We start from the raw sequence: 144,179 nt of genomic DNA on the forward strand, positions 1-144,179 counted from the left end.
TAAAAATTTAAATTTAGTAAAGAATAGTTAAATGAATAAATGGTTGAATATAGAGGAAAATATGCAGTATTCAATATTATATTAATAGAATTTAATTTGGTTATGTCTCTTACTTATCTAAACAAGAAAATTAATGCAGTAAATTTAGGATAAATAGAAAAACAGAATAAAAATGAATTAGAGAAGAAAGAAGACCAATCATAGGAGCTATTAAGAAGTTTGTATTGCACCTCATCAGTAGAATTGTCTTCAGTTTACTGGGTGCAATACCCTTGTATGGTGTCTTATAAAGATTATTAGCTGACTAATAATTCCCTTATTTATAACATAAAGACGGGATTTTTTTTTTTGGTATAATATAGGCCTAATTTTTATGTCTTCTAGTAGTGTAGCTTGCATGTAAAGGTGACTCTATTATGGACCTTATCAAAAAAGGCTCCGAATTTAGAGGTTGTTCTAGGTATCTATAAAAATATACTATATAAAAATATACTGTAGTATATTTTCTTTTAATATATCCTAATTTTAGATAATATTTTCTAAATTTACATCTGTTTTTGTGTGTGAACATGTTACATCTTCTGGTTAATTAAATATAAATTTGACCTAAGTTTTCATATTTCCGTGTATATAACATAAATTAAATTACCTTATATTTAGTAATTCGAAAGTATTTTACATCACTATAACACAGATTTTCTTCTAACTTGCTAAATACTTTTTTAAATCAAAAAATTAAATGTAACATAATCAACAGTAACGTTAAACGTTTAAGTATAATGATAGATATTTTTTGTTAATTAATTTAAAATTTAGCAATAAAAATATTTCATTTAAATTAATTTTAAAACTTTAATCTTAAAATTATATATATATAATAATCCTAATTACTTTTATAGATTACCTTCTAAACTTGATAAAAAATAAATTCTTTTAAAATATTATATATAAATGTTATATTTATTTTAATTTTTTAGCATAGAAAGTATAAGTATACTTTTATAATTTTCTGTAAAAAATGTCTTCTCTAGATTAAATGTGATTCAAGATTAAATTTGTTTTATGGTCTACAAACAGGACCAAAAAAAGGGGGTTAAAACAAAATTCTTATAAGACTCTTGCAGAAAATAAATAAGTACTTTAATCTACCAAGCAGTAAAGAAAATAAATCATTGACCAAACAAAGAAATGTTTGCTGATACATGCAACCTACTTAGCTTTTACATGGAACTAAGATCTATTCCAAAAATGGTAAGAAGACGAATTATCTAAAGAAATTAAATGTTTAAAAATTAAATTTTATTAATATTAAAATAATCTTTAATAAAAAAAAATTCAAATAATTATCAAATTATTTGTTAATTATTAATTTTCTCTTCTTACTTCCACTACAACATTCGCTATTACTTTTGTGTCTTAAGTTATTATCCTTCATCTCGCTTCATAAAAAATTAAAAATGAAAGAAAATAATAATAATTTATTAAATTTTTAATGTAGACTCAACTATAAATTTAAAAAATATATATATTTTTTAAATATATTATTACGAAGAGAAAATTTTAACGTTAAGATTGTTGTAAAAATTGATTTGACAGATAATTCCTTTCTCGAGAAAATTTCTTTAGTTTCATTAATAAAATATATTTATATAAATGTAATATATAAATGTATAAATTTTATTTTTAGAAATAAAAATTTTTATAGTTATAATTTATTTTTTTTTAAATAAATTATTAAAGATACTACTGATGCAAAAATTTATGCTAGTTTTATTAAATATCAGCGCTAGGAAAAAGTTAATATAATTTAAAAAAACCTGTTTAAAGCATTTACATTATTGTTTTAAACGTAAAAAATTTCCACTCTTTTACTTATTTTTAACGTTTATCTGAAAAAATACGACTGTTTTTACGTTTATAAAGAGAAACGAAACGGCATTAAACACTGTTAAAACCCTTAAAATAATTTTAATTTTCTTCTAAAAAATATCGAACTAATTTAATTAAAGTTTTATCTTAAAAAACTTGTTTATCTTTTTTAAAAGAGGAGAAAAGTATAATAGTTAAGTTAAAAATATAAATAAATCTGGAAAAATTACTTTGATTTATATATATATATATATATATATATATATATAAAAGTGCTTAAAATTTTATTAATTAATAAAAAAAATTTTAAAAATTAAAAGTAAAGAAAAAGAATAAAATAATTTATTCATTTAAAATTTAGAGCTGACTCGGATCTTTTACATTTAAAATTCATCACCATGAGTACATGTTATCTATTGTTTCTTTGCAAAGCACGAACTTGAACAGAGAAATGTATCAACAAAGGACGTTTACTAACCTGGAAGATACGCTATTACTGTTCAACAACACTAACTCCTCTGTAACAACTTTAAAGATTTCTATAAATACAATATAAATTCCAATTTTATTTTTGTAAAAAAATAAAATAATAATTTTCTTAACAAATGTAATTTTAAATTTTTGAATTATTATTATTATTTTTTTTTTTTTTTGTATTTTATATTTAAATTTTGGAAATTTTTCTTACTCTTAATTTTTACATCAACATTCTTTTTGTATATATATTGTATTTATTTACTTACTTTTTTTATTTGTATGTAATATCTTGTATCTTACTAATTTATTTTCGGCAAGTTATTTTGTTTTGTATACAAACATATGCATTTTTTTAATATTTTGATTAATATCTTATGTTTATTAAGGATTTTTTTTATTATTAGGAAACGTTGATTACCATCTACTGTATTAGTTTTCTTATAGAAATTGTTTGTATATTTTTTCCTATTTATTTATTTATTCTTATATAATTACTAATATTAATTGTGATTTCTTTATTCATCTAATTAGTATATTATTTTCTTCAAATTTTGTAATTTTTTTCACTTATTTAAAGGAGAAAATTATACAAAATTAGTAGGTGTGTGTATACAAATGAAGATGAAAAAACATTAAAAATTAATCAAAAATAAGTAAAATATTATAAGAAAATGAAATATTTGGTTGTACAGTACATAATATAATTATTTTTCTTTCCTAATTTAAGGGGAGAAAAATATACTTTTGTACTCTTCATGTTTTATGTACAACCGAATGTTTTATTTTCTTATAATATTTTAGTCAATTTTGCTGATATTTGATTAATTTTTTATCCTCTTTTTCATTTAATTTTTTTCTAACTTTGTAGATTTACTTCTTTGTTTATATACTTACATCGATATACTGTTTATGTTCTATTTCCAACCAAATACTTCACCCCCCTCAAACATTCTAGTAAATTTTGTTTATTTTAAGTTAATTTGTAATATTTTTATCTTACATACAATCCATTTTATCCTTTCAATTTAACAATATTTACTTAGATTATGTAAAAATTCACTTTTAAACGATCGATACAAATAGAAAAATTCTATAATTCTAAACAAATTAATATAACAATAATAAGCATTTTCTATAATGTATAAGTATATTTGGAGTACCTTTCGCTAACGATACACTTAAACTGTCTGAACGAAAATTGTATAAGTAGTTATTTGAAAATTTCCTTTCGAAATTCTTGCTTATTTTGAATCAAATTTTAAATATATTAATACACAGAAAATCTGCAACAGTTTTATATTCTGTATTTAGAAGAACATTAGTATAAGCTTATGTGGGTGGAAGAGGAACTATTTTTGTTACTTTCCCTTCATTCCGTCTATAAGCAAAGTTATTTTTACATTGTCATTTTTTTTCCTTATATAAAAATGTGAAAATAAAAGATAACATAAAGCTACGTATCAAGTTCTTTTATGATAATCTAATTTTTTTTATTAGCTAACAAAAGGCATTCAATTTAATTACAATGTATAAAATTATATTTAATGTATATGTGTAGCAATTAAACTGAATTTTTAAACTTTTTCCCTTTATTATTATATTATTTTATGGGAGAAAAAAATGTATATATAATTTGTGAATAAACTGGAAAAAAAATCTGAATTTTTATTTTAATTTGATATATTTGAGAAAATAATTGAAAAATAATTACTTTACACGTTAACAGATCGTTGTAATTTTAGACGTTGTAACGCTTCTTAAATCAAATACACAATTAAGTACACAAGTAACAGATTTGTGTATGCATATAATACCCTTTATTGTAAGAGATTTACATGTACAGCATTATTTATATCTATATTTAATATCTATAGTTTGAGAGGAATAGGGATTGCATTAGTAATAATTAATCTGTTATTTCTACTCCTATATGAATTGGTGATTTCTTCTCTTGACACTTTACAAACAAGGTAGTATGCAACGGGGAATACACTTTAATGAAGTAACGTACAATAGTACTGCTTAATCCACAGTCATCTAGTGTATCTCAATTCTCTAAAGTGTGCCGTTTCTGCTCTATTAATTACTTAGTATTCTAGTGAGATCATCGTATCTTAAACCTGTATTATGTAAAAGTAAAAAGCTTTCCAGCATTAATAAATGGTTAACTTAATATACATAAATTTAATCTTTAAGCCAAATATATATATATATATATATATTATTTATTTTCAAATCAAGATAAGATTTTGATTTATTTACTTTATATCTTTAAATATTTAGCAACTGTCATAAATTATATTTTTGTAATATTAGAGGGTGAGTAAAAGTAAATGCAGGCTCGAAAATAAAAATAGTATCAAGTCTTGTGTCTATCTTAAATGGTAAGCACTTGTCGTTGTTACTTTCAAAATTTCCATCTCATCGAAACTTTACTTTTTTCATGAATATCAGTTCAATCGATGAGAGTAATAATAAAGAAAAAATATTTCAACTCATCAAATGGTATATTTCCAATGCAAATATAAGACTTGAGGTTTTATTCTTTCTTATTTTCTTCTAAAGAAACCAATCATTGATGCCAAAGATATATTTATTTATAGTGAGAAAATATGTACTTATATATCTACATTAACTGTTTTTGTATATAAAAAACTTAAAAAATATATATATATATATATAAACATTTAATTTTATTTTTATAATATGTTACTTTCATGACTTGCCAGCGTAAAATGTCGATTGCTGTTGTACAATATACTTACAACAATGCTTTTATGAGTTACACAATACAGGCATGACTGGATGTGATAGTTGCTATTTTTTTGATGATGAGAAGGTCAAAACATCAAGTTATATCTAAGCTAAAGCAAGTGGACGTTCAATGAATTTTATACGAAACTTTCAAAGGAGACTTTTCACCGACAGAGATTATTTTAATAGATGAGGTAACTGCCAAACTATCCATACATCATTTAAAGTATTTTATACTTTTGAAAAACCTTATTTTCCCCCTAAGAATAACTTTTATATAAAGATAGAATTGTGAAGAGTCATAAAAATCGGCCGAAATTATAACGAGTAGTAAGCACTTTTCTTCTTTATCCGCCAGAAACCATTTTTTCCCCACCTCCTTATTCTTCTTTAGCAAAGAGGAAAATTCTTCTTTCTTTTAAATCTCCTTTTATTTAACGAGAAGAAGGGTTGGCCCTTTTTTAACATTCGGCATTAAAATTAATTCTAAAAATAAACACAGAATTAAAATTTCAAACGGGAAGGAAAAAAAAGGGTCTTTCGGGTGACACTACCGAGAAAACAACAAAGATAATTTATGAGATAATTAGAAAAAATATATTTTAAGTCTTATGTATACTATATATATATACATACATACATACATACATACATACAAACACACACACACACACACACACACACACATAAAAAACAAACTATTTAAATAGATGAATAATTTAACATTTCGATTAGATACAGTAAAGTGAATCAAGTTAACGAAACCCCCTTCTGATTTCCATTCAATCAATTCTAATTCTTGTAACTAGTTACTTTTAGGAAAGTTATTCAACTTGTATGGAAAAAATTAAACATAGAAACAAGTTTTCCCACTCCCCATGCAACTTAGTAATGTTTTGCACTTGAGTGATTCGAGACATGATGCAAACTTTCTGCTGTTTCTCTACGCTTCATTGGCCATTGTCACTCTTAATGAAGGCGCGGTTACAAAGCTAAGTTGACTCCTAATTAAATTTCTTGTACATTCGTTTCCCCCTTCTCTTAACATTGGTCTTCTCCCACTTCATTTCTAACAGCAGTAGACAATGGTACGACCCAGATGGTACCCGTCCTCTTTTTTTCCCCCTTAAATTTATATATAAATATATTGTTTTAAGTTGTTTATAAAGAAATTTTATCAAAGATTTTTATTAAATTAATTATATTTTATGTTAACTAATTATATATATATATATATAAGAAAGAAAACATCTCTTATCTCTCTTATGTTTCTTTAACTCGAACATTAATTTCACTTATAAAAAATATCTTAAACATAAAAGAATAAAAATCTTGTTAAATTTTATCCTTAAAAAATTAAAAAAAAGAAAGAATAGAAAAAAAATTATTCTGTAAATTTTCTTGAAGTTGTTTTATTTAAACTGCGACTTCATCCATCATTTTCGGTTTGATGCTTATTCAGATACAGCCTCTTTAACTTATAGAATCTTAAAATTGTTTTAATATTCTATTATTTATTAAAAATACGATTAATAAATATTGTCACTTATTTAAAAAAAATAAAAAATTATATTTAGAAAATTTAATTTTTTTAAATTTTATTCCGTGTAAACATTCGAATATACGAATGGCGAATTCGATAAATTTTAATTAATTAAATTAAAATTAATAGAAGGATTATCATTAATTTTATTAAAGATAATGTGATGAAAGTTTTGAGAATTTATAATACTTAATATTTTAATTTGTCTTTCTCTTTGAATATTTTGATTCCGAATATTTTATAAAAATTCCAATTGATTCTTTCGGATAAGTGTATCGATCACACTTTAGGACGAATGCATTATTATAAAGGATAAAAATTAATTTTTTAATCTTCCTTTAAACTTAATAATAATAATAATAATAATAATAATAGCATCATTTAAGCAAAAGAAATTGAAGAAAAAAAATATTAAAACAATTAAAATAAAGGGGAAGAAATCATAACTAACAAGGAAGAACAATAAAGAAGAAATAATATATATATATATATATATATATTTTTATAATAATTCATGCATAAATTATCAAAGAGTTAATCACGTTGTTTAACAATTAATTAACGTATTAAAAGAGGGGAGGGAAATAAAAATAATTTTAATTATATTTTTAAATTATTTTTATTTCATTTTCTACTCTGCAAAGCAGCGCTACCTTTCATATGCCCTAGTCACGTGGTGGCGGTCACGTGACAAGCGCTCCTTATCCAGCGCCACAGCTTCGACCTCACCGCATTTGTGCAGTCGGTATTCCTTCAGTCACTCGTGCTGCCACAAACGGCAACCGATCGAACTACTCGTCAACCTACAAAATATTTTGGTTACACGACAATAGTCCAAAAATCAAGTTCTGTCGATACCTCTAAGGATTTTTTAAATAGGAATTATCCTACCGTACGTGTGGTTGTGAGCGCTCGCCAGTCCTGCTGATAAGCGGACCAGGCGGCGCCGGGGCAATGGTTTTATACTTAAAGATGAGAGCATCATCTTCAATCATCATCTCTACAAATATAGTGGACAAGTGAAGAGAGAGAGAGAAATAGAGAGAGAAAGAGAGATCCATTTTGTTTATTTATTTATTTATATTTATATATATAAATATATATATATATATATTTTCCGAGTTTTTTCCATTAACTTGTGATTCAAGCCTTATATATCGAGGACCTATACCCCCGTCCAAGGTTTATATAAAAGTGTGGCATGAAGTGTTTTGGTCTAAAGTGGTCCCCGAAGACGGACCGTCCTACTACACTTGGCATTTGGATCATCTTAACTCTATTACTATATATCTGCACGTTAGGAGATGGAGATAGATTATACGGTAAGATATATATTTTCTTCTCCCACTTAAATTTCGTTAATTATTATTAATTTTTGCACGAAGTTTTAAAAGCTAAGCTCTTAAGAAGTCGTACAAAACACACGCGCGCTCACACACACACACACATTTCTTTACTTGCATGCTGATAAATATTGTAGAGCATTTCAATCTACAGAATAGATGGATAAGTCGTATAGATATCAAGAGTAGAAATTCGGTAAAGAAAATTTATAACAGTGAAGAAATTGTTTATCAGGCGCCTATGGGTCCGGTCCATACATATTGTGTGAGGCTACGTTATGACAATACAACGTCCAGCTTTCAAACAAATGAAAAATCAATGGAAATTTTTCTCCATCCTTGTTTTCCGTTTTCTTCAATAAACCATCTGTTTTCTTCTGTGTGTCCGGAAAGAGGTGTGTTTCTGCACATATTTCAGTGCTAAACATTTTCATATTGTTCTAAATCGCGTGTTTATACCCGCACGCTTTTCCGCGTATATTCTAGTCTACAGTATACTAGAATATATTGAATTACTATAAATCTAACTCGTTAAAACGAATAAAAAAATCACGTGTTTTAATCTAATTATCATTAAATTAATATATACATATATATTTAAGTCTATTAAACTTTTAATATTATCAAATCTTATTCTAGACCCCAAGAGATTAAAAGAAGTTTGAAAGTTTTTTTTTTTATAGATGAAACTCCCAGTTAGTAGTTTTGGGGTTTCACCCAACTAGTCTCTTGCAAGATCTGTCTTTCTTGATTGATAGACAGATTTGGGTCGAGCACACTTCGATCCATTAGAGTCCAGTCTTTCCTCTTCTCTCTTTCTCTCCCTCTCCCTCTTTCTCTCTCTGTCTTTCTCTGCTTCTGTATGTCTCTCTGCTATCCTTAATCCGATTTCGTGAGACGGAATCTTAATGTCCAACAACCAAACCCAGTCGACGACTTCATGGCAGTAAAATCTAATTTGCACTTAAATACTTTGCTAAATATAATAAATATTAAAAGAAAATTAATATATGCCGTTTAAATAATTCGTTGTAATAAGAATAAAATCCTATTTAAAACTTAATTTTAAATCGATAAGTTTATTTACTCGATTTAATACTTTTAAACTATCCTCTCTCATCTCTCTCTCTCTCTCTCTCATCTCTTTCCTTTCCATTCTCTCCATTCATGCTTGATATTACTCTTGATCTTTTGTTCCTTCCAGAGCATCGTTATTTAAATTCTATCAAAATATTTATTCTTTTCGAATTCGTAAAATTAAATGATTAATTTGGTAAAATTAAAAAATATTATTATTATTTTTTTCCCTTCTTCTTTTAACAGTTAAGTTATTTTTTATCTTAAGAATTAACGACTAAAACAAACAATTCTAGCATTTTTGCTGCAGGAGAAAAAATGATGATCAATACCAATATTACAGAGAACTGGCATAAAATAGATCTAAGAAGTTTTTCAGATAAGAAAACTTACCTATAATCTCTCAATTCTCTTCTTATTTACGATATCTTAGCAATCAGGAGCTCCTAAATCTCTCATTGTTTAATCTTAAGTCATATGTATATAACGTAAGATATGCAAAAATCATTATAAACCCTCCCTTTCGATTTTGTTTCTATCCAATGCTGTAAATTAATCTCACGATATAAAAAACAAAACTGCTATTATTATATCAAAAATTATTACTATTTCCGTCCAAAATAACGCTTTAATAATAAAATATCCTACAATAACTTCAATTCTAACCGTATTTAATAATGTATAACATCTAGAAGGCGCCATACAACAAAAGAAAATGAAGAAATATGATAAAAATTAAAGAGAATGTACGAAAAATTATGCCAAGAAAGGAGAATTCTTTATGTTTTTATCGATTTAATTTACTTTCATATAATTTTAACGCTTAAAAAAATATTTATATAATAAATTAACTGGAAGAAAATGAAGAAAATTTAAGAATTAATTGTTATAAAACTATAAAAATTTTCTAAAATTAAGCAATAAAAGTATTTAATAATGGAGTAATTTGTAAGAAGCCGAAAAAATATAAAAAAATAGACTAACCACCACCATCTTTGCTGACACTGCATCCTACTAGCTTCGTTTTATAATAAATTTTCTAAAAATTCAATGATCGAATTTTTTCCTCCATTTTTTATTTTTTTCTTCTTCTTTTTCTTTCCTTCGTTTCCCGAATCAAATAATTGAAGAGAATTTTATAAAATATAAATCGAAAAGAAAAATAATTTTGATTTTTTTTTGCCTCTAATAATAAATGAGTTTCATTATTTATTTAATTTTTAAAATCGAGTTTGATTAAATTTTAACTAACGAATAAATAATTTTAATAACAAATTATTTAATTGGCTAACAATAAAAATTGAATAAAGTTTTGAAAAAAATTTCTAAGAAAATGTATTCATTTTAATATTTTGTATATTTATTTATTATTATTATTATTTTAAAAAAATTAATTTTTTTGGATATTGGAAGTGACAAATTTCGAATATATTACATTTAATTTTGTATATTTATAATTAAATTAATCTTTTACGAATTTTTAATAAATCTTTTCTTTTTTTCCCGTGTATTTAATCAGTGAAATTTATTACAAAAATTTTTTTAAAAAATTATGTAAATTTTCATTCGCTTAAAATTAATCTGTTACAGTTTTTAAAAAAATCGATTTCAAATATAATAATACGAACAAATATTTTATAAGTAAAAATTTACCATTTAAATATATTTAAATTTTATACTTATGGTTAAACCTTTGATAACGGCCACCTCTGAACAGCGGCCATTTTTTCAAGGTCTTTTTGTTTATTTTTTAATGCATACAAAATAAACCATTAAACAACGACCATTTTCAAGAAGTTCTTTGTTTTTTTTAACAAAAATACGTACAAAATAACCTGCAAACAACAACCATTTTTCCAGGCTCATTATTGATAAAAATGCGTACAAAATAACCTGTAAACAACGACCATTTTTTTAATGTTCCGGTCGTTGGCCGTTGTATATAGGTTTCACCTGTAATTCGTTTCTTATAATTTTACCCTATATCTTTTACTAGAGAGCATGACCCTGTACAACAAGAACAACAATTAATGAATAAATAAATATTTGATTTTTAAAATATATTTTAAGTGTTTAAAAATGGGATTGTAATCGTATGCATTAAGTAACATTTAAATCAAACTATACTCAGTTCAATACACTTTAACGCATGAAATAAGTGGAATGTATATAAAAAAAAAATATTCAAAGTTAATTCAAAAAATTTTTTGGATTTAGAATTATCATATTTTTAAGTTAAAATTCTAAATTTAAGAATAGAATCTCCAACCTTAAACGTTTTGTATCCGAATACATTACACAGCTTATATTATTGATTTGAATTTAGTCAAAGCTTTGAGTAATAAATTCAGTTTCAGAATATCTATGCAATTTTAGATATTAGCTATAACTTCATAGATCCTCTTTATAGATATTACATACTTGATTCAGTAACTCATCAAAATTCTTAGTCTCTTACGAAAGGGGGGGAGAAGACTGTTGCAAAATTGAAATTTTACTTTAATATATTCAAACTTAAAATTACAATTAATTATTTTCGTATTAATGATGAATTTATTAAACGGTTTTAATGAAGATTATAAGTTTTAAATTATTAAAAAAATTAATAGAAATAATAAAAATAATAATAATAATTTTTCACCTCCCCTCTCTTCTTCTTCTTATCTAACAGTTTATTAAAATGGATTGCTTACAAATTTAGTTTTCTTAGAAGACAAATGAAGCCAATTACTTTTAGAATAATTGTGTCCTTCATAGAGTTAATATGGTTGAAGTGATTTCGAAATTTAATTATACTAAGTATTCAATTTTATTATTAAGATTTTGATAAATTTCACATTTGTCATTTTTCTAATAACTGTTCTACTCATAAAAGTTACGTAATGTTTTTAAAGTGTGATTTTTTATGACAGTTTTGTCCTTTTTAATACGATATTTAGAAAAAATAATGAAGAAGAAAAAAGATTTTCCTGTCAAAGTACGGTCTGATGATGAACTATGTCTCGAGAATTCAATTTAAAACTATTAATTATATATATAATATTAAAATATCGATTTATAATCATTTCTTTACTAATTATTTCAATTTATTCGATAAACTTTTACTTAAATTTGATAAGTAAAATTTGCAAAATACAATTTTACTCATTAAATTAAAGTAAAAATTTTTTCGAGTAAATTGAAAAAATATATATACAGTAAAAACCTGTCCAAAACGGAAGGCTAAGAGTCCAGTTTACACAGGTTTCATTGTAATATATTGATATATTATATAATATATATAATTATATAGAAAATCATTCAATATTCCAACTTTTAATTATAAAATTACAATTTTTATAAAAGAAAAAAACTCACCTACGTTTGTAATTTTATCATTTGTAAACATTTTTTTATTTCTTTTATTATATTATATTATATATATATATATAAGTGTGATACGTACGAAAAAAAAACGTTAACCATTAACCGAATTGAAAAAGAAACTAAATATAATAAATGTATAGAAAAGTGTTATTTAGTTTATTCTCCTTTATTTATTCTTTATACGTTTAAACTGATGGAATACCATCAGTTTTTCTTTTGTAACTTTTACTTACAAAATAGGGACATCCTTCCCTAGAGACTAGGACCTTTCAACGACGACAGAGTGTTAGGATGTGCACGGATATACACAAAGTATATGTGACCCAAGTTGCATGTCTAGGAGTCAGAGCACGAAGCAACTTTAGTCCATGCCATCAGCTAGAAGGAAGTAACGACAGTCTTCGCAGCAATTCAATGGATACAATCACCGATAGCTATTACATTGATGACTCTAGACGTAATACTGAGCATCCCGACCCTCGAGGGGTACAAAATGAATTGAGTTTTGCGGTAATAGTCTCAATAATTCTCAATGTGATCGCCTAAATAAATTTAACTCGTTAAACTATTCGCAAAAAATTTGATTATTTAAAAGGAAGAACTTATTGTTTTTTTATTTTATTTTACTTTCCTTGCTCTGTTATATGTTGAGAGGGAAAGCATGGCCATCGTTCAAAATTGATTCCTTCCCAGGGAATTTTACATTTTTGAATTCGGGGGACCTTAAAACGTCGAGAAATGTAAAAAAGTTTAGGGGTTTTTCTGTAAGTGTGTGTGGGGGTGCACGGTTTTGTTCAACCTCTTTGAAACTTAATAATTCCTGTGCTTTCTGTCTAAAATTTCTGAAATTTTGCAGGGAGGTTTGTTTGTTAAGGGATTGATGCTGTTAAATTTTGGTGGTTAAAGGTCCAGGGGTTGGGGAGATAAAGGGAGTTGTGTGTCATATCTGCAGTAGGGTGGGACTTAATGACGATTTTACTCGTTATTAGCATTTATAATTTTTTATAGAACCCATCTCTACCTTCAAAATGAAGCTTTTTGCCATTTTATAACAATTAAAGGTATAAAAAGTGTTTTATTTCAAGCCCAATTTCTCCTTTTATTTTTGTATCTAACGTAATTACAATTTAGATATCGAGTGTCGAACGGCAAACTTCGAACCATAAACTATAATATTGCAAACAACAATGACGTAAAGACAGAAAATTAATGGCATTTACTGTTTAATTAAATTCTCTAAACTTACTTCATGACAGCTCTTCATAGGATGCTTTATCCCGATAACATGTTTGGCATTTAGAATTATTGTTGTTCATTTTAGGATATTTAAAATGTTGAATTTGATATATATTCTGTAATAAATATCGGAATAAGTATCTAGTGATGAATATTTAATTACATTTCTTCTTTTTTTTTAATTCGAAAATTAACTTAATTACACAATTAACTATAACAAAACTATATAATTACATTGCTAAATCGAAATATTTAATGATTTATTTTTAATGTAAAATTGCTATCTAAGTAACCTTATAATCCTCTTATTAAATACGAATTTTACTTAGAATTAACGTTATATTATTTAAAGAATCGTTATTAGTTATTCGCTTGTTCATTAACAATTATTTATTCATGTTTTCGTTTATTTATTTATTAACTTCAGATTGATATATACGTGTGGGTATTGTATATCCATTAATTTTTTATATAAATGTACATTTTACACGCTGGTATGCATTAGAAATCTGGCATAAACAATGCCATAAAAAAACTCTACATAAATACATGTATAGTCCGTTCCACAGCAATTTTTGTGTATTATAATATAAAAAACGTGTTTAAAAATTTATACATCACTGCTGTAATTTGCTGTTATGCAGCAGCTATGATAAATTAACTCATTTTAAAAATCGTAAACGTCGTTTTATCATTGTATAAGACTTGTAGATGTAATATTTATAGACCTAATTACTGCATTTCTTTGTTTAATTAGCTATTTATAACCTTTTAATAATCTACAAAAATGAATAGATTAGTCGTTTCGTTGATTAAATTTTAATTTTATATATATTTTATTTTTCTATATATAATTTAAAATCTTTAAAACGTTTCTGATATCACATCTAGAGGAATAAACGAGTCATTTTATAACGTTTAAATTATGTATCAAGTAGAGAAATTTAAGCTTTAAAACATTAAGTATTCAGCTTTATATTTTAATTATCAAATAATATAATTATATAATAGAAACACAGTATAATAACTGTGTTTACATCTTACTAAGAAATTTATTATGTTTATGCTGTTCGGTATAATTACTATGGGTATATTTTACTATGTTTACTATCATCATGAGAATTACTTTACAATATACTCTAGCCCATAATTATTGTTATGGGATATATATATAGCTTTATATAACAGTAATCATGGGTTGTAAAATACCTTATCTACAATCCCATAATTAGTATTATCATCCTGTATACGTCAATATACTTAATAATTCCCTAAGTATTTACTAGTACACGTAATTTTCAGCTATGAAAATTAAGGTACAGTGTACACTAGCGTGATATATATATATAAATTAATTAAATTAAAAATATATTTAATTTTCGTACATGATTTAGAACAATAAATATAGTTTATTTTACTATTTTAATTAACTATTTATCATATTTAAGACGTAAAATATTATTTTAATTAATTAAAATATATAAATATAAAGATAAAGCGTGTGAATATTATTAAAAATTTAATTTTTATTATATTTAAGAGGGAGAAAAAAAACGTTATTGAATGAATACAAAAATATTGAAGATAAGTTTTATCTACAAGAGTGATTAGCATATTAACGATATTTGCATAATTATATTACAAAACTTCATTATCAAAACTCTTTTAAATAATATTTTTTTAATTTAACGAATTAAAAATTAAAATGATTAGAAAGAAATCTCTGAGGTGATTTAAAATGGAGTAATCTACTAAAAGAGAACAAATACTTTATACTTTTTTACTTTTTAATTGAAGTTGTATGTCGATTATAGTAACAAATTATAATGAACTTGTACTAAATGATATGAGAATTTTATATTTTATACATAAACTTTTTAATTTTACATATATAAAGCTTATTATATAGAATTTAAGAACCTTTTTAAACACGAAATGCTTCTTAAATTCGTATCCTTTGCAACTCTACAAGTCTATATGTGATATTAAGTGCTGTTGATTTTTATACTTTATCTTAATTATACTTTATTTTAAATAAATTTTAAGATGTTTTACACTTAAGTAAATTCCTTAATTACCTCTAATTATTAAAATAATGATCCTTGATACCATTTTTTTTTTCTTCATATTTCCGAACTTCAAGGGTGGGTGCATCGTATATATGAAGTGTTCTTAGCCTAACAAGTCCTACGTGATGAAAATTTTAAAGTATTTCTTGTTTATTTCAAATTTTACCTTAAATATAATTTACTTTAAAGTATTATTAAAGCTTTTATTCTTTAATAAAACTTTAAAACTATGAGAATATTGTTTTTCATTCTTCAAGACTCTTTATCTTATGAAATTGTTTCGCTGTTTTATTTTTATTTTATATTTCAAGCTAATTACACTATATATTTTGAATACATTATTAAAGTTTTTACTGTAATAAACTCTTTTAACTAAATTTACTTCTAAATTATCTTCTTATATGTTTTCACGAAAACCTGTTGTTAAGAGTAATCTTTCTTCTTAAATTCAACGAAATTTAATAGTAATTAAAATAATTTTTATTAATTTTAAAAAAGGAATGTAAAATGTGTTATCAAAGTTACAATTTATTAAAAATTATTTTCAATAAATTGCTCTTAGAAAAAGTAAATTTTTTATGGTTTCTTTTAACAGTATGGCTTCTATTAAAATTTCATAGACTATTTCACACCTATAATAAATTGATTCTGTACAAAGTTAACAAAAAAATATATATATATAAACTTTGAAATTCTTTCCTTTTCTTTTAATTTCTGGAGAAAACAATTTACTATCAAATAAATTTATTATTTATATATATTAATTTATATATTTATAGTGAGAATTTTCATTGATTACTTATACATTTTACTTTATAATTTGTAGAAAAATTAATATATATTTATATTTTTTACTTGAATATATAAGCAGATCATTTTCTCTTTAAATGAGATTATAATTTTGAAGTTAGTTTTTAAAAGATTTTTTATAGAAAAAAATTATTAAAAATTCAAAAATATAAATTGTACTTTGAAAGATTTTAATAATATTTCTTTAAATATGCAAATAAGAAATATATTATTTATAAAAATATTCTTTTATAAGCAACATTACAACGTTTTTTTTATGTAATAAAGGCTAAAAAAAATAAATAAATAAAATAAATTGAGTTATATTTATTTATTTCGCAAATAATATAAATATTTTTTTATGTTTAGATTTGTTAAAACAAATGCTTTCTAAGGAATGAAAAGTTTTATGTCTAAATATTTATTTGATTAAAATAAAGAAACTTTTTATTTATTTATTAAACTTAAAGGATAATATTTAACAAATATACCTTACAGTTAAAAAAAAAAAAAAAACATATGTAGATATTAAATTAAATTTTTACAGTTGCTATTTTTGATTATGATAAATGTCTAGTTATTAAATATAAAGATATCTGGAAAATTGCAATTTTTCTTTATATAAATAACACAATTATCTGTATTGCAAGTGAGAGAAACAAAACAAAACAATAATAATAATAATAATAATAATTCTAAACAACGAGTTGCCTAACTTTTCCGGCAACGCTTAAAAGTGCATTTGGCGCCATTTGTTACAATATTTTATTTTTTAAAAAAAAAACCTTTTATATTTTTGATTACTATAAAATGACAAAGCTTGATATTGAGGGTTTTACAAATATAATTGTAAATGTAATAACGAGTAAAATCGTCATTAAGTCCGACCTACTGGAGATACACACGACACCCTTTATCTCCCCATTCCGTCGACCTTTAACCACCAAAATTTAATAGCATCAATCCTCCTAATACACAAACCTCCTCGAAAAATTTCAGAAATTTTTGACAGAAAGTACAGGCGTTATTAAGCTTCAAAGAGAGTGAACAAAATCGTGCACTCCCCACACACACATATAGAAAAACCCGTAAATTACTTTGCATTTCTCAACGTTTCAAGGTCCCCTAAACCCAAAAATGTAAAAATTTCGGGGAAAGGTCATTTTTTGAACGATGGCCATACTTTTCCTCTGTTATATATAATACAGGCGGGAAAGTAAGAACCAAAAAAAAAAAAAAAAAAAAGAGATAATTATGTATATTCCAGATAATAGCATCTGAAGAGACGAACTATAAACAATATAACTTTGTTCTTTACAAAAAAATTATGACATTTAAAGTATAATATTAAATTCCCTTCATATATTATTATATAACTATATTTTAAATTAAATTAAATTAAATGTTATAACGTTTACTTAATTAAATATTATGTATTAAAACATTCATCTACAGAAAAATGTGACATTTTAATCAAAGAATACAAAAAATTTCGAAAAAATTAATAATTTTTACATAAAAATACATCATCAATTCCTCTTTTATACGATATTACACGGCCCATATTAAAAAAAATTAATCATTTTTAATAAATAAAAACGTTATAGATAAATGTAAAGAAAATTAATTTTAAAAATTCTGTATTAATATATTAATATCTCATTTATGTGAGCTTCCGAATTACGTTAATTTCTATCCATTAAGTGCTTGTTAAATAGAAAGTTATCATACAGTTAAATAGGAAACGATTAAAAATGAATGTTGAAGAGGGGGAATGGAAAAATGAATGAATGTTATTAAGCAAAATGTAGGATATTTAAATATGTTTTTATAAGAATTAAAAATTAAAAAGGAAAAAAAGAAAAAAACAGGAAAAGAAAAATTAACTCGTCCTTGACTTCAACACACTTAACCACATTAAAATTCAGTTGGTACATTGAAAACAATTCAAAAGCCATTTGCGAAATGTAAATCTCAAAACCAGAAGCATAAACCTTTGCGATCTCAGTAGAAAACTTAAACATCAATCTTATAGGATGTTTCTCTCGTTAGAAAGGAAGTTTTCTTTTATACGAAGATTCTTTGGCTGTTACCACGATAGGAATTTGCGTGCGTGTAATAGTGATATACATTCTATTCCGTGACCCGTTTCCTTCCTATCCAACCCCCCTTAAAACATTAATTAAGTACGTGAGGATCTTATGCTTTCACTTTCTATTTTAGTTTTAAGTATGGAAACAATGCAAACCTCTGTTTGCAATTGCCAAAAGTCATCTCCTTAGCAGACATTAACCTATATTTATTACTTAATGGAAATAAGCATATTTTGAAACAGCGTAACAGAATCTGTGTTGTAGAATATATCCTTAATAATTGATGTAATTTTTTTAATATATATATTTGTTAAAAAATCCAATTAATGATTTAATTACTTATTTAAATAATTGGTTTCGTTTAAATACGTTGAAAAAAAGAAAATAATAATAATTGGATCGTGACTTCATGATCTTTAAGTGATTAAATACACTTTTGTAGTGTCAAGCAATGATAAAGACTTTTGACGTTTTTAAGAGATTAAAGCTGGATCAAAGAGAATTAATTATATTTAATTATTAAGTCATAATTTAACTTACTTAATTATGTTTAAAATTTTGTGCCTTTTTATTCACGTTATTAATTAGGTTGAAGACTTTTTCGTGTGTGTGTGTCTGTGTGTATGTGTGTGTTAAATTATCGAGATGTGTTGGTTAAAGTTTCGGTAATGTTATCACGAATTGAATAAGAAATAACAATATCAGCATAATAATAATAATAATAATAATAATAAAGTTTTAGAGCTGTCATTAAATAAATAGACCCTAACCAAATTTGATATGAGGATAGTCTTTGATCATCTTAACTACTTCAGCAAACTTGGACCTATCTTTTATATTTTTTTTCCATTTTTTCTGGGCATTGTGATGACAGATGATGATTCCATTTTCATATTTATGGAGATCAATACTAGAGCGAATGTATTTTTGCATGGAAGGCTTCATTTCTCAATGGGGTTTATGATAACTATAAAAAAGAATTTTTTTTATAAGAGAAAAAATATCTAAAAAAAAATTAAATAAAGTGTATATATTGTAACTGATCTTAAATTTGTTATAAAAATAAGATTTAAGGAGTGAAATTGTAGAACTTAAGTTTATCAAAGAAAAAAAAAAGAAAGAAATCCGAGTTTTCAACGTTAACCGTTGTGACCCCCTAATAAATCTATTTCCCTTAGGTAAAGTGCCTTAAGCAGAGGTTTGAAATATTTTAAACTCGATTTAGTATTTCTCAAACATAGAAATAAAAGTTGACTTAAAAATATAAACTATACCTCAAAGTCTTTCTAATCCACTTTTCCATTTTATTTACTCTACCTTGTTCTTTTGAAAATCTTTAGATTTTCTGTAAGTTTCTATCCACACAAGAAAGAACAAAATCTAATGGAAGTTTCCTCTTCTTGTCACTCCACCTGTTTGCAACTGCTCTTTATGTGATGTCCATACGTCGGCTTTCCTATACTGACATGACAGTTAAAAAAATAAAATAAAATAAAATAAAATAAAGGAGAAAAAAAAAGAGAGGAAGAGAATGAAACAAAGTCAGTAAAGAACTATTGAAGAGATGCTTACTATCGTCAATTGTTTACTAAGACAATTTTTAAGAGTTTTGGTACATAGTAGACTTTGTTATTTAATCAATAACTAGGTATTGGATATTACAAAAATAAAATAAAATTGTTTTCTTCCCTCTCTCCTGAGAATTCTACTAATATATAATACGATACGTAGCTTATTTAATAAAATTTTATTTAAATTTTATTAAAAATAAAATGTACATAAAATCCGGATTTCGATGGATAAGGGAATGAGACCTGAGTGTTTCCATATAAATATATATATTAAAATTTTATTTTATAATTTTAAATAAATTAAAATTTAAATAGAAATTTAGAAAGTTAGGAACTTAATAAATTAGAAAAATAGAAAATATTTATCTTCTTAATTATTTGTTAAATTAATTTACAAGATTATTAATATTTTAATCTATTGTTAAATATTTTAATTTTATTTTTAAAAATAAAAGATTTTTTAGAATAGGTTTTATAATAGTTTAAAAAGTATATTAAATTATTACGCTTTAAATCAGTAAATCGAAGTAAAAATTTTCAATTTACACTTTAATATATATATATAAGATAGGAATTTATCATAAAATATTAGAAAATTTACAGGGGATTAACGCATTAAATTATCTTTTAGATAGTAACAGTATAGCTATTTTCTTGCGCATTATTGAAAGATATTATTTCATATGACCTTTCCCTTCCTGAAAGTTACAGGATTTATCTTTTGTGAATGTCATACTTTACTCTATAGCTACATCGCTCTTATACTCATTGTCACTTGCAGAAACTTCTCATCCACACAGCCTATTGTCACTAATATTGTTGGATATGGCTCCTTCATATTCCTCTTCTTTTTCCTCTCTTACTTTTGTATCATCTTCTACACGAACATTAGTAACAAATAGAAAAATACGTTACAAAATTAAAGTAGATGTAGTAAAGAATATATATATATATATTTCTTTACTTTTACTCTACGTTAATTAATTAAGCTCAGTAGACGTAAACATCTTGAACGTAAGTTGTTGTTATACTGATTTTATGTATTTTAAATTATATATATATATATTTAAAATCTCTATTAATAATAATCATAAAAAAGAAAATAATCGTAGTTTGTTAAAGGTTAATTTTCTAGCTAAATAATTATGAAAATTCGATTTAAATATCTTCGGTAGATATTCAATTAGTATGTATAGTTGCTCTTAAACATACTCAGTTTTAATATATTATTCTATCGATTTTGTTTACTTAATACGCTCCAAGCTATCTTTAAATTCTCATTTTCCTTTTTTATATGTTTTTTAAATCGTTTCCATTATAAAATTTAAATGGAAAACGATATTATAAAGATGCTATTTAGAGTAGAATTTTATATAATTCGAAAAATAAAATAAAAGAAGACAATTGTGCGTATTTTTGTGGCTATTTTATACCTTAAAATTATCAAAATTGCATCTAAACTTGACTTAGTAAATCCTATCATTCTACAAGCAAAATCTACTAATTTAATTATTATACAACGAAGAGTCGCATTTGCTTCAATAACAAACATTTCATTGATTGATGATAAACGTTTTGATATTATGCAATACAGTTTAATCATGAAGTTTTATTAAACATGCAGTTATTATAAAGTTCTGTATTGAATTTACATATTAACTAGTATAAAGCACATCGATAGTTTGGGAAGGATAATATTGAAACTTTAACTGCAAATTAACAATGATGCATCTCCTCATCTTCAACATCTTTGTGTTAACAATTGGAAAATGTTTGCTTAAGTTGAAATATTCATTATCCTTATAATTTTCTAATAATTTATGTAATATATTTAATATTTCAGAAGAATTATACGTAGTTAAGTTGGAAAAATAATAATTAATTTACTTATATAAAAATTAATTTTTTAAAGACACGTTCCTCATTACTTTTTAAAACGTTTTTAGTAAAGATTTATCACAATCATTGCTGATATTAATCTTAAAACATGTCTAATGATTTATTCAAATATCTACCTGTTAAAGGTTGTTAAAGAAGAAAGAATTCCTTTATGATCTTATAAAACTCCTGTTGAAAGTTTGCTATAACTTTTTTTAAGAAATTCATCAAAAATTGTTATCTAATCATGAAAATCTTTAATGAAAATCATTAAAATTATCATTTAAAGCCTTAGTATAACGACTAGAACTTAATATGTAATTAAAATTTTATATAAGTACATGTATACACGTGTATGTATGTCTGCTCTAACGTCAAAATTAGCTAAATAATTCCAATTAGTTAAACTTAGTATCGTCCTTAATTTTTTATTGGTAAAACTAATATTTAAAGTATCAACTTAACTGGAAGGGGGAGAATAGCTTAGATAAAAACGGCTTGTAATGAGAAAATAACTATTTGTATCAAGTTCTTAGGCTAGTCACGCAATATTGTGTAATTATATATATTATTATTATTATTATTAATCTTATACTGTTGTTTCGTTTATCTCCAAGATCTACATTAACAGATTAACTGTTTGATATATGAGGAAACCTTTCTACGATGCATAAACCACAGTAACCCTATGACTCAGAATTACTTTAATCAGTATCTAAATTTAATTTACTTTATTGAACGAAAGAGCGAAGTTAAACGAGAGGAAGGTAAAAGACAGAAGGGGAGAGACATTATTAATTTTTTTTAACTTTTATTATATAAAAATAATTACAATTAATTCTATAAACGTTTGACAATAGAAAATTCAATGAATAAATGGAGTGTTAAGTCATTTAAATGTTTAAATTAGATGACAAGTGTTGATATAATATGGATGACTAGCATCAAAGGCGTTTAAGTGAAGCATAATTTGTCAAAGTGAATCATCAAAAAATGTTAAATCATATATTTTTCTCCCTTCTTCTAAGCGTTATCCTTTTAACTAATTGTAGCTGATTAAGTTTATAAGTTAATTGGATAGTTTATACAATATATAATTACCTCTACATACTTCAGTTAAATTCTCTTTAATTCTCGCTTGTTTATATCGATTGCTAAACTATTTTTTTTACTTAATTTATTTTCTTTTTTTACGTTTAAAATTCTCTTATAAAATTAAAAAATTTTCTGTTTAAACTAACGTTTTTCCTTAAATTCAAGTAAGCTCGACATAAACAAGACAAGATAAAGAAAATTTTTAAAACTAGAATTAATTAATTATAAACATCAAAAAATGCAAATGATGGTGTTAAATATGGAGCAAGTTTTATTATTGAACGTTGTTAAATGAGAATTAAAGAGTATTACTAAATTTTTTTTTATCTGTGTTATCCGGGGTGTTTCTACGCTTATCGAGAAATTAAAAAAAGTTGAAAAGAGAGTTGCATGTTATCTTGTGAGCAGTGTAGCTGTGGTCAACTAGTTATATCTTCACCACAAACTATAGATAACAAGAGTCGAAGATGGGAAATGAGAGCCAGTAATTTGACTTTGCAACCCAGGAGACTCTACTTTTCCTTGTCATTATTAAAGCTGTGCTGTTAGAGAACCGAATAAAGAATTCGAGATAACGATTTAGACATTCTACTCTTGTAATAACATAAAATAACATATATATTTTCTTTAATTTATTGACAAAATTTTCTTCCTAAAAATATACGTGTTTTTTAATGACGTATAATTTTCGAAATTTGATAATTATATTATTTTTAATCATTGTTAAAATTTATTTTTTTTTAAAGAGGTTATAAAAATTATAAATTTTCAAATATAATTTAAATGCTTTAAATATCGGAATTTATCTTAAAATTATTACAGAATAACCTTCGAACAACGGCCATGATAATGGACGTTGTTCGGAGGTTATTCGTATGCATTTTTGTTTAAAAAAGTAAATCATTCCTGAGAAAATGTCCGCTGTTTAGAAGTGGACGTTGTTAAAAGTTCGACTGTATTTTTGTCAGTTTAAAAAATAATATATTCTTTATTTTAAATGCAAATAAAATAATGTTGTATAAAATTTATGAATAAAATAATTTACAAAGTTATTATTTTTGTTACTTTTTTAAATATTAAAAAAACGTATCCTTGTATTTTATTTATTAAAGTATTTACATATGACTTCATTCAGTAATTCATGAATTACCGAAATTTTTCATGAATTTTTATAAGATAAAAACGAAGAAAAGGAGAAGAAAGAAAAAGAAAAAAACAAATGAAAATATTTTTACTCGTACACAATTATATGATCGACTTTTACCCAAGGATTATCCATTACTTTCTTGAATATATGGATATATCTATACAATTTATCGGAAATTCTAGATCAATTTTAAATGTACTTTTCTCCTTAATATTATATTTCCCAAGGTCATGTCTACTATCGCTAGAAATCATCTATATTCTTGATAGTCTACATGTCCTTGGGAAATATAACATTAGGATGAAAAGTAGTTTCAAAACATTAGTAATTTATGATCAGATATTTTTAAATAATCGTAAAATGACTATAATACTAAAAGATAGATAAATGAATATAGTGAGATAAAATATACAATAAAACGATGTTTCAAAGTTAAAATCGATGTTTTTAACTTTTAATTCAAATGGTTAAATGTCAAAAGATCATCTTTCTGCTCAGATTCTCTAGAATCTTTTGTGAACTAGGATAATAACAACTGTTTAAAGGGTAATTATGTAATTAAAGTTGATTATTTCGAGAAAATTCTCATAAAATATCATTTCTAAATTTATTTCAAGGATTTTTCTCTTAATTAAAGCAGTTATTATTACTATCATTATTATTTAGGGTTTTTATAATATTTTCTTGTAGGATGTTTTTATTATACAGGATAATAGGAGATTTATTAATAATTCTTTAATATATAGTATTATATCCAAGAGAATCGATCTGTAAGAGTCAGAGAGGACATATCGTCGATATTCTTGTACTGGAAAATTGTCCCCCCTTCCTATACACGTATTTTTATTTTATACTATACTAAGTTACAAAAATTAGGAGTAGAAACAAGTAGCCTACACTGCACACAACAGATACACCTTATTTTTTTATATCCACTGAAAATCCAACAATAAAATATTCTTCTTACTAATTGTCATTGGACTGACCCCCTCCAATATATATAAATTTTATAAAAATATAATTTGTAAATTAATAAGAATAATAATAATAAAATTAGCAGTGAAATTTAGTCATTTTTGATAATTTTTTTTTTTTTTCTTACATTGCAAGATGAATCTCCGGAGAGATAATTACACCAATTATTCTCATCTAGATCTGTCAATGTCGTTAACTAGGATCCTTCCAAATAACTCTACTTTCAGGATTTTCCTAAGCTCTTCTACTAATCTCTAACTCTGTTTTTTTTTTAAATTAATGCTCATTTTGGGATTCTAATAATTAATGATATTTTTTTAAAAGGAATGTTTATGATAATGATTATTTATAAATTCCTTTTAAGATACTCAAGTAAGATTCTCGTAATTGAACTTAATTTTAATTTTTTCTTCTCTTTCAAATGAATAGTCGTTTTAAATTTCTCTAAACTAATAATCTTTTTGGAATTTTTTTTATTATTATCAATTAAGATTTTCATGATTTAATAGTTATTTTGAGTCTGTGCATGTTTAGTGATCCCAAATTAATGTTACTAATCAAAAATAAAAATCCCTTAAACCATTATACAGTTAAAGGTAATGATATGAACGAATTTTTTTTACCCATATTTAAATAAAAATTGCAGTTATTTTACATTTATAAAAATTGTAATGTTTAGTAATTATACGTGATCACATGATGATCCTCTCTACAAAGGAGATTTAATAATATTATTTTACTAAATCCCTTTAAATGGAATAAAAATAATAATAATAACCACATCAGGATGTTTTTATATTTATATAAAAATTGATTATTTTAAGATTCTAAATTCTTCTAACTAATGCAAGTAACAGTAAATGATTTGCAATTAATGTTACTAATAATAAGAGAAAATCCTTTAAACCATTATATAGCTAAAGGCGATCATTTTAACTATTTTTAAAACTAAATTTAAGTGAAAATAACGGTTATTCTGGATTTATAAAAATTGTAATGTTTAGCAATTATATGTAATCATATAATGATCCTTCTTTCTAAAAGATATTTCATGATTTTATTTTATTAAATCCCTCTAAAATGGGGTAAAAATAATAATAAAAAAAAGATAATGATGCTCGGATGTACTTATCCATAAAAAAATTCCTGAGCAATTTTTTAAAGATACATTTTTTAATATATTCTTTATATCAAAGGATCATACAAACTCATTAAAATATATATATATATAAATCAATATCCACTTACCAACAAAGAGAATAAGCATAACCATAGTAATATATATTTCCTAGTATAAAATTATTTTAATTTTATACATTCCAAAGAATGGAAAGAAGTTATATATTTATTTTTTCTTCATCTTTTTATTTTCTAATATTTTATATCGCATCAAAAAGAAAGAACAAATCATACAGAAAAATAGAGAAAGAAATTTATTTTTCTACAGCATACGTGTGCTTTCACATGAAAATATATTTTCAGTAAAATTATTACTTGGAAAGTACAGTACATAAAATTTATTATTTAGGTTAAACTGAAGAATATAAAATTTTCGTGATTTTTCATTTACTAATTTATTTATTAACTTTTTAAATTAGATATTTTAAAAGGTAAAAAACAATAATAAAATTTGACTTTTTTAAATAATAAACCTTATTTTTTTCCTATTTTTGCTGGTTTTTTTTTACTACATGAATACTAGTGTTGTGTATAGGATGCATGATACTTTCAAGTGTGATGTCACAGTATATATGTATATAAAATTATGTAATGTTCCTTTAATTTTCTATTTTAATAAGCTCTGAATTATGTTACAGTAGTAGCACTTATTGTAAATGTAGGAAAACTGACAATGATATAACAAAAGACAACTTGAACAACAGTAAATAACGGGGCATTGTTCGCTAAACATTAAGCACATTACCTGCAATAGCTTTAGAGTAAATGCTGCCAACAAACATTAATTAATTAACAAAATAGAAGTAATTAAAGTAATTTATTATAACAAACCGTCACTAGATTTACTTTGAAATAAGTGTGGTGTACTATGAATGATTTGTGAATCCCAACTAAGTAATGAAAGATGTTAACTAAATCAAAACATGCCAATTAATGGTAGTCGAAACTTAAAAAATTAATAAAGAAATAAGTAAAATAAATAAATATTTACACGAATAAAAACAATTTTTGAGGGTGGGTTCATTACTACTGCTCATAGTCACGTAATACTTTAAATACATTTCCAAAAGCTTTGTAATATTTTAATAATGCAAGCCATAAACTCAAACTATGTATTTTTGTCTCTAGAAAAATGATTCTCTTATAAATATTCATAAAATAAAACTTAAAAGAAGTAAAAATAAAACAAAACAAGGAAAATGTTAATTATTTATATATAATGTAACGATAACTAGAACAAAATTAGGTTATTATCATGCAGAATAAGCATAGTTATTATTAAATTTTAACGTTAGAAGTTGGTTATTAACATTTAAAATATCCTGCTGTATTAAAAAGGAAGGAAATTTATTTGATGATAACAAAGACATCCTGCACCTTTTGCTATGCATCATATACAGTTTCCTCTTTATAATTACTTTCTCCAATATTAAATTTAATTTTCTTAGTATATTTAACCGTCTGCAAACTCATATAAACATTGTCACTAATATTAGAAATTTATTAAATTTCTTAATAATTAGATAGAAGAAAATATTACAAAAATGATTCCATCTGTCACGTCTTCATCATTTTTTCCCTATTGAAATCTTTAGTTATTAATGGTTTGTACAGTTTTTCTTGACAACAATTTCTAGATTTATTTACATTTTAAAAGAAACATCTAGAGTTCTCAAGATTATTTAAAAAAACCATAAATTAAATAAGTGTACTGGTACCAATTAGTAAAACTATAATTAAAATTTAAATGCTGATACTTCATGTTTCTTTCTTTCTTCTCCCCCCTTTTTTAATAAAAAGGTAAACCGCCTTTCATTGAAAAAAATTAGATGATTATTTATATTTTGTACTGTACATTTGGTTAATTAATTTGTTTTATATAAGTATAAATGACATCAAAGTAAATACTTTTAAATTGATTACAATAAAAATGACAAATTAGAAAAGTAGATTTAATTAGAAACAATTAAAATTTAATTTAATTCTGTTATAGCGCTGACTTAAACTAATGTTAATATTAATATAACGGATTAACACTAATCGATTTTCATAAATCGATTAGTAAAAAATTCCAAACCGAAATACAGAATTTAAAAATTAATAATAGTAATCGATTTAAAATGAAATAGGGATTTTTTTAGGCGTAAATTTCATTAATCGATTAATCTGTTCTGTAATCGATTATATTTAAAATCGATTAACAAAATTTGTACAAAAATATTTCAGATTTCAACAGAAAGTCTGAAACAGGTGAATTTTGAATAGTAATTAAACATTTAATAAAACTGATTAATAAAAATTAATTTAAAAAATTACATTTAATATGAAATTGTCATTTTAGTAACCGTTTCGATTAATGAATCGATTACAAAAAAATTGATTATTTTGTAATCGATTAATGAAATTTATGCGTTAAGATCAATAGAAAAGAGTAAAATTCATAGGTAAATATTGAACTACATTAACATATCGATTATTAAAAATCGAAACGGTAAATTAACTTATAAATTTAAAACACTAGAATAGCACAGCTACTCTGAATCGTAGCAGATTTTATATACTTTTTTATAATCGATAAACGAAAGTTAAGAAATAAAAAATAAAAAATAATCGAAAATTTCATATTTAAAACAAAATTGAGTAAAATACAAGAATTTTAAATGTAGCAAGAAAATATCAGACTAAACGAAAGTTCAAAAATAAATGTATGTATCAAAGAGTGAAGGAAGCATTCCATCAAAGCAACAATTTCCTATTTAACAAGAGCAGACTGAAAGCCATTGAGACTAAGGCAGCCATCTTTTTTTGTCCCTAGGCAACTTCGGTAACTAACCATAGCCGTGACTGCACTTCTTTCTTCCACTTCTGTACGGTTTAGATGGAGGAAGGCACATGTCTCGTTGAGATTTTATGCCTCGTCAGCATCCCATCTCCACCTCTCTTACACCTGACGGAAAATTCTACTGTAATCTTTAGAGTTTCTAGTAGAAAAAAGCTTGTTACAAATGGAATTTCACTTTCTAATCGTATTTTACTTTCTTTTTATACACGAATATATATATAAATATTTACTTAAGAATTGATGAATTTAGTAGTAAATTATCAGTATTTTCTTTAAAATTCTCACGAATTTATATTTGTTTCTTTTTCTCTCTAACACTTAACAGTTTTACTAATTTGCTATTTAATTAATCAACATTGCTTAGAGAATTGGAAAATGTTTATTTAAGATTATGCAGAGATTATTTATTTCCAGGCAATTCTACGAATGTTAATTAATAAATGTTTATTTTAGGTTTATATCAAGAATTTGCTTATGTTAAATATTTTATATCTTCTAAAAATTTAATTATAATTTTGAGCAATTACTGAACAAAATTATAATCAATATTCAACTATCAAAATTTTATGTATTATTTAAATATTTGTTTTATAAATTATTCAAATTTATAAAACGTTAATTGCTAAATTTACAGAATATTTAATAAAGAAAATATATATTGTATATATATATATATACTTTTTGTAATCAATATATAACTGCAAAATAAGAAAAATGTTTTCAAATAAAAACTTCTAAAAGTTCTCTAAGATAAATCATCATTTCAGAACTTTACACTTCCAAGTTAAAATGTTTCCAATCAACTTTATCTCAAAGAAATTTTAGACCTTAAATATAGAAAAAATATATATATATATAAATAAAAATAGATATTGGTTTCTTCAATGCTGTACTACATTTATGTTTCTTGTAAAATGTGTTTATTTTTTAAAAATTTTCTAGTGGAATATATTTGAATTTTTGGTTATAAATTGTTCTTTTCTTACTTGAATTGCATTATGTTTCATTGCTTATCAATCTTTGTTCTATTATATATTTTGTCAGTTTTACAATACCACATTCCATCATTGCAATTCTTTGTATATATTATATCTTACATGTATATATATAGTTATATTTCCTTTATTTTTACATAAACATACGATATACAAATGCATTTATTCCTCCTTAAAAAAGAATGATAATTTAAAACATTTCATAAAACTTTATATATATTTTATTTTCTTTTTTTTACTGTTTTATATGAAAAATTTATAATATAAAGTTATTAAAAATGTATTAAAGAAAACTTTTTTAATTTTTGTAATATTTTTATTTTTAAAAAATATTTCCAAAATTTACTAATTTTTAATCTAATTTTAAAATATTTTTCTTACATTTAGATGATTTTCCATTAGAATTTTATTCTTGTGTGATGTTATATCATTAAATAAAGATTATGAAATTTTTAAAGTTTCTTTTAAATTAAAATATTTTTATTTCTTTTTATTAAAAATTTAAAAAAAGTTTTATATATCGTGAGATAATATGCAGAGGTATTAAGTTATAAAACTTTAACATTTATAATAAGGTAAACAATAATGTTACAGTATATTTAATAGAATTAGTTTAATATAGTAGCATTAGCTACATGTTTACCATTATATTAATATTAAATGTGTTGAGATATATTATGTACAAAACAATAAACATTGTCATTAAATTTTAGCTCAGAATTAAGAATTCATAACGTGTATTTATCAAAGAATATCTTAAAGTAGAAATTAAATTAATTTGTTTTTTAAAATAATTTTATTTATAAAGTTAAAATTACTGATTATATACGTGAATTCTTTAATATTTTGAGTATCGTGACAATATATTTTCATGTACTCTATCTGGTCTCTTTTTATTATTTAAATTAAAAAAATTTAGGAAATTCATTTGTAGTTATAATAAAATAAATTAATTTAAAATAATTTTAGTTAATAAAATATTTTTTTAATATAAATATAATGTTTTAAAATGTAGTTACAAGTATTTTTTAAAATACTTAAGTCCTTGTAAATGTCATTTGAACTTCAAAATGCCACTATTACGCTAGAGGTTTTAAGGGATAAAACATGTTTACAGAATAAATTTTATATTAAAATGAAGTTAAAATAATATTATCAATAAGAAATTTATTTACTTTAAAGCACGGTTTTTTTGTTATTTTTGATTAAAATATTTTAATGAAATTTAATTGATTTTATTCTTCAATGTAAATATGTATAAATATATTATATATATATATATATATATATACATAAGTTATTCTTTTAAATAATTTATTTTATAATCGAATTTTTCCATACATTCTTCTATTCTACTTTATATATTTTTACAACCTTAATATTCATTTTATTCTTATTTATACTAAAGTATATTTTCTAAGATAAAATTTTATTTAAACATTTATTTAAGTATTGAAATATTTATTTAAGTATATAAAAACATTTTAAAAGAATTTTATGTATTTTTTTAAAATAGTATTTGTTTTATTATGAAAACAAGCATTAAAATAGCTTTTTAATTTTTATAAAAAGTTGCTTTTAAAATATTTATGTAACAAAATGAATCTTAGTAATAAATATATATATTTTAAAAGCTTTTCGACTTTATATCAATAGTAATTATTTAAAAAGTAAATATATTTAATATTTAATCCACATAATTCTTTTAACAAACTTTAAAAACATATTTTAAATATTAATGTTATTTTCTTTTACTTGTAAACGATCAATAAATTCTTCTATTCTATTAAAAACTTGCTAAATATTCATTACATTTAAAAATACATAAATTTAATTATTATTAAGTTTGTTCTTAAAAAAGTATTGATAAAATTATTATTTATGAAAAATAAGTGACACAAATAAATACATATTTATAAAATAAGTTCCTTATCTTTATAATTAATTAATTTTTCTCATAAAATAAATATTTATTATTAAACTTATACTACATATATCGGTTTTAAATACTTTTGTAAAGTTAAATATAATTGAAAAAATTTATATAAAAGTAATGAATTTTTTAATAATTAACATAATTAAATATTTATCTAATGATTAATTAATAAATCATCTTAAGTATAATTGAATGTAGATAGAGAATTTTTTGGCAATAAATTTAAATAACTTATGGAAATTGCCTAACCGCTTCATCTAATATACTAATAAAAATTTATTTAATCTACAAATATTTAATTATTTACTCAAAAACTTTTAAATTTATTGTCTATTGATTTAGTTTAGTCGTGATAAATTCGATCAGATCTTATATTAATGACAGCAACAACCGATTTTCTTACGCAGAAACATCTTCGAATCTTTAAAAAGAAATTAAAATTTACTGAAATAGAGTATAAAAAGAATACTTTTTTTGCTGATTTTTTAAAGAAATTATTTTATATTTACACATGTAAATAGATCCGTAGTATCCAATGGATAACATTAAACTGATATGTTAGGTATAATAAGTAATATCTAACCAACAAAATGCTTCAATTAAGGAAAAATTGGTATCTTAAAATCGACTATTTAATAGCATTTTATGGATAATAAGACATTTTGGTAGCTAAACTTTCTTAAATGATTTTCGAAACGCTTCGTTTAATACAATTCTTTACCATTAAGAAAAGAGTAATAACTGACTTCGTGCATTAAACTATCGTTTAATTTCTTAACTGCACTTTTGAATTGTTATATTAAAGAATATCTTCAACGTCCTGCTTAAAATTCATACATCGTTTTTCTAAAAGCTATTTCGCCTTCTTATATCCATCTCCTTTGAAAATTACACTTTTACTTTCCCAATTTTCTCCTCTTCTACTTTTTTCCACCTCCACTTTGAAGTATAAAACTGTATAAAAGGAAATATATATATATAGTCACAAGTCATGTAGAAAAAAAATTTATAATTTTCTATCACTTGGCATGTTTGTAGGCATACTTACAAGAATTACTATTTACAATGTGGATATAGTATATAGAATAAATGTCTGTAACAAATTTCGAAACTTCTATAACAATTTGAAACGGTAATAGAGAAAAAAATAGAGATGAAATTGTTAGGAATATTGAATTAATATGCGATAAAAATATATATACTTTTTAAAATGTATTATGTAGAAAAATCTTTCATAATATCAATAGTTTTATTAGTATAAAAATATCAAGTTTATATCAAAATTTTTAGCTTTATTTAATGCTTAACGTAGACTTTATCTAAGTTATACAACGTTATTTAAATAAAAAAATAAGATAAACATTTACTAAATTTATATATTATTTACAATAACATATTTTATCTTATTATAAACACTTAATTATTAAAGCCCATCTATTTTTTTTAAATATTTTACTACTCTTTTAATAATTTATTCATTAATTATAAAAATAATTAAATTTAAATTGAATAATAAAAAGATTTTTAAAAAATTAAAATAAAATAACTAATTAGTTTAAAATTTTTATTATATAAATAAATAAATAAATAAATATTTATAAAGTGTATTTAGAATTAAAGTAATTCTGCTAATTCACTTCACGTTAAGTATAAGTAATTTAAAATAGAAAAAAATTTATAAAATAAAATAATTAAATAATAAAAAGAATTACAAATACATTTACTATAGAATAAATAAATTTTATAATTTTATAAAGTGTATTTAAAGCCCTCATTATTATTTGTTTTTTTTAAATTCACTTCAGGTCAAGCAAGCATCAACACTTCCCAGTACATTTCTATACCTTTGTTTTTATATATCGATTTTTTTAGTAAAGTGAATTTTTCTATCTCTATTTATCTCTCATTTTTATGTTCTTTCATTGTTTTTATTCTTTTTTATAATATCTTTTTACAATTTTTTTTAAGAATTAAAAATAATTTTTTATACGTACAGTACGTACTGTACATTCGATTACTTTCACACGAACGAACATTATCTAAATTTATTTTAACAAACACGAAAAAATATAATTTAATTAAATCTACTTATTATTTTTAATTCATTTTCTTTTAATAAAGAAATTCTTCTTAGTTTTTTATTATTTTTTTTATTGAAACTTTTATTGGAATTGTAAATATTTTTTTTAAAAATGTACTTATGTACAGTACGTACATTAAAAAAATATATATATATTTTATAACATTTCATATATTATTTATAATCATTTTAGATTTGAATCAGTTCCAATATGTTTCCTTTCACTTGTCAGGATTTAAAGAGTTTTTCTTCCATCACTTTACAGGATTTCTAGCATTTTTCTTTGTTACTTAGTAGGATTTATTATATTTTTTCTTTCGGTTGTCAGGATCTGACCTTTTACTTGTCAGGATTTCAACCATTCATTCTTAATAAATACAGTTATATCAACCATACTTTGAATCTTTTATTTATCAGGATTTTGTAGTATTTTTTATTCTTGTCGTTTTTTAAAGTCTTTAATGTTTAAATAAATACTAAAAAAATACATATATTAAAATCAGAATTTAATCTTTCACATGCATTATTATTATTATTTCTTTAAATAAATAGCCCGTCTGTTTGCTCAGATGTCAACCTCTAACATAAAAATTGATGTTTTTAAAGAATTTTAATAAAGTCATTTTAAATTCTTACAAGCTCTTTATTTGTAAAAAAAAATCGTTTGATTTATTTAATTTTATAATATCCATTTTAATATATATTTAGTTTTTATTTTTTTAAGTGTTAAAATGTATTAATTTAAAAGATAATAATTGAAATATATTTAAGTAAACAGCTAGAGAAATATTTTAAAATTGTAAACAGAATTTTTTAATTAATTATTTTTCTTCTTACTTTTCGGTTATTTTTATATAAATTAATATTAATTTTTTTTAAAAAGTAATTTAATAATTTATAGAATTATTTTATTCTGGAACAATTCTAAAAATACAAATTGTATTTAACTGAGTGCCAAGTTTCGTTTAATAACTATACAAATTCTAGGCAATGATATAAATTCTCTTTCATGTATTTATACATTTTAATGATTACTGCAGACTTTTCATTACTATAATAACGCTATGAATCGAATATTATTGATTTCTATTCTTTCCTGTACTTAAATTCTAAATCTTACACATTAAATTCTAATTTAAAAGTTATAAAAAGACGAATAAAATTATTAAATTTGTTCTTTTAAATATTCATGTATTATTAAGAAATGACCGCAATGCTGTATATATCCCTTAATATTATTATTATTAAATAATATTTTTATTCTTTAAATATTTAATTTTAAAAAAATAAATAAACTTTGATTAAAATTTATATATATTTCAATTCAACATATAAAGAATTTATAGCATTATTTACTTAAATAAATTGCATTGAATTACTCTAAAGACTGTAAGCAATGAAGAACAGATAATAAAAAAAAATTTTTTAAATATATACTTTTACGACGTAAATATCTGTTCTTAAACATTATAATTTATTATAAAAAAATTAAAATAAATAATGTTTATGATAATATATTAATTAATTATCCCTTTTATTATCCTTCACTCTCTTTCTTTCTTCAGCCTTAAGTAAACTCTATCCCATAATAATAATTTAAATAAAATATTCTATTAAAAAATTTAAAAATTAATAAATTATTTTCTCTGTTTCAAGCTGTAAATTTTACATTTTAATTATTATTTTACGTATTATAACACGATAAATTTCAATTATGTGCTAGCTTCGTTACTGTCTAAATAAGTATTAACTTATGTGAAGTGTCATTAGATATGAACCTGCTATATAAAGAGTGGTTAAACACGAAAATGCTACACAAGAAAGTATAGAATTGGCAAATGTTGACAATTAAAAAGCTCTCTGGTAAATGTCCAAAAAATTTAAAAATAAGACTTGTGTTTAGATAAAGATCTTTAAATAAAAATAAAATAAGTAAAAGAGAATGTTTTTTATTGCCTCCTGGTAAAATTTTTGTATTAAGAACAGTAAAGTAATTCATAAAAATATTTTTCACTAATTATTCTCAAAATGTTACCCATTATTAAAAGAACAGTGCTAAAGTATTATACACAATTATAGAAGAAGCAATTTGAAATAACGTGCCTACAAGCAATAAAAACAAAGAAAACGATTAAAAAAACGAAAGAAAAACTTCACTTTAATCAATAATTGTATTTTAAATGATTAATATACGTATACATTTAAAGAATTATTTATTATTATTTTTTTCAAAACACTTCTTAGAGGAATTTGATTTGCATACTACAATTTTATTTTCATTTTTTTAATTTTTTTTTCTATTATTTAAGTAAGGAACAGTGAATATATATATACATAAATATATATATATATACACCTTTATTATTTTGGGAAGATTTTGAAAAATAGACAAACGAAAAAAAATAAATAAATACAGAAAAAATCTATAAGAGCAAAGTGTCAAAAAGATGATTTATTTTACTGAATTTATTCAATAAAAATTGATTATAAAGTAAAAAAATTCAATTTAGTTGTTATCGATTTTTGATGAAGGTACTATATCTAAATAATATTAAAAAAATCCCAGAAACAATTGATTTTCATCCCACTTTTATCCTATTCAACGTTATGTACTGTACAGTACAGTACAGCACGTGTATAAATATATGTACTGTACAGTACATCGTATAAGACTACACAATGTTCAAATAACATATGCAAATGAATATTTAAATATATTAAATTAATAATATTCTAACAAAATTACATCTCTATGTATCTTACGATGAAAAACTGAACACTAAACAAACAAATGTTATAGAGAAGAGTTCTGTTTGATGGAGTTGGAAAGGAAAGAAGGAAAAAATGAACTTTAATATTTAATAAATCATTGTTTAAATATTAATATCTGAATTAAATATTAAATAAATTGTGAATTATGAAGTAAGCTAAATCTTATATTAAGATGAATATTACCAGTAAAGAAAGATGATAATAAAGTTTCCAGATTTATTTAATTTTATTAAATTTCCAACATGAAAATTTTCATATATAATTTTATTCTTATTTCCAATTTAATCAAACGAAATTTAAATATATACAACATTAAAAATTAAAATTAAAATTTGTAATTAAAGTAATTACAAATATTGACCTAATACAGTCAAATAATTTAATTAGTTTTTTTTAGTTATTTACTTATATATGTAATAAATTAAAGCAGTAAAATTAATTTTTTAAATATTTAAGCAATAAAACATAATTTATTATTTAAAAAAAGAGTAATTTGATGAGGAAAAAAATTATTTTTATTTTTTATTTTTGGTTGATTGTGGCTAGGATCTTTTTCTGTAATCCTTTCCAACACTAATCAAAACAGGAGGACGAGGAAAAGAGGATGAAGATAATCTTTTATATCTTATGTGAGTTTTCGATGATATTAAAGGAATAATATTAAGATAGGTATAAAAATGAATGCTTTTTGAAAATCTTCCAAATCAAAAGACTTATGATTGAAAAAATATTAAAAGACAATTTATGCTAGATTAAGCAGAACATTTATATATATATATATATATATAAACACACAGCACACACAAATATATATTTAAATTTCGATTGAATATCAACTAAAATGTAGAAAATATTTCTAAAATAAAAATTCTTTCATATAAATTTTATTATTATTATAAATATATATTAAGAAAAGAATTTTAAAGTAGAATTAATGGATCGAATAATTACGTGGTTCTTTCACTTTCTATAGATTTAAAACTGTTTAGTAACTTTTAAATATAAAAAAAAGAGTACACCTTTTAACGAAATGTATTCACTTCTGCTGTACAAGAGTTTAAATATTGCTTCATTTAAATAAATATATATATATATATATATAATTTTTTTTTCTTTTTGTACAAGAAGTTTTGGCTTATTTCCTTTTCTTTTCATTGAAAAAACATAAAAAGTAAAAGTTACTTTTTTCTTATTAAATAAGTATTTTTACTGTTTGGAACTTTCAGGTATCTAGTTTACGATACAATTGATTTAATGCATCATGTCCCAACTATATATATCTTAATTTCTGCTACATTAGTCTATAAATCACGAGTCTCGAAATTGCTTTTTCTAAATCTAATAAAATTTTCTACAGAAAATTCCAGTTTAATCATGACAATTCATCTACACACACACACACACATGTACACACATTAAAAATTTCATTAAATTAAACTATTTAAATAACTCTAATAGCATCTATTTATTTATTTTTATCTTAATTATATACTTAAACTTTTTAATAAATAAATATTTATGTTTAAAAAAAGATAGAAATTATTAAAATTTAAAAAATTAATACATTTTAATATATATATATATATATTAATCTATTTAATTACATTTACGGTTTTATCAGTATTAAATTTTACTTATTCTATTTACATTATGTATTGCTTAAATTTTTATTTAAAAATTTTTTCTCCTTTTATTTTCATATAAATTTACATCTAACTCTGTCGAATCATTAATTTTAATTAATTAAATAAACTAATTATACTCCAATTTAAAAAAATTTATTTAAATACAGCAAAGTAATAAAGCTGCAAGGAAATCCATCAGCATTAAACTCATAAAAAGTTATAGTTTTATTTTATATTTTTAAATATTTAAAATAAATTTTGTTTACTCTGAATTTCTTTTTTTTTTCTAGACCAAAATGCTTCATTGTTAGACACATCTGATTCGAATAAAGGTCATCAACTACTTTCGTATAGAAACCAACGGTCTGCCAGTGGTCTAAGTGACTTACTGATGAACCTCCATTTGGAACAGCCGTCGTTTGATCCTACTGTTGCAAAAAATGTAACGACACAGTTAGGTCAAACAGTGTACCTCCATTGTATCGTTCACAACCTTGGTGACAAAACGGCAAGTAACTATTTTTTAACTTTATTTTTTTTCCCACTCCTTTTTCTCTCTCCATAATAGAATAGCGTGTAGCCAAGGAAAAGAAAGAACTTTATTTATCACCCACACTACGGATATTGGGATTTTCTGTTTGGTATTTTGAGAAAATGTGCCCCTATGTTATTTAGGTGTAACACATAAATAACATATTGCATCATCATCATCGTCCTTTAATATATATATATATATATTTTTTTTAACGATGGAATTTTTATTAAATATTATAATTAAATTAGTAAATAGATAGTTGAATTAATCAATTAATTAATTAAAACTCAATTTTATTTGCGTTTTAATTTTACATTAAAACTTTAATTACATCAACATTCTGCGTAGTGTTTTATGCTGGTTGCATTTTAATTAATGAAAATTTAACTGAAAATCATTTAAATTACGCAATTAAAATCAATGGATTTTATTTTTAAATTAAGAAATAATGTAATTTATAATTAAGAAATTTATTTAAAACATAATTAAATATATACTGTTTATATAATCATCATATTTTTATAACAATGCTTAATCCTTAAAATTGTTCTTTAAATGACTTCTCCATTTCGGATTAAGCAAATAATAAAGAATAATTTGATTTAAATTAAGTAAATTTTTAATATATAATTGTAAATTTAATTTTTTTAAATATAATTTCTTGATTTAGACAGGAATTGTAAACATTATCTTTACGTAAACATGCTCAGAGTTTACATTGAACTTAACATCATTTCTCATAATAAAAGAAAATTTAATATCTAGTTAGTGGATAGACTTTATAAAGAATAGATTTTAATGAGATAAACTGTACAGAGCTCTCTAATTGAATGGACTTGAGTATCATTCATGATGAAATTAATTTAATTTTTTAAATAAAAATTAATTTATTAAGTGTCTTCTTAGCATTAAAAAAATTATATTTATTCTTTAACGAAATTTCTATATTAAATTAATTTCGTAAGTTCCTCATAATTTTTATTAATAATATAAAAAAAATTCTTAAAAAAGTAAATAAAAGTATAAAAAAAATTGCAGAAAATGAAGAATAATTTTTAAAGATTATAACCTTCAAAAAATTCATATTTTTAATGTAAAAGTTATAATGAAATATCATAAAAAATATTTTATCTTAATTATTCACCTAATATAAACAAACTCGTATGGATATAAAACATTATCAGTCTTGTAAAATGATAAAAGAGTGGAGAAAAGTATGGAATGACTTTTCATATCTATCTCTCTTCCCATATATATTTCCAAAAATATATTATAGTGTATTTTGCAATGCAAAACTGACGATAAGATCAGTTTGAATAAAGATTTCAAAATTTACATGTTAGCTAAAAATTCATACATTTGAGAGATTTTCTAACTCTCCTTAGACACGAGTAAAGTGTGTCGACTTTCTCGGCGGTTGTTACCCACCTTTTACGATGCCAAGCAGGGAGCATAAATCATACACGTCACAGGACAGAAAGCGATGGTAGCAGCAATGATAAACCCAATCTCTGCAATACACGTGCAAAATGTAACAAACTGCGACCGATTTCATGTGTCCAATAAATTAAAGAGAAAGAAAGTAGCCCTGGTATACCTTGTATAGGATCTAAAGATAACAATGCCAAAAGTAAATCATAAACCATCAACCTTAGTAGAAAGTGAGAAAGAAAAAAAGGAAAATAATAATAAAATTTAAAAAAAACGAAGTTAAAATGAGTTAAACAATAAAACTCGGTTGTAAATTCCTCGGCAATCATATTTATTACAAGAAGAATAAAGCGTAGCAATTATTAATCTACTAATAAAACACAAACTATTATAAATGCCCCCTTAGGTCAAAGCGCATTGCAGTAGAAGTTATCTACTAGAAAACACTTCTATACTAGTAATGAACTGTAAGTTCTTACGTAAAATAAAATAAATTAATTTTAAACATAGACAAAAAAAATTTTCTTAAATATACTCTATCTAGTCTCTAGTCCAACATTTTTTATCTTTATATATATATATAAGAAGAAGAAAGAGAGATTAAATTTTACGTCATAGAATACCATATTATCTACTTTTTCAATTTTCGAATATGTGACCTTCCAATGACCCTGTTTGTCCGAAGTTCGTAAAGAACAGAGAAAATCAAGACCATAAAATGGTCAGAGGAAGCAATTCTCTCTGGATTAACTGTTATTAGGATTTTTTAGTGCTTCCTTCAGTGGACTTTTGTATTTAAACACTGATAGAGAACTACTTTGTGAAAATAATGTCTAAGAAAGCTTCAAATGGAATCAATAGATTATTTCTGTAAAAATATATATATTAAAAAAAATACTAAGCTTAATGTAATATATTTTTATATAAAAAATCTTTGTTAAATACAGAAATCAAACTTTTACATTTTTTATATATAAAATTTAAATTGTTTCACATACGTATGCTTATAAATTTATTTTTTAATCAAAGAGAATTCGCCGTGTAAATATTTTACGAAATATTTTTTCTGTTTATTTTTATTTATAAAAATATAATAATTTTTTTTATATTGGATTATTTAGAAAAAATATTTACTTCAGATATTATTTTAGCATAAACAAACTCTTCGAATATTTTCGTGCTTCCTTAAACAAGATGAATTTTTTTCTGTTTTTGTTTTTCTTTACAAACGTAGTTAAGTAATAAAATTTTTATAATTTTATTTAATAAAATTTGGAATTTGACAAAAAATGTTATTTATTTATTTTTATTAAAAATGTTCGCAATTTTTTTCTCCTAAAAAAAATACATTTAAATATTGACTTATGTCGTTATAAATTCTGGTGAAATTCCACGTTTTGTTATCGTGATACGATTACCGTTTACTAACTTTGTTTTCACAAATTGCTATCATTGTAAATTATACATTCTCTATAATACTCAATGGTGCGCAACTGCATCTACTTGACTCAAAGTCAATAAACATAGTTTAAATTCAATTCACCACTATTCAATTGAAGATAATATGTATCGAACAATGCTTCTGTATTATTAACAGTAACAGAATATTTCCAAAGTTGCTCAAGAGTAAAAATCTCAAGAGTAAAAATCTCAAGAGAATTCGTGTCAATAAGAATTCACACTATTATTCTAGTGTTATTTAGAAATTTATTATCAATTATATTGTTAATAGCTTTTAAACATACATACTGATATAATTTGTAAATAAACATTGTGTTATTGAAAGATCTAGTGAAATATTCTTGTATACACGTAATGTCTTGTGTGACATACGCGAGATTTCACACTCAAAAGTGTACAGAAATGAAATTTTCTTAATTATGATTACTTTTAAAATCAAAAATAAGTATTTTTATTTCTTCAACTTTTTTTTATTTCTACTTCATTTATATTAATTATGCGCTGAGAAAATTGTATTTTTAAAATATTGATCATGAAGCATTTTAGTCAAATTTTTTTTTTAGAATTTTGTACATTTCATGTCTTATATAGTCACAAAAATAAAAGAATGCATAGAAAACTTCTATTTTATTTCCCCATTCATATCCTAAGGTCATTGTTTATGTTTCACAGCATACATTTTTCCAGAAAGAATTTTTATATTGTTGTAGCATCTATTTAGAGAATCCATTTTATATATAAATATATATAAAAAAAGACAATTGTAACGTAGAAAACACATTTAAAACTTTTATTTTTCTTGGTTTTTATTTAAAAAAAAAAATATATTAGAATTTGAAGTTAGCGTGTGATAAACTTTGACGTCAATTCAATTGAACTGTAATATTTAACGTTATAAGAAATGCATACAGACATGTGATCTACTCCTTTAAAGTAATATGACTTGCATTTTAGATAGAATAGAACATAACACTTTAGTAAATAGAACTTTCTCCTCCTTTTTTTTTCTGGAGCAAATATATCTGGTTGTTAGGTGACAGCCATTTTCTGTGATAAGTTTTTCATCCATATATACTGTTAAGGAATACGACATGTTAGCGTTGTAAACCTCATTCTGTTCTTATCCCCATATCAGTATTCTTTTCATTCCTATCTATGAGAATGATGTTGGTGTTGGTAGACATGTAGTATGTTGAATGGTTGCCAAACGTCGTTCACCACTAGTTGTCAAAGAATTTTTGTATCATACTGTTTACAAATACTTCTCTACATCAGTTTCCCTAGCAAAGTTTACTCTATAGATAATCCTTTAAACGAAAAAGTAACGTTTAAGAAACTTTTCTAGCTCATTAAATAAAGTTTTTTCCATATTGTTTTCATCATTTAATTTCATTTTTCATTATTTTTATCGGCATCAAATTATAATTAAGAGGTGTAAATGTATTTTCAATCATCGTTCTACAGACCACTTGGGATTTAAAATGAAACGTTGAGAATGATAAGAAGATAATAATACGTTTGATGGAAAAATCATTTGTCCGTAAGTAGATTAAACGTTCGGTTATATAGCTTTAACAATAGAAGCTAAGAGAAGACAAAAACCTGATAGCGCTCTCTGAAAACTTTATCTCTTTTGTAATTAGACTCCAGAGAGAACTAAATTAAGCAATTGGAATAACTTCAATGGTTTTAGGAGGGCCACTTTAAGAAAAATGAATGTAACTGCTCTTACTTTTACTTCATTAAACTGGAAAGAAAGAAAGAAAGAAAAAAACAAGAAACAGCAAATAAAACTTTTAATTAATTCCTTTAAATATTGATCTTACACATTTTTAAAAGTAAGTAATAATAATTCTTAATTTCGTTAGATTTTAACACATATCTCAAAAGAAAATAATGTGATTCTACTTGTATTGCTCCTTTCAACACTCGTTCCTTGTTCCTTTTGTTTAATCTTAAATTTGAATTTATGATAGTTTGTCCCAATGAAAAGAAAACTTTGCATTTATTGTGAATGACTTGTAAACTTGGTTTTATGTCTCCATTAAATATTTATAGATATACATCTAGTAATAATGATATTTGATGCCATATACGTGGAAGTTGAAAGATTCTGAATAGGCCAATCAGTTATCATTTCTTATATATATATATATATATATATATATCCCAAAAGTTTTGTAAATAAGATTTTCTCCAACTGTCTACTACATCAATCTGAGTTTATAAAATATGGCACTTACTAGGTTCATTCGTATCTTGCATAAAAATTTGCCAATTGAATAGAGAAGAAGTTATATTTTATTTATGCATATAGAAGAAAGTGTGTAAACAAGCTAACATTTTGTAAATTCTTCCACGAATATTTTTATTATATATACATTTTACATAACATAGATCAATATAAAACAAATAAATAGTTTAAATAAATCAGCACTTAAAATATATAATATAATCTTTTATAATCATTATTTTAATTTCATTTATACAAATATTTATTTATACAAAAATGATTAATTAAAGCATACAAATTTTCAATAATTAATTAATTAAAATGTATATCTGTCAATTAAACAATAGAAATAAATAAATTTCGACAAATAGATTAATTGAAAAATGCAAATTTTGCTGAAATATATAACATAAAATTCAATTAATAATAATGATATATTACGAACTTCTTCAACTTTTTTCATACATTTTTATGATTTCTTTTTCTTATCTTCTCCCGTACAAAATTAAAAAAAGAAAAAAAAATGGAAAATATGATAAATTTGATTTTCAGAAAAGTTAATTCAGCAAAATTTTACAAATTGAGAAACTTTGAAGTTTTATTTTAAAAAAAGAATAATAATAATAATAATAATAATAATGAACATTTTTTAAAAAGTACAATTATCTAATTTATATTCATTTAACTTTTATATTTAAAAAAAGTAATATAATTGTTTATAAATATAAGTATAAAATTTATACTGAATTTATAATTTTAATAATAAATTTACGATATTCTCGTTAATGATGTTTACGATTACGACATTTCATATAATTCTTTTACGTGTTATTAATTTATATTAAACAGATGTTTATGATTTTGTATATAAATCTACTTTCACTTGTATATAATAATATAAAGAATTCAGAACTTTATAAATCTTATCACTTTATACTTTATTTCCACTTCTGATTGTCAATTCAAGAAATCGTAAAAGTGGATTCGAGATAGCAATTTTGGCAAAACGGTAAGATATAATTTAGAAAAGAGAGATAAAGTAAAAAAGAAAAAAACCCCTAAAACTAGTGAAATAAAAATGTTCTGTTCTAGTAAAAACTATAAAGGAAATATTCTTGTACAACTCACATAAAGTATTATAATTTTTTTTCCTTATTTTTTCTTTTTTTTACCTCCTCAATGACGTTTTCTCCCCTCTTTAATGGCTCTAATGTAGTGTTTTGTTGTCAGCAAAACAAAAAATAAAATAAAATTCACCGTGTGCTAAGTTGCGTAGTTTCATTCTTTTTAAAGCTCTTTTTCTTTATCTTAAAAAAGTTTACTACAAAATTTTAAACTTACGTCATCACTGTTTCAGTATTTAAAATTCATCGTACAGACATCGATGATGATAGATGTTAATCAATTAATTTTAGTATGGAGGATTAACTAATAATATTTATTTAAACTTATCAAAGCATAACAATAGTTGAGTAGCATAAATGTTAATATTAATTATTATTATATTATGAATTCTGCTGTTGAAAGATTTCTCTTTACTATTTCCTACTGTTATTTTATAGCTTTAACATGTCTACGTATGAATAAATATTATAAAACTAAATTAAAAACGATGCTACAACATAAAAAAAAATTCAAAGTAATTCTTAATTAGGTATGTTTACGTAAGTTAAAACTTTAAAATGTACGTAATTATTTTACAATTTTCTATTATTATTAAGCAATTTTTAATGGAGAAGATAAAATTAAAATTCTATTAAATACAAATCGTCGTCTGCGAAATATGGTAGATATAAATCATAAAATTTAATAAAAAGCAGATGTGGTTTACTTAACGATGATTGGTTAATAAAATAACCAATAAAAGATTTAACAAAGAAATTGATTGGAGACAAACGATGATTGGTTAACAAAATAAAAATAGGAAGCAATAAACATATCCCCGCCTATTTATTTTATTTTATTTTATTTTTTCACCAATCACCGTTCAGTAAACTACGTCTTTAACCAATCGTCTTTAGAGATTTTATATTTGATTTTCTACATAAACCATATTGCTATATTTATAGTAACTTTTTTACTTACTTTTATAACTTTATTGATAAAGGTTCAATCTTCCAATATTTATATATATTGAATTTCTCAATATATTTATACGAGCAATTCAATTGAATTATAATATAAAAATGGCAGAATTTAAGTGATTTACTTCAATTTTATTGTATAAGTTACATTCTGTTAAATATATCTTGAATTTTTTTACATTCTTCTTATATTTTTATTATATAAAACTCACATTTATACGCTCTATTTAATGCGAACTGTTATATAAAATATATATTTAATATACTAAACAGAGTTTATAAATTTTGTCAGTGATTTCAATCGGCGTATGTATGTAACTTAAGATCAGTTTTCTACTCTGATTTCTCTTGACAATTTATTTGCCATAAATTGAATTATACTTTTTTTATTTTTCTTATATTATAAGGATAATATATAACTGAATGATTGACAGAAATTTTATATATATATCTTGTTGACACACCATTTATCTCACCAAATAGTTCGCTATTACATAAAAATACTTGTATTTGCTGTATACAAATAATTTTTTACTTCATTTTGTGTTGGTAAAATCATTTATTTTCAAAATATATGATAGGCGGATGTTTATTATTATTTTGTAATTTAGTTTCCTTCAATAAGCAAAATTAGGTTATTTTTTTATTAATATTAAAATGATTTATTATTTGTTCTTTAGATTAAAAATGTGTTTTATTATATTAATTTTTTATAATATTAAAATTATAAGAATATATATTTTTTTAATTATTGAAATTAATTATTTAATATTTATTTAAGTTTAAAATTAGAAAAGAACAATCAAATTGACTTTTCTGTGTTTTAAAATATACAAAATATTCTTGTTTCTCAATATTTTGAAGAGAAAAACATTAAGCAATTTTAAGATTAGAAACCAATAAAAATTCTGATAATTGGTTTTCTATAGTAAATAAAACATCTGATACTTATGGTTAGTCATAAAAAAATCTTTTCCCCAAATTCTTAATAATATAACTTTAATATCCTTCTGGTCAGCCTCATTATTTACTTCGAAAATCTTGATATTAATATTCTATTTTTAATCTTAGTACGCCTATAGTAACATCATTAGTATCAGCATTTTTCCTTATTATGCAGGTTTGTTTATAATGAGATATTTCTTGCTGTAAAATTTATATTTAGGATTAAATTCTAATACAAAATTTTTGATAATAACATGCATAAAGGTGTTAGTTTTTTATTATTATTTTTTTAATTTGCAAAATTTGTCTATGTAAAAGAGTAAGGGAATTATGGAAAGGTTGGAAGAAAATGGAGTAAATCTGAGAAAAACTTTTACTTCGAAATAATGAAAAGATATATTAAAATTAGTTTATGAAATGAAACAGGCATGTTCACTAAAGAAAACAGTTAACAGCTGTGCTAAAAATTTTTAAATTTAAATTGCAGAATTAAAGAAAAAATATTCAAGAGTAAGACAATAAAATTCGTTTAAATAAAGAAATATTCGCTTAATTTTTTAATTATTTACTACTTTATAATTTAAACTGTGTTATAATGTTTTTATTTATTAAACTTTTTAAACTTAAAATCGTATAAATAGTTTTCAGAATAAAGTAGCATTCATATATTAGGAACAAACTGGATATTAATATATTAAAGTAATGACTGATATTTTTAATTTTAGAATTGTTCAGCCTAAAAATAAAGTAGGTATGAAAGGAAATTAATCAGTTACGAATTAAATGACAATGACTAAAGTTTCTACAATGAAATTTTACTATAAATTATAATAGAATATAATTAATTTTTCATTTCTATCAGTAGAACTCCACAGATTTCAGGCTTGAATAATTTGTTTCGGATATCTATTATTATTATTATTTTTAAAGTATTGCAAGACACTAAAATTTATACTATGAATTTTAATATGATCTAGCTATTTAAAGGTGATTCTCATTCCACTGGGATATATTTGATTTCCGCTTATATGTTCTCTGCATTTTGGATAATTATAATAAATTAATGATATATTCTTATAGATATATTACCACTACAAATATTAGGCAATTTACTGCAAACAATGATAAATGATATCATTTGCATCATATGACATGATTTGGTGGGGAAAAATATTTATGATTCACCATTAACACTTTTCTAATTCTAGTAAACACGAAATTCATGATTATAGTAAAATTAAATGGCATGTTTATAAATAAAGTTTCCTATAATTTTCAACAAAAATTTTAATTAGCTGTAAAAATTTTTGTTTTTTAAAATATAACCTGGCTCAGTTTAGCTTGAAAATTATGAGAATGCCTTCCATTAACAAACTTAAAAAAAAATTATATTTTAATTAGTATATTCCCCAATAGACATATTCCTTCGTTTATCTAACGAAGAACGAGAATATTTTCCTTCGAATTTTTTAATATTAATTTTATTATAATTTATCAGGCTTTTTATGAATAAAAACAGAATAAAAAATTTAAAAATTTAGTTTAATTGCATATTTCTTTCGCATCTACTTGATTTTTATATTGAGCTCAACCAATTTCTTTAACACGTTACTGTTCATCTCTAATTTATTTACACTCGTTTAAATGTTAAAATTAAATAATTCTAGATATTTTTAGCGACTTAAAATTCTTGAAATTTAATAAATAATTATTACACTATTCGTAAGTCAGGGGAATAGTTTAAAAATTAAATAAAATTTATGCCTTAATTTAAGTTCTAAATTATTAAATAATATAATTTTCTGCATATTTTAATAGGGTTTTTTTCCCTGTTATTTACTCGTATCATTATCTGTTCTTTATGAAGTGTAAAAATGTTATGATTCCTGAATGTCACATCGGTCTCAAAGCAATTTTCTCTCAGATGATGATATTGCAGGAAACCAGCCGGAAATTACAATATCTGAAGATAAATATATGTATATATACATATTCAATCTTTGAAATTTAAATAATTTCGAATTCAACAATATTCTTTGTAGAAAATTTTTATTCAATATAATTTCAACAGATTAAAAATAAAAATAAAATAGTTTAAACTCTTATTTTCTGTGTCGTTAACTTTAACACACTTACAATTTAAATTATATTTAAATCTAAGAAAAGTATAAGATAGATGCACTGAGTAACTTAATGTATAAACAAAATTACAGTATTCTAATTAAATGTACTCAGTTATATGTTCAATATAATTAATATGTTTATAACTTAATATACGAGGAACTGACTCACTTGGTTTACTTTATTGGGCTCTATCCATCTTATTTGATCAAATATAAAGGGCACGTAGTGAATCTGATCGATAGACTACGTTGAATTCATAAACTCTCTTAGTTAACTCTAACTATATTGGGTTCTGATCATTATACTTGATTCTGATCAGTATAATAGGTTCAGTTCGATGCATAGATTTAAATTAAATTTTAGAGAAGGAATTTCAGAAAGTTAATTACTATTTAAGTGCAATATGTTGTTATATATTAAATTAAATGTAACAAGGAAAAATATGTTAATTTCTCCTGTTTCATATTTCTACTTAACTGCATAAATTATGTTAATTTCCTTTATTTAATGTGTATATAGTAAATTAATTAATTAAGTTAATATATTTTATGCATATTTTAATTACGTAAAATGTTTAATTAATGTAAACTTTGATTAAAATGCATAACTAATTGGCTTAGTTTCGATATAGATTTATACTCTTTCATCGGTGTTTAGTTTGATGTTTAACGTAAAAAAAGCACGAAAAAATTATTTTTTAAAATAATTTTTGAGAAGAAAAGTGTTTAGAATTATCGATTTTATAACTAAATTTATTTTAAATTAAGAAAATTATACATCTTCATAAGTGTTGTATACCTAAATCAATCTTGGTATTATTTTAAAAATAAATATTCAATCCAACTGTATAAAAATTTAACCATTAAAAATATAATATATCAGCTCTTGTACTGACTAAAGTATTTAAAATTCTGAATTATATTTTTAATAGTACTTTTATAAATTAAAATCGCCCTCTTTCTCAAGCCTCTACTTTCTCTAGAGGCATTTATTTTAAGAATTAAACTTACTACTTAAATATTCTTGAAACTTTATCACTAATATATTTTTTTTAGTTATGTTTTAAAAATAAATCCTCGGGTATTCTTACGTCTTTTAATTGCTGTTGCTAATAAGTCAGGTTAACAAGACTTGTAGCGAGTTTCATTAATTAACAACAGATAGTCCAAATCGAATAATTTACTTGAAAAGAAAGAATAATGTTAAATCGACGTTATAAATATTCATTATATGAAAATTTACAATGAAAGCTGAGATAATTTTAGTAATATCAGTTGAAATTTTACTGCAATTAAGTAAAATAAAGATTTTTAAAATTTTAAAATATTACAGTCAATTTTTTAATACGTAAGATAGTACTAAAATATATATCTTTAAACTATTCAGTTGATAAATAAATAAAAATAGTACAATATAAAAATTATTAATTATTGTAATCTATACTATAAGCTTTAATATAATTTTAGTTATTCAACATTAATTATGTATAACGTAAATTTAAATTAATTATATATATATAGATATATTATTAAGTTAATATTATGTAAGACTTGATATAATATAATATTATTCTTGATAAATATAAAAAAGTAGCTTAAATTTTTGTTAATTAATATTTTTAGTCGTGCTATTATAGAAAAACAAAGAGCCTGTAAACGATTAGAAAAACTCGTTTACTGATTGGTTGAAATTTAAAATACGTAAAATGTTCTATAATTGAATATTAAAATAACGGTTTAAATATAACATAAAATACGTCACGAATGTAATTAATTTCCATAATAAAATCGCCGTAACATAGAGTTTATAGTAAATCTACAAGACACTACCTCCAGCATTACACCTACTCCAACTTATCCCTTCATCTTTAATTAATCAATCGAAGAATGGTTCTAATTATTTATAGTTTCTATATATTGTACATGAGTGTAACTAAAATACTGCATTAGGAATTTGTTATGTTTCATTAGGACTCTACTAAATAAAGAGAACGAAATTTATTTCTGTAATTAGAATTCACATTAAATCGAAATTTATCCTCTTTTTAATTTGGTATAAACACAAAAATATGACTAAAATTAATGTTTTCAGTTGTTAAAATTATTTTTAAAAAATGATAAAAACATAAATTATTACACAAAACTCACATTTTGTAATTTATTTATTAATAAACGGATTTTTTTAATATACATTTTTCTAATGTAGAAAAATTTTTAAAGTTTTTTTATTGTTTATATATATTACAAAAATTTTAATTAAAAATTAATTACTCTTTTTTAGAAAAAATCGACTTTTTAAATTACAAATTTCTACAAAACTATAACAGTTTTTTAATGAGAGTTTTCCAAAAGAAAATAGCTTTTATATATATATGCAGTATATATCTTTGTTTACAATATTAAAAATCGATACACCACATTAAAATAAAATTAAAGTATTTAATGTATTTCAAAATAATTTTTAATGGGATTTTCTACATATTAAATGTTTATGTTTAACCGTTTCACTTATTTATATTCTGCTCTTCTTTCTTCGTTTATAATATTGTAAACCTTGCAAGAAATGGTTAAGTAATTATTTTATTTTTAAATTTTACTTATTTAAAATTATATTATTCGCATCGTCTCGAATAAATTTCAATGAAACACGTCTTATACGATTAAGATGCTGTATTTAAAATGAGAAATTCGTTGATTCAGGAGAAGGAGGAGGAAATCGTTATTTTATAATTTTTTAAAAGGTTATTTTATAAATAAAAAACCTTTCTAAACAGAATTAAAATCGTTTAGAAGAATTTTTTAAAGTATTTTAAATTATTTATTTTATTATTATTGTTATTATTATTTTCTTGAATTTCTGTTTAAAAAAGAAACTGGAAACTTGAAACTTGATACTTTATAAATATTTTATATATTTTATGCTTATGTATTATATAGTTTTTTAAATTTAATTTAAAAGTTTAAAAGTACAACTTTAAATATATATATATATATATATATATATATATATGTATATATTCTTAAAAACATTTTACAAATTCAAGGCAACGAATGTCGAAATTTTTGGAAGACTTTTAATCTTATTGAAGAAAACAATGGAAAGAAAATAGATAGCTTTTAAGAAAGGTATACTTTTATAAATCTAGTTTGCTGATGTCCTTCTAAAGCTTTTCTTATCTTCAACAAACAGTCTAGCACATCTTTTTTCAGAGCCTAATCTAAAATAATTCTATTCTAAGGTTATCTGACCGTTAAAATTCTATCAAAAGAGGGGTCGAGTATACATGACCTCTTGAAAATATCGTCAAAAATTTAATATTTTACAGCTAAACGAAGCTTAAAAGTGAATTTAGAAATTTAAAAAAATATTATTACAGATGATAAAATCCTTAGTTTTGTAAACATTTCTATTATAAGAAATGATTGACTTTCTCTTAAGAGGTTAAGGTATATACTCTAGTCGTTCAATTAATCTCTGTGTAGATATATGAAGGGAAGATATGTTTTGTCGTGGCAGTCGATCGGTTATTTTCGATGTAACAGGTAAAAATTCACCTGTTACATCAAAAAAATTTTTTATGTAATAAATAAAAATAAATGCCCCATTTGACATTTAGTTGAACAGAACGATTCTCTTACAATAATAAATAAATAATATCTTACATAAAATTAAAATATTTAAATGATTTAATTTCCGTATAAATTTAATTTAAATAATTTAAAATAATTCATATTTTTAATTATTAAAATTTTATATATTAAAAATTGATTTCTCTGGAGTTATTTCCACTTTTAATTACTAAACATTGTCAACAATTGAAATAACACTCAATTCCCAGTCAAATTAATGATGATGATAATGATAAATTAGTTTTTGAAATGCGATATTTAGTGAAATTCATTAAATTATTCAGAAAAGTGTGAATTATTATAACGATGTCGAATATTTTTCGCATTCGTTAAAGTTGTTATTCTCTTCTTTTAACTATTAACTATTGTCTGTTCTTTCTTGTTCTTGTCCTTCTTCTTCTTCTTCTTCTTTTTTTTTTATCAATTTTCAAATTGTCTACTACCAAGTTAAGGGTATTTCACAGTTGACATTTTACAAATGTCATACTCTCTTGGCAGCACTGGAGTAAGAGAAGAAGGGAAAAAAAATTCTTATTTTTTTTTATTTTTTAACGTTACTTTTGTTTGATAATGCTTTGTCCTTTGACACATTTTATCGTAAAACCAGGAAAAGTACGTCTTTTTCGTTCCACATATCGTTGGAAAGGACTTTGTTCGCAAACAGGATATTGCATCTTTTCTACAGAAAAACGTCGAGATGCTGTCAACAAATGCTTTCATTTCAACTAAATTCAATAAGAGTATGCCCCTACAATACGCATGTTATACGTCTCGATTGTATTAAATTAGTATAAATAAAAATTCGGACGTACAGTACATTCATTCTAATTCACTTCATTTGTTTATATAATTTCTTATTTTAATTAATTAAAAATTTAGAATTTTTTTCTAAATTATACGCTTCTATACATTCAGGCGTCTCTATTAAGATGATAAATTTATCAATACATATTTCGTATATTTAATTTTAATTTAAAGAAATGATATTTTTTAGTTTTATAATGTTGAAGATGTGTAGTAAGAATCTGAATATTGACTTCGTCCAATCATCCTCTGCTTATTCGAGAAAATTTTAGAAATATCTTTGTATCGATCGTTTCTGGAGAGCTGCTGAGTGATTCTCAATTTGAATTTATCCCTGAGAAATTTATTGAAGGAATGCTCTTCACATTGTTAAAGATAATTACAGTGATATAAGTTTCATTATTGGACTTTTTATGTTGATTTTTTTGGATATTGTATTATTAATAGGACTTTATTTATTTTTCCAGAAAATTGTTTTTATTTATGCAAATACTTTTGTTATTTTTTTACGTCGGTAATGAGTTCATATTTTATATTTTAAAGTCAATTTCATTCTAGAATTTTTGATTTTAAAGTTCTCACTCTTCGTTATTATTAATTAAGGACGTAAATCCAACTTATTTTTATACATTTTTAACGGATTTATGTAAATAAATATTATTTTTCCTTTAAAAAAAATTATAGTGGAATAAATTGAAATTTTAAAATTCGAATTTAATTTTCGAATTATTATTTTTCTTGAAATGTTGACAATCTTTCTTTCCCTGAAGATTTTTGTATTAATAAACATGAATCTAAAGCAGCATTTTCGAAATTATTTTTTTTTATTTTTAATAAATTATTTAGTTGATTATTTTTAAAATAATTCTAAAAATAAATTTGAATTTTTAAATTAAATTTTTAATCCGAAATCTTAAGAAAAATATACAATTTTGAATATAACGTATTAATAATATTAAACATAGTTTGTTTACAGCATAAGTTGTATAAAAAGTCTACAAACATTTCTTCCCAACAAATTAATTGTAATTAATCAATATTTATGCTAATAATTAGCATTAGAGATACATTTAAAAAGCAACTACTACATTCGCTTCAGCTGTCTGTCTGTACACAAAATTTCAAAGAAACTCAAAGTCTGTAGAGCCAAAATTTTCTATTACGCTTGAAGGGAAAACTTTAACTTTTTAAAAATTAAAAATACTAAAAAAAAACTAAAATTTTGCATTCGTTTTTCTTTCCGTCTAGACGTTTCTCCGCAAATTTTCTGAAATAAAAAAAAAAAAAAAAGAGTATCTTGGTCGGACTGGTAAGTAGTTATCCCACTAATCCCTAGTACGGAGATATGAGGTTTATATCCCCTGGTATGAGGGTAAATTCAGTAATGTGGGGAAATTTTGAGACGTGGGGAACTGCCTTTACATCCAGGGATTTAGGGATAATCATTACACGCTACTAACTTCCTCGTATCAATCATTTCACTGTGTATAGTGTGCGTATGCATAAAAATACAGTTAAAAATTTAAAATTCTCTCTCGATTAATTACTTGAAAACAACTACATTTGAAAATAATGTTAAACTAAAATTTTTAAAGAATTAAACACGTATTTTATTGATTAATGTACCGAATATTATATCTCGTTAACAAATTCTATCACAGTCACCCTCTAATGCATCCTATCATCGGATGATGCTCCTTCATTAACGAAAAGAACAGAATTTTTATTAATATATATACAAACAGACACAAAGCCGTGTATAGTAAACTTATAAAAAAAATTAAATAAATCATAAAATAATGAAGTAAAAATATCCTGCAACTTTCAAATTGGCTTATTTGTAGAATGTTTCTAGTTGAAGCCTTCATAATCAAAAGAAGCAAAATATTCGCTTCATTAACAACATTTGCAACATCACGGAAAGGCTGTTAAGAACTGTATCTGATGATGTCATTAGAACAGTTATTAGCGACACAACCTGCAAATTTTGCGTAAATTTGATTAAAGAAAACCAACTATAATTAAGTTTTAAAAGATTGTTTGCAGCTTCTTCTTCTATACTTTATTAATACATATATAAAGATAGCTTTCTGCACACCTTCTACATGGATTAAAAAAAAATGAATAATTTATATTTTCTGATAGATAAAATCAATATTATTGAATTTTTATAATTTATAAACTTTATTTTCTTATTTTAAAGTCTTTCATATAAAATTTTTGTGTGTATTTTTATAATAAATTTAATTTTATACCATAAACATTAATGCCAGGTAAACACTATTATTTTTAATTTATATTAAGGAATTTTTTTTTTAATAAATAAAATAAAACTACTTTACAAGTCTTTTTTAAAGTAAAAATTATGTAAATTTTATGATTTTTATTTTAAATTATTACTTTATGTTAAACAATCTTCAGACACATTAACATAAATTATATTCCTGACCATTAAATTTTACTTTCTACTTCATTTTTAGAATTTTATTTTTATTATTATTTATTTATTTTTTGATATAATATAAATGTTAAAATCCATCAAATAGTCATAATATATTTATTAACGTTTAAAATAAAATTTTATAAAATATAAAAATTCGAATTTATAAAATAAAAATAAATAAATAAATAAATAAATAAAAACTATATTTTATTATTTTAACTTTAAATATATTTTAAAAAGGTGATAATATATTTCGTTTTTTAAAATTTAAATTAATTACATTAATTACAATAAATTAAAAAAATAAAATGTAAATATAACAACAAACAATCACGAATAATTTAACAAGTAATAAAAGTAAATAATTAAAATAAATAAATAAATTATTAAATTAAAAGAAATTAAATAATATAAATATTTTAATTATAATAAAATAACAAAAAAAAATTCTTATATAACCTGTCAAAGAGAAATAAAATCATCACTCTACAACTTATGAATGAATGAATTTTAATATGTTTTATTTAAATATATGAAATAAAGATCTTATTTTGTTAATATAAAATAAAGTTTTTTTATATATATTATTATTTTATTTAAAAAAAAATAATTATTCAAACTTATCATCAATTTTCTCAGACAGATTTTATATTGTTACAAAGTCATCCATTTAAACTCTCATTATTTTATAAAAATTTTTGGCAAATACTTTTTGCTGTAAAGTTTATGATCCGTGGAATTGCTTATCAAACCGAGTTTAGTTCATATGTCTTTAAAGGAAACTAAAGAAGATAAAAATGTTCGTCATAATAGTAATTCTCTAATTTTAAATTCGATTTAATTGAAAAATTTATGAATTTATACTCAATTTTATAAAAAAAAATTAATTTTTTTTCTATAGAAATTTTTTTTATTTTTATATCTTTAAAACATTTTATTTATTTATTATTCTTTAGATTTTTATATATATATATATATATTTTTTAATAAATTTATATACTTTTTTTATTTATTAGTTTCATTCTTTCCTTTCTCCTCTCTCTTCAGCTTCGTAGAAAAATAAATAAAGTTTTATTTACAATTTAATTCATATTACATAATATATATATATATATATATATTTATTATAGAAATTTATAATTTTATTTACAATTTATAACTCTATCGTAGGAAGTAATAAATATCTTTTTATAAAATAATAATAAAAATGTTTAAAAAAATATTAATATACATAAATAAATAAATCAAATATTTAATTTTTAATCATGAAATTAAATTTATTTTACGTTTTTTTTTTCTTTTGTTAAGAAGTAAGTTGAAAGGTTTAAACAAGAAATAGAATTTTCCCTTACGGTTTACAAAATACGCCTACAAAGCATCAAATTTACATTTTCGATCTCATGGGTTTAGTAAAAAGGAAACGATTCTTATACAAAAGAAGATTTCTACCAAAAACCCTTTTCGTTGGGAAACTTGCATAGTTCAGCAATTCTTAGATGATAGCTTAGTTCCAAGTAGGGCATTAATTCTCAAACTTGACATATTTTGCCAAGTATGTCAGTGGCAGGTGTGCCTTTTGTTTTCAGTCTTGCTTTTTGTATTTTTCTACATTTTATATATATATATATATTCCCCTTTCTTTTCTTCTTCTTCAATACAAGAAAAGTTTGACCCATGTATCAAAATCAAAGTCTCTAAACATCAACTATTTATATGTCAAATTTTGAAACAACAATGATCGATCGATTTTTATCAAAATTTGTAAATCTGGCATTACTTGTTGAATAATTTATTTATTTTAATTTATAATGTTTATAATTTATTGAATTAATAAATATAAACGTATTGTTTTCTATATCTTAAACATTTTTTTTCCTTTAATTTTTTATATGTTTAAGAACTTATAAAATGTAACAATGTATTATTATTACAATCTTAATTTTAATAAGATGTAGGCAAATTATTATAAATATATATTTCCTTCTCGATTGATGTAAAGTAGGGTTATGTCGATTCATAATTCGTTTAAACTATAAATAAAAACAATAACCATTATGAACTAGTCGGAAACAGTGTATTAATACAAGCGATAGTTCGGTAGGAAACCTCAAAATTCATCTCTCCATTCAGGTGGACAGCGAAATCAGCAGAATTAACGAACTTATCGGAAAAGTGCAGAGTGCGAGGCGAGAAATTTAATTTACATCCCAGTGTAATCCATCAGCTGCGTCGACCCCCATTCATTCCCCAACTTTGTGATCTAAGCTTCCATCCAGTCCATTCAACATGAAGCTAGATCTCCACATCCAACATCATTCAATCCTCACCGCCTCCGGCGCCAATGTCTATCCAACGTCATTTTCTGTTCTTGGATGTGTTTCTCTTTACACAACATTAATCCTTACTAACAATTATAGTAACTAATGTAAACGGTAAGATCGAAAACCTAGCAGGTTTTCGATCTTTTTTCCTGAATCATGCTACTGTCAAGTGTTTTCTTATCACAAGTGCTATTTTCATCTTGATATGATGTTTACATCTTTTTCTAACTTAATTTCCATTTTTTCACTTTACGCTTTTATAAATCATACGCCTGCATCCCTTCTCCTATAAATCCTGTCTCCTCTTACCATTTTTCATTTTTAATGTCATTCTTAAGAGGTTTTAAATTTATGATTAATTATTGAAAAAAAATATATATATATATATATATATAATGATAATAAAAAAAGCAAGAAATTATCACTTGAGATAATTGTTTGCTAATTATATTTGCAGGAAAATGGCTAAAAATATTAAACATTTATTATTTAAACATACTATTTTTCTTTATTTTATAATCGAATTTTATGTCTTTAGCCATTTTATGTTAAGAATAAACCCCCGAAGCATTTATTCTTAGTATAAACGATGATATTTTGTAAAAAATTCTGTTTTTAAAAATAATATTTATTCTTTAAATTGTATTTACTAGTTAATTTATTCAATTTATAAAACATTTCTTTAAATTTTTAATTAATTTTTTACGAAATAATCGTAATAACTTAACAACAATCATAGTAGCCTATTTATATTACTTTTCTATTTAAAAAATGACTAATAAATTGGCATAAATTCTTCTATAAAAATATAAAGTAATTAATAAAATTTATTTTAAAAAAGCACAATAATAAATATTTTTCTTAAGATAATAATATTTAAAAAAAAAAACGATGGATGACTCACTGTTTGACTCACACTAGTGAAGAGAGATACTTTAGAAGAATGTCAAAATCCCAGATTTGTTTAATAAAAACACGGGATAATTTAATTTTTTCACGGAATTGATTAGTTTATAGGCTGAATCATCAGAATTATAGGACTAAAAAAGAGGGGTAGAAGTTAAATCTATCAAAACATTTAACTGAATTTATAAAGTTTGCTGATGGAAGCAACTTTCTATGAGAAATTACCATAAGTAAATTTTATTTTAAAAGCTAATAGATGTGTATGTGTACAGGATAATTTACTATGATTATATACAAACATTCAATCTATCTTAATCTTAAGTCTGACAGTTAATAAAGTCTCTAACTTATTTTAGTGATGAACGATTATGAAACGCTTCAACAGTCACATTGATAATCGATAATCGGCCATTGACTCATCGTACTCTATGATGTTTAATTTAATATATATTTATCACATAGAAGAGAACATAAATATATAAATTAAAGAAAATTCTTTTTGATAAATATTTCCGAAAAGAACGAAATGAGAGAATCATTTTCTTAATTATATAAAGAATTTAAATTAAATTCCCATTACTTTTGATTGGATTTTTTGAAGAAATTAAATTAAATTACTTACTATGAAGCTGTGCAATTAAGAATTTGAAGTAAGAGAAATATCCTTTGTAAAGAAAAGGAATAAAAATAATATATATATACATATTTTTTTATTGGCGTAAATTATGTAAAATTGAAGAAAATTTATCGTTATTCAGATCTTTCATTAATTCTTATTAAGAAAAATAATTAAAAACAATAGGATTATGTTGAGGAAATCCTTTTTTTTATATTTTTTATCACCGTTGTTGCCTCGTTAAAAAAAGTTTCTTAATAGGGGATGTCTGATGAAATTTCGTGATGGATGCTTCTACCACTCTAGCAACAAATTAGATTTAGAAATATTTATTTAATGACTGTTCCCAACAAAATAAGGTATTAGAGCTGCCTTTGATTCTTTTATCGCCATAGGGAACAAATTATCAACACAGAGCCATGTTGGTAAATGCATTCGTCTCTAGCAAACTTACTTTTCATCTCATATATTTATTCTACCGCTAACGGATAAAATATGCATTTCCACGTTTCCATAATACTCGAGTGTATGTGTATAATTTTCTGCTGTAAGAAAAGTATATATTTGTATGCACTCAATTAACGAGTTAATATTAAAAGTAGAAAAACAAAAGGAAAAAAAAATTAAAAGGTGGTTTAACTGAATTACTTTAACAGAAAAGTAGAAAAGTTTAGAAAATATCAACTTTAAACCGTCAAGATTCGAAGGGTTTACAAACTGACATCTTGTTGCTGAAATGCCACTTCACAACTATCAAGGAAAAATTGTGAAGGACAATTGAATTCTTGGCTGTGCGTGTCCGATTTCTGAAGGACTGTTTCTCACACGCAACTATTCTAGATTGTAACTATCTTCCTCTCACGCCCGCTAAACAGGACAGATAGAGAAATAAAGATAAGCCACACGTGACAGAAAAACTAATCGTCACGCAATGATTCGTGTTGGTGAAGAGGTGCTAAAATCCATCCCACGGAACACTTACGCAATGCGCCAAGCTCCGGACCACTCCCGTTCAAGAGAGCTTTAGATATCTCTGTGCCCGTTCGACCGCACACTCACACATACACACACATACATACACACATGACCCCCATTTTCTGGCTTCTGTATAGCACGAGTATGACCCACCCTCGTTTCATATTCGTAAAAGTAACACGTAGCCAGTTCAAAGTCAGCATGCAGATTAGCTCTCACCTTCTATATCAAACCACCATGCACTTCGACGTTTGGAGACCCAGATGATGCCTCTTATCCCAAAAACGATTTTTATTTTCATTCAAGCCAACCGTCACGTGTTACTTGGGTTATGACAGGTCACTCCTTTGGGAAAGATACCTGATGATGATGCTCCTTCAACTCGTCTTGTTCTTCTTCTTCTCCTCGTATTTTTTTATACGGGGTGGTTCTCGTTAATGTAGCTTTTATGGTTGGAAGCACAATGCACGAAAGTAGCTTGATATTTTCGCAGTTAACTTTGAATATTTTATGCTTTTTTTTGAATAATAAATATCTAACTTTATGAGAAAATATTTAATTATTGATGTAATATAAATAGCTACGTATAAATGGCTTGTGTGAGAATTTATTTATTTATTTATTTTTTTTATCTAATTATGCATTCATCAATCTTATCGTACGATTCTTTTATAGCTATTTTTATATCCTACGACATAAAAATTTGATATAAAAACGTATAACCTACTCCCTGTATACTTATATAAACGTAATAATTTTTAAATATAAAATATATTTACTAAAAAAAGTCGATTTAAATCTCTATAAAACACAATTATCATCAGGAGAAACCCTTCGATCTAAACGTTCGATCAAGATTATATCGAATATAAACTGTCTTTTGCAAAGATATCAATCAATCGACATTACTCAACTAAAGACGAATTATCATTGATGAGTTAGTCTAAAAATTTCTCTTAAGAAAAGTCTCTCTTCCTTTCTAATTCCAAGAATAAAAATGACTTCTGAAGCATCGATTCCCGTTTCAGAAGCACTTTTTTATTATACTTTTTATCTTCATTTCCTAGAATAGGAAAAATCTTTTTCGTGTTTCTATGAAATGCTTCATTTATGATTATCATAATATATAAATCTTTAATTCTTTATTTTTAGAACTGTTCCATTTATATACAGTAATTCTTTTTTATATTGCTTCAAAGAACTGTAAACGTAACGAAGTTTGTTTCTTTTCATAAAAAAAATAGAATAGTTAATATAATTTTGTTCCCGAAAGTTATAGATTTTTCTTTATTTTATTATGAAAAAATCAAGTAAAAAAAATATATATATATATATATATATATATAGCTTCTTAAATAAGAAATAAAAACGAACTCTGAAAGATTGTCTTGGCATGTCGAAGAATTAAAAGGAAGAGGGAAAAAAATGCAGAATAAATGACAGAAATCTTCCATAGATCATTCGGTTGTAGCTGTCTACAAATGATTCGAACAGTGAAAAATAGTTTGGAAGTTACGAAAAAAAGTAGGTCAATAGCTGACTGGATGCAGAGAGAAGTTAAATCTTGACCAATATCTTCTTTATACCATTCAAAAGAACAGGTGACAGAAAGACAGCATTGATGAATATGTATTAAAAACCATCTAGAGTCTACGTTTCATGCGACAGCTGGTATCAAACAACCCAACTGATCTTGTAAATGGCCCTCTAAATGGTAGAAGACTTTTTTCCCACATATATATGTGTGTAGTTATTCAGCTTTTATTCTTTTAAACTAACCTGGTTACTGCCCTAATTTTAAATTGTCACCTTACACTGGCTTCATTTTTATGATTTATAACTATAATTCTAAATTATCTACTGTCCTTTATCATTTACTAATTTAATTCGAAGTTTATTATGAGAGTAATTTTATAAAAATTCATTAAAAATTTATTCACTTTTAATTTCTTATACGTAAAAAATTTAAATAAGTTATTTTATATATCATGTTACGAAATGCATTATTATGTTGTGTAACGTGATTCGAAACATGTTTATGTGATTTTTCGGTTTTCTAATATATTTTTTAAGGTTTTTTTTAAAAAAATATTATATAAGTTTATATAATCTTATATTTCATCGGTTTTATTCTTTTTCCTCGGGATTTAATGAATTTCTTTAAATTTATGAAAATTTTATCATGTTTTTGCCACATTTTTACTGTTATATTATGAGATTTTAACCACTTTTATGGCTTTTATAAAGATTATATTTGTATAAAAATAATTTTATAAGCAATGTTTTTACGAATTTCAAGTGTATTTTTATTATTCTATGACAAATTGGGCATATTTTAAGCAATTTTAAGCTTATATTTATTATTCTATGACAATTACACATTAATTTTCCTGTAAGTTATCAGTAAATTTTTATAATATAACAAGTGATATGAGCATTCTAGAGTTATAATAATCGATAAAAAAACATTAAACATACATTTCTAGACATCAAAAATAATTTAAATTTTAATCAAATTTATTATAGAATCACTTAAAAATCTGTCAAGAGAAATCAGTACAATCGATGCAGCGAAGAATAATAAAACTGAATTACTACAAATGCTTAGAAAAGTCCCAATAAAACTAAATTTTTCATCATTTTCCTTTTCTGTAATAAAAATACAGAGCAAGACATTTATGAAACAACAAGTATTTTCTATTAGAATTTATTATTTGTTAAAATATCCTGTGAGGAATTCGGCACTTGTTTAAAGTACATTCGTATGCATTATCTTATACGAATAAATAGCGAAAATTAAATTATCCTCATCAAACTTACAACTTTAACGTTGGTAATAAGAGCGAACAAGCAATGCAGGATTTTCAAATGCAATTTTAAATCTCTAATGGAATTTGTAAAATGGATATTACATGAAAATTCTCTTGAATATGTATGTATTCTCCCCCCCTTATACACACTCAAGATATACAAGAGTTATTTAAACTCTATCACATATTAACTTTAAAATTTTACTATTATAAGCAAAAGATGATAAATTAAAATCACGTAAAATATCAATTTTATTTAATGAATATAATATTAAATATTTATAATATTGATACAACAAGGTACAAAGCGTCGATTGGCATGCAAATAGTTTAGTTTACTTCACCGGAAATCGAGTCGATGAGTTAGAAAAGCCAACCACCTCATTAAAAGAGAACTGAACGTGTCCAGTTAATAACATTTCCTCTTCAGTAAAAGATTGTTCGAAAGGGTAAAAAAAGAAAAAAAAAACTAACCTTTCGTTATACTAGACGATATGCAAATGAGGCCCTGACGACACATTGTTCTCCCACCTGGCTTACAGATCGATTTTTGGTGCTGTCATTATTCTTGTTCTTTCTTCTTACTCTTCTATTTACCTGAAATAACTATACTGTTTTCTAAGATGCTATGAGAATAAATTTTTTACTAAATGGACAATAAGAAAGAAAAGAGTGTTGTAAATGTACAAATATATCTTTCAAACCATTTTTTTTCCCTTTCCTCCTCCTCCTCCTCCTCCTCTTCCTTCTTTTAGTCCTCTTCTAAACACAAGAGACAAAATTAAATGAATTGTGTGATATTGCCACGAAATGAATTAAATTTTACAATTTTTATAGAGTTGAAATGCAATTAAGTTATTGTAAAAACTTCTCGAGAATTATGTAATGTTGGAATTTAAATTTTATATTTTTCTCTCCCTTTAAATTATCGTTAAAATGTCGTTACTAAAATTAAATTTTTTACTATTTTCCTATATATTTTTACATATTATTTTAAATATTTTTAGTTTTAAAACAATTTTTAACAAATTTTATAAACGTAAGCATCATTTAAATATTTGTTATTTTCACTTCTTCTCCGAATTTTCTTAATTTATCATTTAAAACTTAATAATTTGATAAACATGTAATATATTAAGATTTGTTTAAGAAAATCATTTGCATATTATGTCCTTGTTGAAGTTACATTATTGATTTTTTGTTAGCTTTGTAAGCAAATACGTCAATACGACATATTTATATGAAATTATTTCGTTTATATTATAATCTATTGGAATGGATATATTACTTTGTAAATTAGATTCTTTTATAGGATTATTTTTATAGCAGTGATTATATGTTCGGCGTACTATAAAAGAGTAGGTAAATAAGACAAAATGGTTATTGCTTAACTTAAGAACATTACAATTTAATTGTGGTTTGCCTTTGTGAAATTTGAAGTTCTTTGCAACAATCTTGTTTACTTTCAGTACTTGAGGGAGTAATTTATGCATCATATAAAATCTCTAACAACCTGACCTGTACTAACAATTTTAGCAACCTTAACAATCTTAATCTAACATTGTAATAAAACTACCACCATAAAATATTCAAATTCTCTTAGGTGTATAAGTGGTATATTAGGTTGTAAAAAGTTATTATTAAAAACCGTTATACCCTATTTAAATGTTTCTTTATTTAAATTGATACTTTTGAATATTAAATTTTATTAAAAGTTTTTTTTATGTAAGATATTCTCATCGGGAGATATAATAATAAATAGGAAAATTAAACTTTTATTTAAGTCCCGGTAGAATCGTTTTGAAGGTTTGTTTTTGGGTTTAAGACTGGTATTTATAGACAGAGAACGGTTGGCTAGTATAATAAATATCTTTGAGTAATGATAAAAGAAATAAAATTTAAAAACTTTAATTAAAAAAAGGAAAAACGTTTTTTTTTATATATGTCGTCCTTTGCGATCTACGTAAGAAATTGTACATTAAAAATTATTCGGTCGATTTCTACGTAATCGAAAGTAATACGATGATTGGTTGTTTTAAATGATGATTGATTGAAAAGGTGGAGATAAATATAATATAAAAAAGAATTGTGTAAGATTAGATTATTTAACACGTGCTTGAATACATGCTTACTTTTGCTTATTCATGAATAGAATTCATCAAAATAGCAAAAGTAAGCACATTTTTGCTTATAACTATTGTCTTATCTTTATCTTTAACTTCCTTCAATCTCGAAAGCCATTTACTCTTCAATATTCTATATAAATCTCAGTAACCGCATATATTTAAAAGAAATTTCTACTTAATTCTTCTAATCTCTCTCCTCTAACATCCCTCTTGGTTATTGTATTCTCGAATCACTCTGTCACACAGTATTTTGCAGATTTATAAATATAGATAGAATAACCAAATGCCTTTCATAAGCTGTTGCCAGGCTTCATCTTACCATTCGACAATCTATTGAATTTTTGAAACATTTTATGCAGCAACAACTTGTATAACGCAATTTGAGATTACTTTATCGTAAACCGAGATGTTATAGAAGCAATATAGGAAAAAGTGGTTATTTCCCTTAGCAACTCATCGCTTTGGGAATGTCACAAGATCATTTCGTTACCTTTCACCAATGATTCAATTCTTGTTGTTCCTATCCAGGCATTGAATGCATTGGTTGGCCTCTAACAATCAATCAAACCTAACTCTGTACAAGGAACCAAACAGTAGATAATGACTCGTAAGTGAAACAATGGAGGGAGTGCAGTTTCCCACAGCGTGGAATGGCCATCGATCCAATTTCCAAAAGGATATTTTCCAACAGAAAGATTGCTAATTTATCTTACTGACTTGAGAAAACTGTGCTTTCGAATTGACGGCTTCCTATAGAGATTTTCTCACTTTCAACAATATTCGAAAATTTCCGTCACTGTGAACATTGCTTAGTTTGAACCGAATCTTCATTTCTTCATGACCTATTTCCTGATTCCTCATCAAATAAAATAATAAACAATGGATTCTTGTACGATAAGTTAATGGATATTGTTACTTAAAACTGAAAAAACCCCGTACATAAAGGTTATTTTTCTTAAAAATAACTATAATAAGAGATGCGTGTAGAGTAGACATGTTGATAATTAATTTTTCAAAAATAGTTATTTTCAAAATTAAAATTTTTAGAAACACTTTAATTTTATAATTAAAACTCGTTAGTTTTAAGAAATAAATAAAGTGTGCCGTGATAAATTATATTTTATACAAGAAATGACTCATCATCTTATTTAATCTCTTTAAGATACGGTAAATTTTTCTTCTTGTTAATTAATATACATTTTTAAAAAAAATTAACAACACCGTTATTATTATTGAATAAATTATTTTATATATATATATATAAAATTTCGAAAATATTCTATTTATTTACTAGAAAATATTTATGATACTTATTATTATAGACTTTCATCAATAATAAAATGAATTATATTACTCTTAGCTTGAAATATCTATGAGATTAGTTAAGAAAACTCGTAAGAAACTGTACAAATTTAATCTATATTGATAAATTAAATTACTAAAATATTATTCAATATAATAAAATTAATAATTTTAAAATATTGCAGCTTTATTCTTATATTTATATAAAATTTAAGGCTGTTGTGTAAAAGAGGTAAAGTATGGCGATCGGTCAAAAAATGATCCCCTTCAATATTTTTATATTTTTGGACTAGGGGACCTTGAAACGTCGAGAAATACAAAAAAGTTGAGAAATTTTTTGTATGTATAAATGTGTGTGTGTGTAGAAAAATGATTTTTTTTATCCATTTTGAAGCTTAGTAACTCCTATGACTTTTGTCGAAAGAAAATCAGACCATTTGTTTGGGAGATATGGCCCCTCATCCTTAATATCTCCCGAATCAATCTGAAGACATAAAGGTAATTAAGGTAACAATTATTATGGGATAAAAAAAAATAAAGAATGTCTGGAAAGTCCAGCAACAATGTAACGAGCTTATTTATTAAGATTTACGAACTGAATCGAATAAAATTACCTATAAATCGATAAAAAAATATAAAATGAAAACAAAATAGTTACAAAATAACAACATTATTTATGTTATTGAGAAATTTTGCGGAATAAACATTTATATCTTTTATAATAAGTTAACATTCGATAGAAAAAAAAATTAAAATTTTATATTTTACTTTCAAGTTATTGGATTTTTTTGAAATTTTCGAAACTATTTTTTATTTTTTAAATTGTTGTTGTTGTTATTATTATTATTATTTATTCAATAATAATTTAATATGCAGTCTTCGAATGTAGAGATATTGAAATATATATAATGAATAGTTGAACTTATCGAATAAATGATAACATTCGAGACGTGTTTCTGTGATGTGTGCAAGAAGGAAAAGAAAAAAAAAGAAAAAAAAAAATCATAATGTTAACGCTTCCACGACGAAACCTAAGGCGTATTTCTTGAGACGTATAAACTAGTGAAGCGTAAGTTGAGATGTCTACACCCATTCTGACTACGATTTTCCATAATTTCCTATAATTCGGTTAGGCAAATACCGGAAATCAGAGATACCCGAGCTTTGCTAACGTTCTTCACAACCGATATTACCTTAGGATATACATCTACATAAAGTTCAATTTAACAAAGTTGAAGCGGTTATGTTTTCTCATAGTAGAATTTATATTTAATTATATATATATATAAATTATAAATTAATTAAAATTCGTTAATGTTTCAATTCGTAAAATTAGTTAATTATAAATTAATATGACATTCTCTTTTACATCTTTCTAAAATTAATCTCTGTTGTAGCTTGATCTATGAATAATTACAGTTTATAGCTACTTTAAAATTCTTTAATTTCTATATATCTACAACATATTAATAATTATTAGGCTGGAAAGATTTTAGTTATGAATAATATATGTATATATGTAGTTGGTCACAGGTCATAACTTCTGTTAATGAATGTAATTTTTCATAATGATTTTTTCTTCATTCGCTCTTAATTCATTTTATATTGCACCTTTATTATTTTATGTTGTATAATTTTATGCTATACGATACATAAAAATATTTATAAATGTGTCGTAAATAGTTAAATATAGACTCATAAGTATAATTATTGTAAATTTAAATTATACGTCGTTAATTCTATATAATATATAATTTATATTATATTAATGATATAATATCTAGTTTAATATATATATATATATTCAAGATATATATACTCTATGTGTATGTATATGGCATATATGTCATGAATAGAAGTCAGATTTACTTTTTTTTCTGGGATTCTTTAACTTAATATAAATGGAAATCTATAGGAAAATATGTAGAAAACTTTGCTCTATATCCTTCACTAAATATTCTGTTAATATACATAATTTGTTACCTATGTTTACACATGTTTTCCTATGAATATATATTTTTAGGAACTGTAAACTACATATTTATGTATATTATGTAAAATAATAACTTTGTTGGAGATAAATATAGATTTCTACCGGTTTAAATACGTAGACATCTTTAAAAAAATTCAATTTGAAAAATTAAATAAATAATCTATCTTAATTAATTGCTTATTAGTAGTATTTTAAATGATATATTTAATTTTAAACTAATAATAAAAATATTCATGCAACTCGAAGAGCATCCTTATGTAAACCTATTAATTTAACAAATTTTGAATATAAACATTTATTCATGCTTTATAAATATGTATAATATCTAATTAGCCATTTCTTAATTTTCTGTTAAGAAAATTAAGCGATGATTTATATCCTTATTTGTTACCTAAAACATAAATTAAAATTAAATTATACAAAAGAAACATAAATTATGTTTAAATAAATTATAAATAAATTGCCTTCATTCAATTTAAGTTCCTATTAATAGAATATAATTTTAATAAATAATTATATATTTAAAATATTTATTAAATATCTTATGTATATTTCGTATAATTTAGTTAAAATTGTAAAGGTTTATAACTTCAACTAAAGATCAGTTAAAAGGTTAAAGGTCAATTAAAATCTATGGCACGAATTATAAAACTATAGATTTTAATTGATGAATATTATATTAATATTATCAAATTTTCTTCAAATATTCTTTTATTTCATTTCTGTAATATTTATAGAAATTATAAACAACATTATTATAGAAATAATTTATATTTACTTTAAATTTTTCTTTGTAACTTTGCTTAATAATACTTAATTTTCTATGCAACATTGCTTAATGGTAGCAAAATTGCACAGAGAAATTTAATAAAAATATAAATTGTTTCAGTCATTTAGTATAAGAATATGCTTCGATATAGCATAAATAGTTGCATTCATTTATTCAGAATAATGTAGTACATCATTACGTCAATATGACATCATTATACGCATTCCCATTACAAGAATAAAATATAAGAATGATGTAAGAGTGTATTCTGACAAAACGAATACACTTCATATCTACATATCAAAGACATTCAGAGTGAATATTTAGTAAATTAATAATCTAGGAAAGAAATATAAAAGAGAAAACTAAATACTAATCGTATCATAAGCTCATTAACAAATGGTTCCTACTTATCAAAAGTGATTTGGAGCGTAGGAATTGAGTTAAAACTAAATATTCGGTTTTCATTAATTTTAGTGGATAGTAGAAGAGACAACTAAAATGATATTCTGTTTGTCAATCAGATTAATTTAAATCATATTGGAGATAACTCCAACCAATAAGATTATCGAATACTGCAGGGTTGTAATGAATCTTATCTTGATCACGTACGTCACGATCTTGTTGCATGTTGTTGTTTTCTTCTTCAAAATCGAACTCCTTTCTTTGTTTTCGTTATATAATAATTTATCTAGAGATCTCTTTGCTTTAGTGTATGCTTACACGAATAGCAAACAGTACTGTAATGTATCCATGTCCATATGCATCTATGAGCACAAATGGATTTAAACGCATGAAAGTTACAATTATGAATCCTTCTGACATAATTACACTATGTTACATATTATAAATATGTATATCCGTATATTATATCGGAGGAATTTATGGCTTTTAAACGTATCTCCAACGATATAATGAATCTTTGTTATTGAAAAATGTATTTAGGTGTATGATTATTATAGAAAATTGAGTTAATTAAAATTAAAATTCATGATATGAAAATATATATTTTATTTATGTATCCTAGTTGATTAGGAGAACAGAAATTCATGAAACTTTCTATTTGTTCTAAAATAATCTAGAAGTTGTTTGAAATGTGCAATATAGTCCTCAGGCAATGTAAGAGAAAAGAGGTCGAGTATCATCGATTACAATTCTACTAAAAATATCGAAAATCGTTAAAAATCAAAGAAAGAGAAATGAAAAACAACAAATATCCTATATATATATATATTCTAAAATATAAAAATGTATAAAACTAGAAAGAACAAAGTCGTTCCTTAAGCTATCTTTTATTACTGTAATTATTGTATTTTTCTTGTTCCTTAATGTACGTTCCTCTTCACGTGTAATAAGTGTAGATGTCTGAGTATTTCGTGTGCAGTTAATAAGGACAACAATAATTGGGAATGGGAATATATCTGCAAAGCAGTTGGTATCGACCATTTCGCATCTACAGCATTAATGACAATGTTGGAGTAAATGGACTCTTAGCAGTGAAAATTTTATTGGATCTATTGTCGAAAAAAATGCAATTTTCAAAGCTAAATGATAAGTAAATATGCAAAGAGAAAGTCAACTCATTTATTTTCTTAAATAAAAAAAAGGGGTTTAATTTTTACAAAGGTTACTACGTCTTCTTATTTATTTTATTCTTAATTTGACTGATGCTAAAATATTTAACATTTACCTTTAAAAATTTGAAGTGTTTACATTCAGAAAACAAAGATTTAAAAATAAAAAAGAAAATTACTCCATCTCTCTGGTAAGCAACTGAAAATATTCTTCTCGCTTAACATTTTTTTTTTAAATTTTATTTCTATTAATATCGAAAAAATTATTAGAAAACATAAAGATGATTATCCCGCAATGAGGAAACGTAAAGGCATTTATATTATATAATCTAAGAAAGTAGTTGGCAGTCATCATCTCTAGTGAGAAGACATCGATCCAATGCCTGGATGTAAACAGATGTTTGAAGAAAAACTTCTTGTCAGCACATCTGAAAGATGAAACGAAGACTGCTGTTGAAATCTGATGTGCTGTACTTGGCAGATATCGAAAGTTCAATGTCTGTACAATTCGTGATGAAAATTGGCAACGGAGTAGAATGCCATGCCTCTTGACAATTCAGCATCACTGATAGGATGTTATGATATATTGAAGTGCACACGTATAGTTGATGTACTCCTAATTCATACTTATGCAGATGTAAAGAGATATCTACATTCTTGTTCCAATAGTTGTGTATATTTTTTTACGATTATTTTCGAGAGAAGCTGAGGAAAAAATATATGCACATCTCAATAATATTTTCTTGAACCAGAAAAGTCGTAAAATATTGAAAATATACGTGAAAAAAATTTAATACTTTATAAATAAAAATAACATTAGATGGCAATGTTTAAATAATATAAAATTTCTTCATGTTTCACTAAGAACAATATCAACGTTTAAATTCCATTCACGTATATGACATTTCTATATTATATATAATGAAGTATAAAAGTCAAATTTAAATGATATTAATTTTAAAAAATATATCAAACTTTCTATTCTTTAGAATAATTTAAATTCTGTTCACGTAATAAGTACAGAAAATATAATTTTGTGTAACATATTACTGTAACTCGTAGAAGGTGGGAAAAGAAAAATTAAAAAAAAAATTTATCTGAAATTTTAGACTGTTAAATTTAATTAAATTTAATTTTATTATAAAGAAAAATGTAAAAAGAAAACGAATTTTTAACCCTTTGCAAATCTTAGATTTTGAAACGAATGTGTTTAGTTTTGTTGATAGTACAAGAAAGAGGAGGAATATATACCAAGTTTTACTGCTCTCTTGCTACCCGGTAAACAGCATTGGTGAAACTAATTTATGTAGTTTAGATTGCTCACAACCGCCCTGCTGGGCGTTTTAAATTCTTCAGCAAGTCAAACAGACTTTTGTTTCTCTATCTGTCAATTATAGTAATCAAACTAATAAAACAAATCTCTTGACAAATTAAAATACAAGTGTATATACGCATTTCTTAACACTGCTCTATAACGATAATAAAAATTTTAAATTATAGTTTTTTATAATAAAGCTTTTAAAAATAATAAAATTCTACATTTTAAACATTAATTAAGCAAGCAAAGATTTTTTTTAATGATAAAAATTCTTCTTATTATTGTATTATGTTAATGCAGTTTTTAATATTTTAATGTAATTTGATTTATGTCTATGCATGGCCAGATTTACACATATATATAAGTTAAAGAAGGTTATATATAAAGCTTAGGATTGAGCTAGACCCTTCGTAAAAACCTCAAGAATAAAAATTAATACGGATTATTCCTTAATACTTGGTTATATATTTTGTGTTTTCTTATTATTCAACAACAAATATTGATTTTTAAAACGTAATATTTAGTAGAAAGGAAGGCCTCTTACACTATAATGTTTAGTCCAGTGGAAGGGATTCTTATGCTGTATTATTTGGCATAGGAAAACTCTCTTCTACTATATTATTTAATGAAGAGAAAGAGCATCTTAGCATCACAATTTGGTATAGAGATGGGCCTCTACCCCTTGCTATATATTATAAATTACAGTCACAATACATATAAATCTTACTAAGTCTCTAATTTGCATTTTTGTTAAAGATTTTCCTGTTATTTAAGGAGCTATTACTCTTTTTTTTCTATCCTAGCTTTACTTTATCCACATAAGATAAATAAATATAAAAAAATTTAATGTTTTAAAATTGCTTCCAGCAAGGATAATTTTTTAATTTATTTTTAAAAATTTAATCATTTTTTATTTAAAAAATAAATAAATAAGTTAAGTATAATATATATATATATATTTACTTCATTAAACTTGATATAACTAAATGACTTTTCCTTGTATATTTTTATATTAGAATTAGAAAAATTAATCCAAATTTATTAGATAACTTAATTAGTTTTTACGTAATTAATTTAACAAATTTTTGTGGATCAAACATGATGTTATTTAGAAATGATTTTTGTTTTTTTCTCTTTTAATAATATTTCATTTAATAAACTAAATTATATTAATAAAATACATGATATAGTTGAATGAACATAAATCTTTGGAATTACAAAATAATTGATCTATAAAATTTGTTTTCTTCCATATTTATTAATTATTAATTTTGTTGATAAGAGAATAACAAGTATTTTTATTTTTTAAAATTAAATTTTTAGTAATTTCTTAATTTAATTAGTTAATTCTAATTAAAATTTTCTCTAAAATACAATGACGTGTTTTTCTTTAGTTTACTTTTCTTAATTATTATTATTATTATTATCATTATCTAAATTTCGATTTATTCACTTGCTTAAAGGGAACGAAGAATATATTTTTATTAATAAAATATTAATTTATATTATTTTAAAATTTTTATATGCCTTAATAATTAAATTATAAAGTAGCCTAAACAAAGATAAAAATTTGATAGCTTTAATAGTTTTTTTAATTATTCTTTAATGATTAATAAGTCATTCAAATATATCTATATATAACAGAAATTTATTTATTTTAATAAATAAAGTCGTTAATTAGAATACTATAATGTTATTATTTGAAATCATTTCTATATTTTAATAACAATTTAATTATTAAATCTCTATATAAGAAATTGCTAGAAATGATATTGATTTTTAAATTCTCTCTAATCATGCTGATATATAAATAAAATAAATAAATTTTAGTCAATTTCTCCTTATTTTTTCATGAATTTAACTTGTTTACATCTATAAATTCAGTCACTTTAATAGTTTTCCATCCTTGAATCCTTTAACATCAACATACAATATCGAACATTCAGTTCATGTTAAGACATATAAATATTATCAGATGTATTGTTTATATGACATTTTAACCTTTAATTTCCTCATCAAATTTCAGTTTCCAACCAATTATAATTTCCTAATAGCTATAATATGAAATAAATTTCAATAAACACAGCATTAAAATTATCAAATTATTCGTCTTCCTAAAGGAAAATTTTTGATAATGTTCTCGCTTGTATAATTAATTAATAAATTATTTTAAAATGTTTATAAATTAATAGCAGAGATGTTAAATTTTTAATTTAATATATAATTTTTACTATTTTAAAATAAAATATCTTCTAAATTTGCTCGTAATTATTGCTTGTGTAAGTAATTAACGAGTGCCTACGCTTATAGTATTTTTAAAAATAAATAAATGGTATAGATATTAAATTTTTAATTTAATATATAATATTTTTTCTATTTTAGAACAAAATATCTTCTAAGTTTTAAATTGCTGGCTATGAATTTTATTTACACAATGTTAGATTATTAGAATTCATCTATATCAGTATATTTATTCAGTAACAGATTATTTGAATAAACCGTGTAACTGAGGATACAATATTTAAATCAGCAAGCAAATAAATAAATAAAAAAAATAACCAACAGAAACTCGTTTTTCTTCCGAATTAAAATACATAAATTTAAATATTTCAAATATCCATTTGTTTCCAATTCGTATTACATAAAGCTCAGAATTGTATAAAATTTACTTTAGTAAAGAAAATTTATATTCAATAGTCAAAGTTAAAAGCAGGATAATAAAAAAAAGAAGAGGGAAACTTCTTTATTATATTTATTTTTGATTGTTGAATATATTAAAAATGAATTTTTTTTTCTTCAGGATGATTTCAATTTTGATATGAAATATTGTTTCTTTAGTTACTCATACGTTCCTTTAAAAGTTTATTTTATGCTAAATTATTTAACTTTTATTATATTTTAGTTTATTTTCACGTGTTTTTTTATTAGAAAAAATATTTTTATATATAAGGATAATTTTTATTAAAATATTCTACATTATTCATCTCACTTCTCTTTTGCTTGACATATTCTACAAGAATATTTATTTCCTCAGAAATTTTTTGATATAACCGTATCAATCAAGTATGAAAATATATAAAAATAAATTTAAATAAGTTATTGATATGATTAATTTACTTCCTTCTGTGTAATTTATGAAATTTATAACAAATTTTATGCTGTTTTATCTATAGTAGTATCTAATTTGTTTATATATTAAGTTACATAATTTTTTGATAAATGGGTTTTATATTCTTATAAATAAAATTATTTAACAGTTTATTAACTAGAATTTATAATAAATACATTTAAAGTATTTGATATTAAGCAATTTTAAAGGTAGCAAAGTCCACATTATGCAGGAGATATCAATTAGTTTCGTATGTTTTATATAAATTTAATACTGTTGTAGTATACTTTTTAATTAATTAGTAGGTTTAATATAAAATTACATATTTAATTTAAACATTAACTCGATGTTGTTACAAAGTAGTTAACGTATAAACAAGGTATAAAGATAGAATTTCGTAAGTGCTTACAATTTTTCCATATGCACTAAATAAACTATTTTTCTTTATAACATCATAAAAAAGAAACTTGTAGTCCTTTGTCAAATTGTCATTTCAGTCACATCTTTGGGATTATTCTATCCATACAGAATAGGCAATTCCGCCTTGTCAATAGGTACTGTTCTTAGAAGTATCAAGTTGTTTCTGTCACATTTACTACTCGAAAGTTATCTCTCTCCTGGGCAAAGGGAATCTACTTGAGACAAAGAAGGCAAAAATCTATCCATTTGATAAAGACTAACATACACAATAAGAAAAAAAAAAGAAAGAAAAAAAGAAAGATAAATGTCGACTAAGCTGAGCTTTATATCCTATACATTCGTATTTAAATCTTCACGGCTTCAGACAAAAACTCTTACATATTATCTATAAAAATAGCTTATGTCGTACTTCTAGACTTGGTGCCGATTTTTTCTTTATTTTCTCTACTTTCTGAACCAATAGAAAGCAGTTTGGCATCAGATTGCAACCATCACATCTACGACAAGCAAAGACGTTGACAGATAGGAAAAGAAGAAGATAAGAGATCAACACTGAGAAGGTTTATATATATATATATATATTTCTTCTTCTTCTTCTTTTTCTTTACCTGTCCCAGAGTCTGATAATGGAGAGGAATGGAGTTCAGCTTCAAATACAGGCAAGAGCTAAATTCTTGTGGATTTGTTCTTCAGCAGTCATTTCAGAAAAGAATTACCCCATTCGCAGCACTCGAGATTTCCAATACTTTTACTGTATTATATAAACTTTTAACTATATTTATTTATATGGCCAATCTTTGATATGTTTAGTGTAATATAAGTGTAAGATACAGATAAAAAAAAGAGTAGCAGGGAAAAGAAAATGGTTTCATTTTATCCAGGAAATACTCGTAAAAATAATTAAAAAAATAACAATATCTATTCTTCTATTCATTTTTAATAAATTACAATAATATTATTCATTTCTTTGCAGAATTTCTTATAAAAATTTTTTCATTATTTTTGATTATAGAAAATTTAAATTTTAATACAAACATTATCTAAGATGTCAACTGTCATTTTTTTCTACACTTCATAAATATTCAGAAGATATGAAAAGTGCTGTCGTAATTTTTACAATACATATGTCTTAACATTATTAAAATGTTAAGAGTTTTATTCTGCGAATGATTAAAATAATTCATAAATTTTTTGGCAAATATTTGAAAAAAAGATACATATATTTTTATGAAAATAGATTTTTAAAAAAATAATTGAAAATTTATGGATAATAAATTTTAAAAATGCTTATGTACACATATACGTATAGCTATGTTGTATTAATAATTTAATCATAAAAAAAGAAAATACAACAAGGAATTTTGATTTAACAAATTTCCTTTTAAATATTCATTTGCTTTAATACTTTTCAGCTGAATTATTGATATGAAGTGCATAAGTAACTAGTTGTAAGAATATTAATATAAAACGAAGAAAAGTCTGAAGATTTTATGTATATTTTTACGATTTTCTTTTTATTTAATTTTAATAAATTCTCTGTTAAATATTGAATTTTTGTATTTGTTAACTTAGTGATAATGTAATTTTCTTTCGCTACAATCAAATTACAATAGTTATATTTTCTCATCAAACTGAAAACAAAATAAAAATCTAGTTGTAAACTTTACAAAGATATTCAAAATTTTATTAAATATGTTTTATTTTATTTAAACAAAGTTTTAAAGTAAAAGTGTTTAATTGAATATGAAATTATTTTTTGTATTGTGAAGTGATAAAAGATATCTATTCTACACTCCAATTAACAATGTAAGCCCTTGTTTCTACAATAATACTACAATCTCTAACACTGCTTTAATCTTTCAATCTTACAACCTTAGAAGATTAAAGGAAAATTGTTAATGAATGTAAAAAATATTTAAAAAAAAAGAACAGAAGAAAATGTAAGCAAAACAATATGCTTTTTTATTGTATCGTGTGTGATTGTCGTAGGTATTATTTGCAGCTCTTAAGTGACAACTGATGAGGAATGATAACCCCAATTGCATACTGTCAAAGAATGAAAGAAGTGTAGTTGATTGTTGTATGAATAAACGGTTTGCAAGTCTTGCGTTACTAATTAAAGTATAGAATATTTTCATTAACACATCACTACACAAAAGCAGTAAAAATATAACGCAATTGCAGAAAAAAAATTAAAATTTTTTAATCCAGTAATATATATTAAAAAAGAGAAAATTTCCCAAATGATTAAATATTAATATATTTAATTTAATAATATAATAAAATATAACTTTATTTATGAAAAAATATATATATACAATCTTTCAATTTTTATACTTAAAATTTTTGAAGTAAAAGAAATATAATATATATATATATATATATATATATCTAAAATACAATTTCTGAAAGAGAATAAGTGATACAATCAATTCAGTTTCTCATGGAAGAAGAAAAATAAAGAATTTTTTTTATTAATTTTATTTTTTCAACATTTTTTGAACAATACAGGAAAATAGAAATGCTATCTTACATTTTCTCAAACTGTACATTACGAGCTTTCTAATACTCCCATTAAGGAATTCTGTATAGAAAACTCTCCAGCACGTTTCTTGGTGTGTTGCTACTTTGGACTAGCAGAGCAATTCGATTTCAAGATCTGGAAGAGGTAAATAGCGATATCGTTTAAAGAACTACTCAGGAAAGTTTATTTCTCAAGGGAATAATTATGGCAAACTTTTTTTTCCCTTTTTTTTTCCTTTTACCTCGCTTAAATGATTGCTCTTGTAGATACCTTAGAGCCAATACTGTAGTCTAATGTTTGATCAAAGTGTGGTTCGAATTCACTTCAGTCTCTTCTGTGTACAATAATGGCATCTACTGGGAGTATTACGCACAATTGTTATTTGGCATCCAGTTTAGAAAGTTGGATTAAGTTATTAACGATTTTCTAAATTGTACTAGTTTTGTTAGTATTTTATATTGCTGTCTTTGTTTACATTATACTTCTTTCTTTCTATAGTTTCCTGCATATCTTTAATTAAACAAAATTTCTTTTGCTAGGAATATATTAAAATCTACGACAAGAAATTAAAATCATAATAAAATTTTTTTAAAAATTAACCATAGAAAATTATTTTTAATTTAATCGATTTGGAGAGTTGGAAGAGTAATGAAATGTATCCTGTTGTTGATAGCTAAATTAAACTTTTTTTCCATTTTAAAAGATAAAAATTTATTATTAGATATAAAATTTTAAAAATTTAAATTATTATTATTACTAAAATAATGTCTGAAATTTTTATGAAGTTATAGAATATTTACACAATTTGTTCTTTAACTGATACAAATAAATGTAGAAAGTATTCACATGAGAATACTTTAATACGTAAACCAAGTTATTTTATTTTAGTATATATATATATTGTACTTATTTTTTGCAATTTAAAATATTCTTTAAGATAAAACTACATGCAAAATCACAAATTATTAAAAATCTTTAATATTACGTATGCAAAAGAGTTGCGAATTTACATAAATTTATTTAATGTTATGTTGTAATCATGATAATTTTTTAAAGAAATTTTGAAAGAAAAAATGTATATTTGTAGTCAACATTATCAGAAAAGTAATTGTCTGCTTTTTTATGACTTAAAAAGAAAGTTTAAAAATAAAAAAAATTTAAAAAAATTCATGTATAACATTAAAACAGAAACTATTGATAAAGAGCAAGAGAAGATGAAGAAGAAGAAGAAAAAAAAATTATATAAGAAACGTTTCTTTTGTTAGTAAATTACAGTATTTTTACAACCAAAGTCTTCGATAGTTGCAGAAGAATCCATAAAACTTAATTACATGTAGACAATGAATGGGGTTTTACAAATGAAAAAATAAGCAGTCAAGTTACTTAAGCTGTAAGATGATTTTTTGAATAAAAACCGATTGCATTATTCGAAGTTACACTACTGTGATACATGGGGATCAATTTTAAGAAAGGAAAATTGGCAGGGATGATGGAAGTCTACTTTATTTAGTAGCCACCACAGTAGGAGTGAAAGAATGTCTTTGTTGCGGATAGGCACAACCAAAACTGCGAAAAACCACTTAGAAAATCGATGGATAAAATAAGTAACGTCGAGAAAAAGTTAAAAATAATAACAATAATATTAAAAATTTTACAAATTAATTAAGAAAAGAATCTTCGGGATCATAAAGAAGAAAAAAAATGAAAACTTAATTCATATACGCATTAATAAACGTACTGGATTTTTATTATCTTTAATAATTATAATTGAAATTTTATAAATTTAAATTTTTCTTACAAAAAATTAGTAACGAATAAAGTTACTTTTGAATGGTCTAATAAAATTTTATTGCTTTACCTTATTATTATTATTATTTTATTTTTTTATTTTTTTTAATATTTTAATGCGTTACACGAATGAAGTTTTGGCATTATTTCAACTTATTTTAATTTTAAAATTTTCTAATTTGAATTTTGATAATTAAGCCATCACAAATTAAACTAGTAGAAGACAAACATACCTAATCCAGTCCAAACTAATTTAACTTCTATGTAAACTAATACTACTAAACACAATATATTATCGTGTATAAAGGGAATCTTACTCAGTTTCGCCTTTGCTTCACATTATATTTTGACATATTATTAATAATATTTAATAATTTTGTTTAAAACAATTTAGAAATTAGTAAATTAATTTATAAAATAAATATATTTTAAAATATTATTAATTTAAAAGTCACCGAATATCCGAAATATTAACCGAATGTAACGTTCTCATCTACTTACGTTTTCATCTGTTTTATATGGGATAATGTTATCTCGTTCTATTTAATTTTACTTAATTTAACCCAAAACTAATTCAAATTCATCTACTTCTCGAGTCACATCAAGATAGAAGATTATCTAATGGTGTGTATCGGCTAGTACTTTACATTCGTTTTGCATTTAAGGAAAATGGTTCGGCTCCCAGGCAAAGCACATCATACCTTCTCAATTATGAATAAAGCTATATGATTTAAAAGCTAGAATTTATGTTTTATATCTTATTTATTTACTTATAAATTATCTAATTTATTTCAAGAATTTATTGAAAAACTGCAATGCCTAATCTTATATATATATAAATACAATTATATTTCTAGCTATCTAATCTTACCTGAAACACTATTATCCCAGGTAGGATTAGATAGATATTATTATCCTAGTCTATCTAACTTTAACATAATGCTACTTCAGCTATCTTCAGCTAAGCTATCTGAACTAAATGTTACCTCAGGCTATCTAATCTTACATAATCTCACACAACCTCACCTTAGATTTATTTGATTATCTAACAAAATGACATTTTACGATTCGTACTCCTACCCATATAATTTTACATGACAATTTATCTAAATCTTGCTTAAAATTACTTCTACATATCAAAATTTCGGGTGTAGGTGACCATATCTAGTATAGATACGCTAGAATATCTTAGACGTCAACATGGTAATCTTACTACAGTTTAACACGTCACTAAACTAGTCTACCCAGTTCTCTAATCTTTCAGATAGACCGTTAGTTTGTCTATCTAACTTTACCTAATTCTATTTAATTCTAGTTTATCTAATCTATCAAAAATTAAACACCATCTCGCATAATGTAACATACAATATTACCCCATCTCATTTCTGTAACTCACCATAACCGCAACAACTTAAACCGTGATATAAACATATATAATAATTACGATTAAAACAAATAAGCATAATTTAGAAATTTACATCCAATTTTAATAAATCTTAAAATAAATTTCCTCAAAAGTTTCTTCTCAGTTAAAACTTCAACCCACTTAAACGAGTTTTATATTTAAAAGATAATTATAAAATGAAGTGGGTGCAGTTTATGAAGATTTATAAGACTTTCAGCAAGCTCACTTAGTTTCTATTAAACTCAGTGAGTGACTATTAAATGCCACAAATTATACTTTTCTGCTAAAGGCTACAGCGACAATGATGGAAGGGGAACATTGATTCGTAGTCAGACGTAAACACATTACTATGTCTAGCAAAGAGAGCGGTTAATTTGCTGGAGAGGCTAATGTTCTCATTCTATAGAGTCGTATTAAGAAGCGAGAAAATGATAGACGTCAAAATTGTTTGCTAACCAACGTACTGCCATTTTCAGGTGTCATGGATCAGAAGAAGAGATTTTCATGTGTTAACAGTTGGACTAGTTACATATACATCAGATGATCGCTTCCAGGCTGTTCATATGGAACGTTCAGACGATTGGATTCTAAAGCTGCAGTTGGCACAATTATCGGATGCTGGTCTATACGAATGTCAAGTGAACACGCATCCCCTCATTAGTTTGTTTGTGTTTCTCACTGTTGTAGGTAAGTTAATCTTATTACTTCTATAAATTTGATTCAATTCAAACTTATAATGTGATCTTAGAAAGCTAATTTAATTTGTTGCCGTTTAAATTAATATCAATTATAAGTTCTTAGCCACTTTACTATATAAATTTTAATTTGTACTATCGTTTTACTTTAAAAAAACCTATTAAATTTTATAAATAGATAATAAAAATTCGAACAGATAAATTCTATTTTTGTTATAAACATTAAATTATTCTTCTAAAGATTAATTTTTTTTAGGATTTCCTGTTTGTAGGATTATTTATAAGATATATTAAATGTGTAGCTATGTATAAGTAGTAATAAAAAAATAATTAATCAGAATTAATAGATCTTAAAAAATGTTAAAGCAGATTTTCAAAATTTTCGCATAAGAAACATCAATCAATGATTTTTCTTCCATTTAATCGAAGAAAGAAAAATATATAGATTAAAATAAATTGAAAATAAATTGATTTTTTTAAATAAAAAAAATATTCAATAATTTACAATCTATGTAATGCAAATATAACTTCACATAACTATTAAATTTTTAAGAAGAAAATTTATTTTTATTCATAAAAAAATAATAATAAAATATAAAAAAAATTATAATTGAATTTTTATTATTTTTTCCTCTTCCTTTATAAATTTTTATTCTTAAAAATTCCAATTTCTTTTCATCTCCGGCATCCTTAAAGTGTATTTTGTGGATAGCATAAAGTCTGGACTTTCTGGAGACTTTTACTCTATCTTTAAAATGCATTAAGTAATATTTCTTATCCTCATTACATGCTATTTTTTAAAAAAGTAAAAAAACATAATAATAATTTTTCAATTTTTGTTTCAACTCGTTCCATTGATTTTCCTATTGAAACTAACGTTGCATTACTCTCAATTGATCCTCTTTTACTAATCCTGCAATCAATTCCTTCAGTCTCCAAACCTGTCTGTATCGATTGCTATTTTCTATAGTACAGTTCTGGACACTTTCCAAGCTTCGGACCTACTCTAATGTGCATAAATGCACTCCAAATCACAACGTTTACTATCCATTTACATTCTCTTCCCTCTATTTTTAATTCTCTGTTAAGGAAGAAAAAATTAAAAAACAAAAAACACCCATCAAATTGTGTGTTGTCTTGTCAAATAAAGTGTCGGTAATTTATTTTTTTTAATGATCTATCTTTTAAAGGAAATTACAATCAAAAAAATTTTGTTATTTTAACACTTTAAGCCATTGATAGAACTGTTTTAAACGTTTTATTTTTAATTCTTGATAAATTAAACTTTATTAATTATTCTTCTATAAATTAATAAGATGCTTATTTTTAATAAATTTTTATATATATAAATGTTAGATAAGTTAATTATATTTTAATAAAGCCAACAGAAGTGCAATCTGGTAGAAGAAATTCTCAATTCCTTCTACAGTAATCAGATAAGAAAATTACTGTATATAGCTTATATATTTTATGAAGAAGTTATATTTTCTTATTTGTTAAAGGTTTTTTTTTTCCTTCTCATTACTAGATTACTAACTTTCCCTAAAGGTTATAGAAAACTTATTGTTTCGTTAGTATCTACAGTAAATTAATACATAATGTTTACTATATTGAACTAGTTCTTTAATTTGTTTTCGTACCTCAAGGGAAAATGGTATTTCTTTCTTTCTATCTCTGATAATTATATAGTTTTCTTCCTGTTTTTTTCTTTTTTTGTATACAGTTCCTAAAGCTTCTATCCGCGAATCACCAGATCTGTACGTCAAAACAGGTAGTTCTATCAACTTGACTTGTCTGATAAACCAAAGTCCAGAACCTCCTGCTTTCGTCTTTTGGTATCACAACGACAGAATGATTAACTATGACTCTACACGGGGGGAGATTAACCTACAAAAGGCAGGAGAAGATACAGCTATAAGTCGTCTATATATCACCAATGCTCAACCTATTGACTCAGGAAACTATACCTGTGGTCCTTCGAATGCTGATGCTACAAGCATTAGTGTACACGTTCTCAATGGTACTAATTTTATATATATATATTATATATATATATATTTTCTTCACTTTTCTTAATTCATAAGTACTAATAAATAAATAAATTTATTTATATATATATTCTCTAATTTACAGTAAATTATTTAATAAATAAAATCTACTATTTTTTTTAATATTTAAAAACTTCTCCTAATCGCTTAACTAAAAAGCTTTTTAATTGGTTAAAAATCATGAAGAAATCATCATCATTTATAATTTTATTAGCTCGAAAATTATGCTTATTTAACACAAACTGAAACACTCCTTCGTTAATGATAGTCTTTACGTTTAAATCACACAAATTCGAATGGTAGAAATTATCAGATTTGTCTGAATATCGCTTAATTTAATCATTAAAAAAAATTTAAAAAAATAAATTTTTCTTCTTCCTTTTCTCATTCTCTTTAATATAAATGACTTGGTTAGTTGAATAAATAGTAAAATATTCTCTTTCACAACTTAAAACTTAATTAGAAATAATTATAAACAAGCTTGAAATTAAGGGGGGTTGAAAAGATCCCGAATTTTTAATTGGTCTTTCATTATTCACCTAAATAATATGACAAAATTGAATAAGGAATTTTCCATATTTTATTCTTGTTACACTCTTTGTTAACAACTTTAGTAGTAATTACAAACTAATGAGCTTTTTAGCTTTTTACTCGTTTAATGTTGGCAAGAGTTCATGAATAGTTTGCATTAAACCCAAGATTTTCTTTATCTTATCCTATTTATCTAAACATTTGCCGTGAATATTAATAAGGTAATTAAAATTTTATCGAGATAAAACTTAAATGAATTTACAGAATTATCATCATTTTATAAATATATATATGTATAGAATTTTCAAATGCCATCTTGTTTATTTTTTATCTTCTAAAAATTTCTGAAATGGCATACAAATGTAACTTATCAAGAGAAAAAGAACAGAAAGAGAATGTTTACGTTCTACTAAATCAGTGTGTGTATGTATATATATATATTATATTTTTCTTAAATTCTATTAGGAAAATCTTGTTTAGTAGACTTCCTAGTTATTATTTTGATTTTTCTTTGCTGAGTAGGTGCTAAACAATTACAAATATTCTTATTTAGAAATATTCTAAAAATAAGCAAAGAACAGTCAGTTCAGCAAAGAAAATAAAATTCTGATTTTATTTTCCTTGCTGAAAATATTCTAAGTAGAAAAAAGACTTTCGTTATATTTTAAATTGAAAAAAAAATAAACTAAAATTTAATTTTAGTAAAAATTTATATAAAATTTTATAACTATAAACAGTAGTTATTTCATATCTTGTTTTTGTTTGCTTGGTTTAAAAGAAAAAAATATATTAAAATTTAACTTAAGAATTGTTTTTTGTATAAATATCTTAAAACCTTTATACTTTAATACAAATAATTTCTTCTGAAAGTATAAAATTATCTAAAATTTCTAGTTTTAAACATTAAAAAAAAATGCTGAAAAATAACGTTTGATCTTTCCATTTCCATCTTGAAAAATATTACTTTGATGAAAAACATTAAAAAAAACAAATTTACTAGAAAAAACTTAATACTTTTTGGTTTTATAAAAATCAAATTATTATTTAAAAATTGAAATTTTTAGAAAATTAAAAAAAATTATTACGTAAATTTTCTATAATTCAAAGCAGTGTCATACAGTTTAGATTAATAAAATAGAAACAATTCTCTAAATAATCAAAAAGACATTTTCTTAAGAAAATTTTCATCGTATATAATATACTGGAAATACAGAAAGGATTATTATAAACAATACAAATATAATTCGATGCGAATGATTGATTAAGAAGAATTACCATCCTGATAAAAATCGTAAATTACCATAATGTACTGTACATAATAAATAAAGAGGAATAAAACAAAAAAGAAATACTTTCATCTTAAGAAATCTGACTTAATTAAGTTCCTCTCAGAAGGGAAACTCGGTTAAAGAATCTAAAACAAAAATCCATAATATATAACCATTGAGGAACAAGCACCATTAATAGAGAAGCAAACCCAGTTTAATGTAACAAATCAAATTATTTAAGTTGATAGAGAATCTTTTGATCCCCGGCATAAAAATTAAATCAGTATTTTCCATAAACAAAGTGAGATAAAACATTATCCTGTTTTAATCCCTTCTTCTGTTCAGTAACATGATAATCACTATCTCGGCTGCTCGTTTCCCTAGTCAATGATCAACGACAACAGATTATACGCAAGGATACACCACAAATCCCTAGACGGAGTGTGAAATGGAAAGTACTGTATCTGTACCAATTACTGTACTGGCTGAATAGATAAATGGTATAGAGACGAGATTCCATCCAACGCTTATACTCTTGTTGAATTTGTTCCTTGATTATTCTTTTATCTTTTGTTTTCGCTGTCGTAAACAGATTTAAGTAAATTAAATCAACTTAAAACTTTTATCGAGTTATAATAGAATCACATTATTTTTATGTATTAAAAAATATTACAAAATACATTTTACAAGACAGGAAGTTTTAAGTACAGTAAATGGAGTGATGCGTTAAGAAATTTATTATAAAAATTAGATTAAAAACAGGAGAAAAAAATACGTTATGAAAGTTTTTATAATCTTATTTTAATGCTTGAAAAAAATATATATATATTTTAAGATTTTAATGAAGTTTTTTCTTGTTTTTTTATATTTTTTTAATAGGTGAGAAGAGAGCTGCGATACAGCACGATTTAAACACTTCTCCATCAATATGTAGTAGATTCACTAGCAATATTTGGATTGTTATAAACACATTCCTGGTGTTAGGACTGTATCAAAGGTCCTGACAATCCAAGTTATTGTGAAAACCTAGGTGCCTATACTTGGCTTTTATATTCCGTCCAAACAAGTGCCAAAAAATTGTAAGTGTGAACGTTAACAAACTTCTAATTAAAAATCTTTCAATTCAATTAAAAATTATACTATTTATCAAATTAACATTAGAATTAAATTAAATTAAAAATGTTCTCAATTAAATTCACAATATCGAGTGTTTAATGGTTTTAAAATTTTATTACATTACCTCTTTAATTAATAAAATGACATTAAAACAAACAGGAAATGTTTCAAGTAACTTAACGCTTTAGAAATTATATCCGTAGATCTGTATATATTTTGTAATTTTTTTTTAAAATGTTGCTTAGATTGATTACATCATAAATAAAATGTTATAAACTGAAATTATTGTGGCACTTAATGGTTGTTTATCGCCTCCCTGATGATATAGTTTCTCTTTCTATCGACTCGCTTCTGATAGTCAAGATCTGCAATTAATTAATTTCAAGTAGGTAATTATATATTCTCGGTCCCTGAAGACAATCATTACCTGATGATGATAACTTTGATGATGGTTCAAATTTTAAGATATGTTATCCCTTTCAAGTATGAAACTTCTATCAATAAGTATCGTATACAACTTTTAATTCTGTATAACATTATAACTTATTGATAATAACAACAAATCTTTCTCTTCATTAAACTAAACTTATATCACTAATGAACTTCTTAATATTTATTTATTATATATAAATTATAAGCTTACTAATTATGATGTTATTCAATGAAAGAGTTTTCTAGATGATCGCCTTCTAATGGTAATTTTATGTAAAAATTTAGAATTAATTCTAAAATCTTTTCGTCTTTTAGATTAAAAAAATATATATACTTTTTTTCTAGCATAAAAAAGAAACTAATTTAAAAATATTGACTCGTTTTAGGTGCATAAATCAATGAATTTTCAACGAATTTATCAAAATTCTTCACGTGTAATAAATTTCGAAAAAATATATATTTATTTATTTTAAAATTTTAAACTATTTATAAATGAATTTTATAAGTTTGAAATTATTTATTTTCTCTTCATAAATTTACATAGCAAACAATCTAACACATAAAAAAAATATAAACAAATAAATAAAAAGAGAGAGAAGAGGGAGGAAGAATAATATAAAAATTCAACGATTATTCCACTTAAATCTTACAAAATTATCGAAGCAAAAATTAATATAATTAAAATAATTAATTTTAATTCTAATTAACTGAAAATAATATTTCAAATTACAGATTACAGGTTATGAAGTCTTTGTAGAAGAAACAATTATGATAATGATTTATTGTAGCAAAACGGATAATGAGACTTTATAGAGAAACGACTGGTAAGTATTTAAAAATAAAAAAAAAAAATTATGTAAAATCTTAAATTAAAATTCTTAACATAGATTTTAATAAGAAAAATTTAATTTTAAATATTCTAAATGTCATTAGTTTACCACAGATTTGATATTTTAGAACCACTAAGCAATTAAAAAAAGAAAAAAAAAACATGTTTAAAAAATTTATTATATTCCACTGTGTAAAATTTATTTGGGATTGTGTTATTAATGCAATAGCAACTTGTCCCCGGTGTTTATAAAACTATTTTCTTCAGCAATAACGGGGATGCTAACAATTAAAATTATGGTCACCTTATTTGTTGCGTTGACAACTAAGTATTCACGCATTTTCTACTTTATAATTAGGAATGCAATTAAGCTTCACTGATGACTCTTGCTAATGAATATTGCTAACGTTTTTCACTTTTACCCTCTGGGAAAACTTTAATGTGTTGCTTTACTTTAAGTTTACATTGAATTAATTTGTCATAAACGTTTTCTACTTGATCCATATTAATGTCACACATTTATATTATTTTTTAAAATTAATAATTTAATAATTATTAATAAATTTATCTTTGTAATTATTTTGATTTATTAATACGTTAAAAATTGTAATACATTTTATTATTATTATTATTATTATTATTATTATTAAATTTTATAATTTTAATAAAAATAAAATTTTATTATTATTTTAATTTAGAATTTTAAATTCAAAATTTAATCTAATATTTGAATTTTTTGTTTTTTTTTTAATATTAAAAAAAATAATTTAATTTAAAAACTTTTTACAATTATATTCAAAATTTTATTTCAAAATTTTAGATTTAAAATGAAAATTTTATTATTTTTTTTAATGTTAATTTTTAAAATTTTTCAAATACAGTTAAAACAAAATTTATATTTTTATCAAAATTTTGAATTATTAATTACATTTTAACACTAAACATTAAAAAAAATACATAAAAATCACTATTAATAATTTTAATTAACTTTTATAATTACATTTATAATGTTTTAAGTGAAAAGTTTTTAATTATTTTTTTTTATTTTACTAAAAAAAAACAAACTTTAGAAAATGCTATCAATTTATTTTCTTACAATAAATTTAATATTAAAACAGAAAAATTTTGGATAGTAAAAATAGTAAATAAAAAATTTTATTTACTATTTTATTTTTAAAAAATTTTATTTCGTTCGAATTTTTTATTTTATCTTTAAAATTATCCATGAATAATAATAATAATAATGATAATAATGAAGCTAAGTTAGCAATTTTTGAAACTTTTATCTTATAATTTTTTTCCCTTCCTTCTTTTATAAATATTCAATCGCGTAAATGGAGGGTGGGGAACGGAACTTCTATTTTTTATTATTATTTTTTTTTACTTTTTTAATCAGGTCCTGACGACATTTCAAATGTTCTTTTAACGGAGGTAATGGTTTTTGAAAAATATTTTCCAATCTTGTATTCGTTATTCTTTCCACGTCAAAAATAAAGAAGGAAAAAAAAAATCAACACAATTTTCACTCTTTTGTGATTTCGCTTCAAATCATTTACTGAATAAGAAAATCAATATACCAAACCACGGCAAAAATCCAAAGTTATCTACTTTCTTCAGAAACAATTTCAAATGGAGAATATATTAGCATGGATTTTTTTATATATTTCTTCCATGTTTCCAACTGTTTATTGAATAAATGTATAATTTAGTACTGTTTTAGTATATACAAAGTCCTTTTTTTAAAGTAATTTATTTATAATATACATAAATTGTTTTTTAATTATTCGTGTTTGCTGATTTTTTTTTATTTTATTTGTGAGAATTTTCTGAAGTTATCTTCTTCTTGTCTTTCGTTTGAAGTTCGTATACTTTACTCTTTTCTAGTTTTATGTCTTACGAATGATTTCCCATGTGTTTATATTAAACGTTGTTTGAGTTAGCGCTTTATATTTTACTTATTTCGAACAAATTTAAGTGGTGTGTTATATTTTCTTTTATATAAATGTCAATATTATATATTATTCTCCCTTTCTTGAGGCTGTATTACAGAGTATTTTCAATTTTCAGTTCTGTTTATTGCTATTATTGTTTTTAAACAATAATATACTGTATATTGATAGTATAGAATTGTAATTTTATATTATTATTCTGAGTAATTGTAAAAAATAAAATGATATTGCGATGTAATATAGAAAACGTTTACAGAGAAAGTTTTCATAGACATAAAACCCTTTAATCTATCAACCGAGACGAATATTGAAATTGATTGGTTAAAGATATGTTTATCTTAACGACGATTGGATGTGAAATAAACTTTGTTAACAATAATTGGAATTAATTATGTTAATATGTAAATAAATTTTAAGAATTTTAAAGAGAATTTTACATATTAGAAACAACTATAATGAATGCCTTAGTTGACAAAGTTCATTCACCTCTTTCAGTTTCCTAGTTATTTCGTTTGTGTGTGAAATACCCAAACATTATATATATATATTAATTTTAGAGAATTTCTATCGAATTCTGTAAAATAATTTTAAATATTTCCTTTTCATTACTTAATTAGCCATTTTTTTATAGTATAGTTTTTAGCGAAGTTGTATCTATAATAAATTTGTATCAGTGTATTATGTATTGTTACCAATTAACTATGGTTATTTATGTAGATTTATCATCTATCTATATCAACATACATATTAATTGGACTCGCAAATCAAGATAATTTAAGTATATTAACTCTACATTATGTAGAATTTTTGCTTTATAATTGATATTTATTTCTTCACTACAGTCAATTTTCTTATACAAATATAAAATTTATAAATTTACTGAATTATTTATTATAAATTAATAGAATTATTTTCTTACTGAATAATTTACAAATCTAAATTTGATACGAGTAAATAAACCGATTTTTTTCCCCTCTCCCTCTTACAAGCTGCTTTAATCAATATATTTTATTTATAATTTTCCTTAAAATTAATATATTAATAAACTAAATTACAAACTATTTTAATTATTAAGCATGTTTATGAAAGGCATCGTTTATAATTCAAACTTTTATAGTTTACTTTTAGTTAAAGTGTCTCATCAAATTTCTGGCAATGTTCTCTGCAGTAATTTATCTTTAAAGATAAATGTATAAAATTTATTCTATCTATAACATTACTAAGTAAAATTTATCTAGATCGCATATCAAATATATGATATCTGATTTTATGTTAAGTTCGAAGAAAGCCATATAAGTTGGTAGAGATCTCGAAATTTGAAATATTGTTATGAGTTTAAACTATAGACAAATTTTTGGATCTAAAACTTAAAATAAATAAATAAATAAATCAAATTTTTATTGATTATAATTGTATATACATATATACAGTTTATATTTAAATTTAAATTCGATATCTTCGTCTTAAACGCATAATTAAAGTTAAAATTTTGATGAATTATTATGGCTAAGAATAAATTATTAGCTATTTGATGACACTATATCATGACGAATTATCAAATGTCAACGAAGAAAAATGATGTATTAATGTCAAAAACTTCTTAGTTCGTCTTCAATAAACACTATTAAGTGCATTGACACGATTCTAGGAAAATCTTCAACAGCCCTTTTGGCGCCGAACTAGTCAAGACCCAGTCTTCATTGATCGTTTTGTGAGTGTTCAGTTTGAGAATATGACCTAAAGTTTGCTTGATATACTGCAAAATATCACTGAGTTTATATAATATCAAATATATATTATATTATTAGGAAATATTTAGCATTAATAATAAATTTTAATTATGTTTTCCTCGACGTATTAATATCGATACGTATTCTTTTTCTCGTGTTTTAATTATTTAATAAATATATTAATTAGTATTTAATTTTAATTTATTTAATAAACTCGGAATAATTAACACACACACACACACACACACACACACATATATATATATATATATATATAATTTATTAATTAGTGCTAATTTTATAAGTTAAAAAGTATTATCATTTTCTAGATTTCTTTTTTGTAAACTTAAAAGTTTAACTTTTTAGGAAAAAATTTGAAAATTTTGCTGGGGGAGAAAAAGTTGTAAAAAGTTGTAGATATTGAATAAATCCAATATCTATAACTGTCTTTTTCAATTTTCTTCAATGCCCAATCTACATTAATCCCATTACAGGTCATCATACATCTTCATTCGGTATTTTTTTCTTACTAAGTCTAAGTTCATACTTACAAAATCCTATGATGTACACATTCCTGAAAGGCATTTTTATCAAATAAGTTATCCATCTAAGTCTAGATTTTTATCTAGTAAGCAGATTAGGAATCGTTATATAAATCATAAAATCATAAAACTTACATAATTTCATATTAAAAAAATTAATTATTGTAATATATTTTTATACATCATCACTAATTCTTTAATATTGTATTTTACAGCTATTCTACTGTCTTTGTATAGCGTTACGGACAGAAACAAGATAAAGAACATTCCAATTTAAGATACTCATGAGCATGAAAAAAAAATACATTCAATAGGAAAAAAACAGTGATGTGAAAAATCAGAACTGAAATAATAAAAACATTGGATCTCATATATTTAGAATCGTTAATATCTTATCAAGAATTCATCAAGACTTCTGCTACTTTACAGGATAACTGTCAGTAACTATTCAAGTTACATATTTGTTTTAAAAAAAATTACTTAAGTAAAAATCAAGAAAAATCACAACTGTATCCAATAGTAAATCATAATTATAAATAATAATAATAATACTGAAGAGAACTTATCTTCAGTACTTGTGATGTGTTGTGTGCAAAATATCAATAGAAAATTACATCATCAAATGTGTAAAAAGCATCTGAGACTATAGACACATTAATATATATATATATATAAAGGAAACATACGTTGTATGTAGTCACATTTTCACAAGTTTTTGTCATATGAAAATTACAAGGCAACGTTGGAACGAAGATACAACAAACCACAACTAAAAATTACAAAAAGATAAAAGAAGAATTCTTCATCAAATTTTGGCAAGTAAATGAACTTATATCATCGAGAAGAACGTTTAAGAAAACAAAGAAGAAGAAAAAAAAAATTAATAGTTATTCAATATATTTAGTACATTTTTTGAATATAAACAGAAATGAATTAAAATTGTGCATGTTTCGATCCCCCTTTTTTTTGTACTAAATAATATGAATGGTTCTAAAGAAAAAATAAACAAATTATATATATATATAATAACAATAATAATAATAAAAATAAACAAACAAGGTTTTCCTATTTATTAAAAAATAAAGGAAAAAAAAACTGTAATAAATTTGTCGATACTTATACATATTGTTGAACATTATTATACTGAAATTAAAAAAAAAGAAAAAAAAGGAAACTAATTTAATTAATGGCGATTTAAGAAAAATAAAGTACATGTTCTAATGAAAATCTCTTGTTTAAATTAATCAAAATTTAATTTTTTTTTTAATTTTTTAAACCACTAAAAAATAGAAAATTTTGGCTTTAAGTTTCTATAATTAATCAGTTATGAATAATGTTAAATTTAGTATTATTATTCTCTCGTTTCATTTAATATAGTAAACTATAAATTGTTGTGAAATTCAATTAATTATTACGATAGGCGATTCACATAAATTCGAAATTTATGTAGAAGCTCAAGTGATTTAAATTCGGTTTATTAGCCCGGTTAAACGTGACGATTTCTATAGGAAATCAAACGAATTTTCTTTTTAAAATCAATTTTTTTAATATATATATATGTTTGATATATATATATATATATATATATATATATATATATATACACTTTACTTTTGATCAATTAAAGTAAAAATTTCTGAGCAAAAAATATTTTTATGAATAAAAGAAAAAAAAAATTAATAATTTCTTTCGGTACCATTTCTGGTTTCTTTTACAAGTAGCATTGAACATTTCATCGGAAAAAGTGTTCAGAAAGCATCTATCACTCTTAATGATAGTATAACACTTTGTGACAAATCGTTCTCACCGATCCGTTCGTCAAAGATATTTTGAATGATTATTTCTTTCCATGTAGCTGTAAACATTATACTTTTTTGCTTATCTTCCTCTTCTTTAATGTTTGAAATGCTTATTTTATGTAAATTATCACTTTTAATATCGAACACATTCTAAACGATTTCTCTCTATATACATTTATATAATACTTCTGTAAATCTACTCGGATTTGATTATTTTTTATTCATCGTTTCATTAAGTTTTCATGCGAATTTTTTGTCATTTTTTCACATTTGTGAATCGTTATTCAATATTCTTCGGGGAATATAGATTTAATGATTTTCAGCTTCAAAATTGCTGAAAATTTGTTTTTATTTCTTCTGTTGTAGAATGAAGAAGTAGAAAACAACAAAATTATGTTAGTTTCTGTTGAGCAGATAACTTATTTACATTAAAAAATCGCTTAAATTTGGCAAAAATTTTATAGTATTTTTTACTTGCAATCGTCGTTCTTGTGTGGCTTCTTGCGTGAAGAGTGGAAAGATTTATAACTTTTCTTAGCTTAAAAATAAAAAAAACAATAATATTAAATAAAAAAATGCGATAGAAAGTAGTATAAGAACATCATTTATCATAAACATAACCAACGACTAAACACCTGTTCTTAATGCTTAATGCTAGGATAGCATCTGGTAAAATTATGAAAACTATTAAGATTATGGCTATGGAAGTAATCCAAATTTCGTTATATACGAGAAGTTCCAGCTGACAATGACACCTGAATTTATTTATTTTGTATAACTATGTAGAGACACGAAGAGAAAAATAACTCACCAAACTTTTCTGCAGGACTACTGTAGAATTATTGACAGGGTTTTTAGTAGAATTCGTCGAAACTGTTGGCAAGAAGCCAGTAAACTAACCAAGTCTTTCGTTTCGTTATTGAGTCGTCCCTAGTTTATGCTATATCCTTCTAATGGATACCATGAATCAGCACCCAGCGACATTTTCACATTCCACTCTGTCGACTTTTGCTATGACATTGTGACAAATGTAACTACTTTTCCTTCCTATCCTCTTAATGTTCTCAAACTGAGTTAAAGACGAAGATGCTGAAGAGTATATTCCTAATACGACGTCGTTAGCCACTTTATAATTAACTACACGCATTAATTTTACTAGTTTAGGTGTTTAGTAGTGATACAAACAACACTATATTTGGTCTTAAGTAAGTGGTAAAGCTATCTTTTGCACTTAGCATAACTAAGTGATGGAAGAGGTAGATGAAAGACCAAATACTCAACTAAGGAGAAACAAGTTTTCAATGAAAAAAATAAGAAAATAAAAAAGTGAAAGGGAGAGAAGCATTAGCAGAAGTTATTGACGGTATCGATCAAGTCTCTCTGCATTGATCATTCTGCTCTAGAGATATCTAAACTTAGAGAAGAAGGGACACAAAACTCCAGAATCGCTTTTGCCTACAGCGAGGTAATTACTGAAGCTCTTGCTTCCTTTAACGTGATGACATACTTTTTGAACTAATGTAGTCTATAATTTACAACAAAAAAATTGAAAGAAAAAATAAATATATACCTTACTACAGAATAAATTTGTTTAGCTAATACTGTATTGCTTTCCCTCGATAATAAAAGTATTTACTTCCAGCTATAAGAAGAGTTAAATGTTAAAATATAGGTTTTTTTTCTAAAGGTCAATCACGTATATACATAAATTTTAAGTATGAATACCACTGGCTTTTTACTTAAAGATCAAAAAGATAAATTATATAATTTATCTTTGAAGAGGAGAACCAAAAAAACACATGATAAATTCCTTTAAAAAGTTAGCTTTAGTAAAATAAAATTTAAAAAAAAGATGCTCGAGATGAAAATTCAAAAATAAAATTTATAAAAAGAAAAGCTGTTTAAGATCTTGAATATGTTTTAAATTTGTATTAATTTTTATAAGAAAACTTTTAAAATAAATTTAAAAATCATAAAGATTTTTAAATCGAATTGACATTAAAAAATGTTTAAGATCTTGAGCATCTTTTCAACTTCTAATTTTAAGAAAGATGCTGAAGATCAATAGGCTTTATATATCAAAATCTTTAGTATATAAGAAAAAAGTAGTAAAAATATAAGTGAAAAAGAGATATTTATGGAAATATATACCTTTAAACAATTCAATACTTTCAGATTTCAACAGATTTGTTGACAAATATGTAAAAGTGAAGAGTGGAAACATCCCAATAAGAATGATACATTTGAAAATATTTAAAATGGTATAAAATATTTATAGATATTCTGCGATGAATAAACCATTTTCATATCCTGTGAATTATTCTTAAGCTGGATTTTTGTCCATATTTTTCACTAAACACTTTATCGATTTGACAAAAACATCATTTTACATTAATATACACTCTCTCTTTTTTTCTCTGAATCTAAGAAAGATGTGAAAGGTAGACGTGTGTGTTTCATTGATTTGTATAGGGAAAAAGTCTCACAGCTTACAGTTAAAACTGTATTTTCTCTCCTTCAACAATACAAAATGGTACTTCTTGAAATCTTTTTAATATACAAAAATACAAAATTAAAAGTATAAATATTATATTACTTTAATTATAAATTTCGTAAAATTTAAAACAATTGTCTCTTGGAAATTTTTTTAGTGTTTTTCTTTACTAGTTCATAAACAATTCAAGTTTTTTAAGGCACATTTAAATAATTTCATAATAAATATAACTTAAATCTTAAATATTTTAATTTAAAAAGGAAAAAAAATGTCTTAAAATAGAAGAAATTTTAGTTTTATGCGTGAAGAATTTAAAGAAAAAATTATGTTGTAAACAAAATTTTTGTATTAAGAGAATTATTTTCTAGTTAAATAAATGGAAACAGAATTTGTTTACAGTAAACAAAATCATATATTCCTTAAGGTTTTGTTATTATTTTGCTGTGAGTTACTAATTTCTTTCATCTTTCAAGTCATGAAAATGTAAAATTTATATAATTTCTTATTAAAAATTTTATTTTTTCATTACAAAATCTGTATATTTATATCATTAAATATATTTTAACACAAAGAAAATCATTTTCATGTGTGTAATAAGCTAACGAAATTACTGAAATTTCACCAAATTAACAATTTTAAAGTATTTATTTAATATTTAGAAAAAATAAATTATGTTGTAGACAAAGTTTTTATTTTAAAAACTACGTAGAATTATTTTTTTGTTAAACAATAGAAACAAAATTTATTTACAGTAAACAGGATCATACATTCTGTATATTCTTGTCAGTATATTTTGGTATGAGCTGTAAATTTGTTTCCATCTTTCAAGTTATGAATGTATGAAATTTTGAAAAATTTCTTCTGAAAATTTTTATTTATTGTTCACAGAATTATAATATAATATTTTTTCTTAAATAAACAAATATTTATATATATAAAACACTAACAAAATGGCTGAAATTTATTTAATTAAGTACATATTTTTAGATTATTTAATTATAATTTTTTAAAAAGTTATATTTTAGATAAAATTTTTATTTTTAGAGAATAAAATAATTATTTTCTAGTTAAATAACTAACAAAAAAAATATATTTTACAGTAAGCAAAATCATATATTTCTTATGCTCTTATTAGTATTTTGACATGAGTTATGAATGTGTTTGCAGCTTTTAAGTTATGAAAATAAGAAGTTTATAAAATTTCTTATAAAAATTTTTCTATTTCGTTTACGAAATTTTAATATATCATTATTTATTTATAACATCAAATATATTTTATCATAAATTTTTATAAAATATATTTAATATTATAATAATTTTTATGTATAAAAACACGCTAACACATTTACTGAAATTTATTCAAAGAAATAATTTAAAAACATTTCATAAGCAAAATAATTTATTTTTCTTTTTAAGTAAACAAATTTCATTAATTTTCTTCACAAGTTTTTAAATAATAATAATAATAATAATAATAATAATTTCTTTAAAATATTTTATACGCATCAAAATATATTTAAGATTTATATAAAAACTTTAAAAAAATCTTCAAAATTTTATAAACAATGATTTAAAAAATAAAATTTCACAAAAGTAATTATTATTGTATATTTTTAAAAATAATTTTAACGTATAAAACACATTTTTTACTTCCAAACATATATATATATATATATATTTATAGTCATATCAGATAAACTACTTAAACGATTTTACTGTTTATAATTATATAAAATAGCAAAAAAAATACATTTTTTAATAGAAAATCAGCAGAAAAAACAGAAATTTTATATTTGACTTTTAGGAATCTTGTGCTTGTCCAATCGATATACTTAGATTCTTCACTTCCTCCACTGACAGACACTAAGTCGACAATTATTTCTTAGTTTACCTTTAGGACTTGTCATCGAATTCGACATCTTTTAATTGTTTCATGTCATTTTCCTTAACCAAAGTGTGTATAAATCATTGTTTTTCTTTCTCACTTATTCTTTTTGTTTGAATATCTACAATATATATAAGTTACTTTAATCTCACGTGTTACTTTCCTTTGTTTTTTACTTATTAATTTTTTTTTCTTTCTTGTGTCTTATGATAACATTTTTCATTCTTTGTTAACCAACTTTTCCTTGGGAATCAACTGGTATTAAGAGAAAATCTGGCTTTGATTGACTTTTGGACAAAATCTTTTTACAGCTTGTCTAGACTAAAAGTGTTTGTTTTTCGAAACGGTTAATAGTGTTAGCTTGAGAATTTTTTCTTTATGTTTTCTTTCATTTACTTTAAACTTTATTATTATTATTACTACTTTTATTATATACATTTTTTTTAATATAAAGGTTAAAATAAATTGTAATCATATTTGTTAGTGGATTATCTAAGATCTACGAGGTTTTTTAACGAGATATTCTTTAAAATAACTGTATATTATGTCTAAATTTAACATTTAAAAATATTTGAAATAAAAAAAATATTAATAAAAATGTATATAAATGCTTTCAAAATCACGTTTCTAAAGTTAGTAAAATAATGGTTTTAACATTCTTAAAATATGGTCAAACGGATATTGATGGGAACGTTTAAAATGGAGGTTATTTTGTATGCAATTTTGTTATAAAATTTCTTGAAAAATGACCGCTGTTTAGAGGTTGACGTTGTTCGGAAGTGGCTGTTGTTTGAAGATTATTTTGTATGCATTTTTGTCCAAAAAAAGTTCCTGAAAAAATGGAATTAAAATGAAAAAAGCATGCATATAAAGTATCAAAATACAAATTTTTAATTATAATTTTACGTTCGTAAACCAGTCAAATCTCTTAACAACGGCCACTAATAAGAACATATAAAAAATGGCTTGCGGTGTTGGAGGTTATTTTGCATGCAGTTTCAAAGTTGCATACAAAATAACTTCCAAAAAAGTCCCTTAAAAAATGGCCGCTCTTTCGAGGTTGCTGGTATTGAGAGGATAATCGTAATTGGAGGTTCAGCTATATTAAAAAACATCATAAAATTATATCTAATAAATTTTTTAGTAAATTTTAACTCTATAAACATAAAAAATATTTTGTTTTTACTTTTAAACATTAAAAACATGCAATTTTTAGTAAGAAGAAAGAGGAAAAACAATAATACTAAAATTTCTTGGAAATAATACTAACATACAAATATATTTTTTATATATAAATTTTTTCTAAGAAAATTTAAATATATTTATTTAAATTTATATATGTATATATATATATATATATTCATAAAAATTTAAGAATGTTTATTAAATTATATATATATATAGGAATAATAATTTTTTCTTCTTATACTTAGAATCTCTACTAAGAAGATCCATTAAGTGTAAGAGGAAAACAAATGGAATGTGTAATTTCTTGCGGCATTCACTTTGATGTTGCTATGTTACTCTTAAGAGATATATAATTCTTCATAGCTAGTGATGTAATATGAAGCAAACCATACTAATGAATTTAAGTTAGCTTTGTCGCTTTTAAGGCAAAGACGTAAATAACGCATTATCCATTAAAACTTTTTATGCAAGGCTCTTACTATCCCCTTTTTGAAGTGATAACATCGCCAATATCTAAGAGTAACCTACAAGTTTTCCATAAGATATTTACAAGAACAAGAATAATTGTGTTTTAAATAATATTTTTTTTATTGTGATTAATTTATCCGTATTTTTATTTTTATTTTTGTATGTCAGTAATTTATTTCTTATATAAATACCTAACGTATATCGATAGTAATTTCTTTCACATGAATGTAGCCAGGTTTTGTCGATAGTAATTTATTTCTCATAGAAACTCCAGCCTTGGTTTCGTGTTATTTCGATGTTTATCTACGATATTTCATACGTTGCAACGTATGAATACATCAAAACTAAGCTTCAATTTATGTTAATTATGATAGAATATTCAAGAAAATATATTTTAGATCATGTTAATTACAATTAATATATGTTAATAAGGTAATATTTTATATGGACTTCAACTGATGCTATATTTATCTACAATACTTCACACGTTTCAACATACAAATACATCAAAACTAATCTTCAATTTACGTTAATTATGATAAAATAATCAAGAAAATCTATTAAGATTAAGTTCAATTTTAATTTATATTAAGCTAATTACAATTAAAATATGTTTATAAAGTCGTATTTCTCGTATACTTCAGTTAATGCGAGTCAACTAAACATAATTAAATGTACTTACTTGTTAATTTTTTAAAAATTAATAAATATATTTTAAGCAAATCTATATTTATAAATTAAATCTTTAAATTTAATTGCAAAAAACATAAAAAGTTGATGTGTAAATTCAAGAACAATTTTAAATAAGTTATACCAAAAAACACAATTCTCTCAAATTCTGTAGAAAATTTTATTTATCATGAAAAAAAAATTTATGTAGACATAATTTAAAATGTTTAAGCAACAGAAATTCTTATTTTATGAAGGTATCAACAGCAAAAATTTTACATCTAAACACTTAAAATATGTATAAAGAAGCATCAACAATGTTTCGATATATAAACAAACTATAAATCTAAATATATATATATATTCTCTTGCTTACACTAAAAAATTCTGAAAAATTAAAGCAAAACATATATTTTAAAAATAAATTAAATAAAATCTAAAAAGGGAGGAAAAAAAATCTATTTTTCGATAAATTATAGTGGAGAAAAGTGCAATATATTCTAGGTATATATAAGATACTTTTAAGAAGATATATTATATATTTTTCTTGATATTTTCAAAGATATTATATAAAAGAGTTGAAACATTATAGTTTCAATATTATTGCTGGATAGTAGAAAGACAGAAAACGCAATGATGTACAGTTATACAAGTTTCAATGTAGTAAACACCATCTTGAGAACGAACTGGAGGATACAGCAAACAAAAGAGTCTTTCTCCGTTGCTATAGTAACGTAAGAGAGAAGGAACTAACATTTATAGAAACTCTGTAGAGAATAAGAAAAAGAAACTTTTTTTCCCTAAACGTAAACCTGCTTATTTTTTTATTTATTTATTATTTTTATTTATTTTCTTCCCCTTTATACATTATTTTTTTCCCCTCCCTCTCTTTCCTTCGAGGGGAACTAACGGCTGTTTAATCTTGTAGGTTCAATTCTGCGTGAAAATGAACCATCGATTTAAGCAAAATCAGATATCAAACAAAGTAAAGTTGATTTTTACCAATTGAACTATCAGTTCTGTAAATCGAATTGTTTTGCGTTAAGAGAATCGAAAATCAATCTTAGATATATTAGAAGTACCTCATATTTTTTTTCCCCCTCTCTTCTCTCTTCTCTCTAGTTTCTTACTGTTCTACTTCTAAAAATTATTTATATATAAATATGTAAATGCTTTTTTAAGATAGTAAACCTTATAAAAAAACATAGAAAAATAAGTGTTTTTGTTTAAAATAATTGATAATTTTCTTTAATTATCATACAAGATGCTACTTTTTTTTATATTACTATTCGTGTGTAACTAGAGAATTTTTTTCTTGTTAAATTTTTTTAGTTTAATCGATTTTTTATATTATTTTATATAATTTTATACTAATTTCTATATTTCTACATATTTTTTAAATAAAAATATTTAATAATTTTCTTTAATTTTTCACAATTTTTACGAATTTTTATACGGATTTATCCTGATAGATTTCGTTACTTACAGGCTAATTAAATTGATTTTTATAACTTTTTTAAATATATTAATTTATAATTTTATTAAAATATTTAATATTTTCTTAAATATCTTACGATTTTCATAAATTTTCGTGCTACTGCAACAGCGTTATTCGTGTAGGATTAGACACTTTCCTTGATAAATTTCGTCAGTTAGTGGATAATTAAATCGATTTTTATATTAAAAATAAATATATATTTTTACAATTTTTCTTATTTAACATTTTTACTTCAGCTTAGTTGGATATTTGCCACATTTTAAAACGAGTGACGAGAATACTAACGACGTTGATGGACGTAAAGAGTGAAGTAAGGGAGGAAAAAAATGCTATTTTATAAAGTTAAATTATAAATGACAACGTTCTTATGTTCAAGAAATGTGTACATGTGTACTTAGATTTTAAAACATTCATTAGTTTTTTTTTGCAAAGAAAAACATAATAAAACAATAATTTTATTCAGGAATGTAATATTAATAATTAACTAAAATTATATTTAACATTTCTTATTGATTATTAAGCGCATGAAAGATTAGAAATTGCGAATTTTCTATTAAAAATTTAATTAATTAATTTTAAATTATTCACAAAAATAATAAATATAAAAATTTAAATAATAATAATAATAATTATATATTATGTGAGTATTTTCAATTTTTTTTAAATTTTAAATTTGTATTTAAAATAAATATTTATTTAATCTTAAAATTAACTTTATTTTCCGTAAGTCTGTCAGTCTTTTGAATTGATTTTAAGCATAGTTAATTAGTTAATTGCTTTCTTAGTGCATATTAGACTACACTTTTCTAGGCAAATAAATAAATATAAAGACAGACGTAAAGATAAAGTAAACAAGTTAATAATGAACAAGATCTGAAAATGTATGAAACTTTCAGTACCTATATTAAACGAATCAGCTGCTAGTGCTGATCATCAGATAATTTCTGCACATTAAAAACATTCTGCCAACATTGTTGCTGAAATTTTCTAGCATTCTTTATTTGTTTTCATCCCTAGTAATTGTCACCTTTTTAAGTTTTCAGATCCGTTCGGGAGATGTTAAGAAGATGGGCTATATCTCCCGAACTAACGGTCCGATTACCCTGGCATTTTCTAGAAGCACTTCAACCTAATACGCAAACAGTCTTGTAAAATTTAGTAATTTTTGAATAAAAAACATAGGAGTTATTAAGCTTCAAATTAGATGAAAAAAATTGTGCTCCAAACACCTACACCAGAATTCATGCATACAGGAAAAACTTTAACTTTTTTTTTTTTGTATTTCTCGACGTTTCAAGGTCTCATAAGTTCAAAAATCTTAAAATATTGGAGGTAATTTTTTGACCAATCGCCATACTTCATATATAACAGCCCAGGAAAGTAAAATGTTTAGAAAGTAATAAATAACTATAGATTTCCAAGCTTATAGAGGCCTGAAAACCTCTGTAAACTTCTGACAGGTTGCCTCCACCTTCCAAAATGATTTTTGTATCTAAATTAATACTAATTAAATACCTTTTCTTTAATTATCATACGATTTTAAACAGATTTTTTTTTCTGCATAGTCTTTGATAAATTCTTCAGGGGGGAAATTAAAGAAAAATAAATATATATGAATAATTTACACAGAAATTAATACAAAAAAGTAAATAAATTTAAGGCTTTTATCTACAGGCAGAAAATATAAATTAAGTAGAATACTATTGATCCAAAAAAAGAATAAAGTTAAAAATTAAACTAAAAATATTTTTGAAATTTCAACAGAATAAATTTTTATTTACAAAAATTATTTTATAATTTAATTTAGTTAAATTTTTTTTTATATATTATAAACTTAAAACTGTATTGATTAAATTACGTAATATCTGCGTTATATATTAAAAGAAATAATAATTTTATATCTAAATATTTATTCTAATATTAAATTTAAGAGGATAACTTATGTAAATTGGTAATGTTTAAGTTATATTAAGCACACTTTATACAGATTTTCCATAAAACGATATTAAACCTTTATAAAGTATTTCTAAATTTATACGTGAAAAAACACTTATAAAAGTATTTTAAAGCATAATTAAAAGACACATTTTAATAGAAATTACGATAAAAGTCTTAACTTAATAATTAAAAGCTTTCATTAATTTAAATTACAATAATGTTAAATATGTCTGTATGTTATGTTCTCCTTTAAATACAGATGTTTTAATTATACAATTAAGTTAATTATGATAAACACAATTATGTTAAGTATGTATCTACACCTACAACAATCATTAAATTTATTAACAATGATTTAAATTATTGAAAATTTTAGTTGCATGTAAGAAAAATGTCTTAAGTAGCAATTTAATAATTTACTCTCATAAGTTACTCGAGTATGTTACTAATATCACGTTATGTTACTTCAACGTTACTATATTTTATAATATTATATCTATCATAAAATTTCAGCAAGTTCATTTGGCTTGGTTCTCACATTTAAGGGCTTCAGAATTATCAGTTATGTATTATTCAACCCCATTGTATACTCTATTAAATTTTATTATTGGGCTGCAATTTAAAAAAATTGTAGGTCTATAAATTTCCATTGGCTATCTGTCCTTCCTTAGAAAGCTTAGGGCCGATTAACGATATACGAACTTCTGGTCTGGACTGGAAGTCACGTGTTTTCAATTCAAAATTGTTCCCCAGAACGGAATTACATAGCTTACTTGCATGACTTTGTTGTTATCAGGAAAAGTATGATGTACAGGGGCAAGACACTATTAATTTGAGATCGCGAGCATATATTTTAAATTAAATATATTATTAAAAATTGCAACCCAAAATTATGAAGATGTCACAATTTTTGCACGTTTAAAAAAATAAAAAAATTAATAATAAACTATATAATTCAGGTTTTACTTTAATATAGTGAGAGCCTCAAAAAGGCAAATGGAATCTTGACATCCTCTTTAACGTGAAGTAAATTGCCAAAATATATCGCTTGTTATAAGGATTTTAAATATTTTTATAACAAGTTAAGACAATTTAATTTTTATATAATTTATTATTTATTTAAACGTATGTCAATGGATTTAATAAAGATAAATGAATTTTTTATCGAAAAATCAGTAACAAAAGTTTCTTCCTCATAAAAATTGGACTAAATTGCTATGAATATTGTCATAAAATAAAATTTCTGTTGACAAAATTTAAAATTTATATATATTTTTTAATTTTATAAGTTATTAACCTTAATATTTTTTTACTTCGTATCAGTGCCAGATTTTACTTTATTATTATTATTTTTTAATGTTTTCTGCAGTAAAGTTTTCTTAATGATGAATGATTCTGACAATTCAAATATCTCTTGTTAGAGTTAATTAATTTACTTTTAATAAGAAGAAAGTTTGTCGAGAAAAATTGATGAAAAAAATCAACTTTGAAAGCATAAAAATAATTGTTTTTTCACAAATATAAAAATTTTGAAACTTTTTATCTATCTTAATTTATTATCAAATCTTATAAAAAATTATTAAAATATATATATAAAAAAGTCGAAAATTCTTTATGAGAGAATTTTATTGGGTAATAATTATAAAATTTTCAATAATATAAAGATAATAAAAAATAAAATAAATGTGATTTATTTTTCTAGCGATATAGAAATTTACAAAATTAAAGAATAAAGTAAAAAAATTTTATATAATGTTTTTTATTTATAATAAATTATATAGCTATAAAATTATTATCTTCGCAGACTAATTTACGACTAGTTATTAAAAAACTTTAATTACACACACACACATATATATATAAGCTATAAAATAATAAGTAAATTTAAATTTTTTATATATCTCAGTACAAAGTATAAAATTAATTATAAAAAGTATTGATTTAAATTAAAATATTAAAAAGAAATTTTTAAAGGAATAAAATAAATATTTTTTAACAATTTATTATTATTTTTTTCTCTTGGGTATCGATTCCTTTTCTATCTCACAAGGTACAATCTCTATACTGTAACATTACCAAAAACACTGTTTATATACTTGAACATAGCGAATGTCCAAGTGAATAGTCAGGAAAAATATTTGCTGCGGTTTTCCAAGTCAATGTGTACTGCACAGGAAGGTTGCTTAGGAATCCGTGATGTTGTGATAAAAGATCCTTTGCTTTACTGCATTTTTCACATTGTTTAATGTAAATCTTTTTCTTGATATATATTTCTTTCATGTTGAATAATTTTTTTAAATCCCTCAAAACAGCAACAAGATTCGTTTATTGAATTAAAATTTCTTCTATTTTTTATATAGAATTTATTTTTTATATGTAAATAAATTACTTAAACATACATTAAACATGTTCGGTTCTATAAACAATGTTTATATTTTTATATAATTTTTTATACAATTCCTAAAATAATTTTTAAAATGTATTTATATTATTTTGATAAATTTTAAATATTTAATATTTTATTTTAAAAAATCATTTATAAGACAACAATTATATATTATAACATCGTCACAATACCGTGCTTCAATTTTTAATTATATATTTAATTTATTTAATTTAAAATATATGCTCTCCATCTCAAATTAGTAGTGGCTTGCCCCTGTACTGTACATCATACTTTTCTTTTAACAATAGAGTCGTGCCTGTCATCTATTAACTGCTTTCAGGGAAAAAGTTTTGAATTGAAGTTACGTGACTTCCGATTTGTATCGAAAGTTCTTATATAGTGACAGACAGGTAGGCGAACGGATGGACGAACGACAGTAGGAATTTACAGGTCTATAATTTTTTCAAATTGCAGTCCAGTAAAAAGTATGAAAACTGTTTAAATTTTTAAACATAAATTAAGCTGTTTAAAAAATTGTAAAATTTTTCCTTGTAAAATTGTTAAATATATTATTACTAAATTTAAAAAAATATAACTTTTTAATTTATAAAATTGAGAAAAATAAAATAAGCTTTTTTTGACATCTTCAATTGTCGGTTTTCATTCGTTTCGTATTTTTAAATTTTTATTACAGAAAAATAATTCTTCATTAAAAAGTATTAAAATAAGAATTTAAAACAACAACAACAAAAAAAACATCAAGTTTTAAATTTTTCTAAAATGAGAAAAGAATTCCACAAACTAAGAAACGGAAGAAGAGAAAGAGAAAGGGGGGAAGAAGCATAATTCAAAAAGCGAAAACAGAAAATTACATGTACATATGCACATTTTTGTATGTAAAACTTATATAACTGACATCAATCATAGTGTAGAAGGGTAAATCTTAGCAGCCTAATTTAACGACTTTGGTTCTTTCTATCGACATGCCTAAGGATACAGCAGCTTAAGAAATGTTTTTATTTTGATGCATGTTGCCTCTAGGGAATTTATGGTATAATTTTTTCTTTCTTCATCTTTTTTTTTCTTTCCCCTTCTTCTACTTCTTTAATAACTTCAAAGCTTCAAAACTCATGTATTTTAATTTAAGAAGAATTTACCTATTTTTATAACATTTTAACTAAAATTATGTTTTAAATCTTAACTTTTTTTACTTACGTAACATTCGTTTCATGTAAACATTATATACAACTTTTTTACTTATTAATTTAAATCCGTTCGTAAGATAACATAAAGTAAATAAAAACAAAAACAAAGAAAAAATTTTTATTTTTAAAAACTTTAATACAATGATAAATTAATTTAATTTTTAGAAATAAATTATTAAGTATTCTATTTTTAATAATTAATTTTCAGTTCTTAAAAATCTTCTTACAATTTAATTTTTAATCCTTTTTTTTCCCCTCTTTACTCTCTTCTTTTCTTTCTTTTCGTTAATGTAACGATGTTAAAAATAAATATTTAATGATATAAGGAATAGATTTTTTTATATAAATTTATTAATTTATTATTAATTAGATTATATAAAATTTATAAACTTTTAATATATTCAAGGAATTAATTAAATATATATAATTTTTTCAAGTTAAACTTACCAAATTAGACGTGTGTAGAATGGTTGATTCATCAAAAGAACTATAAAAATTTGATTTATATATATCTATATATATATATATAATTCCGTGTAGAATTTTTTTAAACTTTCTTTTTTATTAGCTAGAAATCCTTTAATTCCAAATATGAAATTGCATTGCATACCATAGAATGATTTCGTAGGTGCAATCACTGTCTATAGGAAGTCGAAAAATTCCAAGCTATGGTATTAGCTAGAATCCAAATGAAATTGCTGCAAGCAAAGGGAATAGAAAAGGAGTAGTAGATGGCATGTGAGTTGTTTGGTAGCTGTCGTGACTAGAATAAAAATGAGAACAGAGAATATTCTGACTTTCCCATGGTACACGAACCGCAAGAACACAAACTTCAAAACCACTATAGACAATATGATTCCGTAGGAATATTTTTTTCACTTCTTATTTTTTATATATATATATATTTATCTAGTTTCTTTTTTAACTTTTGTTCCGAAGAGAGAGAGAGAGAGAGAGAGAGAGAGAGAGAGAGAGACTTCTCAAACAATAGGGCGTGACTGTTATGCTGGCAATACAGACAAGTCCAGACAGACAGAACGCGATGGGAAATACACTGTAGATGTTAGTATGAGATGAAAGAAGCTAGAAAAGTAGATATCTGAAGAAAAAAATATAAAGACATTAAGAATATATATATATATATATATATACCGTGTTTCTTTGACTTTCTCTTTATATTTCTTTTTATATATATATATATATATATATATATACTGAGTATTGGGATATGTAAATTGAAAATTTGCGAACTTTTCTGAATATAAAGCAAATATATCACTCTAAAATTAAGAATAATTTTATTTAGAATATTTTTTACACGTATTTTATTCGTAAACATATTTAAAATAGTTATTTCTCTGATTTTTTATCTTTTAATTTCTTCGCTTAAATTAAAAATAAATAAATAAAAATGTCGTTTCTTTCGCTGTTTATGATTAGCAGAATTTCTTCTTGATGAGATAAAATTTCACTTTTTATTAAATATATATATATCTATATAAATGGAAAAAAATTTATTTCGGATGACTTTGTATTCTTGTAACACATAAATATATATATTTTTTTCTATTTTGAAAATTATGAGTTTAACAAAGCATCAATTATAATTTCATTGGGAAATTTTTTTCCTTCTTCTTATCAAATTGTTAAGATTAAATTAAATATATTATCTTAAAAGAAACTCATTTAAGTACGATCGAGACTGATTCAATTTTCTTCGTACGACTCCAGACATTTTTAATAATTAGACAATCAAAATTGATTATGATTTCATAAATATATAAATTAAATTATATATGCACATATATCAAATTTTGTATTTAATAAAATAAAAAATAAATTAAATTATCGAAAATTTCGACAAATATCTTATAAAAGTGAACGAAATTATTTTACATCTTCGTTTTTAGTTTCATATATTCTTGCATACTCTTACCTGGATTTGGAAAAATTTCCTTTTTTTAATTCAATATTTTATGCGAATTTATTATACAAAATGTATTTTATGAGCAGCAAATCGTCTATATATTTATATTCAGTGATTTATTTTCTGTTTTCTTTACTCTTCACTTCATCTTTCTCCAGCATCTTCGATAACGAACACACGCCATATTGTAGTGAAGTTTAATATATTTTTTCTCTATAAGAGTTTTGCTCTAAGCGTAACTTGTATAAGCAAACATAATTTTAAACGAAATTTATCTTCGGATAGGTAAATTTTCCATCCACGTGTTGTATTTTAATGTAGAGTATAATATGTTTATATAAGTAGTGACCATTCTTGATGTAAATTAAATGCAATTTACATGGTGAAATTGAATCTTCTCTTGATTGAGTGAAAGGACGTCTAAATGCAATTGCAAAGTGAATCAAACCATTTGCACATAATCTCCTATATGGAGTATTTGTCTGTTTGAGAGAACAGTCCAATGCTTTCCATTTTAGTCGTCTATTGACCGATTCTACAATCCAACGAGCATTGGTGACGTCTTGATTCGTTTGTCTCTTCTAAAGCGTGTTTCTAAGTCTCCGTTTGAAAGAAAGTAGTGGCAATTTAACAATAAACCGCAATCTTCGGTGTATTGTACCACTCTAAATCTACCAATCTACTTCTAATACATCTTCCGGCATATCCTCTTGTAGTGTAGTAGTATCAGTCGAAACTACAACTTCACAGAGAAAATTCTTTGTATCTAGTTTAAGAGCGAAATAATTTTCCTTGTATATACGATTAATTTGATTTTTTATAGGTTTTTATATTCGTTAACTGTACATAAAAGAGTGAATTTAGATAATTCTCATACGTTTAGCACGCAGAAAGTTGGCTCATATTGAATATTTCAATGGTTTTTTCCCCATAAATTTGATGCATTTTTGCATAATTTCAAAAAAGAAATCGAAATAGTACACTGTAATTTCATTTAGTATCCTGCAAGTTTAGTGACTAAAAGCATCTGGCGAATCGTATTCGTGATCGTTGTGTTTACTTTTTCTGCATGTTATTCTTCTAGTAAGTCTTTGTACAGCTGAGATTCACATAACTTTCATTGTACTTTATTACTAAAGGCAGACATCACTTCCGATTTCATAGAATTTTTCTGCAAAAGCTTTGAATGACATTTCGTTTTAGCAAGAATCAGTTTGCTTTTTCAATATATATAATATATATATATTATAAAAGAAAAGAGAAAAATTCAGTTTTTGCTACAGTAAATCTTCTCACATATTCAATAAGTTACATCATTTGCCATTCACAAAATGAATTTTAAATTATATATGCTTCATAACTTCTAAAAACTGTCCACAGACTGTATGCCTCCTGTTTGCATGCTTTAAAAAACATTAAATCTTAAAACTGCTCGTTTAAAATTATTATAATAAATTTTTATTATATTTTTTACATTCCAAATTAAGATTTTTCGTAGTTAAACTATTAAATTTGACTGAATTTATAAGTTTAAAAACACGATTTTTATATTAAACAATGGATAGAGCATAAGCATAAAAACATGATAATAATAATTTTATGTATCTTATTGAAAAGCAATTATTTTAACTTAAATATACATTTAAAACTAAAAAATTTAAACGTACTTTTAAGAAAATCTAAACTTTTATTTTCCTTAAAAACAATTTTTCTTGCCAGAAAATACTGTAAGAAAACAGTAGAAGTACTTTGCTCGGATTTAGATACTTTACTTTAGACAGCTGCCTGTATAATAGGCATGAATTTACAGACAGGTGGGCAAAACCATAGCTTGACAATGATACCAATGTTCAAACACGTAAATACCTAGTCCTGTTCATTGTTTCAAAAAAAATATTTTCTGTTTCTCAAAAATATGATTTGAACCGATATATAAAAATAGTATTATAAACTTTGTTCAAAATACACGTAAAATCCACATTAAAATTAGATTTGTAGCATTAAAAGACGTTAAAATTCTTCAATAATTATTATTTTGACACTTCAAGTTCAGTAGATCATGGTATACAAGTGATAATCTTTCGAATTACATTCTTAATGAATGTATTTTGTTGTCTGAATTATCAACAATACACTTCTCGTTTCACAAGTGCCTTTTAAATAGTTGTATGAAATTAATTTGGAAAATTCAATAGAAACAATGAATATAATGTACAATTTCTAGCTTCGGGTTACATTTCTAAGCAACAATTCAACACTGAAATGTAAATGATCGTGTTACTGATAATTAAAGTTTATCCTATGACCCGTTTGTCCAGGTGATCTCGTAATCGACATCACCTTTAATTATATTCCATGATTATTTATAACTTTATCTAGATGATAATCATCATTAAGAATAGGTTAATTATGTACTAAAAATAGTTTTGCTAATTTACTAAATATATATATATATATATGACATTAATTACTTTATATTATTTTATAACGTTTTTAATATTTTTAATACTATAAAGTTGTTTTTATTAACTTTTAACTATTTGATTATAAATAATTTACTACAGTGTTAATTTTTACTGAGTTCTTAATTAAACTTTTAATTAAATATTTTATTATATTTCTAAATTAGACTTTATTCATGGGAAAATTAAATTTAATGATACTTAAATGAATAAAACAAAAGTTTTAAAATAGAATAAATAATGTGCGGTTTTCCACATTGCAAATACCACGATTCTATTGATAAATGCGAATAAAACTATTTTTCTTTAATATTTTATTTTAATTTTATTTTTTCCCCTTACTTTCTTCCTTCCTGGAAGCACATCTAATAAATGTTACTTTATCTTTCTGTGCCAATAAACATGTCATTAATAAATTTTTCTCGGTAAAAGATTTGAAAAATTCTTTAGTAATATATCTTGTTGAACACTTAACCAAAAACAAATATATTAAATTTTTCTGAAAATGATAAATTTCTGTTAAAAGTTTTAACATTTCTCTAATTCATATTAAGAAATGTTACAAGTAAAATTATTACTATTATTATTATTATTTTATTTTTGTAAGAAGCGAGTGAATCTTATTTTTATTTTTGTTCTCTCATATCTCTCTCCTTCTCTAACTCATCTTCCAATGCACAATTTAATAAAAACACGTCACAGCTTGTAGATTTTTTAATATTCAACCTAAACTGAGTTTTTATTTAATCAATAATAAAAAAAACGTTTTTAATGATTAAAACACATTCTAATTTTATCTAAATTCTTATTGAATATTATCTAAATCGATAAAATACCTTCTAAATTTTATAGTTTTTTGTGATTTAGTATTAATTCTAAATGTAATAATGGTTATCTTTACTCATTCTCAATCAGAGGATTACAGTATTTTTCTAAAGTCATCATCAATCACTGTCATTTATTTGACGTCTATACCTAATGCTGAACAATTTTGTTAGTATATTTCTATCTTGAATTAAAATTGGAAACTTTTCTAGATACATATATCATCTTATTTAAAAGATTTTTTTCCAATATTCTTACATATTATGATATAAAATTAATTTTTTTTTTACATTTAATTGAGTCGTTTTTCTTAGTTATTTTATTTAGTGATTCATATTTTTAGTTTTAAACAATTCAAAAGTATAATTTAAAAAATTTTTAATGTTTCATAAACATGCAAAATTTCAAAAAAATTTTTTTATTATTAAAAATTAAATTACTTTAATTAATTAATTTATTATTATTATTATTATAAAAACTTTGTTTTTATTTTTAACAGAAATTAAACTAATCAGTTTCGTTAATTCAAGTAATTTTAATTGTTGAAATTGATTTATTTAATTTTCAATAAAATTAAACAAATCATTTTCGTTTATTTAAAAAATTTAAATCATTGAAACTGATTACTTTAATTTTAATTGTTGAAAGTGATGAATTTTTTCATTTCTTTTAAAGAATAGCTTCAAAGAATTTATTTTAAACTGAAAATGAAATATATTGAAGTATTCAATTATTGTCTCATTTTTTAATGAATCGAAATAACGTTATTTTAAAAATTATTAATTATATCATTAGTAAAATATACAAAAATATAAATGCTGATGAAAATTAAAAGAACAGGAAATAGTGACCTAGTTTTCTTGTGATAACATTCAGCAATATCATTAGGAAGTCACTACTTATATAAAATTTATCGTATAGTGATTTAGTAAAAACTGTATAGTGAGTATATAAATTGTCTAGCTCTTATGGTCTAGTTTGCTTCAGAGCCTCTGATGTTCTTTAAATGGCTGACATATCAACATTACTGAGATACAGATACAATGACTGGTATGTCCTCTTTATGTCAGGCTGACAACTTAACTGATTTATAAAACCATAACGATTATTTTGAGCAAAATTGCACTTGTACAGAAAGAAGTTACTAGAAATGTTTACTAGATAACGATTTAGTCTAACTTATATATTTTCCTTTATTTTTATATAAGTTATACAGAAACATTAAGGAAATTGTTCTATCTACTTTGAGAAATAAAATCTAAACGAATTAAAAATACATTTTATGTTTAGAAAAGCAATTAAAGTTTTAATTAAAGAAATTAATTATTTATTTATAATTAATGTCTTTAGTATAAATAAATAAATGGCTGATTATCTCTCCATTATTTACACGTATTAACTGTTAACGAATCTTATTTTTATTTATTTTTTTTTGTTTGTTTGTTTGTAAGCTTTTCTTTTTGTCTAAGAGCCAAGATCAAGTTTGAACTCTTATCCTTTACAATTAATTAAATATGATCTAGTAGAAACCAACTTTAAGTAAATTAGTTTTGTAGAAGAGAGCTTTGTTAGTGTCGTAGAATTTCCACAAAGCAGGAATCATCTTAATTACAAAGACAGGCATGGATATTGAAGCTCTGTGCATTCATAAACATTTTAAGCGAAGACGCCTGAGGATAATTGAGTGTGAACAGTCACCGAATTTGGACAGAGATGAGATTATAAGATCGCACATAAAGGAGCAACTACGTTTACTTATCGCTAGCCAATTATATGATATATAATATTTATATCCTTATAAGTAAGATTGTAAGTATTTTTGGGGATATATATTGTAGACGTTTGGTGAGTAAAGTATAACCTTATTCAATACAGTAGACATCCTTATATTGTACTAATCCCAATAGGATTTATACAGATTACCCATTTTATCTATCTTCCTATCTCAAATGCAATCGATCTTGGTTTACTGCCTCGTATATCTTTATTCTGCATCTTTTTTGCCAAACTTTTCTGATTTACTACTAAAGTAAATTGTTATTGCCACGATATAAAACCTAATATAATATGTTAAATCATTTTATATTTAAAATTCTGACTTTTCTTCCTTTTTTTTATTTCCAAGTTATATTTTACGAATTCGTAAAGTAGATTAAACTTTCATTCTTTTCAATTTTTCTTAAGATTATACATAAATATTTTATGTAATTTTCTTTTACAGAATATCAAAGTGTATACACATTTCAGATGTTTATACATACATACATATATATATATATATATATATATATATATATTATTTATTTATATAGAAAATTTTGAAGATGAATAAAAAGCATATTTCAAAAAAGTATAAATAAAAAAGAATTTTTGAAAGGGAAAAATGTTGGGATAAAATGGTAGAATAGGGAAAATTGAATGAAACTTCAATTGTATGATACACTGAATGAAAGGATAGGAAATAACAGATTGCTCAATATGACATCAGATTTAAAAATAAGATAGAGTAAGATATAAGCAAAAACAATAGAAAGAAAGGGGATAAAGAGTTTTATATAAACTACCGAAAAAAGAAAATCAGAAAACGATAGAAGAAGGAGGAGAAGTGAAAAAGTAATGATGCTAAAATTCCTAGAAAGCATTTCCTATCTTCTCATGATTATATATTAAATTGAACTTCTTTTATAATAAAACCAAATAATAGTATAAATTCAAAATCGATTTAAAAGTAAATATAAAAACTAAACTCAAGTAAAAAGCATTCATAATTATAAGATCAGAATATAAAAGTTTATAAAAAACGAATTAAATTAGGGTCGTCTATTAATTATGTGTAGAGTTTATGAGCCACCTTTGACACCTATGTATACAATGATGTACTGTACTTTTAGCAAATCACCTTTAATTACATATACAATAGTTCGTGGATTCCTTGATAGTAAAGGAATGACATTAAAAACTGTGAATCAGAAAAGATTCACATAATTAATAAGTACGCTTACGAAAGCAAATCGTATGCCACTAATATCACTAAAAAGTTTCATAAACAATGCACCTCTCACTTCATATCGTATACAATAATGTACTAGACCTTCTTATCCTATAAATTATTCACTAAACTGTAATGAACGGTTTCTTCAGTTTATTTATTTTTTTTGTAATAATGATATATAATTTATATATTTAATAACCTATTATAGTTCTAATGAAACCGTGTTTTTAATTTACGTTGTTTTATATTGACACAATGGAGTGACGTTTTCCAAAAACACTTGGCATATTATTCATCACTTTATTTAGTTAGGCAACAATGTTCAACAAACCTTAATATGTTTACAATATTTTCATCCAGTTTTCACAAATTTTGACACTGAGATTTTTATTTATACAATTCTGGTTTTTATTTTTAATAAAACTATCCTTAAATTTGTGAAAAGTGGATGAAAATATTGTAAACATATTAAGGTTTGTTGAACATTGTTGCCTAACTAAATAAAGTGATGAATAATATGCCAAGTGTTTTTGGAAAACGTCACTCCATTGTGTCAATATAAAACAACCTACTATAGATTAATAATACATCACAAAATTTATTTTCGAGTTGTCAATTTATAATTTATTTATCATTTTTTTTACGATATATTCCAACAAAGAACATATTTCATGATTACACGAGTCAACATATAGTCCTATGATCTATCGTCGAATGATGATTTTGCAATGAAAACAATTCAGTTTGTTATTTGGTGGATCCAGAAAAATCCCTGCAGACATTAAATCAATTCTACCAAATTTCCTAGAATTTGTTTTCTTTTCTCATACTCAACTATAGATTTTTTTTTCTTTTACATATATTTATTTTACATGTTTAAAATTATATTAGAGATATTTTACATTAAAAAAACCATAAATAATTTGCATATGTATCGAAATATTCGCAGATATTTTCTACAGAATTAAAAAAAAATTCGAATTTATACTCAAGTATATGCTTGGAAATTATTTTTTTAAGGGGAAAAAGTTTAATTTCTTTTATAAAACGAAGTACTTTTCATTATTTCCTTTATTTTCCGATAGTTCAGTTGTATTGTTCACAATAAGAAGAGGATATCAATAGCTTTTATTCTGTTTCCATTCATCTTCTTTGATTTAAAATGAAAGCTATCGATAAGTTTAACATTAAATTTTTACTTTCTTCAAAACTTTTCTTTGGAGTTAATTCTATGATTTTTTATTAACATTACTTCTTTTTACTAATATATCAACTAAAATTTTTGATTAAATCTTATTAAGTTAATAATTTTATTTACAATATGCAAACCGTTTTATATCGTTTTCTCGCTAGCCATTAGTTTCAAGAAGACTTAAGTGATCTAGAAAAAAAAATCTAAGTATATCCATAAAAACAAGGCGATTATCTCCATCAAAAGAGAAATTAGATAAACTGATAAAGTTTTTGGTAGTAGAAAATAACACAAAATATCTATTCATTTTTATTATATATCCGTATATACGTACACACCATTTTTCAAGTGTATATTAATTTAATCTAATAATTATAATTAATTTAACAAAAATTTTGAAAATTAGATTAAATTCTAGTTATTAAATTAAATTAAATTTCTTTTGTATTATATATTTTTCTTTACGAGTTTCAGTTCAGTTTATTTGTTTCTTTGCAGGAAAAAAAATCTTCTAAAAATTATTTTTTTTATCAGAAAATTTGTGTGAAATCTAACTCATGAATATTGTTTTCCTTTTAAGCTGGGAAGATGACATTATGCAACAGTTTTGGATAGTTTTTAGTAGCAAGAACTCCTTATTCCGTATTGAATTTATTATTTTCTATAGTTTTTAGTTCTTTAAAAACAAATTTTTGACTTCTTTCGACTTTTAAACTGTAGCACAATCAAAAATAATACAGAAAAACTTTTATCCTACATTTGATTTTGATCTCACCAGAAAACTACAGATGTAATTTTAATGACATTTCAAAAATCTCGTTTTTAACTGATAGAAATTTTTATATTAGTTTAACTTATTTATGTTATTACTCTTCAAAAAAATAAATATAATTTTTTTTTCTAAATTATATTTTCATTACTTTTTTGTACTTATATAAATCGACTATAACCTGTACATAACAAGACAAAAAATTTATTTTAAAAATATTAAAATGAAGGATTAAATACGAGCAATTACTTAATATTTAACGTAACATAATTAATATTCTAAATATTAAATATTAATATTACAGCTTAGAATATTGAATTATTTTACTGTAACATACAAAAACTTCTAGTGAATTTTCTATTTTTTAGGATGCCACTCCTTTAATAGAATCGAGCTAAAACTCTTGATAAAATTTAAGAACTTTGAAGAATTCAGTAAGAGTTCCTTTAAGAGATTTTAGAATGTTAAAATATCGAATTGAAATCTAACGTGTTCCTATAAAACTGTCTTATATTTCATCAGATATTTAACTAGAAAAATCTTAAAATATATATATATTTTTTTCTTACTCCATCCTTAGATGAAGATGCGTGCTCCTCATCTCAGGATGAAGTAAGAAAAATAATATAAGAATACATTATATAACTCTATAAAAATGGTTCTTAAGTAAAATTAATATCTTAACTTGGTTGGAATTCTTAAACGAGTTGAAGATAATTCTATTTATCAATATATTGCAACTGGTTATATTATTGTAGCATCTGCCAAATGACAAACGCAATTAGAATGATCGTTAATGAGCATTATATTATACAAGTTGCGATTGTTGACGCCACAATTAATCTATCTAACGCTATTTGGATGATATGTCATCGTTAACTGTAATCTGTCTTGTCAGATGAAATACTCAATGTTATTTATTGACAACCGCATCAATACAAACCGATTCGCTAATGAGCATCAATTAATGTTTTCTCTTATTAAATTATAATTTTAAATGTTCTATATAAAAATAATGATATGAATTATATTATAATAATATATTAATTTTTTAATTAATTTTTAAGTTATACTTTTTTTTAAAAAAATAAAAGATGTAGTTACATTTCTATGATGTATGCACGTACTGTTCATGAATATATTTACTAGCAAATTTTTAAAATAATAATAGTAATAATTTTATAATGAAAACAAAATATTTATTTAAAAATATGTCAAAACAATTTTTATTTATTTTCACAGTTTATTATTGTTATTGTTATTATATTTATTTTTTAAATTAAATTTCATTTTAGGATAAAGAAAACAAATTATCAATAATTCAACTGTAATTCCCCATCCAAAAATTCAATTTTGTTGATAAAACTTTTAAAATTACACCTCAAACTTCATAAATTATTATACCCTGTACTTATAAGTAATTTATTTTATTACACATTCATTTAATTAATAAATTTATATAGTTGAGCCTCTATATGTGTGTATATAAAATGACTCGAAATAAATTTAATTAATTAATGTTTAATTTTAAAAGATTGATTATATAAACTTCAAGTTTTCTATTTAGATAAATTTAGATATTTTTAGTTTTTCTTTTTTTTTTCCTAGAGGAGGATCGATAGCAGGTATCGACTCAACACACACTTTTCTATTGGTATTCCACTCTTTAAATCCTAGTAAATAAATAAGATAGAATAGTAAACTAGTAGATGTGTCTAATTTTAAGGAAATTGAATATCCAACAGAAGTTGAACAGAATCTAAATCCCATTTCAACCTGGAACTTGTTTAATAGAAATAGCAATGTTTACATACAAATAATCATGCAAACTTCTCTTGAATTTTAACTAATAATAAAAAATATAAAATATTTTTCTGAAAAATATATAAAATTTTAATTTAAATTCTTTCCATTTAACGCGTTAATTTTATAAATTAAGTGATAATTTTAATAAATAAATCGTCCAGATGTTAGGAAGATGCACACGTTATGAATGTATTATGATCTTTTATATTAATATTTAGTGATAATTATTGATTTATATAGGATCAAATGCAGTTAAGAATATGGTTAACATTTTTATTCTTTGGTAAATCATCGATAAATGCAGTTCTATACTCGATTTATCTGGTTTTCTAGCTATACTAAGATATGATGTGTGCTACCACAGTAACCTGCATTGTGCTATCCTGTAGTAGGGGTCAAGAAAGAGGTAACCTAATGCCACCACTTTTCTTTTGACAATGAAAGATTATTGATGATATCATCTACTTCTTTGTTTTTTCCCCTCTGTCTTTGTTCAATGAGTAGACCTCTCCAATTTCTTGTAATTGTGCTTCTGCTTTACATAATTTTTACATTAATTTTATTTTAATAGTCATATCTTTCTTTTGTATACTAGTAAAATATAACTTTATCGTTAATACCAAAAGATTTACTGTTTAAAAATGCGACTAGAATCCTTAAAAACCATCTTTATTTAACGGACATTACGGTTCAAAAATGTGAATTTCTTCATGTAAAAAAATAGAAGAGAAAATAAAATATATTATTATATATTTTAAGTTTAAAAAATAAAATTTTAATGGCAAATATATTAAACTTTGTTCATATAATACAATAAAGACTTCGATATAGTGCTTTTCTAAATAGCTCTACTCTTGTAAAGTGCAAACGAGTAGTTGTGAACAGATCTTCAATACAAGTGATAAATACATAACCTACACTATATGAAAATTACTCATCAAACTCATTTCTGTATATAATTCTTATTATTTGAGGTATTTCAATTTTGCGCCATACTCGATTTAGCGCTAATTTCAGAAGCAAGCAAACATTGGAAATAAATCACATTTTGACTCTATATACAAATTGAATAATAAAACTTGACTTTATATATACGAATATATATAAATTATATAAGAAATTACATACGCAATCATATAGAAAAAATAAATAAAGGATAACTTTAAAACTAAAGTAAAAAAAAAAAGAAAAACTGCATAAAAAATTTATCACAGAAATCTCATTTTTAAAAATAAATTTTATCAATTTTATTGAAAATTTCTACTATAAATTTATTTTTTTGATACCATCGTTTTAAAACATCCAGCAACAAATTGCGAAACTTTCCCAGCAAAAAACTTAAAATTGTGTATGGCGCCATCTGTTATGAAATTTTATTTTTAAAAAACTTGTCATATTAATTTTTTAATGATTGAAAGCTTAATTTTCAGGGCTTTATTAAAAAAACAATTGTAGATGCTAATGAGTAAAACTTATTGTGATATCACAAAGCCAGGTTGAAATTTTTAATTATATTTTTAAATTTATTTAATTTAAAATATATGCTCTCCATTTCAAATTAGTAGTGTCTTGCCCCTGTACATCATACTTTTCCTGATAACAAGAGAGACATACCGGTCATCTATCTAACTCCTTTCTGAACAAATTTTTGAATTAAAATCACGAGACTTCTGGGCCGTAAGCTTTCCATATCTGGTCTTGACTTTTATCTATCTAATTCTATTCTCGATATTAAGTAAGGACAGGCATACAGACGGACGTCAGTGAAAATTTATGGATCTGCAATTTGAAAATTAAATTCCAATAACAAGTAAAATCTTCATTAAGTTATGACCCTTGTATCTCCCCACCCCTTTAATCTTTAACCACCAAAATTTAAAAGCATCAATCCTCCTAATACACAAACCTCCCTGCAAAGTTTCAGAAATTTTTGACAAAAGGTACATGAGTTATTAAGCTTAAAAGTTGGTGAGCAAAATAATTCTCCCTACACAGATACATTAACATAAATACATACAGAAGCCTCCCCCCGACGTTTTTGCAATTTTTGACGTTTCAATTATAAATTAAAATAATTTTATAAATAATAATAATTTTTAAATTTTATAGTAGTAATACTAATAAAATATATTCGACAAAAAATAAATTTTATTAGACAATGAAATATATCTAAACTGGATATTCATTTCCTTTTATTTCAATAACATATCGCCTTAAGGAAACATATGATTCATTCAGAGAGAAAAGATAGTTAATATTTTCAAAAATCGATAGATTTTTTCACTCGAAAAAATAAGCTTATCTGAAAAATATCTTCTCCTTTCTATAAAAATAAAATAAACATAACTACGATATCCACTTATTAAACTTTTATATATAAATATATTAAATTGATTTTGAATAAGTTTCTTCTATATAAAAATATAAAATATATACATTTATAAGATTCTGGATTAAAAAATAAAACTTTCTTTTATAATATTATAATATATTTTATAACCAAGCTTTAAAACTTATTACTTACTTAATTTATGTTTATTTACTTGACTTTTCCTACAAATAATTGATTTTATTTACTTGTATATTGTACATAATATAAAAATATATAATCTATAATGTAAATTAAGCATTGAAATATATATATATTTTATATATTTTTCGATAGTATAAGGTATTCCCTTTATCATTTTTATTTGTAAATTTAATATTAAAATATAAATAATTTTATTTTTCTAAATTTCAATATTTCGTTTTATTGAATGTTTTCTTGCATTAAAAATCACTTCTCGTGTTTCCAAAAAGACTATATTAAAAATTCATTTTTACATTTACCATGTTTTTATTTTTATTTTATTTATTTTTTTCTCTTCAGAAAATAATATATATATATATATTTATTTATTTATTTATTTATTTATTTATTTATTTTTCCTTTCGGTTATATAACTGATTTGTTTAACAATATGCAACTATAAAATATTATTTGTTGGTAAGATTGCGGTTCAACAAGTCGATTTTACAAGAAAGATGATGCTACATTCGCATTCTAGTAGTTTATGTCGACTACAGTCGAATCTCATCATTTCACGTTTATGGCAAGTGGTGTACTATAGAACGGACAACCTCTAGGAAACAAGATGCAGCAGGGGCAATAAAATAGCAACCTGGTGTCGAGGGCACTTAGTACTTCTATCTTGTATAAGCTGAACTTTAGACCAATGCTTCTTTCGTTGTGCAGTAAGCGAAAACTTAAAAGCATCACCTCTGGTTATATCTCAAAAGGTCTGATAGCCATGTTCCATTTACTCTACTTAGTTGAAACAATTTATAGAATTTAAGCTCTAGTTTTACATTTATTATTATTATTATTAAAGAAATTCATGTTCTATTCGTTAATAAATATAAAAATGTCTTTTTATTTTACATTTTTTTAGTGGTTAAACAAATACATGGCTTTTATTTATTTTTTTACAGTAAAATTGATTTATTTTGTTTTAAATTTTTGCGTAAGTAAAAAATTGTTTTTGTGTGTGTGTTGTGTGTGTGTGTGTGTGTGTGTGTTAAATATTTGAAATTTTATACGTAAATTTACTATTTATTTATTTCCTTGACTTTTGGAAATAAACTCGATTTTACAACATCGTTTTCTGCTTTGACAAAAGTTTTGTTGGAGCAAAAAGCTATACCATGCATTTCTGATTTTTGTAATATTTTCTGATTTCAGAAATATTATATATTTTGGAAATCGATAATAAAAACTATTCATAGCGTATTCCTTCAGTAACATAAAGGAAGTTCAAAAAGTCTAACTGTATTTTTCTTATTTATTTTTTATTCGTTTAACTAGTGAATCGTTGGTTTGCAGGCCAAAACTCTTTTAAAAATGAAAAAAAATAATTAATTTAAAAAATCATTTTATCTTCTATTTTATTTAGAACAAAATTAAAATTCAATACAAAATAAATTTTTAAATAAAACTTAATAACATTTCCACTCACGAAACGTCAATAGAAGTGTTAAGGATTACAATATATTATTGAAAAAATTAATTTGTAAAGTAAGAAATATTTTAAAATTTAATTTATCAATAAAAGTAGCATTAAAACTTTTTTAAATTCTTAAATTCTTAGTTAAATTATTGTCGTTATCCTCTTTTTTTAAATGGATTTTACTACGCATATATGTGACACCACGAAAATAGAAGTATACATATATAAGTATTTTAAACGACGATCTATAAAAATTAACGTTTATAAATCTTATTTTCGAACGATGTAACGTATATATATATATTTGTTCATACGTGTAACAAGCCGAGTAGAAAGTACAAGATATGAGTGACTATCATGCAAAGAACAAGTTCTCAGTACAATAAAGTTAGCTACTCAGATTGCTATCGTAGCACACCCCGTTGCAGCAATGTAATTACGGACAGCAAAAATTACTTTCTGCCCCCCTCTTTATGTCTCCAGTCTGATTTATCAGGTGTATAAACTGCTCGCAACCTAAATATCATCTTCTACAACATCCAACGTAGATAACCTTCTTGGTTATAAATCTGTTTTACCCATCGGCATCGTAACCTTTTAAATCTTGTTTCTTTTTCCAGTAACTGTTTTATTTCTTAGTCCCGAGTGGCTTATGCCATTCTAAAAAGAAAGGTTGAATAGTATTCGTCGTAAAACTGTATACCCCATAGGCAATGTGCCAAAACTCAAAGAGGTGTATGCATGACACGAGTAAAATTACTATTGGACATTTTGTGTCACTATAAAGACATGATTTCTACTACTACTACTACTACTACCTTTTTTATTTTTTTTTATTTATTTATTCCGCGTGATTATATTTACAAAAATTTACGTCACGTTTGGAAGTTCTAGACGAAATTCTGTTAAAACGTAAAAGTGTGATTTTTTTTCATAAGAAGATACGTGAGAAATTTCGTTTTATATCTATTTTCTTTATTTATTTACATACATGTACTGTACATATATTAACTTGTAAGTACGACCATCGTATACAGTAAAACCTGTGTAAACCGGAATCGCACGGTACGCAATATTTTTCCTATTTGGTAGGTTCCATTTTGAACAGGTTATTTTCCACATAGAAAATTGCTTCCTTCCGAAGAATTTTTTTCCGTTTAGACGAGTTTCCGTTTTGGACAGGTTTTGAAGAAATCATAAATTCTTCCTGCAAATAGAAATGTATAAATAAATTTAATTTATTACCAATATGAACAAAATTATTAAAATAGCATTAATAAATCTACAAAATGATCATAAAACTAAATTTATTTTATTTTATGAAGTGTTTTATTTATTGTCCAAAAAATAATTTGTAAAAATCTAAATCTAGTTTTATATCGCAATCTTTTCGAAATTAATCCATCTTTTACAAATTTTAAAATAAATTTATATATATAATTTTATATTTATAAGATAAAGGAACGTAAATGCAGATGTTTTCCTTAAAAAATCGTGTTTTATATAAAAGTAGATTAATCTAAAAAAAAACTAAACAAAATTACATAAGACTCTATGTAATTTAGGGAAACGTTCTGATATATAATATTATTATTTATTTTCGAAAATAGAGACATAATATTAGTGAAATCTGAAACAGAAAATGTTACAGAGAGTTATAACACTTTTGTATTCGCGTGCAAAAGTTTCTTGAAATTTTTTTCCTACTTCTTATAAATATATCAGCACGCTCTTTAAAAAGGGAAATTGTGTTATTTCACGTAAAAACACGTAAATCATGTTAGTTATAAGCACGTAATCACTAAAATAACTTATACATGTATAAACTTTTCACTTTGAAATATATTTTTATATTATTTTATTATTACTGGGTTGCAATTTGAATAAAAATTGTAGACCTATAAATTACCCACTGTCTTTCCTTAATCTCGAGAATTGAATTCGATAAATGATATCCGAAACCATATATGGTAAGATTGGGGTAATAGGCCTAAATTAACTATATACTTCCGATACAAATCGGAATTCATGTTATTTCAATTCAAAAATTTCTCCTAAAAGCAGTTAATAGATGACCGACACGACTCTATTGTTAAAGGAAAAGTATGATGTACAGGGGCAAGCCGCTACTAATTGAGATGGAGAGCATATATTTTAAATTAAATAAATTAAAAATATGATTAAAAATTGCAGTCCGGCATTGTGATTTAAAAGATTTAAAATATATCATTTCTTTTTATAATAATAAAACGACACTTTTAAAAGTTTCGTAGTTACTTATCATTTTTTCTGCTTAACAAAGCTGAAGTATGGAATATTGTTACGAATAAAATTGATTTTAAAATTTATAAGAAAACAGAAAATTAAATAATAGTAATAATAATAAAAGTATAGAAAAGAGTCAACATTTTCAAAAATTAAAAAAAAATTGTATTATTTTTATATCTATTTAAATGCACAAACATATATATTTTTAAAAAAATTATTAAGTGATTGAATTTATATACAGTGAAGTTAAAATGATAAAATTTGACAACGATGAAATTAGAATTGCAAATTTAATCAATCACCGTACAGATTTTTCTGATGGTAAGTTAAAAAAAAATTTAAAAAATAAGGTTAAAAAACTTTTCATCAATACAATAATCTACAATTAGATAGAATTTTTGGTGGCGTTAAACTATTCTTTTTTATGAAGAAAAAAATAGAAAAAAATATAAGATTTACTCTCTAAGGAATTAAAAAATTGATGAACACTCATCGTTAATCAAATGGAGATCCTTTTCTTGTACAATCGACACGTTTCCAAAAGTATTTTTCCCCCTTCTATACATTAATGACATAGGTAATTTGGAAAAGTCATTGCACCTGTTTTTTTTATCCTTTATTCAGCCGGATATTAGTAAACAAAAATATCACAAATGGTATTAAAGGTCAATAAGTTTTTTCCTCTTCATTTATTTTATTTGTATCATTCATTTTTATTGAACAATAAATTAAATCTGTGTTTCTTTCTTTCTTTCTTTTTTCTTTTCTTGTTGAATTATGGTTAAGCTATTTATAAATTAATTAGAATATTTATATTTTTAAAAATCAAAGTCAAGATATAAAGGATGTTTTATTGGGCTACAATTTGAAAAACTATAAATTCCATTTCCATAACCGTCTGTCTGTCCGTCTGTCCTTACTTAATCTTAAGAATGGTCTTAGAGAGATAAAGGTCGAGATCATATGTGGAAAGCTGTGCCGCAGCAGGCCCCGATTACTTATATAATAACTTCCGATCTGCGCCGGAAGTCACATGATTTCAATTCAAATATTTTCACAGAACAGAATTATATACATGACCGGTATGACTCTAGTTATCAGGAAAAGTTTGATGCACACTACAAAAATCGAGAGCATATATTTTCTATAGGAATATAAAAATAAAATTTGTTTATCTGTTTCAAAAAATGTTTATTTCATTGATAAATACCTATATTTACGTATATATATTATTATTATCATAAATATTTATACAAAACATTTATTTTTAGCACATGTTACATCGTTTTACAATGTAAATTCTAATTAAAATAATAGTTTAAAGTGATAAAATTAATATAATTTTTTGTATAAATGCCAACATATTCGAATATGATTTTTTAACATCAATTTAATGACTAATTTATCAGATTTTGTAAAAAAAAGCATTAAATTTTACATTGATGAAAACCAAAACATAAATTTGACATAATTAATACATAATTACATCGTGTTATTCGTTTAAATTTAATTAAATAATTTTTATTTATTATAAAATTACACGAAAAAAAATAGAAACTTAAAATCATATTTTCCACTTCTTTAAGCAAATATTCAATTAATAAAACATAGTAATTTAATATTTGTAAATAAATGAATAAATTTTTAACATTAACGCAAATTACTACTAAAATTTAAATTAAAAAAACTGCGTGTAACATATTAAATTAAATTTATTTTAAGAAAAATTTCCAAGTTACTAAATTAAGAAAAAAATATATATTTAAAAAATTGCTTAAAAAGTAAATGAATAAAAACTTTTTAAATATATATATATATATATATAATCAAAATCGTTTAAAACAAACTGATGCTAATGTACTTCAATTAACAATTCTAATCAATAAAAGCATTTCTATAAATTTTATTTTGTTAAAAGTTAAATTTACTTAATTGAATTTAAGGGAAAAAATGAAAAAAACAAAATTTTTTCCTTTATCCTACTTAAAATAAAGAAGATATTTTATCTTTTAAACTTAGTAAACTTTATTAATTTATTTAACGAAATTAAAAACGTAAAAAAAAATTAAAATAATAATAAATAGTAAAATTAATAATACTTCTGGCACTTCCATTTATTTAATTAAAAATAACGCAAGCACATGATTGCTATTCATTAATTTTTTTTAATTATAAATTAATATAATGCTTGTTTATATATTCATAAATTTAAATAATTCTACATCAAGTAAATTTTTCTACTTATTTTTATAGTTTATATGAGAAAATAAAGTTAAGTAAATTATTTATTTAATTTTAAAAACACTTATAATTTATCATTGTGGTAAGTACTTTAACAGTTGTAAAATATAATTTTCTGTTATTATTTTTTGATAAAAATTCATCTTATTACAGGAGCTAGAATTTACTTTATTATTAAAATAAAGATATTATATAAAATAACATTTTAATTTTATTATTTTTATTTATTTATTTATTTATAAAGCTTAAGGAAGATTCCACTGTTCCTGTTTATGCTACTGAATGTAACACTGTAGTGTTATATAACATTTAACATAATATAACATTAAATATTTGTATATAAAATTGTGTTTTTTATGTTTTAATTTTATATATGTAAATTGTTTCATTAAAATTTATTTAAAAATCTAGTTTCGTTACTAACATTTATTTATTTTTAACTGAATAAATCAATTAAGAATAGAATTTTCTTTAAAAATTACCGAAAATAATGGTATAAAATTAAAGCTCGTTTTGACGTTTTAATTAAAGCTTTAATTAAGTAAAGAACGAGCTGTAAAATTAATTTAAAATATTTATATATTATTTTTAAAAAATTATATTTATGGTTATAAAAATTTATTTTTTTCGATATAAAATGCTTCCTTGAAAAAATATCTTAACAAAAACTAGAAAATGTATAAATTTTAAGAATAAAATATAACATTAAAAAAACTTACATAAACTTTTTAATAAGGATTTTGTTTTTATTATTTAAGTTATAACACGTATAAAATTTCATAAATAATAATAAAAGTAAAAGTTCCTTAATGCATTTTTATAATATAAAGTAGTATATAAAGATATAAAATCTTTATATAATTTAATTATTTAGACAAATAAATTATAATATTTATATTTTTTACTTCTCTACGGATCAGAAACGTAAGTGAAGATATGAAATTTCATTGACATTTTTATATAAATAAAAATAAAAAATTGTAGTAAGAAACGAAAGTAGAACGACTTTATTTTCTTCTAAGAAAAACTTATATCGAATGATTTTAATATATTTTATAGCTTTTAAAGTTTATGATTTTCAAGCGAAATTAAGGTATGCAGTCGAAAAAATTACTCAACTACGCATTACTAAACAAAACATATATATATTTATATTTGAAATCATTTAAGATTATCTTTATATATATATATATACATATATATACATTTTCTTTCTTTCTTTAACTTTCTACTTTGATAGGAACTTGCAATCTGCATTTTTGTAAGAATTTTTATTTTATATACCATCATCTAATGCGGTAGAAAAACAAACGTTCAGATTATGTACACAATTTATTGCGGTTTGCGACATGCGAAATGCCTGTAGCTGATTTATAGGGCCATTTCATCATAAGCGTGAAATTACTCAGCCATATGATGCAAATTTTTGAATACATATCGGATATACTTTAAAGAATTTATAATTCAAATATATATATATATATATATATATATATTTGTTTTTCTTCCCTTTTTCTCTTCTTTTACTCCTTCTCTTCCTCCTGCTCCTCCTCCTCATCTTCTACTGCTAACCACTACGACTAAGATCACTTTTAAAGATATGGAATTTCAGAAGAAATTGCTTTACTTTATCAATATAGCATATAAATTGATAATATATTTATATTATACATATATATACTTTAAATTTTTGCCTATAACAATTCTTTATTTTTTTAAATTACAATAATCTTTTAAATTTTTATATCATCTACATAAGTTTGTAAAAGTATCTATATTAATATGCTATATATATATATATATATATATATATATTATTAATTTATTTGATATACTTTAATTTTTAATAAGAATAAAAGTAAACTATAAGATAAGATATGTATACAGTGTCCACCTCTAAACAACGGCCATTTTTATATACTTATCAATTGCCGCCATTTAAAAGTTGTGTACAGTAAAACCTGTTCAAAACGAAACCTTAATTTAAACAGAAACCTGCCTAAATGGGAAAAGTTTTTCGAAACTCAGCGACTTTCGGGGTTTAAAAAAATCTGTTAAACATTTACCGTAAGAGTCCGGTTTACACAGGTTTTACAATAAACGGTTAAATAATTATTTTTTAATTTGATTAATATATAAAATATATAGATATTTTTAAATTTTTTTAATTAATTAAATTATAAATTTATTGAGTTTACATACAAAAAAATGAAGGATAAAAAATTACTGTAATGAAATATTTCTATTTAAAATTATTTTTGATATAAATAATTAAATTTATAATTAAAAATTTTTTTTAAATATAATTTTATAGAATAAAAATAATGTTTATACTAAAACTTATATATTTTTCTTACTTCAATTGATATTATTATTATATTTACGTTTAATTCAATAATGAAGAAAATGCATTATCTCGTTGTAGACTATGGTAATAACTGTTTATCAGCTAAAAATAGCAATGTTATGTAAACATTATATAATAATAGCTAAAAGATATTTTTGTATTTATTACATTTATCTATTTGGCAACACATTACACGTAAATATGTACGGTTTATTTTCATATTTTATTCAATATTTCTCCACATTTATGTTGCTGATGCATGCAAAATAACCTCATATTATATATTTATATATAAAATATAATATATTAAAAGTATAAATAAATACAAATTTTATTATTTTAATTCGTTAAAATTTAATTATCGCTAATTTATTACAGAATCATAATAATAATTTAAATTATATATAACTGTAGAAGGAAAAAATTATCATTATTATGTACTATTTTAATTTCGTTCTCTTTTCTTCTTCTTATTTTAATATTAATTATAATTTAAAAAAATAAACTATACTTTTCGTTGTATAATTGTTAAAAATTAACAAAAATATACAATTTTTTTTTACAAATTATTATCTTAAAATGTTTCAATGATCTCACTTTTCGTATTATGACTATACTGTTCGTTTTTTGTAAGGTATCTAAATATATCTTAATTCATTCATATATATATATATATATATAGGTTAATCTAATAATTAAAGGCATTACAACTATAATATTATAACTTATTTTGATCGTAGCAATTAACCTATTAGGATAAGTCACAGAATCACATCATCACTCTAGAGAATTGCATCTAATCAATTTATATCTTGCTCGTTAGTCAATCAAATTATGCCAGTGCAAGCAATCAATCGATTTATGAGATTCATTACAGAAATATTTAAAGTATACAAATTACAGATTTTATTTAATTCCTTTAAATCTTCGAGTACACGTACACAAACCTAAGAAATTTTTCATGTTAATTGTACTGTACTGTACATTTGATGTATAAGCTAATTAAAGACGTAAATACATTAGTAAAAAGCACGCAAAACTAACTGTTTTTAGTATATTATCGACTAGAAAACATTAATTATAATTTATAATTTAATTATTATAACAGTAGAGTTTAAGGATTTATAATTAAAATAGAAATTTAAGTGTGATCTACTTCGTCAGTTTGTATACTTTGATATACGTATATATTAAGAGGGAATATTATCGTGGATTGTAAAGAATAAATCACATGTCGATTATATTACATTTTCTATAGTTTATTCAGTAGAAAAGCATTCTCATCAAATGTATAACATCCTAAAAACAGTACTCAGTTACTCGTTTCGAACAAACAATAGCATCATCAGAAGGCAATTAGAGTGAGTGAAGGAAGTGGTGATTGGTGGGCACATCATCTCCGGTTGAGTTCCAATAGCAGGAAGATACAGTAATCAGATATCTTTGCCTGGACTAAGGTATCCAATTTCCCAACTAATGCGATAAATGACAAAGGTACTCGTACAATCTTTGACTATGTATTGCAAATACAATAATAGTTCAACCATTAACATCGTATATATTTTTCAAAAATGGAAATTTTTATATTTTAAATTTTATTTTTTCTATATCTGTTTGCTTCTTTCTATACTGAGATTAAATTACTTTAATTTTGTTTAGAATATTTTTCAATTTATCTAAATTATTTAAATCTTCAGATAGAAATTATGTAACTTTTCTGAATACTCTTCATAATACTCTTGTATATTTTAAATTTTTAGTTATTATTTGATAGCGTCGTGTGTAAATTTTCTCCTTTCTCTTCTCAATATCTCATACATATTGCAAAATTCGTGTGTAAACACTACTATTAAAAATATTCTTCTAAAATTAATTCTCATCTATATTTTCATGGAAATTTAAAATTCTAGTTTATTTCATAGTTAAGATTGTTTTCCTTCACAGAATCCTATAAAATTCATTCAAAAATATTCTTGAATAATGATATGATTCCTTTATAAATTCAGTTTTCACATTATTTTTCTGTAAACATTGTAATTTTCAGAATTATTCAAGTAAAGAATACATTCCTCGATATCCAGCAAGTTGTATAATCTTCACAACTCAGCAAAGATCCTCAATATTTCTCATTAAAAATGACCTACTTTAATCATCCTAAACAAACGTTAATATGAAAAGAGTCTTTCCAAATAAGGAATTGAACAATGGTTCCTCGTAAATCCTTTCGAGTTTCAATAGTTTTAATTGTTTTAAAGTCATGATAAATTTACTAACTTTACGAAAGTGGGAAAAAATTTTTTTAAAGAATTAGCATAGTCTGTAGAACCGATTAATTCCGGTTCCTAAGAGAAAGAAGTATATCACACTCTTTAATTACATGAATTAAATTGTTTTAGGCACATTAGTCTAATATTTCTGCTAGGAATTTCATAGGTGATGGGTGAAATTTTACCAAACGTAATTACACCCATCTACTGTCCATCAGAGAAAATTAAAGTCGCTGAATACTCAGCTTTCATGCATAAAATTGCAGCTGTCCTTTTATTACTTCAGGCAATTTAATCTTGTCTACAGGTACAGCGATACCCGTAATCAGAATATACTTTAAAGTGGGGAAAAAATTAAAAAAAATAATTTATTTTTCATCAGAAAATAGCTTTAAAATAACATTTTTTTAATTTAAAAAAAAATAGTAAAAATAATATATATATATATATATATATACAACAAAAAATAAGAATTTCAACTTTGATTTTTATTATTAGGAGTAAAGTGAATAAATTATTTTGCAATTCAAATTATTAAAATTATTTTTATTACTTTTTCCCTCTTCTTCTGCTTTGGTTTTTGGAAATTTTATATAATTTTTCTTTATTTTTCTTCATTTAATTAAATTAAATTTCTGCTTTAAATTAGGAATAGTTTGTTGCAATATATATTTTTAAAAATTTAATTTGAAATAATTTTTTTATAATTCGAAATGAATAAATTGTAAAGACAAATTTCTTTGTTTTTCATCTTAATTTTCTTATTATAAAAAAATGTAATAATTAATTATAAAATTAAAATCAATTCGGTTAAAATTAAATACGAAACACACCGAAATGAATACATTTTCCACGTGCGATTATTTTTAAATTTAATTATGACAATTTTTGCAATAAGTATATTATATAAAATTATAGATATAAATTATAATTAAATTATAATTTATATCTATAATTTAAAATAAAAATTATAATTTAACGCTTAATTTCCAACGTTATATAGGGGTATTCTATTTGTTAAAAGGAAGAATCATTGTAAACAAGTTTCTGCTTTGTTTACTTTATTTTAAAAACGTAAAATAGATTGTTTATATTATAAATTAGTATACTTATGTATCAAAGAGTCAATGCATTATCAAAAATTTCTTAGATAATTAGAGAAAATATCAGTGTAATAGCATAGAAAATTCTATTGGGCTGCAATTTCGAATTGTATGTCTGTCCTTCCTTAATATTGAGAACGAGACGAAAGTCGAGACCAGATATGAAAAGCTTAGGGCCCGGAAGTCACGTGATTTCAATTCAAAATTTTCTTCACAACTGAGTTATAGAGATTACTGGCATGACTTTGTCGCTATCAGGAAAAGTATGATTTACAGGAGTAAGACACTACTAATTTGAGATCGAGAGCATATATTTTAAATTAAATAAAATGTTTTCAATTTATTTAATTTAAAACAAAATTTTTGCTCGTATTTACAATATCTTATCTCTTATAAATTAAAATTTATATACACGACAAAGAAGATATTTACAATTCATTACTGACACATACAAGATAGAAGAGTAAATCGCTATAAATGCAATATTCCCTTCAAATATTAATAAAAATTGGCATATTTTTTCTATTTAAAAATATAAACAGTTCCATAGGAAATCTATTAAAAGATATAATACAATATAATATTTAATAAAATGAGTTTTCTCTAAGTAAAAAAAAAAAATTCCACTTTAATAACATTATCAACTTATTTTTCTTCTTATCATGCTGACTAACTCAATGAGTGATTCATAATAATACGAAGAAAGTCTGAGAATGAACAAAACTGAAATATTGTCATATATACAGACAGATTGACATCAGCAAACACAAAATTGGAAAATCCAATTTAACAGGTGTAAATGTAAAGTTGAAAGTTTTGACATCACACGACAATATTCAATTTTTTAAAAAATAATGTAACTACCTTATTTTTTCCCTGCTTAACAATGCCATAAAATATTTTAAGACCCTCTTTTGTAATTTTTTTTTTTAAATTTAAGTTTTATTTAAAGTTTAATTCTAAATTTATTTATTTAAATTAAATTTATAGCATTATTATTCTGTTATCTTCATTTAATATTTATAATGCTTCCACTTCATTTAGTAAACTTTTATCAAACTTTCCATTCATCAACTATTAACAACATAAATAAATGAGTGCTTTAAAACCAAGAAAATCATCAACACTTTATATCTAAACTTAATTTATAATTGTAAAAATCGATAATTAGTTTTATACAAAGTTTTTTTCCTTTCTTTTATTTATTCTTTTGCACAAAATTCTTTTATTTTTACATCCTGTTTATAAAGTTATTTACAACTTTATTAATTTTAATCTTAAAAAAATTATTTTAAAATGTAATTAAAACTTTAACATGTGTAATACTTTAAAAAGTATCTAAAATTTCATTATATTTTTAATATAAAATTTTATTTTATTATTTAAATTTAGCATCTAGGCCTATATATATAATATTTATCGAAACGTATAGGAGCGCAAATATATATATATATTTTTCGATATTTATTTATTTCTAATAAATTTTTCGTTATATATAAAATGTTTTATATGTTATATATTTGTTTATTTATATCTTAAAATATGATAAAAATGAAAAGTAATGTTTATATTCTTCTTATATAAGTATAAATAATTTTTTATATACGTAATTCATATATTATTATAGATAAAAATTAAATCTATTTTTTTAAAATTTTATTTAAAAATTATCTTATTAATATATTATATAATTTATATTTTAACAAGATCGATATTTTATATTCTGAAGTAAATTTATTTACTTATTGAATGCCAAATAATCTACCTGAAAAATAACATAAAATATCTTAAAATTTAATATTTAAAATTCCTAATTATTTTTGTTTTAATTTGTTCGTTAAATTAACGCTTAATATATCTTAATTAATTTATTTTATTATATTTTCAGTAATTTTTTAAAAATAAATTTGAATTAGGGGGCCCCACGTACTGTACAGTTGACTTCAGACAATTTTCTTCGGGGAAAATTTTTGGTGAAATATTTTCTTATAAAACATTATTTTGGGGCTCCCTGTGTTAGTGAGGCCCTGGCAATTTCCCTTTTTCCCATAGGATAATGGGTCATTGCTCATATAAATATATAATCGCATTTTTTATTGAGACTTTCTACATCAATCACGTATAAATTGGCCCGAAAATGCTATTTTATACCTATAATTTTAGCCAATTTAAATATTAAAGTAGAATTTTTGGCATTTTGGGGGGTAAAAGTATGACTTAATTTAGTTTCTAAATGATTTCTATAAGTATACAAATTAAACTCGATCGAATTTTTCATGTAGAGCGAATCCATTATTATCTCTTTCTATAGATTAATATAAAGTATTGTCGAATGCTGAGGATAGATTCGAGAAGTAGAAATGATAAGAAAGATTCTATAAAACTCTAGAAACATCCTTTCAAAGAATAATAGCACAAAACATTGTACAGAACTTAGCTCTTAGAAGAAGAATTCTACCTCTTCTTTATAAACAAGCTCCACTTTTGAAGTAAATTTTGTCAAGATTGAAAGAAAAGTATACAACAATACAATAATTATTTTCAACGGGTTATTTTTAAAGAAATTCTTTGATCATTTTGTTCATGTGAAGTGATTCTATACGTGGAATTAAAAGAGCATAAGTGGTACGACATTTTTTCTTACCATGAATTGAGTATTTATTTTTTATTTTTTGATAAATCAGTGGAATTATTTTGTGGTATCAATTCCTTTAATCGATTTTTTTTTTACTATTTCTGATTATTCTGGGACGTCCCTTCTTTATTTCTGCTTCTTATCTGATCAGATATATCTTTGTTCTCTTCCTATCTCCATTGGGAATTAGTAGATAAGTTTGCGTGATTCTTCGTTTGTAGATATCTAAAATATAATGAAACAGATGCTTAAATTTGTGTTCTGATAGTAAATATTAATATATGCTATATATAAGTAATCATTTTCTAGAATTTACTTATTTCTCAGGCAGTAACTCGTGTAAATATGTCCCCCAGTGATAATGCCATACGTTATAAATTTTCCTGTTAGAATATCTAAAAATACGCTATATAAAAAGTATTTTTATAAGTTTTAAATCTATATTTTTATTTGTAATGTGTTGAAAATATATATATTTTTCTTTGTAGTTCTTATAACTTTGAACAAAAAAAGTAAAGCTGTAAATAGCGTATCGATGATGTTATCCATCAAAATTTAAGATATTTTTTCTTCTTTTTTTTGGTTAGAAAAGTATTTATCAAACGATTCGCTCAAAAATAACAGAATTCGATCCTTTACTTGTAATTACTTGTATATTAAAAAAAATTACAAATGTAAGTGGTTCAAAAGATGTTTTAATTATGTCTATAATCATACTTTCCTTATAAAAACAGCAAAATATTCTCAACCTTTTTATTGATTTTTAAAATATTTTCATCGCTAAAATTTATAGAACATTTAAAATTTACTCGTTAAATTTTCTTAATATTTACTTTAAATTTTTTTTTCTTTAATGAATTGACTTGAATAGTATGAAGTTTATACCACGTTTTCATAGAAGTATACCATGAAAATTATCACGTCTATGAATAAACCAGAGATTCTCTCAACTGTTTGACATACAGATATTTGCCAGGAGGTCTTAAAACGTTTCAAGAATGTCACTTTTGCATATGAATTTCATCACATTAATTTGGTAAGATTTGTCATAAACGTCACAAATGATTATCCTCTTCTAATGAATGCATTGTATAAGGTCCACATCTGTCAAGCCAGACTAGCTATAATAATTCAATATAGGTTTTTTGGAAATTGATTTTTCTGGTTTGATTCCTTTCAGGAAATCTCACACAACTCAGTCGTGACCTCGCCAACCTGCCAATTGACAAGCTTCAAATATATTTGATCCTTCAGAATTTTTTCCCCAATATTCTTATAACAATATTGACTAATTAAAGAAGAAAATTCTTTCTTTGTTTATAGTTTTTGGATATTTTCGGCCTTCTTTGATCAGAAAACAGCAAGAGATTCTTCGTTTTGTAAGAAGTTGTAGTGTATTGCTTCATGTCTAAGTGCTCCTTCCTCTAAAGTTTTTTTTCACTCGCAGCTTGTCAATCTTGAGTACGCTGTAATCAAATTCTTGCTTTGAACCAAACTGTTCGACTATATCTGCAATTTTCGATGATTTCTACGTGTAAAAAAATCATATTTACACGACTTTAATTGGATTAACATTATTGATAACAGCTGTAAAAAATTCATGCGTAATGAGTCAAATGAAGTTAATGTTTTGTATTGCTTTAAGCATGAGTTTTCAACAATTCGATCTTTAAAATAATTGCTGTTCAGTCCTTTTTCATCTTTTAAATCCCAGCCAGCTTAAACGATTTCCTGTAAATCTGCTGCTACATTCATTTCATCGATATATTTCCATAAATCATTGCAAACTACGCCACATGCATCTGTCGTGTATAAGATTCGTTAAGTGTTTCCAACAACTTTCGGAATTTTATACGTTGTCATCTTTCTTGATAATTAATATCGCTTCTATCTTTACTTCAAAAGGAGTTTTCAAAATAAACTTTTATTTTTCTAAAGGATCGAAGTGACCATTTTCATATTTTAACATCCATTCGGTGGGTTTTTTTTAATGCTAAAATAGAGTTATTTTAAAGATTATTATTTATTTTATCCTATATCATCGATGGTAAGCATATTTTTTTAGAAGAAATATCAATAAATATGTTCAATGTATTTAGATTTAGTTAATATTTAGCATAATTTAAAGGCAAACTGTAAGTCTGTTCGCTTAAAACTAGAAAACTAGTTACGTGACGTTGAAATTTTACAGCTAAACCAAAATTTTTAAGCTTTATTTTAAATGTTTCTAACAAATTACAATAAGTAGGGTTTCTCAAACAATATCCCGGTTGTTTTTTTAACCCGGGAAATCCTGCAAATTTCTTAAAAATTCACTTTTATCTTATTTTGTGTTAAGATTGAAGAAATTTTGCCAATAGAAAGTATAATTAACTCATAAACTGTCAGAATACATTTGTATCTATTAATTAATTTTAAACCTACTTATTAGTTTTTAAAATTTTTGGCATGTCACAAATGGTCAATAATCAATACGTGGCTTATTTGTGGCAGAACTCTCAAAATTCTTTACTTCTCAGAACCTGTAATATCTGAAATAATTGTGCTTATGCTGTCTTAATTTTTAACCATGCCCAGAAACTTCAATAACTGCATAATGTCAGGTTGTGCAAATTGGGCAAGGATACAAACGAGTACGAAGTCTGCAAGTATGAAGTTTTTCTTCATAAACCTGATTATTAAAGACAAGCGAACAGCCGAACTATTGGGCTATGATGTTTCTATTAAAGCAGTCGAGGTAGACAAATCAAAAAGACTAGAGAGCAAAAGAAGTACTTCAATCTCGAAAACGAACTAGAAATCTTCCAGGCTACGGGTGAAAAACACATAACATCGGTCTTCTCTTAAATGCATTAATCACGATTCCAATCACATCAATTGAATCGGAAAGGGCATTCTCGGTATCAAGACTTTTCATTACTAAAATAAGAATTAGATTGAGTGATCGGAGTATATATAACTCAATTGGTTTTCCAACCATCTTTGGTTTTCAAAATCTTATAAAAATTTACAATAATATTTTGTATTATGTTTTATTTGAAAAAACGAAAATTATCTTCTAACTTAGAAGTTTGATCTATGTTCATTTTATTATTTAAATTTTCAACTCAATTCAAAACATTTTGTTGTTGTTATTGTTGTATGTAGTTTCCAGCAAACTTTAATAAATTTTTTCTATTTTTGAAAATTTCTACGTAATTCAAAGATAATTTTTAATATAGAGAAACAGTTCAGTTTTATCCCGGAATCCACGAACAAGCAAAAGACCGGGAAATGAGAAACCCTAACAATAAGTTTTACAGCATATAACTCGAGTATAACACGTTAATTTCGCAAGTTAATCTTAAAATTTCTTTGGAAAATCAATGAAAATTTAATTATATAAAGTAGAAAATAACGCACCAGTAGATCTGTTTGTCCACCAACTTCAAAAAATGATAAAGGTGAAGGGAGATGCTCGATCGAGTTCTGAATTAGTCTTGTGAAGATCACGAAAATCAACCAAGCTTCTCACTTATATTGGGACCAACTATATCAATAATTGAATCCTTCTATACTTACATCTCATGGGACAATAATATTTGTAGAAGGGACTCGATCGAGTATAAAACTTCCAGAACAAACCAACAATAAAGTTATTCAGAAACGTATGAAAAGCTTTAAAAGTGCGTAAAAAATTCTATAAAATAATTATTTATTTGTTATGAAATCTCTATATATCGTTATAATATCGATTATTTAACAATAAATGTTTTTTACGTTAATAATATTATATAAACTAATATAAAAAATCTTTAGTATATTTTATTAAATCTTTAATAAAATATACTAAAAAAATATTATAAAATAAAATATTATACTATACTAAAATATACTATACTAATACTATAGTATAATAAAATATACAATACTAATACTATACTATACTAAAATATACTATACTAAAATATTATAAAAAAATCTGTAGAATATTTTATTAACGTTCTTAATATTAATTAATATATATTAATATTAAATAATAAAAACTAAAAATAATTAAGAATTTTAATAAAATTTTAAATAAAATAAAACTTTAATTGATTATTAAATTTTATTGAAGATATGCTTCTTATAAACAGATCTAAATAAATAATGAATATTTTTATTAATTTTAAAAATTTTTTGGATTATTTAATATTAAAATAAAATTAATTTATAATTTATTTTATTATCTATTTAAATTTTTTTATATTCATTCTTTCTTTTTGAATATTAAAAAAAAATTAAAAATTTAAATTATTAATTAAATCATGCAACTTTTGTTGATTGTTGATGATTTTTGCTTGATTTATTTCCCTATTTTACAATTTATATACAAGAAATAATGTATAGAACGAGGTATTATATTATATTATAAAAAATATGTAAAATATTTATAAGAAATAAGTTATTTTACATAAAACGAATATAATAAAAAGCATGAACATAATTAGAAAACCACAAGAAGTTGTATGGTGATCGAATATCAAGCTTTATTATTCATCCTCAGACGAGAAGACATTTTACAAATTATGATGGAAAACATACTGCATATAAAACTCATGAATATTAAGCATACAACTTCTTCTAGATTATTTTATAAATCGTAATATATTATATAAATAGATACGTTATATCTACTTTTAAATAAATCGAAATTACTTATAATGTTCAACAAGAGAAATTCCTTTTTGACTTTTCATGACGAAATCCTGCGCTTCCAACAAACACACACAGACAGACATACAGACACACAGGTCGAAATTTGATCAAGTTGAAACCATGCAATTCGTGTCACAAGTGACTATTGTAACTTGTCAATCAACAAAAATTGCAGCTAAATCGATTATTGTCAAACTAAACTTGGCAATCATCGGTATTTTTTGATGGTTTTGGTCCAATTTCTCACTTCCCTTTCACTTTTATTATAGAATTTATGACAGTTACAATTTTTTCTATTTTTATTTTTATTTATTAAATTATTATAGATAATTCTAATATAAAAAAATAAAAAAAATTTTAATTTAATATTTAAAATAATACCTAAAAATTTCATTTATATTCCCATGTATTTTAAGATTATTACGCTTAAAATGTAAACATATTAATTGCAACACCTTTAATGATGTTTTAACAATATTTTTAATAAATTTTACTTAAGTTTTATCTTCATTTTTTATTTATTTTTAAATTTTACTTACTCAGCAGTTTCTTTAGTTAATTAAACTTCTTATTTTTGTCGATGATTCTTATGTTAAAAGCTTCATTTGTATTCTAAGTAAAACATAACAGGAAATTTAATTTTAAAAAGATTTAAAAATTTTTATAACAGAAAATTAACATTTAAAAAAAATTTAAATTTTTAAATTATTTTTTTTAAAATAATAAATCGTACGTTAAATTACTTTTAAAACTGAATATTTGACCATAATTATTATTCCTAATAAAAGATTGTATTACACGAATGAAATTAAATTGTTTATTCGTTAATTATTATTTTAAAAATAATTATTACAAATGTTGTTTACGTAAGGCTTTCATTGCTTCAGTATTTTTTTAAAATTGTAATTAAATATAATTATATTTAAGAAATATTTGGAGATAAAATTTTATTCGAATAAATTAATTTTTTATTTTAAATTTCTTCTTTTAATTGTAATTAAATTTTAATATCTTAATTAACCGTAATTAACATCAGTTTCTTTACGTTAACGGTAATTAACATTATTCAATTATTTAAAGGAAATAGACAATAATTATGATTTTAATGAGGTTTCCTGTAAAGTAATTTACATTTTTTCCCCTGTTAATTACAATTTAAACCGTTGACGATTGTAAGAATTAATAATTAAAAACTTTCGTTTCTAAAGCTTCCAACACGTTGACGTGATAAAATTTTGGACCTTTTGACAATTTTATTTAAAAAATATTTTTACAATTGATATATATATAGGCTACAGTAGTTTATTATTGTCTAGGAATGTCGTTAGATCGAAGAATCGAAAAATGGTGTCAGTCACTTTATAGTGTAGTGTGAAGATATTTGACATTTAACTGATAATTTTTTTATATAAGACGACTTTGGCGTGAAAGGCAACAGCTATGATACCAAGAAAAACTAAGGACGGATATTGATGTTCTTTTGGGGCATAACGGAAGGATATTGTTGTTCTTTACTTCCTTACAATGACAAGCCATACAAGACTGTCAGTGTGAAGAAAATGGAAAAAAGAAAGAAGAAATCAGAAAACAAGTGTTTGAAAAGCACTGAATTCTCTGTTCAGTCAATTTACTTGGCCTATTGATTCTATT

At 23.5% G+C, this 144,179-nt stretch overlaps 1 protein-coding gene across 1 annotated transcript; it reads left to right on the plus strand.

Annotated features, from left to right (window-relative positions):
• The first annotated feature begins 7,390 nt into the window (after nt 1-7,390).
• Nucleotides 7,391-94,550, plus strand: LOC136989384 (V-set and immunoglobulin domain-containing protein 10-like). Its single transcript, XM_067287503.1, has 7 exons — nt 7,391-7,965; nt 39,002-39,219; nt 82,833-83,043; nt 84,775-85,071; nt 87,778-87,977; nt 89,179-89,270; nt 93,712-94,550. The coding sequence occupies exons 1-5, from the start codon at nt 7,845-7,847 to the stop codon at nt 87,900-87,902; spliced, it is 972 nt and encodes a 323-aa protein (XP_067143604.1). The 5' UTR covers nt 7,391-7,844; the 3' UTR covers nt 87,903-87,977; nt 89,179-89,270; nt 93,712-94,550.
• The last annotated feature ends 49,629 nt before the right edge of the window (nt 94,551-144,179 follow it).

Source organism: Centruroides vittatus, unplaced genomic scaffold (genome assembly GCF_030686945.1).
Source record: "Centruroides vittatus isolate TY-2023 unplaced genomic scaffold, ASM3068694v2 scaffold_490, whole genome shotgun sequence".
In the NCBI taxonomy this organism is placed as follows: Eukaryota; Metazoa; Arthropoda; class Arachnida; order Scorpiones; family Buthidae; genus Centruroides; species Centruroides vittatus.

Excerpts from the sequence above, each read along its gene's own strand:
- LOC136989384 (XM_067287503.1), top strand. The coding sequence starts at position 7,845 with ATGAAGTGTTTTGGTCTAAAGTGGTCCCCGAAGACGGACCGTCCTACT. Across the intron at positions 83,044-84,774 it reads TGTGTTTCTCACTGTTGTAG|TTCCTAAAGCTTCTATCCGC; the intron begins GTAAGTTAATCT and ends TTTTGTATACAG. Across the intron at positions 85,072-87,777 it reads TAGTGTACACGTTCTCAATG|GTGAGAAGAGAGCTGCGATA; the intron begins GTACTAATTTTA and ends TTTTTTTAATAG.